Source organism: Aythya marila (genome assembly GCF_965140915.1).
Source record: "Aythya marila genome assembly, chromosome: 16".
NCBI classification, from domain to species: Eukaryota; Metazoa; Chordata; class Aves; order Anseriformes; family Anatidae; genus Aythya; species Aythya marila.
In genome coordinates this window covers 360982-485261 of record NC_139057.1, presented here as the reverse complement: position 1 = coordinate 485261, position 124280 = coordinate 360982, and the positions used below count along the sequence as shown (strand labels likewise).

Sequence of the window (124280 nt, the reverse complement as noted above, 5' to 3'; positions counted from 1 at the left end):
AGGATGGGATGGGGAGGGACAGTGGTGTGTGGCTGGAGAACCCTGGGCACAGCAGGGCAGTGGGTTGTGTCCTGCCAGCACCCAGGGGTGCTGAAGCCTCACACCCGCTCTGCTCTGCCAGAGAAACCCAAACCTGGGGAGTGCCCGGCGGGGCTGGCGGTGCTGCCGGGGCCGTGCCAGGAGGAGTGCGGAGGTGACAGCGACTGCCCGGGCTCACAGAAGTGCTGCAACAGCAGCTGCAGGCACCAGTGCCTGCCCCCAGCCCCAGCCAGTGAGACGGGATGGGATGGGATGGGATGGGATGGGATGGGATGGGATGGGATGGGATGGGATGGGATGGGATGGGATGGGATGGGATGGAATGGGATGGGATGGGATGGGATGGGATAGGGTGGGATGGGACAGGACGGGACGGGATGGGACCCCATGCCACTGCCAGCCCGTTCCTCACCCTGCAGGGAAGGCCGGCTTCTGCCCGGCCAGCGCGGGGCTGTTCCCCAGCTATGACTGCAGGGAATGGTGCCAGCGAGACGCCGACTGCCCCGGCGCGGAGAAGTGCTGCCTGCGCGGCTGTGACTCCGTGTGCCTGCACCCAGCCCAAGGTTGGAGCCACCAGGCACCCTGCTGGGGCCCCATCACGGCCCCCAGGCCCCCCCCCAGCCGCACTGCCCTCTGCCTTCCAGAGAAGCCGGGGATCTGCCCCCTGACCGAGGCGGCACCGCGGACCGGGACCCCGTGCCAGGCCTCCTGTGCAGAGGACGGGCAGTGCCCGGGGGACGAGAAGTGCTGCAGCAGCCGCCGATGTGGCCGGGTCTGCCTGGCTCCTGAACGAGGTGAGGGGACGGCCACGGGGCCGGGTGCGGGGCCCAGGCTCTGCCCAGCCTCCTGCAGCATGCGGGGAGCCTGGGCCCAGCTCAGACCTCTTCAGGGCACGGTGCACGGGGCTACAGCCATTGGAGTGGCCCCACGGGGCTGGGACAGCGACGTCCGCAGCCCGCTCCCCATGGGAGAGCTTCCCGTGGCTCCGCTGCCCCCCTTCCCACCTCTCTTTCAGACAAACCTGGCCAGTGCCCAAAGGTGAGGCCACGGCAGGCACCGGAGCCGTGCACGGAGGAGGACGCCTGTGGCCACGACAGGGACTGTCCCCGGCAGGAGAAGTGCTGCTTCGACGGCTGTGCCATGCGCTGCACGCGCCCTGCCAGGGGTAACCACGAGCAGCCAGGACCCGGCTCCGCACCGGGCACAGGGCACGGGACAGCAGCGTGAGCAACGCTGGAGCCGGGGGGGCTGCCCTCACCCTGCCCTCCTCCCGCAGAGCACCCCGGGGAGTGCCCCCGGGCTGAGCCGTGCTGGGACCCTCGGCGCAGGCACGGGAGCCAGTGCCTGGACGACAGCGCCTGCCGGCGGGACGAGAAGTGCTGCAGCACCGGCTGCGCCTGGGCGTGCGTGGCCGTGGCCGTGCCCGCAGGTAGCGGGGAGCATTCTGGTGCCGGGCAGTGAGACACCGGCCCTGCAGCCAGCTGGGGGTGACCGCAGGCGGCTGTGCCCGCAGAGAGCCGGGATGGAGCCCCCGGGCAGTGCGTGCAGGAGTGTGACACCGACCTGCAGTGCCCCCAGGGGCAGAGGTGCACCAGCACCGGCTGCGGCCGTGTCTGCAGGGACGTCCCTGGAGGTGGGTGCTAGCTGGCACCCCTGGGGGCCGCAGTGCCGTGCCCCACAGAGCCCAAGGCGCTCTGCCCTGCAGGGAGGGTGGGAGCATGCCCCATCCCCAGGGGAGGTGGGACGTGCTTGGACCTGTGCAGCTTTGCCGAGGAGTGTCCCTGGGGCCACAAGTGCTGCAGCAAGGGCTGCGGCCGCGTCTGCACGCGGGTTGCTGACAGTGAGGAGGCTGCGGTGCAGGTGCCGTCACCAGGAGGCACAGCGGGCCATCGGCCCCCGGGGGGAGGCAGAAAGGGCCACAGCCCTGGGGGGCCCAGCTCAGTGTCACCGTGGGGGCAGCAAGAGCCAGCTCCGGGCTGGAGCACTCCTTTGGGGCCTGGGGACCCAAAGGGATGTGGAGCAGGAGGGAGCTCTCTTGGCCATGCCCAGACCCCACCGGTGCTGGCAGTGCTCGGCCATGACCCTGGCTCGCCCCTGCAGCCTCAGGGCTCCCCAAAACACATCCTCCCCTCCAGATGCTGCGTGATGGGAGAGCAGCAGCTCCGTGGCAGGAGGGTGCCGTTATTCCAGGACACTGGGCGGCCACAGCCCCAAACTGGCCTGTCCCCTTCTTGCTGCTGCCAGCAATAAAGCACATGCTCACCATCTCCGGCTGCTTCCACGTCTCCGCGTTGCAGGCCTGGCCCAGGGCAGCCCCCAGCACAGCCCCTGCATTGCCACGGAGGGGCACGGGCTGGGGCTCTCCCCCATGGTGCTGGGGCGCACCTGGGGCAGGGGACACTGCACAACCCCCTGGGGCCGCAGGAGCTCGGCGATGCACCGTGGGCACAGCCCTGCCCGGCCGGCCCCGGAGCTGGGGGCAGCACGGGGACCACCCCGCAGCGAGGTGGGGAAGTTTCTCCACCATTTGCTTGCTGTAGGGCCCAGCCGGGTCACATCTGCAGCTTGAGGGCAGGACTGGGAGCGGAAACCAATTTAGATGCAAGCAGGAGCTGTGCTGGGGTGGCTGGGTCCGAGACCTGCGGCAGGAAGGACAAGACCCAGACCTGCTCATCAAAGGACCTGTCCTTGTATTGACAGCTTCACAGCCCCGGGCGACGGGCTGGGCTCCTCCAGGCAGGACACGATGACGACGACGATGACGGTGGCACAGGAGGGGACAGCCAGGCTGCTGCACGCACCACGGCCCTGCCCTCGGGCAGGCAGCTGTCCCCGGGCAGGACACGGTCCCCAGCACGGCCACCGCGGGCAGCAGCACCCGCTGCCACCAGCCCCGCGGGGAACAGCTCCCTGCGGGGATGGGGACGGGGATGGGGACGGGGCCGTGCCCGCAGGCAGCAGCATCTGCCTGGCAGGGGCTGGGCGCGGGCGAGGAGGTGCTACCGGGCACCGGGGGCTGAAAGGCGCGGGGTCAGCAGCGGGGCCGGGCCCAGCATCGCCCCGGGGGGCAGCAGCGGCCCCGCAGCCCGGGGGGGGCTCTGCCGGTGCGGCCGGTTCCCGGCGTGGGAGCAGGCCTGGAAGCACTCCCGCTTGGTCTCGAAGTTGTTCCTGTTGCCGCCGCAGCCGCCGTAGATGAACTCCTCGCAGCGCTGGCTGGAGGCGTTGTAGAAGAAGCGGATGAAGAGCGCCTTGCAGTTCCCGCAGACGGAGGGCAGGTAGCAGAAGTCTGCGCGGTCGCAGGGGACGAGGTGAGCCGGGGACGGGGACCCCGCCAGGCTCAGCGCTGCCCAGCGGGGCAGGGTCTGCTCTGAGCCCCCAGGAGCCCGGCACAGCGATCTGTGCGGGGGTCCCACCCCACCCGGCACCGATCCCCTCCCAGAGCCAGGTCTGCGCCCACCCTCCCCAGGGATCCGCATCCCCCAACCCACTCAGGGGCAGCCCTCGGGGAGGGCTGTGTGAGCCCCGCTCACCGGGGAGCCCTTCCCACCCTGCTGGGCTCAGCACCAGCCCCCCGCCCGCCCCGCGCCGCTGAGCCCTCACCGAGCACCGGCTCCTGGCACGTGTAGCCGCACTTGCTGGGGCAGCACTTGGTGGCACCGGGGCAGTCGGCATCACCAGCACAGTGGGAGCACGAGGTGTCCTGGCGGCAGGAGCTGCAGTCCTTGTCCAGAAGGTTCTCCACCTCGGGGATGTGGTAGCAGTACCCAGGCTTTTCTGCGGGTCACAGCGGCCGGGATGCTGGGGAGGGGCAGGGAGCAGGGGCCGAGCAGCCCCCCGAGACCCCAGCAGGACCCCAATGGCCCCAGCCCCGTGGTCGCCCTGGGCAGCGGGGAGCAGCAGCACCCCGAGCATCCCTGCCCCCGGGACGTGCCCCAGCACTCACCCATCCCCATCGCCGGCTCCGATCTTCCAGGCACACGCGGGGTCGGGCCGGACCGTGCAATCAGGGGGATGAGGGCCGCGAGGAGGAGGAGGAGGAGGCAGGCTCGCAGCGCCATGGTGCCCTGCGTGGCCGGCTCTGGGCCCCGGGTGCGTCAGGCTGGGATTTAAGGCGTGCCGGCAGGGTGGAGGGAGCAGGGCAGGCGCCCGAGCCCTGCTAATTCCTGCCGTGGGTAACGAGCCGCACCCAGGCAGGGCCCGGCCTCCCCAGCAGCATCCCGGCCGCAGCCCTGGAGCCGGGGGGACCGGTAGGACGGGAAGGCTGCTCTGCTGCAGCCCGCGGGGCACCCGGCCCTGGGGCGCCAGGGCCAGGCTGGGGACACGCGGTGCCCGCCCGCAGCCCCTCGCGGCCCTGGCACAGCCGTCAGCCGGAGACGGGCCCCTCCAAGCCTCGGGTCCCCTCCTTCTCCCGTGGCCCCGCAGCCGGGTGCGGTGCTGGCGGCAGGGTGGCCGCTGCCCAGGGCACCGGGCTCGTGGGGCACGGGGCAGGCGGGCCCCCAGCACCCGGCGCACGTGGGCGGGCGTGGGGTGAAACCAGCAAAGTGAGAGAGAAGCAGATTAAGCTCTTCCCATTCAGCAGGAATAATTGTCTTCCTAATTGCTGCTGTAATTACTGTCCCACGGGGAAGCAGAGAGAGAGGAAAGCTCTGCAGGGAGAGGCAGGAAAGTTGGAGCCGGGTGGGGTGCGGAGGGAGGTGCCCCCGACCTGCCCTCACCCCCCCGCAGCTTTTCAGTAACATTCCCCCAGTCCCCGGGGACAGAGACCCCCCCACAGCGTCCCAGGCTTCAGACACCAGAGACGTGGCAAAGCCCGAGTGGGGCTGGAGCCCAGCCCAGCCTCACCACAGCCACAGCCAGGGATGGGGGACACGAGTGGGGACGTGCCAGCCCCCACCTTGGTGCTGGCAGGGCTGCAGCTCGGTGGCTGCCCTCCACACCTCTCACAGCCCCGAGCTGCCCAGGAAATGCCCCAGCTGCACAGAACCCCCCAGCCCCACGCCCAGCAGCAGGGCAGGGTCACGAAGCCAAAATCTACCAGGCTACATTTTTCCTGCTGCTATCTCCCCGCGGTATCTCCTCCAGCCAGGTGATGATTGCAGCGGCTCTGATCGTGCTGCACTGCAGCCCTGAGGGGTGATGGAGCCGGGGCCGAGCAGTGGCGACTCTCAGAGGAGCTGGGGCACAGGACGGGGGTCAGCCTGGGGGAGATGTGGGGGAACCGTGCAGCCAAAGGCCCAGCACCACGGAGCCGCATGGAGGGCCCCGTCCTGCCCTGGCCCTGGGGACGCTCAGCCTGAGTCACGGGCGGCAGCGCGGGGCGAGCGTGGCCGGACCTCCGCCCCGGCAGCAACAGCGACCGGGCGGCACGGGGAGCACCCAGGAATGCGGCACCTCCCGGGGAGGGCCTGGGGCTGGGGCCGTGCCACCCGGCGGTGCTGGGGCCGTGCCACCTGGTGGTGCTGGGGCTGGGGCCGTGCCACCCGGCGGTGCTGCCGCTGCCTGGCCCGGGCGCGAGGCAGGATGGGGCTGGCAGAGCCGAGGGCAGAGCCCCAGCGCAGCACTGCCCGGACAGCCTCGGTTTTGGGCACGTGGGCACGCACACGGTGAGGGCTGTGCGCACACACACACACAGAGCACGCCTTGCACACACACACACACACGTCCCTCTGGGGTCCGCTGCTCCACCAGGCCGCACGCAGCCCCACGCTTGCTGGGGCCCCGGGGACAGCAGCACCAGGTGGCTGAGCTGCGGCCGGTCCTGGGATCCCATGGACGGGAGCGGGAGGCGAGAGGCAGCTCGGGCACCGTGACGGGGACTCAGGCAAGGACCGGTGCCCAGGCAGAGCCCCTGTCCCCACGCAGCCTCCAGCTCCCTGCCCTGCGCCCCGGCTGCCCCACCGAGGTGTGGGGCTGGTGGCCACCGTCCCTCCTGGGCCAGGCTCAGTCCCCAGACACGGATGCAGGCTGTGGGGCTGTGGACCATGTCCGGTCACAGGACGTCCCTCGGGAGCCAGCGATTGTTCCCGGTGGCAGAACAATGCCCGGAGAGCTGCCAGGGCACCACGGGCTGCTCCACACCGCCTGGCCCGGGAGCCACCTCCAGCTGCCTCGCAGAGCCCAGCCCCACACTGGGGTCCCCCCGGCCCCCACTGCCCCCCTGGCCCTGTCCTGTCCCCCAGACGCCCTCACAGCTGTGCCGGTGCCCGTGGGTGCTGTGGGTGCTGCAGCACGGCTCGGCTCAGCTCGGCACGGCACGGCACAGCCCCTGGGGCTGCTCAGAGCCCCCTGCCAAGCACCGGGGGCACGCAGCTGCACCGTGGTCCCAGCTCTGAGCCTCGTCCAGCGGCACCGGCACAGGAGGGAGGGGACGGGGGGGTCACGCTCAGATGGAGCTGGGGCAGGGACGGGGTCACGGGGACCAACCTCCGTCCCGGGGAGGATTTAAAGCCCTGCCTGCACCTCGCAGCAGCCTGGCGCTGCCAGCCCCGTGCGCCATGCGGGTGCTGTCGCTGCTCCTGCTCCTGGGGCTCTGCTGCCTCTGGGCCCGGCTGGTGGCTTCAGGTGAGCGGGGGACAGGCCCATGGGGGGTGCCCACGCAGAGGGCCAAGCGTGGCTGTGCCCCCCTGTGTGACCCTAAACATCACAGCCCAGCGGGCTTGGGCCCTCCATGGCCCCGGCATGCCGCAGGGCTGGGACACTCCTGCCTCTCCCCAGGTTTCACCTAGATCCCGTCTGGACCCCTCCCCGAGGACCCCGCTTGTGCAGCTGCTTGGCACCGGACAGCCAGACAGCCAGACAGCCGGACACGGAGCCATCCTTGGGCTGCAGGACGAGCACCCACCACCCCCATCCCCTCCCGCCGCGCTCAGCTCAGCACCAGGCACGGCTGTCCCTTTGCCTCTTCCTTGCCAGTAAACCCAGTCCACAATGAGCACTGGTGGCTCCTGCTGTGTCAGTCTCGTTTCTGTTCCCAGAGCCCCCCCGGAGCAGACACCCGGCAGGACCCCGCTGTGTCCCCACACAGGACTCGGCCTTGTCCCTGGAGCTTGTCCAGGGCCCCGGGTGGCCCCAGGGGGCACGACCAGCCCCAACTTCTCCCCGGTTCAGCTCTGCTGCTCGCCTGGGCTGTGAAACACCAGGGCTGTTTCTGGGTCTGCATGGATGCAGCTGGGAACGGCTCCACTCGCAGCACCAGCCGGCTTCCAGCTGCTGCAGGCAGGACCCCAGAGCCCCCGGGCACCAGGGGCCGTGTCAGAGCCACACCTGAGAGCCGTGAGCGGTGCTCCCCCAGCTCCTGACCCCGCTGCGAGTCGTGGTCACGGTGCTGCGGGCACAGCGAGGCTCCAAGGGACACACGGGCTTGTGCCCGGGACCTGGCCGAGCCCTGCCAGCACGGCTGCTTTGGGAGGTGCCCTGGGGCCAGGAATCCCCGGGGGGCTGTGGGGACCCCACAGGGGGCTGTCCTGGCCCGGGGAAGCTCTGCTGGTCCCAGACGTGAGCCTGGGCTGTGCTGCCCCTGGGGCTCTGCCTCGGTGTCCAAATCACTGTGAAGCAGCCCCGGCGTGGGAGCTCCGGCATCCCCTGGGCAGGGCTGGGGCTGCCCCAGGTGGCCGTGCCATGCAGGCACTGTGACAAGGGACAGCTTGAGGTGCTGAGCCAGTGGCCCAAGGGTTTATTAGGAAAGAGAAGGTCCTGCCCAAGGCGACGTTGGTGCCCAGGACCAGCCCTGGCAGAGCGAGGCAGAGGCGGAGGCAGGGGGCAGGGGGCTGCTGCCCCATGTGCCCACCCACCACAGGTGCTGCTGGCCCTGCAGCATTGGTCACCAAGCGTCGTCACTGCCGTCACCCCCACCGTATTCTTCACCATCATCATCGTCACTGTATCTGTCATCCTCTCTATAGTCATTGCCACCCTCGCGTTCATCTTCATCATCATCGTCATCGTAGCCATCATCATCATCATCGTAGTCATCATCATCCTCATCCTCATGTTCATGCTTCTTTTTCTCTTCCTCCTCCTCATCGTCGTCGTCATCATCATCGTCGTCATCATCATCGTCGTCGTCGCTGTCGTCGCCCTCCTCGCTGTCTCCGTGGTCAGACTCGGGCTTCTCCCCCGACTCGGGCTTCTCCCCACTTTCCGGCTTCCCCCCAGCCTCTGGTTTCCCTGCCGCCTCTGGTTTCTCTGCCACCACAGCTGTCCCCCCAGCCTCCGGCTTCCCCCCAGCCTCCGGCTTTTCCCTGCTCTCCGTTTTCTCCGCGCTCTGCGTTCCCCCCCCTGCCCCTGGCTTTGACTCAGTCTTTGGCTTTTCCCCAGCCTCCGCCTTCCCCCCGCACGCCGGCTTCTTCCCCGCACTGGGTTTCCTCCCGGTCTCCGGCTTCTCCCGCAGCAGAGGTTTGCTCCCCGGCGTGGGCTTCCCCCCGCTCTCGGCTCCGTTCCCCGGCCATGCCCCACATGGGGGCTGCTCCGCGCTGCCCCGCTCTGCCCCCGGCTGCAGCCCCCCGGCCGCGGGGCCGGGCTCCTCCCGGTGCAGGGTGTCCTCCGGCCACGGCCGAGTCGCGGGGACGGCAGAGGCTGCTCCGGGCACCCCTGGGTGGGAAGAGAACGGGGCCATCAGCACACGGAGAGCACCCAGGTGCTGGCAGGAGCCACCCAGGCAGCCCCTGCAGGAGGGGTGGAGGAAACGGGAGGGGGTGAGATGCGGACAGCAGCAACACAGAGACACAGGGTGAGGGGGCGAGGTGCTCAGCCAGGGCACGGGCACGTTGCTGAGCGTGCTTCTGAAGCACGGACACCTTCCTGCTGAGCAGCAACGGGCGAGCCCAGAAACGGAGCTGCAGCACGCAACTCGCTGCTGCCGTGCATCACCTGGCAGATCACTAAAACAGGGAACGGGACCAAAGTATTAGGATGAAGGCATCAAAACCCCTGACTTGCCAGAAAAAGGTAAGCTAGAGCATGAGCTTTAAAACAGCCTGTAACCGAGACCAAAAGAAATTCAGGTTTCTAGAGAAGAACGTTCAGAAAACGATGGAGACATTTCTGCAGACGCGTTTCCATTAGAGTGCAATGGCCCCAGCACCTCATCACGGAGCAGCAGCACATCTGGCCCACGCTGAGCCGTTATTGCCTGGTCGTTTAAGCTTTAAAATAAAACAGCCCAAGTGGCAGCAAGCACGGGAGCATTCTGGAAGAAAAGGCTCAGCGGAATTTTAAACACTGCTCTAAAAATCAGCTCACCGTTCACTCAGGAAGAAATGCAATTTTCATTTCTTTGGAAGTTCGCCATTACACCCAAGGGGAAGAGACAAAAAGGAAAAAGAAAAAAAAAAAAAAAGGAATGGAAAATAATTGTTCTGAGGGAATTTCCCCTTCCAGACGCGTGCTCCCCTCGGGGGGTGGCTGTGATCGTGCCTGCAGCACGCCACGAGCAGGGAGCGGGCAGCCAAGGTGCAGCCAGCGCCCGGGGACACCCGCGTGTGTGGACACAGCACTTGCCCCGCGCAGGCTCTGGCAGCTGCCTGCTTCCATTCGGATGCAGAAATGTCCAGAGCAAAGCAGTCGTGGCTGGGGTCCCCGCGGGTGACAGCCCCCTCAGCTGCCCCCTGCCCAGCCAAGGTCTCGTCTCGCTCCTGCCTCTGGCTTGGTCCAGCCCACGGCAGCCCTGGGCTCTGCCACGGGAGCTGCTTCTGCCCGGCGAGACACGGGGAGCAGCTCCCCAGCACCGCCGTGGCTGCAGGCTCCATCCCCCATCTGGGCACTCCCCAAAAAAGAGACCCCCGGTGCCAGCAGCCCCCAGCCCCACAGCTGCTGGGGCTGGGCAGCACCAGGCTGCACCCTCCTGGTGCTCAGCACAAGTGGGGCCCCCACCGATGGCACCAGAAGCAGCAGCATCAGGAGGATGTCAGAGAATGCAAGAGGAGCCTTGGCGGCTGGAGCGCAGCAGGCACCCTTAGCAGTACTTGCCTGGCCTTTAACACCTGGCAGAACTCAAAGATCCCAAGATGTAAGCAAGGGTTAAACCTCACGAGGGCTGCAAGCCTCAGCAGAAAGCTCTCCTGAACGCCAGGGTTCAAGCAGACACCAAGGCACACAACTCCCAAGACCCAGGCTGTCTCCTCGGGGCGTGCGGTGCTCACCTGCGGCGGGCGCGGCGTGCAGCGGGGTGCTCAGGGCCAGGAGCCCCAGCAGGAGGCTGCCGCTCGCCCACATGCTGCCAGCGCGAGTGCCCGGGTGGCGCCGGGCGGGGATTTAAGGTTCCCCCCCGGGAGAGGCGGCGAGGGCCGAGGAGGCGGCCCCGGGAACCTCCCACGTCCCGCCACAACGCCGCTCACTGCGGAGACGCTCGGGACGCCAGCAGCACCCCGGCTGTGCCACCGCGGAGCAGTGGGAGAGGATGCTGGGCAGCACGGCCACGCGCTGCAGGCAGCCCCCGGAGGCTTTACTGCTGCTCGAGGCTGTGACCTGGCCCTCCCTCGAGGCTCACTTTGGTCCGTTCTTCACAGGCGTCTTCCCCTCTGCGGGTGTTTGTGATGCCAAAAGTGCTTTCCCCCTGGGGCACTTTCCCAGCTCCAGGCAGTGCCCTGGAAGGCGTGAAGCAGCGTCCCATCACCCCGAGGAGTTCAGCACTCCGTGCACAGACATTTGCACTGTTGGCTTTGTGATTTGTTATGTTTTAAAAACAGCTGGAAGAAGTTCTCTTGTCAGACAGAACGCTGTGCCGCAGCACGGCCAGCTGCAGAAGGTGACGTGTGGGGCAGTGCGGGAAGTGGGCAGGTGCAGGGCCTGTGCTGCCCAACCTGCGTGGGAGGACGGCTCCCTGCTCTAAGTGCAGGTTTCCTCCTCTCCTTGTGGCCGTGACTCAATTCCCGTGCTATTTCCCTGCAAACTTCCCGTGTCTGCCACCTTCCCGCACTCCGTGCGTCACAGCCCCAGGCCCTACCCGGGCAGGTGCCCACATTGCTGCAGCCAGCGGTGCTGAGCAGGGCCTTGTGCCGTGCCACCCCTGCGCCCTGCTGCCTCCCACACCACCCACGGGCACGTGGTGCTCTGAGGGACCCCCAGCATGGCCCAGGTGCCGCGGGGAGCCTTGGAAAATCCATCCCCCAAAATCCACAGGCCCCTTTTGCAGGTCTTGCTGCCGTAGTTCCACAGCCAGGTTACACAGAGCGTACCAGATTTGCCTCCCAAAGCCTCTCCCCAGCCTCCAGAGCGCTGGGTCGCTCCCTGCGCAGCCCCTCGGTGGCTGCAGCTCCCTGGTCTCCGCCTGGCACGCTGCTGGAGCTGAGCACCCAGTGGTGGCACTGGCCTCAGCCAGCACTGACACACACTGGCCTCTGAGCACCCCGGATGAGATGTTGCAGGGGCCGGTAATGACAACTCTGCAATTATCTCCATTACTCCTTAGCCACAGATTCCTATCTACTTCCTCCCTACCTCAAATAATGACTAAGGCATGGGGTGAAACCCGGCCGGTGCAAGCAGCCGGGACTCACGGTGTGACCTGAGCGGCAGAGCAGCTCCCTGAGGAGGGCTCCCAGGGGCACTGCTTCAACAGGCACCGTCCTTGCTCTTCCTTTACAAATCCACTGCTGCTCATCTACTGCAGGGAAAACAAAAAAAAAGGAACAAAGCACAAACTACCAAGCAAGAGCCAACCAGCTCAGAAGATACTCGGGAAGAACAGAATTTCTTTTGTGCATTCACTGACTGCGCAAATAAAGTTGCTAATAACTTGGAGCAACCAGGATTGCGTATAAAAAGCCCGATACTGACAAAAATGAAGCCGCGGCAGCACAGTGACTGGCACGGCCACACGGCGGGGCCGGTTAGTGCAGCTGCCCAACCTCACCGGGCACAACTGTCTGAACACACGGGCAGGGGAGGCGCACGGCCGGGGGTCTGGGGCCGGTTTGCTGGAAGTGGCAGCGCGAGCACGGTGCCGAAACACAGCCGGGGCTTCACCAGCCGTACAGCAGCCCCGGGGCACACGGCGAGAGGGCCCCAGCGTTGTGTCTCCGAGTCTCGTTGATTTATCTGATTTATCTGATTTATCTGATTTATTTTATTTATATTATTTATTTATTTATTTCTGTATTTCTGTATTTATTTATTTATTTATTTATTTTCTATATTTTATTTTATTTATTTATTTTCTTTCTCTCGGAAGCCCCAAGACACCCTGCGGGCGTCGGGGCCGGGGCCGGGGCCGGGGCCGGTCGTGCAGGCGGCGCTCGGGGCCCGTCCCGGTGGCGGTGGCGGTTCCGGTGCCGTTGCCATGGCAACGCCGCTTCCGCTCGTCGCCGCCCGATGACGTCACGGGGCTGGGCCGGGGCCTTCCGGGTGCCGCGCGGCCGCGGGCCGGGAGCGGGGCGCGATGGGCGCCGCCCGCGACGCGGAGCAGCAGCCGGGGCCGCCGGGCGAGGAGGGCCCGGGGGAGGCGGAGGAGCAGCCGGGGGGCTCGGTGAGGCGGGCGGGGGGCGCTGGGGAGCGGCGGGGCGGCGGCGTTGGGCGGGCGGCTGACGGCGGTGTCCCGCAGAGCCCCTGGAACATCATGATCAAGCACCGCCAGGTGCAGCGGCGCGGCCGGCGCTCGCAGATGACCACCAGGTACGGCACCGGCACCGGGGGGCGAGGGGGGGGTAGGCCCGGCCGGGCCCCGCGCCCCCTGCTCACCCCGCCCCCCTTTTCCTGACCCCCCTCCGCCCGCAGCTTCACCGACCCGGCCGTGTCCATGGAGCTGCTGCGGGCCGTGCTGCAGCCCAGCATCAACGAGGAGATCCGGGGGGTCTTCAACAAGTACATGAAGGTGAGAGCCGCGGGGGGCTGCGTGCTGCCGGCCCGGCCGGGCCGCCGGGTGCTCACCCACCCCTCCTGTGCCGCCCCCCCCCCAGTTCTTCCAGAAGGCCGCCGCCAACGTGCGCGATAACGTCGGGGAGGAGGTGGACCCCGAGCAGCTCATCCAGGAGACGTGCCGGAGCTGCCTGGAGCAGGTGGGCGCAGTGAGCGAGGCAACGCGCTGAGAACGGGGTGGGGGGGGCCCTGGGGCGGCCACCCCCAGGGTGTTGGGTTCTGTGGTGGCCACCTTGTGGTCAGCCGGGCACGGGATCCCCGGCCACAGCCTTGAAACATCTCCTGGCTGGGACCCTCTGCTCAGAGCGAGTGCCTCTGCACGCAGATCGCCTTCACAGGGCAGAGCAGGGGGTGCTGCCGGGTCCCCACAACCAGGTAACCCCCCCTTCTCCTCCTGCAGGCCAAGCTGCTGTTCTCTGACGGCAAAAAGGTTGTGCCCAGGCTGCCCCACGAGCAGGCAGGACCAAAGGTAAAAGTCGTTGTTCCCAGAGATTCAGTGATGTGTAGGAGCTGGGAGGAGCGGGCGAAGGGGCTGGAACTGCTCCGTTCTCTGCCTGTTCCTTGGCTGTCAAATTAGAGGAGTGGGGGTGGGTTTTAGGTGGGCTGCGCAGCACTGTCCTTAGAAAGCTGCAGGGCAGCAAAGTGGGGCTCTGTCACCGAGACCTCCCTGCCCAGCAGCTGTGAGGAGCTGAAGCTGGGAGCATTGGGTGGGGCGGGAGGGGGAGCCCAGGGAGCACCGCAGCCCCCAGCACAGCCCCTGTTATCGCCATTCCTCTTCCAGCGTGCCCGGCAGTTGGATGAGGAGTTGAACCGTCGCGGAAGCCCCGTTCCCAAAAAGGTAGGAGAGCTTTCCCCAAGGGACTTTATGTTTGGGAAGGGCAGTGCCTCGCTCCTGGCCGTTCCTCGCTGCATGTGAGCGGCTTCTGTGATGGCTCAGAGGAGCTTGCTCTAGTGCCAGCCAGCATTAGTGCACACAGTAAAAAGAGCAGCTTCCCAAAGAGGGGACAGAGAGATGAAAAGGTTCTCTCCCCTCGTGCTGATGAGAGGCTTTCTTCCCTGCAGAGAAAGGGACGGCCTCCGGGACAGAGCCTGTCGAATGATCGCGGGGTCTCGGGCATGGCTGCGTGAGTATGGCCCCGAGCTGCAGGGGGTGAGGGGGAGCAAGGCTGGCTGAGATGGGGAGCAGGGAAACCCTGCTGGGAGCTCCTGCCCAGCACCACGGGGAGGTGCGGGAGGCGTGAGAGGGCAAGGTTTGGGCTGAGGTAGAGCTGCAGGAGGCAGAGGCCTGCCCTGCCGGGAAGCAGTTTGGGACGGGTCCAGACGGGCGGTTCAGGAGGCTGTGAGACCGGTGGGTCACAGGCAGAGAGGGGACCCTGGCAGCTGGGGGGAGAGAGAGAGAATGTGCAGCAGAGGTGAGGGTCCGCAGGCGGGCACTGCAGAGAGGTGGGAGTGGGTCTGGAAGGGCTGGAGCTCAGACCCCTGCTGCTGGGAGCTCGTGGTGTCTTTGTTGCCCCCCCGGGACCCACCCTTACTTCGTTTTCCTTCCCCGTAGGTGGAAGCTCAAAGTCTCTGAGCCCGTGAGAAGGGATGGACCAAAGGTACTGGCTGGCCGACGCCGCTGGGCTCACCCTCTCCTCCCCTTCGCTTCCGCCAGCAGAGCCCTGGGGCTGTGCCCTGCCGGGCCGCTGCAGTGCCGGGAGAGAAGCAAGAAGAGAAGTGCCTGGGAGCCTTTGCTTGCCTCCTCCAGACACTGTAGCCCGTAGCTCTGTGGTGTGGTGCAGCTGTTAGGAGACCCAGGCGAGCTGTAGCAGTAGCCAGGAGGATCCCACAAGTGTTTCCCCTGGGGGAAACCGCTTAGATCAGCGCAGGGTGATAGCAGCAGACTCCCTCCTCTGAGGCAATCCAGAGGTCTGTGGCTCCCTCCCAAGCCGAGGGGCGGTTCTGAGGTTCCCCATCAGAGCGCCGAGGCTCGTGGAGCACTGGCCGGCACCAGCTTCATTTCTAATGCTGCCCCTTTTCCAATTGCTCTGTAGTGGGATCCATCCCGACTGACTGAAACCACAACCTTTGTGCTGGGATCTCGAGCAAACAAGTAAGGAACGGCCCTGTTGATGGAGGGTGGTGTCTCCAAGGCAGGAGCCCGTAAGACTCCTCCGTCACTTCACTTCTCTGCCTCGGAAGCAGTAGGAAGGGCTGGGGAGGAGAGGAGGTGTCCCCGTGCCGTGCAGCCCCCCTCTGCCCGGCTGTAACGCCCCCCTCGTGTTCCTCTTTCAGAGCTCTCGGGATGGGAGGAACAAGAGGGCGGCTCTACATCAAGCATCCCCACCTCTTTAAGGTCAGGCACCGCGGCGGGACGCTTCCTCCTCGGGGTCCGCTCGGCAGCTGTCGGTGATGGGAGCCGGGAGCTTTGTCTCGCTGGGCGATTCCTCCACGGCCCCGTCTCGTCTCAGGGCACACCGTCGGGCCGGCACGCGGCCACACGGCCTCCGAGCTGCCACCGCCCGCAGCCAGGGCTCGCTCCAAGGCGAGGGCAGGCAGGGCCGTGCCCCCCTCCGCCAGCCCCCGAGCGCGGGCTGGGCTCCGTCCCGGCAGGAGGAGTGGGGGGGGGTCCGAGCTTGGAGGGGGGGGAGCATCGCCCGCGCTCAGCCAGGCCCTCGCTGCTTTATTGCAGTACGCAGCCGACCCGCAGGATAAGCACTGGCTGGCAGAGCAGCAGCACATGAGGGCCACTGGGGGCAAGATGGTGAGTACGGCCCGGCCGCGCGCCGCGGGAGGCCGCCGGCAGGACAGGCAGAGGCAGGGGCAGGGGCGCTGCCGGGTGCTCGGCACCCCGGGCACCCGCTGGGCGTGCTGCTGGGGGGGGCCGGGGAGGGGGGGGGGGCGCTCCCGGTGCCGCTGCCCCCCCCCTGCCCCGCCGTGCCCAGCGCCCGTCTCGCCCCGCGCAGGCCTACCTGCTGCTGGAGGAGGACATCCGCGACCTGGCTGCCAGCGACGACTACAGGTGAGGGCACCCCCGGCACGGCGCCCCCCCGGTGCCCTCCCCCAGCCCCGTGTCCCCCCCAGTGCCCCTCTGACCCGGTGTGTCCCCCCCCAGCCCAGTGTGTCCCCCAGTGTCCCTCTGGCCCAGTGTGTCCCCCCCCAGCCCAGTGTCCCCCCCAGTGTCCCCCCAGCCCGGTGTCCCTCCTGCTGCCCCTCACCCCGGTGCCCTGTGCCCCCCCCGGTGCCCCCTCACCCTGATGCCCCCCATGCCCGGTGCCCACTAACGGTGCCCCCCCCGGTGTCTCCCCTGGTGCCCGCTCACCCCTGTACGCCCCCAGCCCACTGCCCCCCCCCCCAGTGCCCCTCTGGCCCGGTGTCCCCCCCAGCCCGGTGCCCACCCCCATCCCCAGCCTGGTGTCCCCCCCGGTGCCCCTCACCCCGGTGCCCCCTGTTCCCGCTGACCCCGTGCTGTGCCCGCAGGGACTCGGGCGAGCTGCGGCTGGAGGAGCTGAAGCCGTTCGTGCCGCCGCTGTGGATGACGGAGAAGATGCAGAAGTACATGGAGACGCTGCGCGAGGGGGGCGACCCCCCCCCGCCGCCCCCCGACGGCCCCCCCGCGCCCTGAGCCCCCCCTCCCCCCCCCCCAATAAAGCCGCTGCTTCGCACCCGCCTCCTGCGCCTGCCCCTTTAAGAGCGCGCGGGGGCGGGACCCGCGCCGCGCCTCCGCGCCTGCGCCTCGCGGGGAGGGGCGCGGCCTCCCGCCGTCTCCCCGGCAACCGCGTCCTCGGCGGGCGCCCATTGGCCGGCGCCGGGCCGGCCGCGCGCCGATTGGCCCGCGCGGGGCCGGTTTGAAACATTCAAACGGGCGCGGGAAGGGGGCGGGGCCGGGCCCGGCAGCCGAGCGGGGCCGCGCGGAGCCGCACGGAGCCGCCATGGCCTCGCAGAATGCCGACCCCGCCGCCACGCACGGAGCCGCCGCCAGGAAAGGGGCCGAGGCCGGGCCCCCGGCTGCACGCGGCTCGGTGGGGAAGAGGTGAGGCCGGGGCGGGACGGGGCTGCCCGCCGGGGCCGCCCGGTGACGGTAACGGCCCGGTAACGGTAACGGTAACGGTTGGCTGCCGGTGCCGGGTAACGGCCCGGTATCGGCCCGGTGCCGGTGCCGCTGTCGGTAACGCGCGCGCTTCCCCCTCAGGCTGCAGCAGGAGCTGATGGCGCTGATGGTGAGTGGGGGGCCGGGGCCGGGGCCGGGGCTCGGGGCCGGTACCGGACTCGGGGCCGGTGCCGGGGCCGGTTGCTGACGGCGCTGTCCCGCAGATGTCCGGGGACAAAGGCATCTCCGCCTTCCCCGAGTCCGACAACCTCTTCCGCTGGATCGGCACCATCGACGGCGCGGCCGGCACGGTGAGCGGCACCCCGGGACCCTCCGGGACCCCCTGGTCCTCCCCCGGTTCCCTCCCGTTCCCCCCCGGTTCCCCCCCGTCCCCCCCGGTCCCCGCTAAGTGCCTCCCGCAGGTGTACGAGGAGCTGCGCTACAAGCTGTCTCTGGAGTTCCCCAGCGGGTACCCCTACAACGCGCCCACCGTGCGCTTCCTCACGCCCTGCTACCACCCCAACGTGGACACCCAGGGCAACATCTGCCTGGACATCCTGAAGGACAAGTGGTCGGCGCTGTACGACGTGCGCACCATCCTGCTGTCCATCCAGAGCCTGCTGGCAGGTGGGTCCGTGTGGGACGGGACGGGGACGGGATGGGGCCACCCGCAACGGGGACCCCGCTCACCCAGCCCTCGTCCCCAGAGCCCAACATCGAGAGCCCCCTGAACACGCACGCCGCCGAGCTGTGGAAGAACCAAGCGGGTGAGTGCCCCCGGGGGCGGCGGCGCGGCCCCTGGCCCTGTCCTGCTGCCCCCCGGCCCTGAGCCCCCAGCCCCCTCTCCCCTTCTCTCCCCAGCCTTCAAGAAGTACCTGCGGGAGACGTACGCCAAGCAGGCCAAGAGCAAGGAAACCTGACCCCTGCTGCACTGCCTCCCTGCGCCGCCCCCTGTCCCTGTCCCCCCCCCCGCCGTTCTGTATCATAGGCTGTTTTTAAGTTAATTTTGGAGTCCGAGCTACGGTTAATGTATAAATAAACGCACGTTTATAACTCTTCCCCTGTCTGCCTGAAGGTTTTGCTGCGTTCAGAGGTCCTGCGGTGCCGTCCCCAAGGCAGCAGCCCCGCACCCCCCTGCGAGCGTGGTGGGGAGAGGGAGGGACACGGACACCAGTGGGGTCGGGGGGGCTTTATTAACACTCCCCAGGACAGCTCCTGGGGCAGTGGGGACACACGGGGCTCCATTGTGGGGGGCTGGCCCTGCTGCCCCATCCCCTGCCCCAGCTCACAGGACGCTGCAGCAGGGCCCCGCACGAGGCCCTGACCCCTGGGATGTGGGGGCTGCGCCCAGCCCCCCCGGCCCTGCCGCCTGCGTGGCCTCCACCGTCCAGAGGGGGATGTTGGCCGTGCTCTCCATCTCCGCCAGCACGGCCCTCACCTGCTCCATCTCCTCCTCCAGGCACAGCGGGGCCGGGGGCTGCTCGGGGCCCCCCCCTCGCCGTCCCCCCAGCCCAGTGCGCAGCAGGGCCGCGCCGCCCCCCTGCAGGGAGAAGAGGCGGCAGAGGCGCTGGGCCTGGCGCAGGTCCTGCAGGAACAGCTCCAGGGCGGAGAGGAAGAGCACCCACAGCCGCTCCAGCTCCCGCCGCTCCTCGGGGCTCTCCGCCTGCCGCAGCCCCGCCAGCAGCGCGCTCCGCAGCCCTGCAGGATGGGGGGCGCTGAGGGGGTCCCTGCCCCTCTTCCTGGGGTGCCCCCTCCGTGCCCCCCGCCCGCCGTGCAGGTCCCTTACCGGCGCTGAGCTCCCGCGCCTCCGCGCTCCTCCCGCGCCGCTCCTCGCGCAGCCGGGGGCCGTCGGCGCTGCCCCCCAGCTGCAGCACCAGCTGCCGGTGCCCGGCTGCCGCCTTGCAGAGGGCAGCCTGGGCGGCCACGCACGTCCCCACTGCCCCCCGTGCCCCGCACGCAGCCCCTCGTCCCGGTGCCATAGGGGAGGAATCTGGATGCAGCCCGGCTGCGGTGGCCCCTGGCTCCACAGGGATTTGATGGGCTCTGCACCAGGGCCCTGCGTGGGGCCGGTCCCACTCTCCCCACGGGCACTGGGTGCTTCCTGAACCCAGGAGCTCTGCCCTCGCCCCTGGCGCCCCCATGGCTGCGCTCCTCCCCGGCTGCAGAGGCCGTGCGAGGCCACAGGTCCCCGGGGAGCTCTGGCATGGGCTGGGCTGGCACGGGCTCCCTGGACAGAGCTGCTCCAGCATCGCCTTAACCCCTGCCGGGGGGGCTGCTGCTCTCCCCCACCTCATTGCTGGGTCCCCACCTCCTTCCCTGCAGGCCCACAGGGCCCTGGGGTGACGCTGCCCCCCTGCATCCTCCACGCTCCCACCGGAGCAGGCAGGAGCAGCCCCCCAGGCGCTGCCGGCCGGGACCCCCAGCCTGTGGGAATGGGGCCGCGCTCCCCGTCCCGCTGCTGTGGGAAGCGGCCGCTCTGCATGGAAACTCTGAGCTCAGCGCTGGCGCCTGCCCAGCAGCCCGTGGGAACCGCTGCCCCGCGCTGCCCCGCTGCATGAGGGCCTCGTGGTGAGCCAGGCTGCACCGTGTGGCACGGCACGGCGTGGTGTGGGGCATGGCACGGCGTGGTGTGGCACGGCGCACCCCTCCGTGAGGATCCCTGCACCCCCCTGCCCTGGGGACAGCACCGCAGCACCCTCCCCGTGCAAACCCAGCGTAATCCTGTACCGGCAGCTCAGCCTTTCCCCTTTTAATGAGGCTCAACCATAAACCACATCTGACAGCGTCGAGGAAAAGCTCAGCCGCTGGCCACAGGGCGAGAGCAGGGCCCCGGTGCGGGCAGGGCTCCCGCTGTGCGGGCGGCCGGGGCCAGGCGCTGCGGCGGGGCTGCTCCCCTGGCGGCGGAGCGGGGCTGGGCGCAGCGGCTGGCCCGAGGAATGTCTGGTCCCTTACTGCACGCCCTCCATCATCTTGAGGAACTCTGCAAGAGAGCGGCGCCGTCAGCCCCCGCCGTGCTGCACGCACAGCCCGCTGCAGCCAGGGCCACCGCTCACCATCAAAGTCGATGCGGCCGTCGTTGTTCTTGTCTGAGTCCTTCATCAGGTCTTCTATGTCCTCCTCGGTGACGTGCTCGCCGGTGGCCCTGAGGATCTCGCCCAGCTCCTCGATGTCGATGAAGCCGTCCGCGTTCCTGCGGGAGAGCACGGCCAGGATGGGCCCTGCTCGCCCGCCGCGGGCAGGCACCGCGGGCAGCGCCGCCCCACTCACTTGTCGAAGATGCGGAAGCAGTTGGCCAGCTCCTCCTCGGACTTGCCCTTGGCGTCCTCTTTCATCTGGCGCACCATCATCACCAGGAACTCCTCGAAGTCGATGGTGCCGCTGCCTGCGGGGAGGAAGCGTGGCTCAGGTCAGGGCACCGGCCCCGGCAGCCGCCCCAGCACCACCACCCGCCGCTCACCATCCTCGTCCACCTCCTCAATGATGGCATCCAGCTCCTCCTTGGTGGGGTTCTGGCCCAGCATCCTCATCACCGTGCCCAGCTCCTTGGTGCTGATGTCCCCGCCGCCGTCCGCGTCAAACATGTCGAAGGCAGCCTTGAACTCTGCGGGGATGGGGGTGGTCAGGGATGGGGCCTCGGGCACCGAGGTGGGCCCTGGCCCTGCGCATCCGCCGGGCCCCAGCCCGCTCCCTGGCACTGCCCTCGCTCACCAGCGATCATCTCCTCGCTGAGGAAGGCGCGGGCCTCCGCCTGCTGGTCCGTCTGCAAGACAAGGGGCGAAGGGGTCAGCGCCAGCCTCGCACGCCCCTGCCTGGGGGCAGCAGGACGAGGGGCTCTGCAGCGGGGCCCTGCCCAGGGTCAGGTCTTGGACCCCACAGCACAGCCGCAGAGCCCTCGCACAGCGTCACCCTACGGCACTTGGGGTGGAGGTGTGAGTGGGGTGAGTGGTGTGCATGGTGCTGCCCATGCCCGCGGTGAGCCATGGCCCCGGGCAGCCCCCACGGCTCAGCATCCACACAGCCACCCCGAGGGTCGCTCGCTGGGGGTTCCATGACGCAGGGGCCACCGTCCCCCCCGTGCTGCCTTGGCATCCCAGGCACGCAGCACTATTTTTGGGATCTCCTCAGCTCCCCTTTTAGGAAGCAGTGGTCTCCACGGGCACCTGTCGGCCCAGGATCGGGTTTCTCCTGGAGGCGCGGGCGGCGCGGGGCCGCGGCGGTGTCGCATGACCCAGCGCTCAGCTTTCAGCGCCTTCGCACAACCCAGGTCCAGCCAGGGCTGCTCCGACGTCCTCAGGAACCCGCTCGCTCCCCGGGCAGACGAGTGCCCTCTTCTCCCCGGTGCACGTCCCACGGGGGCCTTGCGCTGCCCCAATGTCCCCTGCCACCTCCCGCCTTGGCCAGCCCCGGAGCTGTAGCCCGTGGGCACCGTCCCTCCCACAGGGGTGCCCTGGCACAGCCCCGCATCCCCCGGTGCCCGCGGTGCCCCCGGCCCAGCTGCAGCTCGCCCCGGCACGCGGCACCACCGAGGCTCTTACCATTGACGCCATCTCTGCTGCTCTCCTCCCCTAGGGTGTCACCACCGCACGCACCAGAAGCCCCCAGAAGCTCCCTGGCTCCCCAATTTGTAGTGTCCCCGTGCCCCCAGCCGTTGGCCCCCCAGCCCGGCAGCCTATCAGCTCCCCGGTGCAAATCCAGCCCCGCTCATTGGCAAGGGGCTCATTTTACCTAATTTAGCCAAAGCGTTATTGGCCAAGAGCTGGGGATTAAACGTGGGTCTGAAGCCGGGATAGAAATTCAAGCCCTGCGGGGAGGGACACCGGAGCCTTGGCAGGAACGTGGCTCTGTCCCCTGCTCAGCCCCCCCTGCCCCGGGGCAGCTCAGCAAGGAGGGGGTTAAAAATAGCCCCCGAGCGGGGGCATCCCCCCGACACCGGGGTTGGGGCTTCCCCGGCGTGGCCGTGCCGGACCCGGCACCACGGGCACGGCCCGATGGCACCACACGTGCCCCCGCCAAGCCCGCGGCACCGCTGGGGGCAGGCGGCCAGCTCAGGGGCCGGGCTCCGTCCCCTCCCTCGCCCCCTGCAGCACCCCGGCTGCCCACCCCTGCCCGCCACCCCCACCCCTGCCCTTCACCCCCGTTTCTGGTGCTGGGCAGGCCCCCTGCAGCCCCCAGCCCCCGATGAGGGACGGGCCGTGGCAGGGCTGCGAAGCCCCGGGGTGGGCGAGGAGCACCCGGCCCCCACGGTGGGTGCTGGCGCTGCTGGCACCCATCTCCCTCATCCCAGACGGGGCTGGAAAAGGCAGCGCCGCTTCGTGCCGTCGGCAGGGTGGAAACCTGCCCGGGGCCTCCTCGAAGGCTCCCAGCACAGCCCAGAGCGCGGGCGCCAGTGCCGCAGCCCCTGCCAGGGTCCCGCTGCCAGGGCTAACGGCTCGGGGGACGCGCTGGCCAAGTGGCCCTCGCCCCGTGGGGCTCCAGGAGGGCTCAGGGCAGCGCAGGCAGCACGGCACCAGGCCCGGGGGGCTCCCCGGTGCTGGGGAGGGACGGGAGGCCCCTGGCTGAGGGTGCTGCCAGGACCCCTCCCGCTGCCCACAGGAGCCGAGCCCCCCGGTGCGCCCCTCGACGTGGGGTACCGGGGGTGGCCCTGGGGCACCCCGGGCCTGCAGCAGACCCGGGCGGGGTGCGGGGTGCTGGCGCTGGGCGCAGAGCGATGGCAGCAGCTGTGCCGGTTCCTCGATATTAATAGACGTTCCCAAGAAAGTGGCGAGGAGGGAGCAGGAATGGCGCTAAATAAGGCCGGGCGAGCGCCTGACGCCGGCCGTGGCTGCAGCCCAGCCGTGGGGGCGCGTGGCGAGCCCGGCCGGGGGCCAAGGGCAGCGGGGCCGGGGCGGCCCGGGGGCTGCTGGGGACACGGCACCGCGGGACGGGACCCCGGGATCGGGGCACTGGGGGCACTGGGGGCATGGGGGCACTGCGCTATTTGGGGCATCGGGGCATGAGGGTGTCGGGGCATCGCGGCACCGGGGTGTGAGGGTACCGGGGCACTGGGGCACCGGGGGTATTTGGGGTACGGGGGAGCTGCGCCCGGCTCGTGGCGGTGCGGGGAGCGGGGCCCCGGTGCTGCTCGGGGCCGTTCCGGGCCGTGCCAGCCCCGCCGCGATCCGGGTTCCCGGCGGAGGCGGAGCCGCGCAGGGAGGATCCCGGGACGGGCGGCGGAGCGGCCATCGCACGGCACCGCCCGGCGCGGGGAGGGGAGGGGAGGGCGGCACGGCCCCGGGACCGGCACCGGGGGCACCGGGAGCACCGGGGGGGGGGGCCGGGGCCGCACCGCGCCGGGAGCGGGGCTCCGGGCAGGCGGGGGGGGGGCCGGGGCCGGGGCCGGGTCCCGCCGCCGCCGCTGCTCCGGAGCCGCCCCGTGCCCGGTGCCCGTCCCGGCGGGCGGGGGCGGCCGGGGCCGAGCCGTCGTCGCCGTCCCCCGGCCGTGGGCATGGCCGCCCGCATCCTGCACCGCCTGCGGCACGCGCTGGGCGCGGAGGGCGCCAGGGAGGAGCGGGCGCGCGACGGCGGCGAGGCCGAGGACTGCCCCGAGAGCTCGGAGCTGGAGGACGACACCGAGGGGCTGTCCACGCGCCTCAGCGGCACCCTGAGCTTCGCCAGCCACGAGGACGAGGACGGGGACGAGGACGAGGACGACGAGGACGGCGCCGGCGAGGAGCCGGGGGAGCCGCCGGAGCCCACGGGGGAGGCCGCGGGCGCAGAGGACGGAGGCAGGTGCCGGGACGCGGAGCCCCGGGGAGCGGCCGTGTCCCGCGGGCAGGACGGGGCCGGGCGGCCCGGTGCCCCCGCTGAGCCCCTGTCCCCGCGCAGGGTGGGACGCGGCGGCGAAGCCCCCCGGCGGCAGCCTGCTGACCCGCCAGCTGCAGGAGCTGTGGAGGAAGTCGCGGAGCAGCCTCGCGCCGCAGCGGCTGCTCTTCGAGGTCACCAGCGCCAGCGTGGTTAGCGAGCGCTCCTCCAAGTACGTGGTGAGTGCGCCCCGCTCGGGGCCGTGCCGCGGGGCCCCCTGCGGCCGGGCGTCCCGGGGCGGGTGGGCGCTGATTTCTCTCTGTCTCTCCCTGTGCTGCTCTGATGGTGCTGGCGGCTCAGATGAGCCTCAGGTAACTACAGCCGGCTGGGCCTGCTCGCTCTGCTGGGCCAAACCCTGCCCCGGGGCAGGGAGGCGTGGGGCACCGCATCCCTGTCCCTGTCCCTGTCCCTGTCCCTGTCCCTGTCCCAGCGGCTCCTCTGCTGCGTGCGCTTGGCTGTGTCCCGGCCCTACCAGGAGGCCGTGTCCCCCTCCACAGCGCCCCCCTGACCCCCGGCTCCCTGCCTGCAGCTCTACACCATCTACCTGATCCGCTCCGGCCAGTTCGACAAGGCGCCCGCCACCATTGCCCGGCGCTACTCAGACTTCGAGCGGCTGAACCGCCGCCTGCGCAGCCGCTTCGGCTGCGACATGGCCGGCATCGCCTTCCCCAGGAAGAGGCTGCGGCGCAACTTCACGGCCGAGACCATCGCCAAGCGGAGCCGAGCCTTCGAGCAGTTCCTGTCCCACCTGCACTCCATCGCCGAGATCCGCCGCTCCCCCGAGTTCCTCGAGTTCTTCTTCCTGCAGGACCTGCGGGCCGCCCAGCGCCTGACCTGCACCGGCATGTACCGCGAGGCCCTGGCCACCTGGGCCAACGCCTGCCGGCTGCAGGAGCGGCTGGGGGTCTGCGGCTCCGGCCGCTTCCTCCTGACGCTGGCCGGGCTGGCCGTGTGCCACCAGGAGCTGGACCAGCTGGGCGAGGCGCACGGCTGCTGCGAGCAGGCGCTGCAGCTGCTGGAGGCCCAGGACAGCCACCCGCTGCTGGGGCCCTTCCTCCAGGCTCACGTCCACCTGGCCTGGAAGGTGGGCAAGGACAAGCGGCGCTCGGAGGCCCGGCTGCAGGGCCTGCAGGAGGCCGGGCTGCCCCTGCAGCAGCAGCCCAGCCTGAAGGAGTGTCTGATCAAGGAGCCTCTCGAGTGAGGCCCCGGCCGGCACCGGGCTCAGGGTCCGTGGGGGCAGCACGGCGGCAGCACCAGGGCGGGAGCCGGGGCAGCGAGGGTCAGGATGGGGCACGGAGGCAGAGCGGGGTCGGCACAACCCCCGCGTGGTGGCTGGGAGCGGGGCCAGCCCCTCTGGGAGCTGCCCCTCGAAAATGCACTTTCTGTGTCAGTTCTTCCTTCGGCACCGGGTGCTCACTGCCCACACTGCCGGCCTGCTGGGGAGCCGGCTGCTCCCTGCGGGGGCTTCCCGAGGTAGATGGGGTTCAGCCAGCACACAGAGGCACCGTGTTAAAGGGACAGGAAGGCTTCTGGCCAGGAGCTTCCAGTAACACATAATAAAAAGGACTTTATTAAATAAAGTCTTGGTAGGAAAAAGAGCAGGGGTTCCTGCTGTGTCTGCTCAGCTTCACTTCCCCCTCCGGCACTGCACGGGGGCACCCATCAGCGGGAAGCTCTCACGGCTCCCAGGCCAGGAGCTGGGAACAGCCGCGTTCCCTTTCACTGCGGCTGCTGGGGGCCCCTCTCCCGCCCAGCCCTGAGGAGGAGGCCGAGGTGCAGCAGCAGGAGCAGCAGCAGCTCATCCATTAGGGCACGGGGAGGTGAGGAGAAGTGAGAAGGGGAAGCTAACAATTGTCACGGTAGCGCTTTCCCCTCCTCTGATCCCATCCGCCGTGGGGCACAGCCACCCCCAGAGCCCTGACGCTGCCCTGCCACGAGAAGCTCCCTCGGAGTCACGCAGCCGCCCAGAGCCAAGGGGACAAACTCCAGGGGACAGCTCGCCCGTTCACGTGATGGCTTTATTTACGTTGGGTGAAGGCTGGCTGAGCTCAGGACACCATTACGCGCTGACAGGCGGTGAAAGGGGGCATCACTGCTGCCTGTGCAGGTCCAGCTCAGCACCGAGGTGCTGGCACCAGCACTCCGGCAGGCCGGGCCCCTCAGCCCATTCTCTGCTGCTCCTTCCTCTGCTGCCCGGGGCTCTGCCTTCGCCCACGGCCAGTTTGGTGCAGGCTCCTCCGCAGGCCTCAGCCCCGGCACAGGGAGCTTGGTGCCACCGCTGCCGCCGGCGCCCTTGGCTAGAGTTTACTCTGGGTCGGTTTCTGCTCCACCCTGATGACTCCTTCCTGCGCGCAGGTGACAGCCAAGACCCCGTCCCTGCGCCACAGGCGCCCGTGCACCAGCCCTCGGCACCCACCTGCAGGCAGCGCCCGTCAGACCGCGAGCCCTCCGGTCCCCGCCGGGGCAGGGCCGGCCTCGGCCACACGGTGCCCAGGAACCGGGCAGGACTCACCCGCCCAGGGGCTCTCGCACTCGTAGAGCATCCAGTGGTCAGCCCGGAAGGGAGCGTGGAACCACATGGAGTGGTCGAGGGACACCATGAACTTGACGTTGTACTGCCTGTGGGGCAGCAAGGCCGTGCCCAGGAAGGCGAAGTCCGAGATGTAGGCGGCCACGCAGCAGTGCACCTTCATGTCGGCGTCTCCTGCGAGGAAGCAGCGCGGGGTGCTGCGGGACACCCCTGGGCAGGAGCTGTGGCACTGAGCTCCAGAGCTCCGTGTCCCCAGGGCCGGCTGTTACCCAACATGTTACATGGCTGGCATGTTACCCATGCAGCTTTATACCCACTGCCCTCGCCATGCCCCTGGCTGAATGTGTCAAACGGGCGCCGTGTCAGACTCTGCCCCGTGGTGCTTCAGCCCCGAGATCCCACAGGCCTGGGGCACAGGGGGGAGTTGTGACCTCCCCGGCCCTGTCACAAGCGTGCTGTGCAGCCGCAGGGTGAGGCACAGCCCCAGCCCCCGGCTCGTGCAGCAGCAGGAGCCCCTCGGGGCAGTGCCCACCTATGTAGCCACGGGCTCGCACCCAGAAGAGTTGCTTCGGCTCCTGCTGCTCCGTGGTGAATATATCCGGCGGGTTGACGGGTTTGATATCAATCGGCACGTTTTCCGCTTGGATCTTGTTGAGGCGCCTTCTGTATTTCTCTGCCAAGTTGGGATTCCTTTGGACAACACGGAGGAGTGAACTCAGTGCCCCGCGTCCTGGGAAGGCCCAGGGCAGGGCTGACGGCAGCAGACTCAGCCCAGGGCCCCCCCCAGAGGGGCAGGAGGGTCCCGGTCCCGGCCCTGTCCCGCGCGTTTGAGAACTCCGCAGGCCGTCACCGCGATCCTCTCCCATCCGCTTCTGCCCCCGCGCCTCCCCAAGGCCCAGCACAGAGGCAGCAGGCGCCACGCGCCCCCAGCGCCCCACTCACTGCAGGAACCTGGCGATGAGCTCCTCCTGGGTCAGCAGCTCCTCGGGCGGCGGCACGGCGGGCATGGTGAACTGGTGCTGCAGGGGGCTGTGCTGGGACAGCTGGAAGGACGCCTGGCAGATGAGGATAGGCTGCCCGTGCTGGACGGCCTTCACGGAGCGCACGGAGAAGCTCTTCCCGCTGCGGGTCCGCTCCACCTGGTACAGCACCGGCACCGCGGGGTCCCCTGGCACACACAGCACAGCCCCGGCACCGTGCGGCAGCCGCAGCTCGGGGCACCCCGACCGGCACGGCCCCCCCCGGGCAGCGGCACCGCTCGGAGGGGCTCGGCCCCGTTCCCCCCCGTGTCCCCCCGTTCCCCCCTGCCCCCCCCGGTCCCCCCGGTTCCCTCGTTCCCCTCCAGTTACCCCCAGTGCCCCCCGGTGTCCCCTCGTTTCCCCCCGTTCCCCCCCCGTTTCCCCCGTTGCTCCGTCCCCCCCGGTCCCCCCCAGCGCCCCCCGTTCCCCCGGTGCCCCCCACTCCCCCCCCGCGCCCCCGGTCCCCCCATTCCCCCCCCGCCTCCCCGGTTCCCTCGTTCCCCCCCGTTCCCCTCCAGTGCCCCCCAGCCCCCCGTTCCCCCCCGGTGCCCCCGTTCCTTCCCGTTCACCCCAGTACCCCCCATTCTCCCCGGCTCCCCCGGTTCCCTCGTTCCCCCCCGTTCCCCCCCAGTGCCCCCCGTTCCCCCGTTCCCCCCCCGCCCCCCACTCCCCCCCCGTTCCCCCCCCGCCCCCCGGTGCCCACCTGCCCTGACGAAGTAGCAGTGCAGGGAGTGCACCTGCTCGTCGCGGCTCACGGCGTGCGCGGCCGCCACCAGGGCCTGCCCCACGATCTGCCCCCCGAACAGGCGGCGCGTGGCGGGCACCCAGTGGTGCCGGCCCCTGGGGGGACAGCGGCGGCGCCGTCAGCGGCCGGCGGGGGGCGGCGGCAGGGGGGCGGCGGGGGGGGTGCGGCCCGGCCCGGCCCCGCGCACCGGAACAGGTCGGTGTCGAGGCGCTCCAGGCTCAGCACGGTGTCGCTGAGGGCCCCCCGCAGGTCCTCGCCCGCCTCCGCCATCCCCGCGGCCACCCGGAACCGGCACGGGCGGCGGGGAGGGAGGCACCGCCCACGCGGCGGGGGCGGCGGGTGATTGGTCCGTCGCGCCGTCGGTCGGCGGGAGGGCGGAGGAAAGCGCGGCGCCGGTTGGCGGGACAGCTGCCAATCGCCAGAGCACGGCCGTGATTGGCCAGCACGCGGGAGGGGGGCGGGACCGCAACTGGGGGCGGTGCTGGGGGCTCTGCTGGGCGCCTGAGGGGGGCGCTGCCGGCGCCGTGACGTCACGGCGCGCCCGGCGGTGATTGGCGGCTTCCCCGCGAGGGGGCGGGGCGTGCCGAGATAGCCCCCCCCCCCCCCCCCCCCGCGGCGGACCCGGTACCGATGCCGGTTCCGGTTCCGGTTCCGGTCGGGGCCCGGCCGCGGCGCAGGGCGGTTCCGGTTCCGGTTCCGGTTCCGGTTCCGGTGCCCCGCGGCTGGGCGCGGGGCCCCGCCAGCTCCCGGAGCGCCGCTGGCAGGACGGGGCCGTCCGAGGGGCTCGGGGCCGCCCCCTGCGGCTCGGTGCCGGGCTCTGCCGCCCCGCAGCGCCCCCGGACGGTGCCGTGCGCTCCGCCCGCCCCGCGGCTCCTCCGGGCCTGCCCCGAGCCCCCCGCTGCCGTGGCGGGGCGCCGCGAGCGGCCCCACACGGCCCCCCCCGGCTCCTCCGGGCACCCCCAGCCCCGGCAGCGCTGCCCGGTGCCAGCCCCGGCCGCAGCCGCCGGGAGTCCCGCGGGGGTTCGGGGCCCGCCCGCGGCTGCAGCTCCCGGGGGCTCCTCCGGGGCCGGTCCCTGGGCGCTCGGTGCTCCCGGGCCCTTGGGCTGCAGCCGGACGGGGCTGCGGAACGCCCGAGGGGCGACGAGGGGAGGAAGCGAGGGGCTGACCAGCTCCTCAGGCAGCCCCTGATGGCTGCACGGAGCCTGGGTGGCCCCGCGGCGGCTCAGCACAGCCGACAGGCACCGGCTGGCACCGGGCAGGTCCCTGGGGATGCCCACGGGGCAGCCCAGCCTGGGTTCCTGCTGCCCGGCCGGCACGTCCTGGCTGTGCTGGGCTCGGGGAGAAACGCCTCGCAGCCAGAGGTGCCGGGCAGGCGGTGGCACAAGGGACGTGGTGCCGGCCAGGCTGGGCAAGGCAGTGCCAGCAGCCTCCTGGGGGGAGTCCCTGGAGAGTCCCTGCCCGCGTCCTTCCCCACGGCAGGGATCAGCCAGCTCCTCGCCACCTCTGTCAGATGGGCGAGCGCTGCCTCCTGCGTGGGGGAGCTGAGGAGCTCCACGAGTCCCTGACAGGACCGTAACAGGGAAGGAGCTGCTGACCCGACAGCAGGAAACGTGGCTGGCAGCGAGCCCAGGGTGGCGTGGGGCAGGAGGTGATGGGATAATAGCATGTGATAGAGCTGAGTGATCCGTGGCCAGCGCCTGCAGGTCCTCCAGCATCCAGCTGCGAGGTGTTGTGCAACGCCAATAAACCGGCCTGGGAGCTGCCGTGTCCCTGCGGCCGCCCCTCCCCTGCCAGCGGGGCAGCCAGGCCTCTCCTCGCTGCGGCAGGGTTTCTGACACCTCCTCCTGCCTCTCTAATTTCATCTCTCGTTTAATTTCATTGCCCTGCAGTTAGGTGTGAGCCCTTGTGCCCAGGATCCTGTGGGTGGCAATGTGTGCTGCTGGCGGCGCTGCCCGGGCGGGGAAGTTGTTTGTCTGGCCGTGGCAGCTGCTCTTAATTCCTCCAAAAATGGAACCGAAATGGAACCCGCCCTCCCTCCCACGGCCGCCTCCGCGCTGGGTGGAAGCAGGGAGCCACTGGGGGTCACAGCCGTGCAAACAAAGCCACGGCGAAGCGCAGAGCTTTGAACACGGGGGTGGGGGACAAAAAAACACCGAAAAGAGCACGCGGGGCTGTGCCCGGCCCGAGGCAGCTGCCCTGCGCCGGGGGAGCTCAGTTCCCCCCGGTGCAGCTGTCCCGAGGCTGTGGGCACAGCGGGTGGCATCCCGTGGCCGTGGGGTCCGGGTGGCAGCGGGGAGCAGCGGCACCGTGCTGTGGGGCTCTCACCCCGTGCTGCCCCCGGCAGCGCCCCGCAAACACCTCGGCTTCGGAGCTGGCCGGGTGGAAGTGCCGCGTGGCCGGGGATTTCCTCCCAGTCGAGGTTTTGTAACAGAATCTGATAATATCAAATCTGGCTGTCTAAACATAGCGCCGTGTTTCCTAACACACCTTTCTCTAAGCTCACAGCTGCGTTTCCACTGGGAGGCTCTGCCTGCCGCCCTGCCGGCCTTGCGCACCCCCTGCCCCTGGGGATGGCTCCGTGCGGCTCTGGGCAGGCAGCACCGGCTGCAGTCGGGAGCAGCCTGAAAGGTCTGTGCAGGCCCGCAGCCAGAGCCCGCGGTGCAGACTGGGATGGGTTCGGGCCCTGGGCTCCCCCCGGAGCCCCCAGCAGCCGGGGCCACAGCGGGCACCAACCTCCTGCTGCACGGCCACGGCGTGTGCCCGAGGGGCTGCTCCCTGCACGTGGGGCAGTGCCCGGCCCTCCCACCCTTCACGGGGAGCACAGGAAATCAGTCATCCCCTTCTCAGCGTAAACATCTTTCCCAAGAGCGAAACTGCGTGGCCGGGACAGGGCCCGGCTGTAATTTACCTCCACGTGAGACCGGGCAGCGGGGCCGGGCAGGACACCCTGCGGCAGCACCCACACCTCCCCGGGCAGCCCCGTGCACGCTGCAGGCTCTCACCAGACACGGGACCCCACGCCGGGGCCACTGGTGCCGGCCCCCAGCAGTGCTCTGAGCCGCTCGGGGCTCCAGGAGGAGCTGCTCGAGCACACAGCGCCCGCACCCCCTGCCCGGCCCCCCCCGGCACCGCTCCCCCTCCACCACCCCCCGCACCAGCACTGCTCGGGCCGTGGCTGGAGGCGTTTATTGCTCTGCCCCGCGGTGCCCCCGAGCGCGGCCGTACCCGGAGAGGGGGGGGGAGGTCCCTGCGGGGCGCGGGCGCCTCACTCGTGTTTGCAGAAGTGCTTCAGCGGCGGGGGCAGGTCCAGGCCGTCGATGGCCAGGCGGTGCACGACGTGCTTCTGGATGACCAGCCGGCACAGCGTCTGCAGCGAGGGCACTGCGAGAGAGCAGAAACAGGCAGGGGCTGGGGCTGCCGTGTGCCGAGAGGGCTGCGGGGGGGTCTCCCCGCTGGCCCCGTGTTTTTGGGCAGCATTTGGGGAGTTTGGGTGCCGCTGGGCAGCTCTCGCCTGCAGAGCTTCGCCGTGCAGGGCTTTGGGCTGTGCAGGGTGCTCCAGCCAGGGTCAGAGCTGGAGAGCTCCGCAGTTCTGACCCGAATTGCTGCCCGACTCCGGCTGTTTTGCATTTGTTTTCTCTCCGGGCTGCCACGTGGGCCCCCCGAGGCTCGCATGCCCACGCGGTGTTTTCCTTTCATCCCCATCCCCCGGGTGGCCTGCACGCCTGCCAGACTGCGTGAGCAACTTCTCCAGCACTCTGGCCGCAGAGAGGCCTCACATGATGCTCCTGGGCCGCCTGCCTTCCCGCGGGGCTTGGCCCCTGCCCCGCGCTGTGACACGGCCGTTCCTCTTCTGTGAGCTCGCGGCGGCCCCCAGCAGTGTGGGTGTGGGGTGGCCCCTGCTCGCCGACACAGCCCGGAGCTGGCTCCCTGCCTGCGGGTCGCGGTTCCTCACGAGGAGGAGCAGAGCCCACGGCGTCACGCTGCCCGCGGTGTCACGCTGCCCTCGCTCTCACGTGGCCGCTGGGGCCTCGAGACAGCAGCAGGCAAAGCCGAGCTCTGTGAGCACGCCGCGCCGCGCCGGCTCCTGGCCTTGTGCTGCTCTGGGGCGTCTGCAGCTCTTATCTTTATCTCTGCGTGCCAGGGCCACGAGGCTGTGGCGCCCTGAGTGCTCGGTGAGAAGCAGCAGCCGCCCCGGGCCCCGGCAGCTCCCTGCCCTCTCCCTTCTCCCTTCCCCCTCGCAGTGCTGTGCTCCGGCTGCTCCCCTCTGGGTTTCACTTCGCTGTCTGCCCCCGAACTGATTTGTAAACCCAGAGGAAGTGTTGCAGCAAGAGCAGCTGCCACAGTCTGCGGAGGGCAGGGAGCACGGCCTGCCCAGCTCGGCAGGGAGCTGGGTGCCGGTCACCCCCCGCACAGCCGGGTTCCAGCCTTGGGACAGCAGTGGCTGAACTTTGGGCCAGTGGGAGAGGCGCTGGGTGCAGGAGGCCGCCTGCCCCGGGGCTGGTGTCTCACTGAGCTGTGTCCGGCCTTGTGATGCAGGCAGCCAATTATCTCCCACTTATATAAAACATTGGGGGTAGGCAGCGTGAGGGCGGCCCAGCCAGGAGCTCGGTTTCCTTCTGGCTCACGTCTCCCGTAATTCTGAGCACGTGCTGGCTTTTCCAGCCTGGTGCTAATTAGCACCTGAGTGCTCGCAGGAGCCAGTGACCGCGCTGGGCTTCCCCTCCCCACCCTGCCTGGGATGCCTTCGCTGGCACCACCAGGAACGCCCGGACATTGCCCAAGTGCGGGCGGCACCGCAGGCTGTCAGCTCACATGCCACAGCAGCACGGCCCCGGCACCGCCTGCCTCGTGCCCATGGGACAGGACGGGACAGGATGGGACAGGACCCTCAGGCTGGCTCTGCCCCAGTGCCGCCAGCTCCATGCCCACGCATGGGGGAACTGCTCCCATGCCCCCAGCCCCAGCACGGTGCGGCACAGTCCACAGGAGCTGCCCACGAGTGGTCCCACCTATGCTCTGTGGGGACCCCCGCCTGCTTCCCTGTGCCCCACGCCCCGTGCCCCGCTCAGACACTGCCCGTGAGGCCACGGGGCAACCACCTCCCCCCCCATTTCTGTGCCCGCGGGGGCAGATACCCACGGCCGTATTCCACCTGGATCACCCGGACGCTCTTGGTGGAGGCGAAGACGTCGACCACGGCGTAGAGCGGGCGGGCGGCGGGCAGCCCGCGGGCGCTGGGCCCCATGTCCTCGCCGTTGATGACGATGTGCATGTCGGCGGTGCCGTCGGGCCGCGGGGCGTACAGCACGCCGATGCGGCTGCGCCGGGCGGTGGGGGGCAGCGCGTTGGTGCGGTACAGCTCGTCCAGGACGTGGCTGTAGCGGCCGGGCCGGCTGCGCCCCACCAGCTTGTCGCGGGGGATCCGCAGCCGCTCGATCAGCAGCTCGGGCGCCCAGAGCGGGCCCCGCTCCCGCGGCGCCTCCTCGCCGTCCGGCGCCACGCGGTTGTGGCTGCGGGTGATGGCGAACACCCAGGAGTCGCCCAGGCTGACCAGGTCGGGCAGCGAGTACTCGGGCAGCGCGGGCAGGCTCTGCGGGTCGCGGGCCGTCAGCCCCACGCGCAGGTGGCCGCACCAGCCCGGCTCCTTCTCCTCGATCTCCACCAGGAAGATCTCGCCGGGCGCCAGCGGCTCCTGGCTGAAGCAGAGCGCGTTGGCGAAGCTCTCCACGCGCGTGGCGCGGGTGCGGGCGGCGTCCATGCGGACGTTGGCGCCATGCACGCGGTGGAAGCGGGCGGGGGCGCGCCCCGGGGCCGCGGGCTCCGCCATGGCCCCGCCGCTATTTTTACCCGGCCCGGGCGGCTCCGGGCAGCTGCTGCCGGCCGGGGCCGGGGGGTCCTAGTGCTCGGGGCCGGGGGGGGCGGCGGGGCCGGGGCCGGGACCGGGAGCGGGAGCAGGACCGGGGGTGCTCCCCCCACCCCTCCCCACCCCCCCCACCCCTCCGTGCTTCCCCACTCGTGCCCCGCCACCCCCGGTGCCGCCTGTCCCGGGGCACGGCCCCGCTGCTGCCCGGGGCGCTGTGGCGGCGGTCCCGGGGCCGCGGCACCACCGGGGTCTGGCACCGGCCCGGGGGGGTTGGGTCCGGTCCCGCGGCGCGGAGCCCACGCGTGGGGCTGCCACGGGGGGGCCGGGCGGGGCCGTGCCATGCCGGGCTTTGCCGTGCCGGGCTGTGCATTGCCGGTGCCGGTGCCGGTCGGGGCCGCCCCGCTCCGTGCCGGTTCCCCCCCCCCCCCCGTCACGCGGTGCCCACGGGCTCGGGACCCGCGCGCGGCGTGGGGGTGGGCGGGGCCGGGCGCGTGGGCGGCGCGCCGATTGGCCGCCGCGAGCCCCGCCCCCCTCCGGAGCCCCGCCCCAACTCCCCGTGCACGTGACCGGCGGGGGTCATATGGGCGGCTGTCACGTGCCCGCGGCGCTGCGCCGCCGGGAGCCGCTGCGAGAGCGGGGTCAGCGGGGGGGCACCGGGAGCCGGGGGGGGGCGCGGCGGGGCCGGGGGCAGCTCCGGGGCCCGGGGGGGGCTCCGGGGCCGTGCCGGGCCCCTGGGCGCGCCCCCAGCTGTGCGTGTCCCCGTCCCGCAGATGCTGCCGGCCGTGCCCGTGCTGTGCGCGCTGCTGCTGGCGCTGGGGCCGGGGCCGGGGCCGGGCCTGGCCGCGCCGCCCGAGCACGAGGTGGGCGCCCTGCCCGGGCTGCCGAAGCAGGCGGCCTTCCGGCACTTCTCGGGGCACCTCCGCGCCGGGCCCACCGCCCGCCTGCACTACTGGTACGTGGGGGGGGAACGGGACCCGCCGGCGGCCCCCCCCGGGCCGGGCCGGGGCCGTGCGGGCGCTCACGGGGCCGTCCCGGGGCCCTCCCGGGGCTCTCCCGCAGGTTCGTGGAGGCGCAGAGCGACCCCCGCGGCAGCCCCGTGGTGCTGTGGCTGAACGGCGGCCCCGGCTGCAGCTCCATGGAGGGCTTCCTGAAGGAGCACGGCCCCTTCCTGGTCAGTGCTGGTGGACGGGGGCTGGGGGGGCTCTGTCCCGGCCGTGCCCGCTGACCGGTGGCCGCCGCCGTCTCCCCCCCCCCGCAGGTGCAGCCCGACGGGGTCAGCCTGAAGTACAACGACTACGCCTGGAACAAGGTAGGGGCAGGGTGCTGGCAGGGAGTGGCCCCGTCTGCCTGAGTAGCCGCTTCCTGAAGGGGCACGGGCGGCTCCGGGCCAGCTCCTGCTGCCCTCCAGTGGGGCTGAGCCTCCTCTGCCCGACCCCCCCTGCTCTGAAACCCGCTCCCAGTGGGGCAGCACCGCGGCCCTCCAGTGCAGCACTGGTGCTGCAGACACAAACACTGCTGTAGATGAAGGCCAGTAGTCCTCTGCCTCAGCGGCTCGCCCCGGGAGCCAGGAGGGCTTCCCCTGTGCTGCAGCTCCCCGCTGTCCCTGCAGGTTGCCAACATGCTCTACTTGGAGTCCCCTGCTGGCGTTGGCTTCTCGTACTCTGATGACAAGAAGTACGCCACGAACGACACTGAGGCGAGTGACCCTGGCTGCTGGGAGCACCCGGCCCTGTGCCTGCCCCGTGGGCTGTGCTCACCCCCTGTGCCTGCAGGTCGCTCACAACAACTACCTGGCGCTGAAGGAATTCTTCCGGCTCTTCCCCGAGTACTCCAAGAACGACCTCTTCCTCACGGGGGAGAGCTACGGGGGGGTTTACATCCCCACGCTGGCCGAGTGGGTGATGCAGGACCCCAGCCTCAACCTGAAGGTGAGCGGCGCCGCTCTGCGTGGGGCTTGGGGGCGGGGGGCTCGGCCCGGCCTCGCAGGGCCCGGCCGGCAGCTGCAGCGTGGGGCCCGCTCCAGGGCCTGGCCCCGCCGCCTTTCATCTCCCCCGGGGTGCTGGCAGCGGCTGCCGGCGGATGTGTCCCTGCTGCGTGGGACTGGGGCAGCCCTCAGGCACCCGCAACCTTTCCTGTTCCCCACCGTGGAGTAAACAGGGCCGCAGCTGGGGCCGCATCTGCTTCCTGCCTGACGCTGGTGCCGCTGTGGCCGCCCTGCGGGGAGCTGGGACGCCGCAGAGCTGTTTCCTTCTTGCTTCGCAGGGAATCGCCGTGGGAAACGGCCTCTCCTCCTATGAGATCAATGACAACTCGCTGGTTTACTTCGCCTATTACCACGGCCTGCTGGGAACCCAGTAAGAGCCAGGGGAGCGCTGGCACTGGTTCTGTCCCTGGGAGAGCAGGAGGGGGGCACAGCGTGGGGCAGGGCTTGGCTGGGTGAGCGGTGTGGGGGACGGGCAGGCTCCCTGCCTTCTGGGCAATCCCTGGCTTGGGCTGATCCTTGGGCTGTGGGGGTGGCCCCTCGTCCTGCGTGGCCCCAAGGGCTGTGACTGTTTGGGGCTCTGCCAGCCCCCAGGGCAGGCAGAGGTCCTGCAGCGTGGCCGTGGCTGCTGGTCGGTGTTGGTGTTAGCTCTGGCAGCTCGCTGCAGGCTCTCTGGTCTCTGCCCACAGGCTGTGGAAGGACTTACAGACCTTCTGCTGCTCCCAGGGGAAGTGCAACTTCCACGACAACTCCAACCTTAACTGCACACTCAAGGTGGGGGAGCCAGAGCCCTGGGCATGCGCCCCTCTCCAGTGCCTGTGAGTGGCTCCTGTCCCTCAAGCATCCTGCTCAGTCCCAAGCCCTTCTTGCGGCTCGTTGCAGATGGAGGAGATGATCCAGATTGTAGAGGAGTCCGGCCTCAACATCTACAATCTCTACGCCCCATGTGCTGGCGGTGTCCCCGGGAGCATGAGGTGAGAGCGGCCGCAGCAGCGGAGCCGAGTCCTTGGGCACTGGTTTGCAGTGTGCGGGCTCCCTGCCTGCAGGGGGACGTGGTGGGGCGGGCAGGGACCTGCTGCCTCTGCCTGCTGGCAGGGCCTCCTCTTCCCTGGGGGGCCCCAGGTTGTTCCCCAGCCCCTCATTCCTCCAGAGCTTTCAGCCTGACTCCGTGCTTGATCTGCCTGCAGGTACGAGGGCGACTACCTCGTCACCCACGACCTGGGAAACTCCTTCATCCGGATGCCGCTGAAGTTCTCCTGGCGGCAGGTGAGCCTGGTGCCATGACACGGGGCCGTAACACCCTCTGCCTGGCCGTGCTGCCTGGGGGCTGAGCGGGCAGAGCAGCCCCTCCTGGGGAGCAGCGCGGAGCTGCAGCTGCTGCAGGGCCTCTCCTGCCCCTTCCAGAACCTGTTCCGGATGCCTGTAGCCCGTAAGAAGGTGCGCATGGACCCGCCGTGCACCAACTCCACAGCCCCTACCATGTACCTGAACTCCCCGGAGGTGCGGAAGGCTCTCCACATCCCCCCGGAGGCCCCCGAGTGGCAGGTGTGCAGGTGAGTGAGCTGCGGGCCGGGATGGGGCCAGGAGGGCGAGCAGCTGCCTGGTGCTGACGCTTCTTCCCCAGCTTCGAGGTGAACCGCAGCTACAAGCGCCTCTACATGCAGATGAACGAGCAGTACCTGAAGCTGCTCGGAGCCATGGTATGTGCGGGGGGAGCAGCTCTCCCCACGGGGCCTCCTGCCTGCCCGGGGCCGCTGCCCTGCGCAGTGCTCAGCTCCTCCTGCTCCGCAGAAATACCGCATCCTGGTGTACAACGGGGACGTCGACATGGCCTGCAACTTCCTGGGGGATGAGTGGTTTGTGGACTCCCTGTGCCAGAAGGTAACCAGGCAGAGCAGGGGCTGAGCCTCGGCACCGGCCCCAGGGAGCTCCGGGCTGCCCAGGGCCCAGTGCAGCAGGGGGAGCCCCGGGGCCGGGTGCTGATGGTGCTGCCTCCAACCCCAGGTGCAGGTGGCTCGCCGGCCCTGGCTCTACACCGTAGGAGGCGAGAACCAGATCGGGGGCTTTGTGAAGGAGTTCACCAACATTGCCTTCCTCACCGTCAAGGTAGGGCTGAGCTGGGGCACGGGGCTGCTGGCCGTGCTGCGGGCAGGCCGGCGCTGAGGAAGGCAGCGTGGAGGTGGAGGGGGAGCGGCGCTCGCTGCCGTGGGGCAGCCGGAGGCTCTATGGGGCACTGACACCCCCCTCCTCCTGCCTGTTCCCTGCAGGGAGCCGGCCACATGGTGCCCACGGACCAGCCCCTCGCTGCCTTCACCATGTTCAGCCGCTTCATTAAGAATGAGCCTTTCTAGGAGCTGCCCCGGCTGCGCGTGGTGCTTCCAGCTGCCTGCACGCGCCGGCTGCCTCCTGCATGGCTCGGCCTTGCTGCTGCTTGGCTGTGCCACAGAATGAGGCCCTGGCCGCTGGCGGGACTTGGCTCAGCCTGGCAGGACAGCAGCCGGGGCGAGTGGCGTGGAGGGGGGCTGCCTGCGGGCAGGGGGGAGAGGAGTCCCCGGGGCTCCCTCCCTGCCGGGCCCTGCAGCTGCCTCCGCGCTGTGGCTTCCTCTCTCCTCCTGTCTGTCTCTGGAGGCAGTTACTTCCCTCTGGGCTGGGAGCAGTCCCTGCCACTTCCCCTCCGCACTGCAGCCTCTGCACGCACGTTGCCCCAGGCGGGCTCTGAGCCAGCTGCTCCCTGCTAAGCACAGTTCAGGTGGGGGCTGCCCCCCAGGGGCTTTCTGCTCCCCTGAACCCACTCTCAGATCTCAGCGAAAGGTGACTTACAGTGAAGACAATCCCCCTGCCTGGGGCACGCAGTGCTCTTGGGACCTCACAATAAACTCTCTGAACGAGGTTGTTCTGCTCCTCATTAACCAGCTGCTCCCCCCTCTCTGCTCCCCTTCGCTTTGCTTTCCTTTGCTCTCTCAGGCGTTCTGCTCCTCGCCCAGCATCCAGCAGAGCCGAGTGCTGCTGCGCTCTGCGGGGTCCTGGGGAGCTGGGGCCTGTGGGCTCTGCACCCTCCTCCTGCAGGGGCACTGGGGCTCCCCAGAACTCAGCCACCCCCAGGAGCAGGGAACGCACGGTGGCTCCAGGCCCTTCTGGTGCTGCATTGCCTCCCGGGGGGAGCAGCGCTGCCTCTCTCGGCTCTCCCCCAGGGCTGGCAGCCGTGTGCCTGGCCGTGGGCCCATCCTCCAAGCAGCGAGGCAGCGCGGGTTGGCGTCGAGTGGTTTATTAGTGTAACGAGAGGGGTGCAGCAGGGGTTCCCAGAGCAGCCGTCTCCGCCTTGCTGCCACCCACCAGGGCACGGGGCGCCCTGCGGGGTGTTCTGGTGGTGCCGGGGGGGCCGCTTCCTACCTACAGCCTCCGGGTCCAGCCCGGGATCTGTCCAGCGCGAAGGAGCGAGGAGGAGCTACGGCTGGCGGGGCCCTGCGCTGGGCGCTGCGGGGGGCGAGGTGGGGGCTGCGGGGGTCGCGGGGACGGCGTGGTATTTCTCGATCACTTCCCGCAGCCCCTTCTGGAAGTGGAGATCGGCTCCCACCGTGAGGAATCCCTGCCAAGGGGAAGCCAATCAGCCCGGGGCCGGCTGTGCCTGCGCCCCACCGGGCACGGTGCCTCCCGCGGGGCCCGGGCTGTCCCGGCCATGCTCACGCACCGCGTGGTTGGTGACCACCTCCCTGGTGAAGTCCATGCCCTCCGGCAGCGGGATCTGCACCCCCTTCCTCGTCCTCTCTGCGGGGAGGAGGCGCAGTAAGCAGCGTGCCCCTGCCCCAGCCCAGCCTCTGCGGGCAGGGGGCTGCTTACCGTTGATGATGGGCATGATGGTGAGCTGCAGCAGGGTCTTCAGCGGGGCCTGCAGCGAGAACAGCTGAGGGAGAGGAGAGGAGAGGACAGGAGGGAGGGTGAGCGCCCTGCGGGGGGGCTGCCTGGCAGGACAGGCTGTGCCTGCGCTTCCCAGGGGCTGGGCTGGAAGGGGGGGTCCTGGGCTTCCCCCTCCTTCCCCCCCGCTGCTCCCAGCTGTGGCTGGGGGCTGCTCAGGGAGGTTGGACCCCCCCTGGGCTGTCAGCAGCTCTGCTCACCGCCAGCGACTCCAGAGCTGACTGCTTGGAGTAGATGCGAAACCTGCGGGAGGGAAAGCTGCCGTGAGCTGGGGCGGAGGGGGCTCGGCCCTGCAGCCCCCCCGGGACCCCAGCGCGGGCCCTACCGCCGCAGGTCCAGCTGCACGCGCAGCGCCTTCCCCTGCAGGAACACCTTGGCGCTCAGCTTCGTTTCCTAGGGAGAGAGACGTGTGGGAGCCCTGCTGCCCCTGGGCCCCGCTGTCCCCTTGCTTTGGGACCCACAGCCCTCCCGGGGGGGCAGCGCTCCTGCCCTGCGTGCCAGGGGCTGTGCTGGGGGGGGCAGCGCTCACCATGGCCATGCTGGAGAGCTGCACGGCCGGGCGGCCCGCGGGCACCAGCGAGATGTTGAGGAAGGCAGAGACGGAGACGGAGGTGCCTGAGGGTTTGATCACGCAGCGGGGGGGGGCCGACACCTGAAGCACCAGGCGCAGGGGCGCATCCACCACGGCAGGGTTCTGGGGAGGCAGCGGGTGAGCCAGGGCACGGCCGTGTCCCCACATGCACAGGGTCCCCCCGTGCCTCGCCTGCCCCAGGGGTGAGCTCCCCTCACCAGCATGAAGATGGTCCCAAAGAAGGTGGCTCTCAGCAAAACCTCCAGGTCCTTGGGCACCTGCAGGGAGCAGAAACCTCTGGATGAGAGCCGTTACTGCTGCCCCCGGCAGAGCTGCTCCCCGGGCAGCACCTCCTGCCTCCCGCTGGGTGCTTCCCCCCTCCCCAGCCCCTGCCCAGCGGTGACCCTCGCTGCTCACCTTCTCCCCCTCGAGCTCTATGGCCAGGACGCCCGCCTGGAAGTAGGCGTGCATGGCCGAGTCGAAGAAGTACTCGGAGAAGGCGACGTAGACCATGCGCTCGGTCTCCTTGATCACCGGCTCCACCGCGTGGTTCTCCAGCTCCTGGCTCTCCCTCCCACGGTAGAAGAACATGCCCTGGGGCGCGAGCAGCAGAGGTTTCTGCAGCCGTAGCGCAGCGAGCCCGGCGCCGTGCTGCACGGGGTGCGCGCTGGCACGGGGCGGCTCCGAGGGAAGCGGGGGGAGGCAGGGCAGGACGCGGTGCGCACCTTGAAGTCCAGGTCAAGGGTGTCCAGGGAGACGGACGGATCCTGCAGGAGGGAGTAGTCGATCCCAATGTGGTCATCCACGTAGTTCCTCACTGCCAGGAAGAGGCGCTGTCACGGCAAAGCCTGCAGGCCGCCCCGCAGGGCTGTGCTCGGCTCGCTCCCGTCCCGCACAACAACGCTCACCTGGCACCGTGTCCAGCAGCGAGTTCAGCAGCACCAGGCTGGCGTGCTCCAGGGACGGGCAGATCTGAAAGGGACGTGGCTGGGGTGAGGGGAACCACGGCGGCAGGGCCAGGGCTCCTGGTCTGGCTGGGGACCCGGACCCTCCTGCACCTTCCCTGGGGACAGCCCCTCCTGCTGCGGGGCCGGGGGAGGCCCCACGTCGCCTCTGTGCCCCGTCCCCGCTCGCAGCCCTACCTGCTGGCTGACGAGGAAGCGCATCCCCGTGACAATGAAGGTGCTCAGGAACTCGTAGACCTTCCTGCAGGACACAACAGCTCTGCAGCAGCCTCCAGCCCTGTCCCCTCACCCCTTGTGCCTCAAAGAGAGCACGGCCTGGCCGCAGGGGGCTGGCACAGGGTGAGCTGGGTGCGGGCAGAGCCAGCCCAGCAGAGGGACACGGCCGCCACGGAGGGGTTGGGGGTACCTGAGCGTGCCAGAGAAGCCCGCGTGCATCCTGGCAATGGAGGCATTGCACGTGATGTTGGAGATCTTGAGGCGCCCGACCTCGTCCTTGGCCAGCCGCAGCACCGTGTGGATGTGGACGCCATCAGCAGAGGCATTGATGGACCCGATGTCGTAACTGGAAGCAAGGGGAAGAGACGGGAGGAGCACGGAGCTCTGAGCAGCTCCAGGTGCCCCCCTGGGGCTGTGGCCCGGTGGGCAGGAGCGGGGGGGCACTCACAAGAACCAGTAGAGCAGCTGGCGGCGGAAGCGCAGGCTGATGGAGGCGTTGTTGATGTCGAAGGCGAGGTGCTGCCGCGGCTGGAAGCGCAGGTCGGAGAAGGGCAGCTGCAGGTCCACCACCTTCACCCTGCGGGGAGGGGGCGGTGAGCCCAGCACGGGGGGCGCCGCATGGGGGGCGAGGGCAGCACTCACTGGCTGATGTTGTAGTGGAACTGCCCCTCCTGCCCGTGCAGGTCCGACACCGTGATGTTCTCCAGCTCCTGCTCCACGAAGCGCAGCCCCTCCTGCTTCACTGCAACGCGGAGCGAGGCCGGGCTGGCACGGGGGGGGCTGCGCCGTGCCCCTGCAGCGTCGCCCACCCGGCCGCGCCTCAGCTCCTCGCCCGCTGCCCCCACCGCCTGCCTCTCACCCAGGCCCCGGGAGCAGGGTCCCGGCCGGCCCCTTACCCAGGTCCAGCCCCTTGGAGGTAATCCGGATCCTGCAGCCGGGGGGGCTGCGCGAGGCTGTGGCCAGGCAGGGCAGGAGGAGGAGGAGGAGGAGGAGGCTGCCGGCAGCCATCTCGCACCTGGAGGCAGAGCAGGGGGGCAGCGCAGGCCAGCCTTGGAGGGGTCCCGGGGGGAACCGAGCACCCGGGGGGGGACATGGCTGCTGCCTGCCCTGTCCGCGGCGTGGGGGCAGTCCAGACCCTAGGACCCCCCCAGGGCTCCACTGCACCCCACACCCCAAAATCCCAGCACTGCCCAGGTCCCCCAGGTCCCCATCGCCTCAGTGCCTGTGGGCCAGCAGCCCCCTCCCCGGGGTGCTCCCCCGGCCGCCCCCTTGCACCCAGGGGCTCGCCCACCCCCAGGGCGTGCTCCAGGCGGCTCCTGCGGTGGCTGCAGAGCTCGGCCCCAAACCACAGGGCGAGGCACGAGCCCCGTGGGTGGTGGGGCAGCAGGGAGCCAGGCCCTGGGGCCTCCCCGGCAGCCATGAGCAGACCCCGGCCGCCCCCCAGGAGATGTGCTGCCGCCCACAGCCCCGTGGGTGCCGGGCTGGGACAGGAGCTGGAGCCTCCCCATCCAGCAGCGGCAGGCAGGGCTGCTGCAGGGCTGCGGGACCGTCCAGGGTTTCCCCACAGAGTTTTTGCCTGGTTCTCTGCACGGCGGAGAAGGGCGAGCCCCCTCCTGCTCGGGGTCCGGAGCCTCCATCCTCCCCCGAGGGCCACGCACGGCCGGGGGGGCCTGGCGGACACAAAGCCGGCTCGGTTTGGGTACTTACAGTGACTTGTCCCCGGCTTCCCTGGTGTGGGGAAGCTGAATCACGTGAAGGGAGGGAGGGAGGGAGAACACCAGTGGCTCCAGGAGTTTCTTTTGAGCTGGCTGAGGTTCCCCTGCCTTTATACAGCCCACCAGCCGCCACCCCTTGTGGGCCTGCAGCGGGGAGGAGACAGCGGGACGGGAGGATGCCGGCCCCACAGCGCGGGTCCCTGCCAGCACCGGCAGCCAGCGGGCGGCTCGGACCCCCCGGCCCCGGGCTGAGCTCCAGGCCCCGCTCCCACCGGGCACACGGCACCCCCGGTGTGCCCCCGTCCCGTACGGGCAGCCACCACCAGGTCCCTCAGCATCACCGGGCGTCCCGGCCCCGCATGGTGAAGCCCTGCACGTGGGGCCTGGCCGGGGCAGCTCAGGGCAGTGCCACCCCCGTCCCATGGGTGCCAGGCTCCTGCCAGCCCCGGCGCTGCCCGGTGGGCTCGGCACCGGGCCGCAGCGCAAGGCAGGACCCTCGGCCCCGGGCTGGGGGACGCTGCTGTGTGCCCGGCCGTGCTGGGAGCCCAGCGGGGAGGCTGCAACAGCTGCCAGAGCCTCGGAGCTGCTCCCAGACACAGCCCGGGGGCAGCATGGGTTCACTCCTGGCTGCCTGGGGGGGGCTCAGCACCGGGAGGGGCACAAAGCAGGACCCCCACAGCACCCCCACAGCACCCCCACAGCACCCCCACTGCCCTCCTGACCCAGCAGGCGCTGTCTGCAGGGTGGGGGCGGCCGGGGGCTGACACAGCGAGGCGCAGCCTCCCCCTGCCGCACGCCCCGTGCGGTCCCACGGAGCCGGGCTCTGGGCTCTGCGCTCCCGGCGCCCCGCACGGCCCCCCCCGTGTCCCCTGTCCCCTCCTCCCTCCCCCGCAGCCGGGCCGGGGCTCGGGGCCGTGTGTCCGGTGCTCGGCAGGGCCCCGCCGGGGGCCGGGGGCTGCTGACACAGCGCGGCCCCAGAACTGCTGCGCCAGCGGCACCGGGACAGGGGCAGGGACGGGGACGGGGAGCGGGGGCAAAGGGCAGCGGGGGGGGGTCGGGGCCAGGAGCTGTGGGGGTGGGGGGGGGCCGTGTGTCCGTGTCCGTGTGTCTGTCCCTCTGTGTCTGTCTGTCCGTGTCCGGGCCGCTCCCGTGCGGGCGGGCCCCGCTCAGAGCCCCCGGTGCCGGGGGGGGGTCACGAAGCCCCCGTGGCTCGGTCCCGGCTGCGCCCCCCCCGCTCCGGGCCCCGCCCGCCCTGAGGCGGCGCCGCCCCCCCCCCCCCACAACCCCCCCGCTGCGTGCGGCTGCCCCGGGGGGGGGCGGGGGGGGCGGGGGCAGCCCCCGGGGCCTCGCCCTGCGGCCGGGGGGGATTGGGGGAGGGGAGGGGGGCGTTGGGGGCGGCCCCGCCACGCGGCGGCCCCGGGAGCGGCCGGGCCCGGCCCAGCGCAGGGCGGGCGCCGCCGCCCCTCAGTAAAGATGGCGCCGGGGCAGGCGGGGCCGCCGCCCGACCGCGCACGCGCCGCCGCCGGCCGCCGGAGCGCGGGCCGCGCGTTGCGCAGGCGCGGTGCGGCGGGGCCGAGGCGCGGGGGGCGCGGCGCGCCTGCGCGGGGCCGCGTCCCGGCGGCGGCGCCTGCGCGGTGCCGAGGGCGGGGCGGCTCCGCGCCTGCGCAGCGGCGGCCCGCGGTCCCGGCGCAAGATGGCGGCGGCGGGGCGGGCGAGGCGGAGGTGGGGCGGCGGCGGCGAGCGCGGCGCTGCGCGGAGCCTGCAGGCCCCGGCCTCACGCCCAGGTGAGCGGCGCGGCCGCGGGGCCGGCGGGGGGCGGGGAGCGGCGGGGGGCGGCGCGGGGCGGGCGGGGCGGGCGGCGCGGGCCCGCGGCCGCCATCTTAGAGCGCGGCCGACGCCGCCCGGCCCGGCCCGGCCCCTCGCGGCCCCTCCGCTCCGCCCGGTGCGGGGCTCCCGCCGCTGCCGCCGCGCCTGCGCGCCCCGGCGGCCCCCGCCCCGCCCCCGCCCCCTAACGGCGCCCTCCCTCTCCCCGTCCCCGTCCCCGTTTCTGTCTCCGTCTCCGCAGCGGCCCCCGCGGGCCAGGCGCGGGACGCCCCGCTATGAGGATGCGGCCCCGAGGCGCCAGCGGCCAGCACGGAGCGACGGCCCCGCGTCCCGGCAGGCAGCCCGGCCCCGTAAGTACCGCCCGGCCTCTGGGGCGCCGCCCGGCCCCGCTCCTCCCGCCCGGCCCCTCGGCGCCTCCGGGGGGCGGCCCCGGGGCTGCGGCAGCGCCTCCTGCCCGGCGGACGCGGCCCCTCGGTGCCCGGTGCGCTCCCTGCCTCGGCCCCGGGCAGCCGGGCACGGGGCTCAGCGCTGGGGCAGGGAGCAGTGCCGGCGGGAGGCCGCAGTCCCTGTCCCCGCGGGGTGGCCTCGGAGCGGGGCTGAGGGAAGGAGCCACCGCGTCCCCGCTGCCTGCCGCCGCTCGCCTTTGTCTGCGCTGCTCCCGTCCTGCCTGAAGTGCTGCCCTGCTGGAGTGGATGCCAGTAACGGTCCTGTCTGCTGTACGGCTCTGCTCTGTGTCGTCTGCCGCCTGGCTGTGCTCTCTGGCCGTGCTGCTGCTCCTGGGCTGTAAGCTCTCAGGGCAGGGTCGGTGCCGTGCTGCGTGTGAAGCGCTGTGTGCCCCGCTGCGGGGTATAAAACCAATGCCGTAACCACCACAGAGTGATCGCCCAGTCCCTCTCGCTGCCTAAGACACCACGGTAGCTGCATAAAAGCAGAGCTCCTCCTGTCAGCATGCTGTCTCTTGGCTTTATTCCTTTTCCCAGAGCTTAAGGATGCTTGCATCTAATACTCATCAATGTTGATACAGTGATAAAGCTTCTTGTCCCCTTCCCCTCTTCTGCTTTATCCATAAATGGGAGAAGGCAAACCCAACGAGCCCTGTCTGTCAGCTCTTTTGAGCTATCAGTGGTAAAGAACCACTGGAAGTCGCTGCACGTGGCATGTGCTGTCCCGTCGGGGAAGATCTCGGTACCCAGCACTGTGTAATTCCTGCAGTACGTGCGTGGCTCACGCTGGGAGGTCTGGCCCCATCCGTACGGATCCGTTGTAACGTGCTGTCTGTGATGTGCGAGACACGGCGACGGCTGCGTGTGTCAATAGGTTTTAAGGAGGAGGGGCTAAACACAGTTTAAAAAGTTTGAGACACGTGAAACACACAGCGGGGCTCACGAGGTGCAGCCTGGGACCCCCGGTCTGCGGTGAGCTGTCCTGCACCCAGTGCCTGGGACGTGGTCTGGGCATTGTCTCGGGTGGCCGTGCTGCCTGGCAGCCAGCTGCAGGGTGCCTGCAGGGTCACGGCAGGGCCAGAGTTCAGGAGGAAGTGTCAGTAAACAAACGTTATGCAACGCCAGAGCTGAGGTGATTAAACGTGATGGGGCACGGTCTGTGCAGCAGGTGCTTTCCCCTGTGGACTTGGACGTTGTTATCTCCATAGTTCTGAGCAGAGGCTGCCACTCCAGGGTTCTGCGACACCCTGCACCTTGCCTTGCTTCCTGCTGAGGGCAGGATGGAGACATAAAGATGGAAACCTCTTCCAAGGACCTAGAGTTCTTCAGTCCTGCCGTGCATCGCGCTGCTCTCGCTGTCAGTGCTGTAGAGCCTGCCAGCTCCCTGCTGATTGCTGATCGTTGTCAGCTCCTGCTGTTCTGTGCTCCTGGAACGGCTGGGGGGGGGTTTCTGGACCGGATGGGGAGTAGGGATGGGTAAATTCAAAATAATTCAGTGCACAAAGCAGAACTTTTAGTTAAGAGGTGAAATACAAGGAGGCCTCCTGCTGGTGCTGTTCCTCAGACCCGTTAGAAACACTTCATGCACGACTGTGCTCCTGCAGCCCTGACTGATGTGCAGGTGGCCTCCAAAGGCCGGGATAGAGCTGGGTAACAGCACAGAGCTAGCAGGTATTTGAAGCCTTGTTCCCCGTTTGTTGCCAGCGTGTTTGGGGTTGCCAGAGAGGAGCAGTCTGTAAGGACTGACTCAACAGTGCCGCTTCAGAAACTTCCCTGGGGGAAGAGGGGTGAATAAGAGAGGAGAAACCTGGCTGTTCTGCACCTGGGAACATTAAATGATGATTGAGAGAAGCTTTACTGTTTCAACAGAGTTTATTTTGTATAGCTGTTGTTATGCAAATGAGAAAATAGCAAAGGCTAAAATAGCCTGGCTGAGGCCTGACAGTCTGGGGCTGGAACATAACGAGGAAAATAACTCAGGAGCTCCTCACTGCTGGCCTGTGGTTCTGTGAGCCACCACAGTCATCATTAGTGAAGCACTGGGGTTGTTTTGTATAGCAGAAGCTTTTTAATTAATGCCTTTTGCTTAAATTACGTGCAGTTACATGTGTGTAAATAATGATTTTAACTGTCTACAAGGGTAACAGACCAGTATGGATAGCAGTGCTGGCATGGTGGAGGGCAGTAGATGTTCACAGAAGAGTTTTTTATTTCTTAAACATTCAGTGCTGCCGAATGGCATGAAATGCTGCATGTCTGGGAGAGCTCTAGCTGGAAAAGGAGCATTTTCAGTGCTGTCCATAAGAGCTCCCTGAGCATCCATGGCTCAGCATCCCGTACAGCCAGCTGTACCCAGTATAGCAGGTACTGCTCAGGGGTCAGTGCTGTTTACACTGGTTCAAGTCGTGTTATCGTGAGAATGAACTTAGGCTGTTCCAGCTGAGTGGGCCAAGTGAATCTGGGCTCTTTCCTGCTGTAACGTGGACTTTTTGTGTATTTTTTCTAGTGTGGTTGCTGAGAAATGGCCAATGAGAATCACGGAAGCCCCGCGGAAGAAGCATCTCTAATGAGTCACTCACCTGGCACTTCCAACCAGAACCAGCCCAGCTCCCCCAAACCGATGCGACTGGTGCAGGACCTCCCAGGTACTGGCTCTGCTTCTGTGAAGACGGGCACGGAGTTCTGCAGGGCCTGGGTAGCAGGGGAGGGAAGGTGGAACGGGGCTGCCGAGAGCGTTAGGAATGGTGCATGTTTCAGAGGGTGCTGTGACAGGGACAGGGACGTGAGGAGTGGGGCTGCTCCTCAGGACTGGGCTTGTCCTGACTCCTCCTGTCCTCTCAGATGAGCTGGTGCAGGCTGGCTGGGAGAAGTGCTGGAGCAAACGGGAGAATCGCCCTTACTACTTCAATCGCTTCACCAACCAGTCTCTGTGGGAAATGCCTGTTCTGGGACAGCATGATGTCATTGTAAGTAACCGCGTACCTCAAGAGGTTGTGCCGACACTGGGGTGTTGTGCTGGGATCTGAGATTACCTGGGTGGGAGGGGAGGGCCCTCTTTACCTTCAGAGCTCTTCTCCAAGTCCAGCATCTGGCTTGGTTCTGAGGGAACATTCCTCATCCAGGTGCATGCTCTGGTAGTGCTGTTGCAGGTGCAGTACACTGCTCAAAGAATGCTCAACCTGGGAGACTTGTGTGGTATTTTTCTCATCTAAGTCTTAAACTAAAAACCAAACCAAATAAACCATATGGACAAAAGCATAGAAGGGAATTTTTCAGCTTTCTGCAGGTGCATTGGTATCCTTATTTCTGTCCACTTGGGAGCTGGTGGCAGTGAAAAGGGAAGTTAAGAAGTTTTATTGCCTTTGGTACTCTGCAGTGGCAGCTGGTGAACTAATAAGTGCTGTTGTTGTTTGGGCACTCTTAGTCAGACCCTCTGGGACTGAACGCGGCTCCTATGCCACTGGAAGGTGGAATGGTGGAGACCTCCCTGGACAGCAAGCAAAGGAAGAGGAGATTCTCTGAGGAGGTTGCCCCGAGCGGCAACAGTGTGAAAAAGCCCAAGGTGGGTCTGGTGTTGTGGGATGGATGCTTGAGGTTGCAGCTGTTGGTTTGAACTGTGCGAGATCAGGCCACTGTGGTATAACTCAAGCTGTAACAGTTCACGCTCCAGAATTACAGAGTTACAGAAGTGGAAGCAGACCCAGGTCCCGCTCACTTGCCATTTCTCTGACAGCCTGAGGTGGAGTGTGGGAGTTGAGAGATACCGCGTTTCTCAGTCATAACCTGCTAACTTGTATGTCCCTGTTAGCTCCGGCTAAGGGCAGGCAGAACGTGCCCTGGCAGTTCACTGCTGTTGTGCTTTAACCCGGCTAAACACCACACAGCCTCCCTCTCTGGGATGGGGGAGAGAAATGGGAAAGTGAAGCCTGTGAGTTGAGATAAAGACAGTTTAATAAGACAGGAAAATAAATATAACAATAATAATAACAATAATGATGATAATAGTACTACTACTAATAATGTGCACAAACAAGTGATGCCCAATGCAATTGCTCACCACCCGCTGACCGATGCCCAGCCTAACCCCGAGCGGTCCGGCCCCCCACCCTGGCTAGCCCCCCCCTATATATTGTTCAGCATGACCCCAGATGGGATGGAATACCCCTTTGGGCAGTTGGGGTCAGCTGTCCTGGGTCTGTCCCCTCCCAGCTCTTGCTGCACCCCCAGCCTGCCCATTGGCAGGGCAGAGTGAGAAGCTGAGACGTCCTTGGCTTGGTGTAAGCACTGCTCTGCAGCAATTAAAACATCGGGGTGTTATCAGCACTCTTCTCATCCTAAGCCAAAACATAGCACCCTAGCAGCTACTAGGAAGAAAATTAACTCTGTCCTAACTGAAGCCAGGACAACTGGGTATCCTGAGAGGTGTTGTTGGGTATGCTGGGACTCTTCCCTTTTACCTTTCTCTGTGGGGTAGTAATTCATCTTCTGCATGCCCAGGTGGATGTTCCGGGGAACCCAGCCGCTCAGCCAGTCCCCATCTCTCCCAGTATTCCAGGAACCTCTGTTTTGAAGGCATGGTGTGTTTCACCTGAAGATAAACAGCAGGCGGCTCTTTTACGACCAACTGAGTGAGTTGTGTCCATTTGTCTTCTGTTCTTTTCTTGGTAGTAGGCTAGAGACGGCTGATTTTCTAAACGCCTTTGAAGAAGAACCTGAGGGACGTGACAAGTCTCCTGTGTCTTTGCAAGGAGTCTTGATAGTTTGATTTCCTGGTTGGTAAAACAGCCCCAGGAAGCATCTTTAGAAGCAATATTTGATAATTAGCCAGTGATCTGACCATCAGGTTGAAATTTTTTTCTGCCATAGAGTATACTGGGACCTGGATATTCAGACAAATGCAGTGATTAAGCAGAGGGCACCGTCTGAAGTGCTCTCTCCACACCCTGAGGTGGAGCTGCTTCGTTCCCAGCTCATTCTCAAGCTGCGGCAACACTATCGTGAGCTCTGCCAGCAGCGAGAAGGTAAGTTCCTGCTGTGCTCCCCTTATTTGTCTTCTCAGTCCTGCGGTACCTTGGTGTTCTTCCGTCTGGTTCACATCTGTCTCTTTCCTGTGGTCTCCTCTTTTTGTGATGGTTACATTCTCTTTGATGTTGTTTTAAGGCTGTAAACTCATTAAGCTGACCTCCAGTGTTGATTCTTGTCAGAGCTTCTGGGCATCTCTTCATCATATTGATTTGACCCTTTTTCTATGCTTCTCCAGGGATTGACCCCCCAAGGGAGTCTTTTAACCGCTGGATGTTGGAGAGGAAGGTGGTTGATAAAGGGACAGACCCTCTTTTACCGAGTGACTGCGAGCCAGTAGTGTCGCCTTCCATGTTCAGAGAAATCATGAATGACATTCCCATCAGGTACTGATGAAAGACGGGACAACTTTCTGGGTTGTTCTTTTCTTGGGCTAGTCCAGTGATTTACCTGCTGCGGATTTCTGCTTTCGTATTTCGCTTTCACTGACGAAGTGGTTAAGGTGCTGTTTATATAAAGTTTGGGAACTGGATCGGGCCTTCATGGCAGCCGTGAAACTGATGCGTGTGAATTTATACTTGCCTCAGGCTATCCAGAATCAAGTTCCGGGAGGAAGCCAAGAGACTGCTCTTCAAGTATGCTGAGGCTGCAAAAAGGCTTATTGAATCCAGGTGGGAGTTCCTCTCGCAGTGCTGTCACTTTCAGAAATGGGAAAAAGTTTATAGGAACTTCTAGGAGGAGCTACAGTGTCCCGCCTTATTCTGGACAGGTCATTATCTTAGAGAGGAAAAGCAAGGTTAAGAACACATGGAAGAAAAACGGTGGTGGTGGAGGCATCTTTTGCTAGTGATGTTGTCATGAAATCAAACATGGGGAAGCTGTGAATGTATGCAGAGATGAGCCAGAAGCTGTGTGACACTAAATACAGAATGCCTTCTGTCGTTTACTCCTGAGATAATACAAGAGTGCTTGGGCCCCTACTGATAGTAAAGAGAAACAAACTTAGAATGGTATTTTATTACACCACGTATAATTTTTCTGAAGAGGCCTGCCACAGGACAGAATTGAGGAAGATAGCCAGTGGGAAAAACCAAAGCTTGTTAACAGGGCAGTTTCATTGGAATCACAAGCTCCTCACAGTGGCTGCATTTGGAAATGAGAGGCAAGATGAAAACGGGCCATTTCTCTCGCAGATAAATCCTTTATCTGCCTTTCCCGTCACAGAGAGGGCAGCAGACAGCTAGCTGCACTGTGTTCTGGCAGGAGCTGGCACTCCGTAGTCAGATGGCTGGGAGCACTTCCATGGGAGGCCTGGAGGGGAGCGACAGGCGAGGGCCCTGAGGACGTGTCAGCAGCTGTGTTCCCCGCTGATGGATCACTGTGGTAGTATGGATATATCGCCGGGCCCCTCTGGGTTAAATGGCACTTGTCTGTTTTGTGCAGGAGCGCATCACCAGACAGCAGGAAGGTGGTGAAATGGAACGTGGAGGACACCTTCAGCTGGCTGCGACGGGACCATTCTGCTTCGAAGGAGGATTACATGGTCAGTATCCCCCCGGTGCAGCTGAGCGCAGTGAGCCGAGGGACAGATGGGGTGGTCAGGGCCAGGCAAAGGAGCTTGAGAAGGCTGCGACTGCCTTCCTCTGGTCTGTGACGTGGAAGTGGCACAGGCACGGTCATTCTGCATAGCTCCGGAGAGTGAGGCGGTGCCTTGAGCAAGGGGCTCTTCTGGTTATGCAGGACCGCCTGGAGCACTTACGCAAGCAGTGTGGGCCCCACGTGTCTGCTGCAGCAAAGGACTCTGTTGAAGGCATCTGCAGTAAGATTTACTACATATCCCTCGAATACGTCAAGCGCATCCGGGAGAAGCATCTTGCCATCCTCAAAGAGAACAATATATCTGGTACACAGTAAACCTTTTTCCTACTCCTTGGTCCTTGCTTCCTTCATCGCCACCATTCTTTAACCCTCCCTTTTGCCTTTGAGCCTTAGCTCTCCTCAGACACGCTCCTTCCAGACCCCAGTGTCTTTCTTTAGCCGCTTGTTCTTGCTGCCTGTCTTCCCACCTGATTGTGATTCCCTCCAGCTGATCTTTTCCGTGAGCTCTTTTTTTTCTGCCAAAGCTGAGGCTAAGTTGCTGTCCAAAATAGTTAACCACAAGGTGGCAGAAAGGCTCTTTTGCCTCCTGCACTTGACAGCCTGGGAATGTTTACTGTTTTTAGAACGAGTTTGGGGCAAACTGAAATAACAATAACGACAAGGAAATTGTTTTACTCATCCAGAACATGCCTTACGATGCTGGCATGGTTGTGTACAGTCTGCAGGTCTCCTGTGTTACAGATGGAGAAATACTGTGACATGGATCCTCTCCATGCTCCAGCAGCGTGTGATAGGATTAATTTGGGGAATCAGCTCTGATCTTAGGTGGCTGCCTGCATGCTGTGTGTGAGGGGCCACCGCTGCGTTTTGGGGGGGACTCTGCTCTTTTAGCCTTACTCCTGTCACTACATGTTTTGAGGTGGAAGGAAGATCTGTTCCAGATGTCCTTGGATTCTAACGGACTGCCTTGATCTTTATTCTCTGTAGCTGAGATAGAAGCTCCTGAAGTCCAGGACAGGCTTGTGTACTGTTACCCAGTGCGACTGGCCATCCCCTCCCCTCCACTCCCCAGTGTGGAAATGCACATGGAAAACAATGTGGCGTGTGTGCGGTACAAGGGGGAAATGGTGAAAGTGAGCCGCAACTACTTCAGCAAGCTGGTAAGGGCTGGCTGCAGGCCTGCGTGACTCGTTGCAAAGCGCTCTTTGGTGAGAGCTTCTGTTTCTCCTCTTGCTCTGAGCGGAGGGACTGTGCAGCAGGGCAGAGCGCTGACCTGGGGGAGGCTGCCTGATACTGCCCGAGTAGTAGCAGGCACGAGCACAGCTTCCTTCTCCTTCGTCAGGGGCAGCCTTCTGCTGGGAGCACTTAAAAGGCGCTGTGTGTGTGCTCTGGGTGCGTGCTGTGTAGAACGGTTGTACTCACAACAAGGCTGCCCTTGCTGATGTGTTGCATTCCTGCATGCTAGCAAATAGCTGGTGGTTCGTTCACACGGTAAAAGCAGATGTGCTGAAAAACCTTTGTGCAGAGCCCACCTGCTCCTCTGTACGTCACCGTCTCTCATGCCATGACGTGTCTGTGTGCTGGCTGTCCGACCTTCATGGGTGCTGCTGGTTGTTAACAGCTGGGCTTTCTCTTCCAGTGGCTTCTCTATCGGTACAGTTGCATTGATGACTCTGGCTTTGAAAAGTTTCTGCCCAGGGTTTGGTGCCTTCTCCGTCGATACCAGGTACTGTCTCATCACAGTTGTGTGTCAAAAAGCCCTAGTAATAGTGGGGACTTGGCTGTCATTATTCTGGGAGGTCCACAACTCTGGGAGCCTGGTGCAAAACGGCTCCCGTGGGGGCTGTTGTCTGCCCCCATTGTTTTGAGGTAGGAGTGTAGCCTGGGGAGCAGTTGTGGTCTTGAGGGGAGAGCTTGGTGGGGATGAAGATAAATGGTTACAAAAAACCTTCAGTAGTTCTTGGCATCGCCGTGAGGGCTAACTGAAGGTTCGTGGGGAGTCTGTAAAAACTGACAGTTGCTTTGTGGGGCCTGAGTTAGAGAAAGTATCTAAAGAGCGTTCTTGGGTACATGCAGGGGACCTGCACGAATTTGAGAAAGGATGAGGAGGCCCTGCATACCTAGAGGAGTGGGTGCATGGACATGTGGCCCTTGGTCTGTGTTCAGTGAAGGGAACAGAAGGCACAGCGAGTGCAGGCACTTCTCACCGGGATTTGCTCTCCTCAGATGATGTTTGGTGTGGGTCTGTATGAAGGAACTGGTCTGCAGGGGGCACTGCCCGTGCACGTCTTTGAAGCCCTCCACAAGCTCTTTGGAGTGAGTTTTGAATGCTTTGCCTCGCCTCTGAATTGCTATTTTAAACAGTACTGTTCGGCCTTCTTGGATACAGACGGGTATTTTGGATCCAGGGGGTGAGTCTTACGTTCCAGTGCCCTTTGCTGTGTGCCTGTGTGGGTGCGTGTGCGGTGCAGTGGCTCCGGACAGGGCTGGCAGCTCTGGGAGCTCATGGCTGTAGCAGGCTGAGTGGTGCCTGTGCAGAAAGCTGTGTGCTCTGGGCCTGCTGAAAGGCAGCGAGTGGGCCTAGATTGTCCGTGGGGCAGCCAGGAGTGTGCCGCTGGTCTGGTTGGAGGTGTCCGGTCCCCACACGGTGCACGTTGTGAGCCTGTCGGCGCGTGCCCTTATTTTGGTGAAAGGGAGAACTGAGCCCAAAGCAATCAGCTTGAATCAGCAGTCAGCACTCAGCAGCTGCAGCTGGAATATGTCCCCAGTGACAGTTCTGTTATTCACAAGTGGCAGACCTCATGCTGCTGGGAATTCAGGCCTTCCGAGAGCATGAGTGTCCTTTCTGATTACATGGCTGCTTTTTAAGGTATGAAAGTTAGAATTCTAGCCTCTCTGACAGGGATCTTTGCCTTTTCCCTCTAGCCCGTGCCTGGATTTCTTCCCTATAAGTGGGTCTTTTGAGGCAAATCCTCCATTCTGCGAGGAGCTGATGGATGCCATGGTCTCTCACTTTGAGGTATGTTCACCCATGTTGTTCTGAACGGAGCTGTGCAGTCGTCCTCTGCTCCCCGCTGCTCTTGTACCCTTATGACAGGGCTGTTACTCGGAAGGCAGAGGATTGTGACTGCTGCTGCACTGCTCTGGAAGCAGAAATGTTGCTTTCTTGTAGAAGTCATTAGGCATGTCACTGCTTAACTGGGGTTTTGTGTTCTTGTTGGACTAGAAACTGCTGGAGAGTTCCAGTGAGCCCCTCTCCTTCATTGTCTTCATCCCTGAGTGGAGGGACCCTCCTACACCAGCCCTGACCCGTATGGAGCAGAGCAAGTTCAAGCGGCACCAGCTCATCCTGTCAGCCTTCGATCACGAGTACCGCAGCGGCTCTCAGCACGTCTGCAAAAAGTAGGCTTTCCTCTGGGGTCCTTCTGGGGATGCGTTTCTGATGAGCAGCCTCTTAGGAGAGCCGTGTGACAGAAACATCCTAGCCCAAGTGGAAATCAGTGCAAAATAGGGAAGAGGCAAGGAAAAATGCAATGCGTAATCATCCTGGATTTTAAAGAGAGGAGTTGTGGAATCCAGAGTGTTGTGGATTTTCGCACACATTTAATGACTGCTGAGGTATTTCACTAACTAAAAAACTCGTGAGTGAGGTATTCCTTCAGTCCAGCCTGAACGGTTCATCCCATCTGGTGCTGTGGTGATCACCTGTGTCCCTCTACCAGCTCTCCACTCTGGTGAGCCACAGCTGAGGAGTCTTTCCTGGGCTACCACATGCTGTAGTGCCTCGGTCATTCAGCACCGCTCCGAAGGAAGCAGAGGGAGCAGTCAGGATCTTGGCCTTCAGTGGGGCAAGTGGCCCCTGGTCTGCTGCTTAAGCAACAAGTTCAAGGCACGGCTGGTTTAAGCAACGAGTACTTGAATGCTGAGTTTTCTGTATCTGGTCAGGGTTGCTGTGAGATGCGTTCTCTCACTGAGTATTTCAGGGACAGCAGTGTCCTGCTGCACCTGCTGGCCAGGGAGCTGCTTGGCTCAGTGCTTCTCTGAAACACAGCGAGCCTCTGCCTTCATTCAGTCTGCTTCCTAACTTCTCATAACAATGAAGGACAGGGGGAGGAAAAGTCATCCTAAAAACGACACGCAGGAAGAGGAGAGGCAGGTGCCAGGAAAGGTGTTCCCTTTAGTTGCGTGCCTTCTTGGTGGGCCAGGGGGAGGTGCTGAGCGCCTCTTGTCTTTCCTCACAGGGAGGAGATGTACTACAAGGCCGTGCACAACACCGCCGTCCTCTTCCTGCAGAACAGCGCAGGCTTTGCCAAGTGGGAGCCCACGCCGGAGCGGCTGCAGGAGCTCGTTGCGGCCTACAAGCACTCGGGCCGCACCCTCAGCTCCTCGTCCTCGTCGTCCTCGTCCTCCTGCGACAAGGAGCGGGAGCTGGGCCGCGAGCAGAGCGGCAGCCGGGAGCCGAATGCCAACTGAGGTGCAGAGGTGAGAGGCAGCAGGGGAGGCGCCGGCGGCCCCGAGGAGGCTCGCCGGGGCAGGCGGAGAGACTGCTGGCTGCGCAGCACCGGCCCGGGGGACTCTTGCCCGGCGGCTCCACGGCACCGCCTTGCCCTGCGAACTGCACGCTGCCCGCGCCCGGCAGCGCCACGGAGCCCCCGGCCGGGAGAGGAGCTGGGCTGCAGCCACGCCGCAGGGCGAGGGAGCCACGCGTGGGCGGCAGGACGAGCGCCCGAGCACGGAGGGAAGGAAGGAGGGAAGGAAGGAAGGAAGGAAGGAAGGAAGGGGCAGCAGGAGGCCGGCCGGAGGGATGGCCGGAGGGCCGGCCGTGGCTGGCGCGTGGCGCCGCGCCCGGAGGGGCCCCGGCGCCGGCAGGAGGAGCGCGGGCAGAGCGCGGGGGCTCCCGCGGCCGGACTGGCCCCAGCGCAGCTCCGTGTCCATAGTGTAAATAGTTGTGTGCGTGGCGCCCGTGCTCCTGGCAGGGCTGCTCCCATCGCCCCCGCGTTTCTTTTCCACGTGTGTGAGTCCCGTGTTCGCCGCCGCTGTGTTACCGTGTAGGAGAGGAGCGGAGGAGAGGAGTTCTTTGGTGTGTAAAGACGTCTTTGCAGCTGTTTTGTAGTCGTTGTGGTTTTTATGCGGAGCCTCCGGGCTGTATTTAACCTCCTTGGGTTTTGTTTTGTAAGGATTAATTTAACACCGCTAACCATTTTATTACTTTTATCGAGAAGAGCAAAGTCTATTTTTGATTTCCGTTTCCTAGTTCTTAGGAACATTAAAACCAGCATACAGCTCTGCCCCGTGTCCGTGACTTTCCTCGTCTGTGGTCAGCCCCTGCCCTTGCCTCAGTCTCTCTCCGGTTGAATAATGGAAAAATGTTTTGGGTTCTTTTTTTTTTGCAGAACTCATCCTTTGAATCTCCCTGCCAAATTGATACAATTACAGAATTACAGTACACTAGAAAAATACTGGAAAATGTGTAAGACCCAGAACATTAAGTTGTTAGAAGGTACTCTGACTAACAAGACGTGGTTGCTGGTCATGAAAATATGGGCAGCTTTGTCCAAATATTCAGACAACAAATGCCACAATGAGGGGAGGACTACGCTGGGTGTCGTGATGGCACAGAAAGTCCGTAACGGAGATCAGCTCCAGATCCCACACAGCAGAAGGGAGGCAGGTTTTCAAGGACTTGGAAGAACCAAGATGCCATCTTCTCATACCTTTGTCTACCTGGAGGAACGGCAGCGGGACCTGTGCGGTGTAGAGAAGCCTTAGGCCTTGGAGAAGGGGACTGATGGCACGGAGAAGAGGAGAGGCTCTGCCAAAGGCCTGAGTAAAAGCAGCTTCAGGCCACAGTGGCCTGAGGGGGGGGGGCAGGGGGAGGTGGCACCGGATGGAGACAGCTTTAAAAATTGTTCTCGCCTGAGCCAGCGAGCTGATGGAGACACATCATAAATACCCGGCCAGAGACGAGCAGCTCTTCAGGAGAGATCACCGTCATCAGCCGTTCTCACTGCTGCTCATGAGATCTGGTGGAAAGGGGCCTCTCGAGGTTTGCTGTGCAGCCATCCCGTGTGGGTTCACCACCAGCACTGGGTCAGGTGCTGTGGTTCCAGCAGGCTGCTGAAAGCACCCGAGGACAGAGGTGGCGCAGCCTCTGGGTGACCTGGTCGGGGCTGCCCTTGGGTGATTTTTCTTTCCTCGGGGCCAGCCTGAGTCTCCTAAAAGTCTGCCTGTTACCCTCTTGATTCATTGTCTGCCACTGTGAAGGGTTTGGCTTTGCCTTTTCTGTATCAGCCCACCAAGAGCCCAGCAGCTGTTCATTTCCCTCGGCCTCCTCAGCAGGCAGGAGCCGGGTTCACTCACAGGAGAAATTCAGGCAGAGCCTGGGGGCTCCTGCGGCCAGGCTGGCCCCGGCAGCTCAAGGCAGTGGCGGTTCTGACCCAGCTGTTCTGGGGCTTGGGAGGAGCAGCTTTACAAAGCTTTGCACCTGGAGACTCCACGTTTGTGCAGGCTGTAAGCATCCTCCCTGTGTGGGTTTGGGCTCCCAGAGGAAAATGGCACTGGGGTGAGCTGTCTCTGCCTGGCAGTGGTGTAGCCCTGAACCCTTGGCACTGCCTTCTACCGTGTAGGCCTCCGCATGGGTCAAACAGCACACGGTTTGTTAAAGCCAAGATGAGGCAGTGCCATGAACGTGGGATCTGCACCGTGCCCGTGTCCCTCCAGCTGGCAGCAGCAGCGTGCTCAGGGCCAGCGCCGCCGAGGCAGCTCCGGGCTGGCCCTGCACTCACCGCTCAGCTCAGCCCTGGCGTCCTCAGGGCTCACCAGGGCCCCTCCAGCTGAGCTCGCTGACCTCCTGCAATGCTGCTCAGGGGCGGTTGGGAACTCCAGCCCAGAAGGAAGCGGCTTGTGGAGCATTTTCCCCTTCCACTCACTGTATTGCCCCAAGGCGAGCTGTTCCTGCCGTGCAGGTGAGCAGCGACACACATTGGTGCTGGGAAGTGTCAGCGGCTTCTTCATCTATGTCAGCAGTGCAGAACGAGGAGTCGTTTGTCTTTCTGCCCCAGGTGGTGCCCAATTACATCAGTAAGTATTTCATTGCAAGCGACTTGTGGCCATGGCACCTCACCTTGTGTGGCTTCCTCCAGAATACCTCGTTCACCCTGACAGAGCAAAAAATGTGGTTCAGAATGGAGCGTCAGGGCTGAGCACTGCTGCTGGCCCCATGGGCTCTGTCTCCTGACCCTTCCCTGCCCCGCGAGCCCTCCCTGTGCACCTCTGGCCTCCTGCAGCTGCTTGGGGGCATCCAGGCTGCAGGGAGCCTGCGGGGTGCTGGGGGAGCCCCCGGCTGCAGGGCCGAGGACGAGCAGCGGGTTGTGGGGCTGACCCCGTCCCGTGGGGCAGCAGCAGCAGCTGGGCTGGGCCCCCCGAGCAGCCCTGGTGCCAGGAGGGGGCCCGTTTCCCTGCAGCGCCTGCCACTGCCCAGCACCCGGCAGGCCTGCGGCAAGGGCACAGAGAGCAGGAGCCCGGGCTGGGCAGAGCCAAAGCCGTGCCCGCAGCTGAGCGGGAGCTGCGGTGACGGGGGCCAGGCCCCAGCTGGGAAGGGGCAGGAGGCTGGAGCAGGACCGGGGAGGCTGAGCTGGGGCTGGTCCTGTTCTCCTGAACCAAGATCTTTCAAACTGAGCCAGACTTTGGCCCCTTGAACCGAACCTGCCCTCACCAAGCGCTGCCTCCCAGCCCCGTGCACTGCTCCCAGCAGTTTGTGGCGAGCAGAGCTGGCGATCCAGCACCGCAGCGTGGGCGGTGATTCCCCGGGCAGCTCCCAGGAGCACGATGGAAAGGCAGAGCCTTGCGTGGAGAAAATAAAAGATTTTTCTCTCTAACCAGCCTGGATGGTCCAGCCTGAGTACTGAGGAGGCTGAGAGTAACCACAGTGTGACCGTGACACTGAAGAGGCCGGAGCCTCCCGTGGAGCCTGGGCTCGTTCCTAGCTCACCCCTTGCTGTGTGCTGCAGCCACTGCCTGGTGTGGCCGGTGCCCGGTGTGGCCGGTGGCCGTCCCCTCCTGGCTGCTGGCGCGGTGCCCGAGGCCACTTCGCTCCCTGGGGCTGAGCGGGGGCGGCTCAGGGGACCCCCCCGTAGCAGCAGCTCTCCTACAGGCAGGGGGCCGAGGGTCCCAGGGGCAGCCCCGGCGGGGAAGGAGCCGCAGGGTGCCAGCAGCCGCACGCCCCGTTCCCCGTCCTGCTGAGGCCCAGGGGGGCTCGGGGGCCCCCCGGCCCGGTGGGGGGGCTCAGCACCAGCCCAGCGCCAGCCCCGCCGAGCATCCTCCTCCCGCTGCTTGTTGCCAGGCCAACGCTGCGGAGGATGCGGGGGGTGCTGGCGGTCCCTGCGCCGCGGCCGCCTCCACAGCGTGCCGGGCAGCGCGCCCCTCGCCTCTCCATGGGGTGCGCGCCGCCGGCACCCGGCACCCGGCTGCAACCCCCCTGGGAGCACAGGACGCAGGTAGGGGAGGGCGCCAGAGCCTCCCGGGGAAGGTGGGGGGGGGGCTGAGGGGCAGGGGTCCCTGCACAGCGTCTGCGGCCAGCCCTGCCCGGGGATGGGGGGACCTGTGGGGGAGGGGAGGGCTGAGCTGCGCTGAGGATCCCGAACCCCACCCTGCGCTGCGGAGGGGCTCCAGAGGCAGCTCCCAGCCCCTGGCAAAGACCCTTCCTCCCTTCCTCCCTGTCTGGACGCGGGGGCTGCAGAGGGGCCGAGCCCCCGCGCAGGCGGCACCAGCCGTGGGGAGAGCTGGGACGAGCCGGCCCCGGGCAGGGGCTGCCGCTGGTGCCCTCGGCTGCAGACCCCAGGGGCCGAGCTGCCCCCGCCTGTGGGTGCGGCAGGGCCTGGGGACCCGCCTCGGCGTGCAGCTCACGGGGCTCCCCTGTCCCCACAGCCCCCGTCCGGCCCCCTGGCGCCATGACCCACGCGGACGGCACGCGGGGCAGCTCCCAGCCGCCGGCGCTGGCGGCCCACGAGCCCGAGTGCCAGATCTGCTACAGCCGCTACGACGCCCGCGCCCGCAGACCCAAGCTGCTCCGCTGCGGCCACCGCCTCTGCGCCAGGTGCCTGCGCAAGATGGTGGCGCTGGGGGACGCGTCGCCCCGCCGGCTCTGCTGCCCCTTCTGCCGCCGGCACAGCCCGGTGCCCGGCGGGGACGCGCCGTGGCTGCAGGACGACAGCGAGGGGCTGGCGAGCCGTGAGCGGGCCCAGAAGCGGGGCCCCCCCGCGACGCCCGAGGTCCTGCTCTGCCCCAGCGTGCTGGAGCCCCTGGCGGAGCCCTCGCCCAGCTCCGACTGCCTGGTGGTCACCATCCTGGAGGTGCCCGAGGACGTGGTGCCGCCCGAGGGGCTGGGGGGGCTGGACGTGGTCCAGCTCTACGGCCCCAGCAGCCCGGTCACGCTGCCCAGCCGCGGCCCCGCGCCCAAGGCCCGCTCGTGGACGTGGCGAGCGGCCCCACGCTGCCTGCTGGGCACGCTCTGCCTCCTCTACTGCAGCTCCCTGCCCTTCGGCATCTACCTCCTGCTCACCGAGCACCACAGCCTGGGCGCCGCGCTGGTCAGCCTCCTGCCCGCCTCCCTCCTCCTCTGCATCTCCTACAGCCTCTGCCAGTGCCTGTGCCGCGAGGTTTTTGCCTTCCCCTCGTCCTGACCCTGCGGGGCCGGGCCCCGTGGCCGGGCCAAGGCGGCTCAGGGCATCTTGGGGCATCGTCCCTCAGCACGGGCGCTGCCGCCCCGCAGCTGCCAAGAGCTGGGTGCTGAGCCCGAGCGAGGAGCTGAGCCTGGCCGGAGCAGGAAAGGCCGTGTGCCTGCCGTCTCCCTCACAGGGAGGAGATGTACTACAAGGCCGTGCACAACACCGCCGTCCTCTTCCTGCAGAACAGCGCAGGCTTTGCCAAGTGGGAGCCCACGCCGGAGCGGCTGCAGGAGCTCGTTGCGGCCTACAAGCACTCGGGCCGCACCCTCAGCTCCTCGTCCTCGTCGTCCTCGTCCTCCTGCGACAAGGAGCGGGAGCTGGGCCGCGAGCAGAGCGGCAGCCGGGAGCCGAATGCCAACTGAGGTGCAGAGGTGAGAGGCAGCAGGGGAGGCGCCGGCGGCCCCGAGGAGGCTCGCCGGGGCAGGCGGAGAGACTGCTGGCTGCGCAGCACCGGCCCGGGGGACTCTTGCCCGGCGGCTCCACGGCACCGCCTTGCCCTGCGAACTGCACGCTGCCCGCGCCCGGCAGCGCCACGGAGCCCCCGGCCGGGAGAGGAGCTGGGCTGCAGCCACGCCGCAGGGCGAGGGAGCCACGCGTGGGCGGCAGGACGAGCGCCCGAGCACGGAGGGAAGGAAGGAGGGAAGGAAGGAAGGAAGGAAGGAAGGAAGGAAGGAAGGGGCAGCAGGAGGCCGGCCGGAGGGATGGCCGGAGGGCCGGCCGTGGCTGGCGCGTGGCGCCGCGCCCGGAGGGGCCCCGGCGCCGGCAGGAGGAGCGCGGGCAGAGCGCGGGGGCTCCCGCGGCCAGACTGGCCCCAGCGCAGCTCCGTGTCCATAGTGTAAATAGTTGTGTGCGTGGCGCCCGTGCTCCTGGCAGGGCTGCTCCCATCGCCCCCGCGTTTCTTTTCCACGTGTGTGAGTCCCGTGTTCGCCGCCGCTGTGTTACCGTGTAGGAGAGGAGCGGAGGAGAGGAGTTCTTTGGTGTGTAAAGACGTCTTTGCAGCTGTTTTGTAGTCGTTGTGGTTTTTATGCGGAGCCTCCGGGCTGTATTTAACCTCCTTGGGTTTTGTTTTGTAAGGATTAATTTAACACCGCTAACCATTTTATTACTTTTATCGAGAAGAGCAAAGTCTATTTTTGATTTCCGTTTCCCAGTCCTTAGGAACAGTGAGAGCCAGCAGCACACAGCCCTGCCCCGTGCCTTTCCAGGGCCTGCGCTCCCCTCTCCCATCTCCCCTCCCCAGCCAGGCCCCCCCCAGCCCCACCTGGCCCCCCCGGAGCTGCCCCCAGCTGCCATGGAGCAGGGCCCCGGGCAGCCCCGCGGGGTGAGGCTGTCCCAGTGCACAATGGGGCTGCGCTCACCGCTCCCTCCTGCATCCCCTGTGCACGGCAGCTCCCGTGTGCGTTATGTGGCACAGTGCATCCGCCCCCGCAGCCCCCACCTGAGCCCAGCCCCTTGGTGGTCCCAGGACACCTGGGATGGGGGAGGAAGGCACTGAAGTGCTGGGAGGTGCCATGGCTCTTCCTCCCCCAGGGGCAGGGGTGCAGGAGGCTCTGGGACACATGGGGCAGAGGGGCCAGGGCAGGGTCCGAGCTGCATGAACACTCATTGGCACCGCACGCCCTGCTGCAGCCTGACCCCAGGGGCAGGAGGGACCGAGCCCTCCCCTACTCCTGCCCCGGCAGCGCCGCGGTTCCCCCACTCTCTCCGGGGCCAGACGCCACCATTGCCGCCACGCTCCAGATCCTGGGTTTCTGCAGCCGCTCGCCCTGCCCAGGGCCCGGCCCCGCAGTGGGGCTGCTCCCACCTCCATCCTGCGCGGGGCCGGGGCTGGAGCCGGGGGGGGTCCCTCTCGGAGCCCCCTCGCCCTCGCTGTCCTCGCCGTCGGAGGTGCTGCGCGCTGCCCAGCCCGCCTTGTTCTCCTTCTTGAGGCGCCGCCGGGCGTTGGCGAACCAGGTGGAGACCTGCGTGAGGCTCATCCGGCTGACCATGGCCAGCATCACCTTCTCGCCCTTGCTGGGGTAGGGGTTCCTGGGGTGCTGGGCCAGCCAGGCCTTCAGCGCCCCGGTGCTCTCCCGCGCCGCGGTCGCCTTCACGCGCCCCGGCTCCAGGGGCAGGGGCTGCCGGCAGCAGGGGGGGCAGAGCCCAGTGCTGGGCAGCAGCCCCGGGGGCATGGCGCGGGCCGGTGGGACCTGGGGGCACGGAGGTGTTGTGGCAGGGGGGTCCATAGAGGTGGGGTTCTCGGGATGGAGGTTTTGGCCCTTCCCGCTCAGGCTGGGGCAGGGCCAGGTCCCGTGCATCCCCCCAGCCCTCCCCTGCCCAGCACCGCACACCCCAAGGTGCCGGGGGCAGCAGGGTGCGGGGCTGCGGCACCAGCAGGGCGGTGGGGCCCAGCCTCAGCCCCCCACCAGGGAGGGGTCCCCCAGGAGCTGCCGGGCATCACTTACCGAGGGCGCCAGGAGGCTCAGGGGGGGCGGCAGCAGGCTGTAGCCGGCCAGCATGGGGTAGGGGCAGGGCAGCAGGGCTGGTGGGGGCCCCTGCAGGGCTCCCCACGGCCCCCTGCAGCCCCCCGGCTCTTGGCCTGGGCTCCCCTCTCCCTGAGGAGCTGCCATGCTGCAGGAGCAGAGCCGGGAGCTGCTGCGGGGCGTTTTATATCGGTCTGGGGGCTGCGGTGACAGACAGCTGATTAGGGGGCATTAGCGCCCTGGCAGCGCCCGTTAAAGCGGCAGCGCGGATCTGGGGCAGTGGCTGGTGCCCCCCTCGCCCCCCTGCACCGGCTCCCATGGAGCAGGGGCCGGCACGGCACAGCCGCGGTGTGCCCAGCACCCACAGCGGGACCCCCCCAGCCCTGTGCAGAGCCCCCACGAGCAGGGGCGCTGTGTGGGGCCGTGCTGCCCAGCCCACATGTGGCCACGGCCCCAAGGGAACGGCGCACACAGGGACAGCACCGGGGACGCAGTGCACATGGAGCTTTACTGCAGAGCCAGGCAGAGCCCGGCCCCGTCTTCGATCCTGGGCCCCGAGCCCTCCACTGCACCGTGGGGCCAGGGCTGTGCTAGCGGGAGAACTTGCGGACGGCCCGGTAGGATGCGGGTGGTGCGAGGAGCTGCGCTGGGGCTCGCTCTTCCTCCGGCTGCGCGAGGTCCTCGGCCGAGCCCCAGCGGCGCCGCGCCGCCCCGCCGGCCTTGGGCAGCAGCAGGCAGCCCAGGCGCCGGTTCCGGCCGCGCTCACCCCGGCCCGAGGGCAGCTCTGGGGCCAAGCCCATCAGCATCAGCAGGATTCCCCCCCCCTCACCGCACACCCCCACCCCAGTGCCCCAAACCCCCTTGCATGGCCCCTGGCACAGTGCAGCTCCCGCACCCCCATCCCGTGGCCCCAACGCCCCTGCCTGTGCCCCCACCACGGCCCCGAACACCCCAGCCCGTGTTCCCCCATGCCCCCCAGCATCCCCACCTGTGTGCCCCCCGTGTTCCCAAACACCTCCCCCTGCCCCCCCCAACCACAGACCCCCCCGCCCCATGCCCCCAGTGCCCCCATCTCATCCCACCCCGGGGGGCTCCCCACCAGCCGGGTGGGCTCTTACGGGGGGTGTCGGGGTCCCCGTCCAGCGTCCCCGCGGAGCCCAGGTAGTGCCCGGCCAGGTGCCCGCTGTAGTCCCTCAGGTTCTGCTTGGCCCCTGCGGGATTGATGCCCTGAGCCACCGCTCGGGCCAGTCCCAGAGGGCCCGGGGCTGTGGTGACACCGTGACCCTGCTGGGACCTGGGGGGGCCGAGAGCCCCGGGCGTGGGCTGGGGGCTCAGGCAGGGCGCTCACCGAAGCGCTCGATGAGCAGCTCCACGATCTGGCGATGGCCGTGGAGCGCAGCGATGTGCAGGGGGGTGTAGCCCTGGGGGACACCAGGCCCCGGGGGGGGGCACGGGGCTGTGCCGTGGCCCCCCAGCACCGCCAGCTCCCAGGAGGAGAGACCAAAGCCCCCCACCCCACACCCTCCTGGGGACCTCCTGCTGCTGCCACCACCCTGCCGGGGACGCCCCTTCCCACCGCCCTGGGGACACCCCAGCCCCTTCCCACCCCCCTGTGCCCCCCGTCCTGGCCAGTCCTGCAGCGCGTCCGTCCGTCCAGCCGAGCATACTCACGCCCTGCCCGGGGGAGAGAGCGGCTGTGGGGGCAGAGCCGGGCACCACGTGTGAAGTGCTCGGCACCCCCGGGCCCAGCAGCGACCGCCGGCCGGGGCCTGTACTCACGTGCTGGATGCGGCACGGCCGGGGCAGGGGAGGAGAGGCACCGTCAGCACCGTCAGCACCGTCAGCACGGGGGTGCCACCGCCCCGGGGCCAGCCCCAGCCCGGGACCCCTCGCGCCCCACTCACCGCTCGCATGTTGATGTCGGCCCCAGCACCCACGAGCATCGTGGCCATGTCCTCCTTGCCGTGCTTCGCTGCCCAGTGCAGTGCGGTCTGCGGGGTGGGCAGGGGGTGCAGGGCCAGAGGTGGCAGGACGGGGGACATGGGATGGGTGAGGGGGGGGTTCCCCCATCTGCCCCCAGCCTGCTCAGCCCCACCAGGGCCAGCTCGGGGGCAGCGCGAGGCCAGGAAGGACTGGGACTTACAAACTGTGCGGGGCAGGGCAGCAGCCACAGTGGAGGAGCCAGTGGTGGGCAGAGGGACATCGGCTGCAGCCACTGAAGGAAACGCACCCTCCCCGCCCGGCCCCACGGCCCCCCCCAGTCCCTGGCTCCCCCAGTGCCCCGTCCCCTCCCCACAGCCCCTGTCCTCCTGTACCCCTTCCCTTGTGGACTCTGCCCTCTCCCCACCACGCTGCCAGCCCCACAGCCCCTCCTGGCCCCTTAGCACCCCTCGCCCCCAACCCCTCCTGACCCCCTCCCTCCCCACAGCACCCCTGTCCCACACCCCCATCCCTCCCACGGCCCCATTCCCTCCATGGCCCCACGTGCCTCCAGACCCCGTCCTCCTGCCCGTGACCTTGTCCCACCACCCCGGCCCCTCCTGCATCTCCCCCATGCCCGCAGCAGCCCCGAGCCCCCACTCACCCCCTGGGCACCACGGTGGCAGCGGCGCAGCACAGCGGGTGGGAGAGGCAGGGGTCAGTGCCGGGGGGCGGCGGGGGGCGGGGTGGGGCAGGATGGGGGGCGGCGATGCCGTGCAGCACAACCTGCCCCATCCCGGGGCAGCTGCGGTGTCCCCGGGTGCCCATCACCCCCAGCCCTGGGGTCGGGAGCTGGGGGCTCCGGGGCCACACTGGGCACCCCACACTCACCGAGGTGAAGTCCTGCAGGACGGGGGGGGGGCAGGAGGCCAGGTCAGCCCCGCAGCCCCCGCCCCGCAGCCCAGCTCAGCCCGGCCCTGTGCCACACTCACCTTCTTGGTGGCCAGGGCAGGCTCCTGCTGCAGGAGGTGGCTCAGGACGGGCAGATCCCCGCCGGCTGCTCCCTGCAGCCATTCCTTCTCCACCGGGTCCAGCTGCAGACGGAGACCTTCAGCACCGCTCCCCAGGGCCCCCGGCGAGCCCCAGGCCCGGCCCAGCACTCACGGCCACGGGGCTGGCGCCCACGCTGCTGCTCCCATCCTCGGATGCCTCCCGGGCGTCCTGCTCACCGTCCTCCTCGCCCGGCTCCGGCTGTGGGTCAGGGCAGTGCCAGCCTGCGGGGCTCTGGCCCAGGCGCAGCAGGGGCTCGGTGAGGGGCCATGCCCGCATGGGCGTCCCCCAGCCCCAGCATGGCCGTGGGAGCAGGGAGAGCCCCAGGGACAGCCCCAGGGACAGCCCCAGGGACAGCCCGGCCACAGCCCTCACACCCCTGCCCCAGCCCGTGGGGTGCCTGCAGCCCTGCTCCCCCTGCTCACCGCCGCGCTGAAGTCCGTCACCAGGATCTGGGGGGGCGCAGCCCCGAGGGCCTCGGCCCCCGCTGGGGAGCCCTGGCACAGAGCCACGGTGTCCGGCGCTGCCGCGCTCGGGGGCAGCCCAACCTCAGCGCCGTGTCCCTGGCACTCGGCACGGCTCGGCCTGCGGGGCCGGGCGCAGGGTCAGCAGCGAGCAGGGGGCACCGCAGCCCCAGCCCCGCTGCCTTGGGGCCGCCCTGCGCCCTGCTCCGTCACCCTGCAGCCATCGCCCTCTCCCTGCAGGGCCCGGGGCCCTCTCTCGGTGCTGGCCGCCCGCCTGCGCTCCCAGCCCCGAGTTAGGAAACGGTTAACGCCGCCTGCCTCGGGCCTTGTGCAAGAGGCAACCGCTGGCAGGAGGCCGCAGCTGGAATCCTGTCGGGAGGGACGGAAGGGAAAGGGAAGGGGAAGGGGAAGGGGCCCTGCCGCTGCCCCGGGACCCTTTGTCTGGTTGGGACCCGCAGGCTCTGGGGTCATGGGGGGGGGGGGGGGCAGCAGCGCAGGGTCCCTGGAGCCCCCCGAGCCGCCCGACTCCTGCTCCGCGCCACCCGCCCAGACGGATTATCCCACAGGTTGTATCCGTCGTTAAATACCGACTAATAACGCTCTCAGGATATTAAATATGTAACAAACCCGCTTAGCGCTGGCTGGGGACGGGAAGGAGAAGGTCACTGGGGCTAATGAGCCCCGCAGCACCCCCGGGCTCCCTGCGGGCCTGCGGTGACAGCGGGAGCCACGGGGCCGAGGTGCCCCAAGCCAGCGCCCACCCTGGCCCCAAGACCCTACTGCACCCCATGGCCGAGCCCCCCCAGCACCCACAGCCCCTGACGAGGAGGGCCCTGGCACCCTGGCCCCGTCTGCCCCAGCCCCGTCCCGTCCCCACCTCGGGCTGGGCCCGTGCTCTCCGGCTGCCCCAGGCACGGCCGCCAGGACGCCTGCGCCACCGGGAGGGGACGGCAGGGCCGGACAGCCGGGCTGCACGGGGAGCCCGCCGGGCCCCACGCTGCCACCACAGCCCCGTAACCTTGTCCCCACGGGACTCCGCCAGCCCTGATCAGCACAGCGGCGCTGCGGATCCGCTTTATTAGATAATGGGGCTGTAATCTAGGAAAGCGCCTGTGGATTGCTGCGGTGTTAACCCTGCACAGCACAGCTGGACGGGGAGGGATGTGGCTGCCCCCAGACACAGCTGGTGGGCACGGCCAGGCCCCAACCGAGCAACAGCGCTCACAGGTACGGCTGCAGGGGGATGCGAGCACGGCCGGACACAGCCCAGCTGGGACAGGGCAGGGCCGTGGCGGGGCACTGCCAGCCCGCGGGCTGCTGGCCACCAAGAGCCTGGCTGCACGGCTCGGCAGGAGGGACAGCACGCAGCGCCGGGGGACAAGCAGGGAGCAGCGCCGCTGGCAGGGGCAGCAGAGCCCAGGCACTGCAGGGGCTGGGTGTAGTGGGAGCCCCGGTGCTGGGCCAGTGGCCCCCTTCACAGCCCAGCTCTGCCGTCCCTTGCACAGTGGGCACAGGGCTCAGGCAGTGCAGCTCCTGCTGAAGTTGGGTGGTTCCAGGCCTTTTTCCCCTCTGCAGATAATCAGTTTAATGCAAAAGCATAGAACTAAAACTCTGAGATTAGCTGTTATAATCACATGTAAATACTTCCAGACAATCCGCTCAGGGAGGGGCAGTGTTTGTAGTTTGGGACAGAGTTACACGGGATTTAGGCTGTTTACCACTCGATTAATTTCATGACTACAGCCCCGAGCCCACCCTGGTACCAGCTGCCCAGCTCACTTCCCAGGAGTCAAGGTCACTGCGGTAGGGAGACGTGATAGCACGGGGCTGCGTCAGGCAGGACCCGGCCCCAGAGCAGCACCAAGGCCGCTGCCTCCCCCCGGCCAAGGCAGGCTCAGACCCCAAGGCAGCACACACACAGGTTCCAATCCCTTTTTATTCATAAGCATATTCAAAGCTCAAGAACATGAGAATCGAACCCCTCCCGTAACCACCTACAAACCAACTCTGCAGCAGAGTCCATCCCTCTTCAGAAGAAAAATAGAACATATTCCACCCCTGCCTCTTCCTATTTCGGGTTCCTCCAGTCCAAAGCCCTACTGCCGCCTGCCTGCAGGCCGGAGGAGCCAAAGGAGGGAAGGCTGCCCTCGCGCCAGGACCCCATGGCCAAGGCTGCCGAGGGGGAGCACCGGGCTGAGGCCGAACACGCCTCACGTCTCGCACCGTACCGTGTGGCTGTGCTCGGCCCCACAGCTCTCCCGGGATCCGTGTGTCCAGGCAGACGCTGATTTGAGTCTGGCTCACACAGACATGATTCAGGGAAAGGGATTTCAGACCATCAAGTGCAACAGGCAAAGAGACCGGCTACCCAGGAGCGCTGCCCCTGCTCAGCCCGTCCCGGTGCCGTGGCTGCAGCAGTCTCTGCTCGAGACAGCTCCCCTGGGCCAGGGACAATGCGCAGGACCCCGGCTGCACGCAGCAGAGTGGCTGCACACCCTTGCTGGCGTGCACTCAGGCACGTCCCTCGTAGCCCCAAAGCGATAAGGCAACTGCTGGCTGGAGAGGCTCCTGCCTGGTGCCGCTGTCCTGCTCAGCACGGCTGTCCCTGAGCGTCGGCCAGGCCTGTCCCCAGCGTTAATCTGCCAGCGTGATGACATCGTAGTGGATTCCCTGCTGCAGCTGCTGAATCTGCTCGGCTGTGGCCTCCGCGGTGAACACGCCCTGCGCCTGGGCCATGGCAGCATCAGCCACTGCTGCAGAGGAGAGGGGGTCAGCGGCTCCTCGCCCTGTGCCCGAGGGCAGGGCAGGGCAGGGCAGTGCCTGGGGCCCCCTCCACGCTCACCCCCTGCCTGCAGGGAAGGGGCACGCACACAAGCCGCACCACCCAGCGCAGCACCCTGCCCCCACAGCAAGGGGGCTGGTATCAGCAAAGGCCTCCCCTCAGAAACCAACACCAGGGGCTTCCCAGAATTACAGGGACACAGGCAGCAGGACAGCAACCCAACCCAGCCAACCCCATCCCAGGGCACAGGGGCCCTGCCAGCTACAGCGAGAGAGCAGCCTCGGGCATCCCCAGCCCCCTGCAGGACCGGCACCCTGGGAACATGGGGAAGAGAGGAGGGCAAGAGCGAAGCCAGAGGTTGTCCCTGGGATCCTGGTCCTACCTGAGACTGCTGAATGTGCAGCTGCTTCCAGCTGAGCCTGGGTGACAAGCTGCTGCTCAGGTGAGACAGGCATGTACTGGATCTGCAGGGAGGAGAGAAGACAGAGGAGAGTCCAGGGCTGCACAGCGTCCCTCCTGGAGTGCTGCCCTGGCCACAGCTGCTGCAGCACACCACTAACCCTGCACCTTCTATTTCATATCCTTCCCTCTGCAGCTGCGTGCTCAGAGCCCATCTCACTGCACCCCATCAGCTCCAGCAACCTGCCTTACCTGTGGCTCCTGGAGGAACTGGCTGCCTTGTTCATACTGTATGTGGGTGATCTGACCATCCTGTACCTGAGGATGAGAGCTGCAGTAAGGCTGGGTTGGGGATAGCAGGCTTCCCTGCCTCCCAGGGCTGTGACTTGAACAGAGCAAGGCACAGAGAGAGGAGGAGGAGGACGCCCAGCCTTGTGCATGGGTCCCTCACCAGCCTCATGCACTGTGCCAAGGGAGCAGCCAGCCTGAAGCTTACCTGGATGTGATGTCCCTCTGGGACAACGACGTACTCGTGGGGAAGCAAGTGCTGTACACCATCCTGGGCAATGATGTATTGAACCTGCAAGCACAGGGGTTCAGAACCAAACAGGTCACCACTGCCCACTGCACGCATCACAACAGGGCCGGTTCTTCTCTGGCTTCCGTGCCTTTCCCCCCCCCCCCCCCACGTCTCTCTGCTGTTGCTGTCCCTGCTGCAGCTGCGTGGAACGTCTCGGTTCCGTGTGCTCTGGGACTCGTGCAGCCACCCTCACCTGGTTGTCAGACGTCACTAAGTGCTGCACTGTCTGGCCGTCAGCGGTTGTGATCTCCTGGATGTAGGTCGCCTCCTCCTGTCAGGCAGTGAGCCCAGCCTCAGTGCGGGCCGGCCCCCTGCCAGGAGGGAGCCCGACAGCACACGGGCAGCGGCCGGGCAGCGCGGGGCGGTGAGGCCACGACTCACCTGGCTCGTGATGCTCTGCTCCTGAGCCACGATGATGTGCTCCTGCCCCAGAGCCTGCTGCAGCCGCTCAGGAGCCAGCACCGCCTGGCCCGACTGCAGAGCCGCTGGAACGGGGAGAAAGCTGGTGGGACACTGCTGGCCCCTGTGAGTGCCCAGCCCAAGGAGGACAGCACAGGCCCTCGGCTCTGCTTGCTGAGGGCAGAGGCCAAATGAAACTCTCCCAACGTGAAGGAACCTAGAAGCCACCATGGGTAAAACCCAGACCTCCACCCCAGCCTGTAAGCTCCACTTCCCATCCCAGCTGTGAGCTGTTCACAGCACCGCTCGCTGCTACCTGCACGTACCCAGCCCTTCAGAACCACGTGCAGCAAACACCGGGCCCCTCGGCTGGCAGCAGGCAGTGCCTGTGCGGGACTGCTCCCAGCACTGAGCCCCTGCAGCTGACCAGAGCACACTGACACTGCCCTTGCCTCTGCACCCACCGGGTCCTGCTGCCACTGGCAACCCTAACCTTCAGCAGGAACCTGTCCCTGACCAGTTCCAGCCCTGCAGAGCCCACAGGCTGGGTGAAGCACCACGCAGGGCTCTGGCTGCAGGAAACCTGCAGGTCACCCTGGTCAGGGCACGGACACATCTTACTCTGCAGGGTGGCCAGCGTGTCCTCGTCACTGTTGAGTATGATGGTCTGCTGGGCAGCAGCTGCAGGTGCCCCCGGCCTCTTCCCCTCCGAGCTGTGCAAACGCTGCATGTGGAACTTGAGGTGCCCGTTACGGTTGAACCTACAGGAGAAAGGGAAACGAGGTGGAGTTTGTCACGGGCAGTGCAGGACCTCTGTGCTGAGAAGAACCTGCCTACAGGTACCACAAACACGTCCAAGGAAATGGCCTGTCTCAGATCCTAAAGCTTTTCCATTGGCCCCCAAGTACCAACCCCCCCTATGCAGAAGTTCCTTGGAGACTAAACCAGGACCATCTGCAGCAGGATCCCAAAGGGCCGAGCCTCCTCAAACAGGATGTTGGGGGTAAGGTCAGTGCAGCCATCTCTTTGCTAATATCCCACCCATCTCCTCTCAAACCTCAGCTCTACTGGATCTCTAGAAGCAGCAACAGCCCAGCAGCATTCACCCACCTCTGCCCACAAATCTGGCAGCTAAAGGGCTTCTCGTTGGTGTGCGTTAGCATGTGTCTGCGCAGGTCTTTCTTGTTCTTGGAGGCAAAGCTGCAGTGGGTGCACTTATGTGGCCGGAGGCTGGCATGCTGGACCATGTGGCTCTGGGGGCAGAGAGAGAAGAGCACGGTCAGGCCCCTGCTCCTCCACACCGCCTGTTCCCAGGGCTGCTCCACCCCGGGTACCTACCCGGACCTCCGGCCAGAGGGCTGCAGTGAACGGACAGTCGGGACACTTGAAGGTGCTGGGCCCAATGTGGGCTCTCTTGTGACTCTCCATTTCTGCTCTCCCTGTGAACATGGCTGTGCAAATCTTGCATGAAAACTTTTTGGCTGTGGAAATCTTGCACGAGAGCTTCTTGGCTGTAGAAACCTTGCACGAGAGCTTCTTGGCCATGCCTTGGAGCGCAGGCCACTTGACCTTTGGGGATGAGCCTTCCTGCCCTTCGGAGGTCGGGGATAAAGCTGAGTCCTTCTGGAGCTGCCTGGTGACACACTGCACCAGGGGCCACTTGACGCTGGCTGCCTGTGCCTCCTGGCCCTCTGCTGGCAAGGGAAAGGCAGCATCTCCGCTGAGAGGCTACGAAAGAAACACCAGTCACACCCGCTCACGCTGCTGCCCAAAGTGGAGAGAAAGCCCCCCCTCCTCACCTCCATGTGATGGAGCTGGCTCCCTGAGACACCGGGTGACATGATGTAGTGATTGTTATGGTCCTTCAGAGCCTCTGTCATCACAGCTTCGCTCACCACAACTGCACGGGACGTCTCTGCAGGGCTCTCCTCCTCACCGCTGGCAGAGGACAGGGTCAGAGCGGGTCTGCCTCAGCCCCCTCCCCACTTGAGGTCTCCTCATTCGAGGTCAGAGGTGCCTCTGTCTCCCCACTCCTCCCATAGAGCTGACCTGTACAGCGTGCCTGGAGCCTGGATCTCCTCACTAATGGGCGTGATGATGCTGTACTCTGTCGTCCCACCGAAGGGGATAGTGATCTGCTGCAGCTCTGAGCCACCCAGGGTCGCCTCCTCATAAGCCTCCTGCACCAACGTCTCCCCAGGCTCTGCCATGTGCAGCGTCACCAACTTCTGCTGCTGCTCAGAGGAATCCAGCTCTGCCCCTTCCTCCTGTGCCTGTGGCTCACAGGTGGTCTGCACCTCTCCTGAGTCATCTGGCTTCACTACTGCCACCTGCGGGGGAGGACAGCAAGTCAATCTCAGGAATACAAGGCTCTGCACGATGCTCCTCTGAAGGGCAGCGGAGCTGGGCACTGCAGACTGTGGTGTGCTCTGCAGCAGGCACGGCCTCCCTCAGCCCCCCTCACCTGCAGCGAGCCGGTGGCCAGCTCTCGCTGAGTGCTCATGTTCAGCAGAAGATCCAGGGCAGTCTGTGTGGCAAGTTCTGCCGATCCAGCCACGCCTGGCAGGTCAGAAACAAGAGTCAGGGTCAGGCACAGCGCTCACCCACCTCCTCCTCATCCCCACCCCTTCCCTGGGAGCTCACCTTGTTCGTAGATGATAGTGGCTCCCTCCAGGGAATCCTGTGAAAGGATGGGCGGCTCTGCTCCAGGCACAGCCTGGACCGCCTGGTAGGTGATGGGGCCAAGAGGGACCTGCAAGAGAGAGAGCAGAGCGCTGCAGCACGGCCGGGGCAGGCGAGCCCCAGGGAGGGAGCCAGGGCACGGCAGAGGCACTCACCGGCGGACTGGCCTCAGGCTCAGCCGGGGCCTGCACCTGGCTGTGCTGCTGCTTCAGCTCCTCGATCTGCTGCAGGGTGAAGAAGGGGCGACGGCGGCAGGGTGGCTCCTCAGGGTGCCTCTGAGCCCACTCCTCAAAGGAGTCAGCGTGGCGGCAGTGCACGTGGAGGCGCAGGTTCTTCTTGTGCTTGGTGGTGAAGTGACAGAACTCACAGGCAAACGGCTTCCCTCCTGTGGGAGGCAGGGCTCAGGAGGGGTCCCCACGGGACAGCAGGACAGCAGGCATGCTCCCAGCCACACGCTGGAGAAGCAGGGCTGGAGGAGGGCAGGGGGCAGGGGGCAGCTTTTCTCACCCGTGTGCTTGACGGCCATGTGAGAGACCAAGAAGTCCTCCCGGAAGGTGGAGTACTTGCAGAAGCTGCATTTGTAGGGCTTGTCGTTCATGTGCGACAGCTGGTGGTTCAGCAGCACTTTTTTGTCCTCACAGACGTAGTCACAGAACTCACACTTGAACCTGCCAGGACAGCACCGTCTGTCCCACGGGCAGCAGGGCCCTCCTGCCCACCCCGAGACAGGGAGCCCAGGGCGCTGGCTGTACCAGGGCCCGCAGCAGCTGGGGCCAGGCTCCTACCTGCGGTTCGCGATGGCCTGGATGTGTGTCAGCAGGTGCATCTTGAAGGTGTAGCGCTTCTTAAAGGACTTCCCGCACTGCAGTGGAAGAAAGCAAAGCAGCGTCCACCTCCTGCCCAGCCCCACTCGCTGCCAGCCCCCCCAGGCCCACCCTCTCACCTTGTCACACATGTGTGGCTTCTCCGTGCTGTGTGTCTTCATGTGCTGCGTGAGCCTCTTCTGCATGGGGTAGATGCGGTTGCACACGGGGCACGGGAAGGAGTTCAGCTTTGGGGGCTGAGGGAGAGCACAAAGATGAGCTCATGGGGGCCAAGGGGGGGGTCATCGATTTCCTTGCCCCTCTCCCCACCACAGGACCTGGGCTGCCTTTCCTTGGCTGATCCAGAAACACTGCCTTCACCGAGGCACCCAGAGTTTGTGGAAGACCCAGACATCCCTCTTCCCACATAACAGTGCCAACGGGGAACTCAAACTCACCGGATCAGCTCTCTTTTTCCTGAAAAAGAAAGAAGAAAATCCCCCCATCAACCAGATCCCGAGTCTGAGCTCCCTTGTACCTTCCACACCAGAAGTACCAATTTTGGAAAGGGGCAGAGGTGAGGGGAAAGGGCAGCCGTGGCTGCACCCCCAGGGCAGGAGCAGCAATACTAGCGCCCTTCAGCCAGGCTGCCAGGTGCTCTTTAGGGCTTCACTTCACTTACCTGTCCCGACTGTGCACTGTGGAGTGTCGGATGACGTCCTTCTTGTACACGCTGGTGTAATTGCACTCCTCACACTTGTAGGGCTTGCTGCCTACGTGGTTGAACATGTGCTCCTGCAAGAAGCAGGGAGGGTGCCGTGAGACTTGTGTCTATGAGCTGCCCTCTGCGGGCATGGGAACAGGACAGTGCTCACCTTGAGGGAGGACCAGCGTCGGGAGCGGTAGCTGCACTGAAGACACTTGAAGAGCTGCGGGTTGTTGGCCTCGTGTGAGTTGACGTGGAAACGCAGATCTTCGTGCGTGAGGAAACGGGAGCCACAGATTCGGCAAAGGTAGGGCCTCATTAAGGGCTTGGGTGACTTGTAGTAGTACCTGCGAACACGGGGCTGGGATCAGAGCTGTGGTGGCAAGCGAGGGCTGGACCGGCCCTGGGCACAGGCCAGAGGGCCCAGCACTGGCTCGGCACACACCCCTCACCTGCGCCCCATGTACTTGCGGTATTTCTTGCCCAGGAAGCGTCGGGAGGGCCGGCCTCGCCTCCTGGGGACGACGTCTGCCTCTTCGGGGCCAGTGTTGGAGGAAGGGTCCTTGTTCTCCGAGTCAGACTGGCTGATGCTGGGCTCTGCTAGGCTCTCGCTGGTCCCGTTCTCCAGGCCAGAGGAACTGGCTGCTTCCGAATTCTGCAGCTCGCAGCCGGGTGTGCTTTGGGACGTCACTAAGGGCTCCACCTCCTCTCCTACTCAACAGGACACAGCAAAACTGTCACACACCGTCTCTGTGGGCTCCCAGCAGCTTCCACGCCACCCTCTGCTCTGACCCAGCAAGGGGCTGCTGCCTCCCGCTCACCTTCAGGCACGTCCTGGGACGCGTCCTCCAGGCGAGGAAACTTGCGGGGTCTCCCCGGGCGCCGCCGCGGCCTCTCCTCGCTGGAGGTGGGAACGGTGCGGCTGTACTTGGGCTGTCGGCTGCGGGGCTCATCCTCAGCTGGGTTATAGTCACTGTCCTCTGGAAGCAGGTGGCCCCACACATCAGAGAGAGATGAGGGGAAAAGCTAAGCTATATAAGAAATGGCGAGAACGAGTCCTACCTTCGGGGTCATCAATAGCTCCAGCATCCATGATGTCATCTTCCTCTTCTTCCTCTGGGACCTCCTCCTCCGCAGTCTTTGGAGCAGAACCTCCCTTTCGTGGACGTCCTTTCTTCAAAGCCAAAGCTGAACCCACTGCCACAGAGAACAGGAGAAGTCTCTACCTGATTGAGTAACAGCACGGGTCTCTGCACTTCTATTCCTCCTCTTTAATTCCTTCCCTGAGATCATTTTCCCTCGGTTCTTACGAGCGGCAGCACTACACACACCTGGCTGGAAGTGCCGCTCCTTCATGTGGTTGATCAGCGTTTTCTTGGAGACACTCTTGTACTGACACATCTTGCACTTGAACTGCTGCACCACCACCACCTCCATCATCTCTTCCAGCGTCTCCATGTCTGGCTGGTCCAGCTCCTCGCCGCCGTCTGCCTCTCGGACCTGGTCTGGCTGCATGCGCAGCTCCAGCGCTTCCGACGGCTCCGAGGGGCCCGGCTGGTCAAGGCACGTGGAGGTCGGACCATCGGCCACAGCTTCGATTGCCAAGCTGCTGGCCAGAGCAGAGGTGGCCATCTGGGAAACCATGGGGGCACCTGCAACACCAGAACCAGCTCAGCCGAGGAGCAGATCGTGAGCTCAGTAACAAGCTGCTAACAGTCAGCACATCCTTGGTGCCTCTATGGAGGCTGTGTCCTCTCCAGGCCCCAACCCTGCCCCGCGTCCCGCTGGGAGCATCCCCCAGCAGCACATGCTTTCTCAAAAAATACCCCATGGTTTGTTATTTTTTTTTTTCTCCATTACTGTGAACCCACTGCCAAAATGGGAACAGGCTCAAAGGCAGAGAAATCCACCACTGGAATACCCCAGGTGCACCCTTACCATCGTCAGGCCCTTGCAGAATGAGGTACTGGGTCGTCTCTGCTCCACCATCCTCAGCACTGGTCACGGCTATGCAGCCTGGGGGTGGAAAGGAGAGGAAGGGATGAAAGGACGGCAGCTGCTGGCTGTGGGGCTGCAGAGCTGACACGGCAGGCATCACTCCCGAGTTCAGACAGGAATGGGAACGGCGCAGGGAGGTCAGCCAGAGGCAATACTGCCACACAGCCAGGAGCAACTCAGAAACCTGCCAGCTGCTGAGGCGAGGCGAGGTAAGGGACCCTCGCTGAATGAGGTGTGTACACACACGTTTCCCCTCACCTCCCATGTCTGTTTTCCCAAGGTCTGGCACAGCAGCAGCTCTTCTCACCCTCCCAGCCCCATGGCCCCAACCCGCCTGCGTGCAGGGACAGCTGACAGATCTGCCACCAGCGCGAGCAGCTGGGAGCACGCACTCACTCTGGATGATGTCAGGCCCGATCGTGGACTCGATGATTTTGTCTATGGCAGAACCCAGGTCCGAGGAGGTGGACGCGGTGGAGTCCGACACCATCGTGGCCCCATCAGTGATGACGCTGGAGTGGACCAGGACCTGTGGGGACTCTGACACCATGATGGACTGGCTCACAGTGGAGACGCTGGAGACCAAGGTGGACTGGGCAATGGAGGATGAATCCGGCAGGTAAATCCGGGGAATCGCATCTGTGCTGGAGCTGCTCTCCGACACCTCTTCCTGGGCAACGACAACAGCGAGGCCACAAGGGATCAGCCGAGAGACCTCTGCTGGGGGGCACAGCCCCGGGACGGCCTCGGGGCAGCTCCTGCCGAGCCCCCGAGCCCCGGGGCTGCCGGGCAGAGCCCCCCGCGCCCAGCCAGGCGGGCACCCGCCCCCTCCCCGCCCGCCCCCGCCGCCTACCAGGGCCCCGCCGCTGCTGTCCGAGCTCTGCCCCACTCCGGAGTCGTCGGCCCGGGACAGGAGCCCGGGGGCGGCGGCGGCGTCGCTGCTGTCCGCGGACACGGCCTCCGAGCTGCCGACGCCCAGCCCGCTCTCGGACGGCTCCTCCCGCGCCGCCCGCGGGGCCGCGTCGCTGCTGCTCGGCACCTCGCGCTGCTCCATGCCCGCCGCGCCTAGGCCCGACCTGCCCGGGGCACGGCACCGTCAGCCCCCGGGCCCCGGCCCCGACCCGGCCCCGGCCCCGGGACCCCGCCACGGCCCGGCCCGCAGCGGGGGGGGGCCGGGGGGCACCGGGGGGGTCCCGGGAGGGTCCCGGCGGTGCCGGGGGGGTCCCGTTCCCCGCGCCCCCGCCCCCTCCGCGCCCCGCGGCCCCGCCGCCATCTTCCCTCCCCCCCCCCCGCCGCCTCCGCGCGCGCGCACACGGCGGGGCGGCCCCGGGGCGCCGGGCGCCAGGCCCCGGGCGGGGGAGGGGCCGTGCGTGGGGGGTGCGCGGCCCGTCCCGCTCCCGGCGCCGCCGCGGGGCCGTCCCGCCGCCCGCCCGCGCGCTCACCCGGCCCCAGCCGCCGCCGCCGCCGCGGGGCCGCCCCCGCCGGGCCCGGCATCGCGCCGGCCGCCATCCCCCGGCCTCGCCGCGCCGCGGCCCGAGCCGGGACTACTTACCGCCCCGCCCACACGCCCCACGCTCGCCGCCGCGGCCCCGCGCCCCTCGGCTCAGCCCGGCCCCGGCCCCGGCCCCGGTTCCGGCCCCGGCCGCCGCCTCCCGGACCCGCGCGGCGCCGCCCGGCGGCCCGGGGTGGGGGGGGCGCGGCGGGGACTACTTCGTGCGCGGAGGGGGCGCGGAGGCGGCGCGCGGTGATGGGGCCGTGCGCGGTGACGTCACGAAGCGGCGCCCGGGCCCTGAGCGGCGGCGTCGCGCCGGGTGGCGCCCGTCACGTGACGCGGGGCGGAAGCGGCGGCGCCGGGAGCGGGACCGGGCCTGAGGCGGCGGCAACGGGACCGGGACCGGGAACGGGAACGGGAACGGGGACGGGGACGGGACCGGGGCGCTCGCACAGGACGGGCCGGGCCGAGCCCGCTCGGCGGTGTTGTCCCCGTGGAACCCCCCCCCGGTCCCTGTGCCCGTCCCGGTGCCGCCCCCGCCCCCGCCCCGTGCCCGCGCTGCCCCGGGGCCCCCTGCTCGGTGTGGGCCTGGCCCGGCCGCCCCCCGCTCCCCGCCGCCGCCACGGGGCCCTCAACGGAGCCCGCGGGCAGCGCCTCGCGCTCGGGGACGGGTTCACACATCGCAGGGCCTTGCTGCAAGGGTCGCCCCTGTGTGTTTTGTTTAAATTTTATTTATTTTTAATTTAATTTAATTTTATTTTATTTTATTTTACTTTATTTATTTCCCCGTGGCGCAGCCCTGGTTTGCCCACTCTGCCCTGCACTGTGCCTGTGCCGCCCCATCCCCGTGTCTCACCGGGCCGTGGGCTCTGTGCTCAGCCCCCGGTGCCGCTGGCTCCGTGTCCCCTCAGGGCCGTGCCCGCAGGCAGCCAGACCTGGCTGCCGGCACGAGGCTGGCGGTGGCCGTGTGCCAGCTGCAGCAGGACGGGCAGTGCCTCATCTGGCACGGTGTGAGCAGCCAGCCTGCCCTGCCAGCACCCCCATGGGCGGCTGTCGGGCGCGTGGTGTGCGGGGTCAGCGCGCTGCACCGACCGCCTGTGATGCCTCTGGCCCGGGACGAGGAGGGCCCGGGGTCTGTCCCGTCCCTGAGCCCCTTGCTCCCGTCAGGGTGTGGGGCAGCGCGGGTCCCCCAGCACGGTGCCGCCTGCCCGGGGTGCTGGGTGCTGGTAGAGGAGCCGCCGCTGTGCCATCAGCCTGGCGCGCCTCTACGTCTTCCGGCTCTTTTTCAAGCTAATTAAATACATCCTTGAAAGGTTTATGCCCTCATCTGTCACTGGGCGACAGCGTCGCTGACATTCATCCCCGGGCTGGAGCGAGCGGTGAGATAAGGAGCTGGCTGCACAACGCTGCTGCGGCCGCGCTGCCTGGGAGCAGGGTGCCAAGTCCCTGCGTGCAGCATGGGGCTGAGGTGGCCACCGTGCCAGAAGCTGAGCGAGACCAGGAGATGTTTGGGTTTTTAATTTCTCTATAAAGCAGCCCTGCAAAGCTCTGCAGTTGCTGTGGGGGAAGTGGCTTCCAGCACGAGGAGCCGAGAGGATGCAGGGGGTGCTGTGCCCGCTGAGCTCTCCAGGAGGAGCCCGGTGCCGTGTTTGTGCCTGCAGGTGCAGGGCAGCCCCGCGCGTCCCTTGGGCACAGCTCCACGCTTCTGCCCAAAGGCGTGGGCTGCAGGGATCCCCGCAAAAGTGACCTCCCAGGTGGGGAAAATGGGCTGGATTTCTGTCCGACCAGCTGCCTCCTCTCTCTGTCCTCAGCTCATTTATGATATAAGGGATTTTCCTGGTGGGTGATGGCTCCAGGGCAGGAAGAGAGTGGCAAAGCAGCCTGAGCTCTGGGAGCCTTTGGGGTTAGTGTGGGCCGTCCTGCTGCAGGCTGCATGGATGGAAGGTGGCTTAAAGCTGCGCTGTTGCACAAAGATGCCCGTGTCTGCTGTCATGGAGCATTGTACCAGTGAGAGCTTTGCTGGGATGAATGGTCTGGCTATTTTTAAAAACGCTGCATGCCCCCGAGGAAGGGTGAGCGGGGCGTTTCCAAACGAGGCACAGCTTAACTCCTGCGTGCTGCTCTGAAAGCGCAGCTCCTCTCCTGTAATGCTCTGCTGCCGTGGCTCCTGTGCCTGAATTCATCTGAGGGCTAAAGAAAATGCGTCACAACAAAGAAGCTTCGGGAATGCAGGAACGGGTGCGGCTGCATGCGTGTGCCCGAGCCCCGGCTGGGGAGCGCCAGGTTGGAGGCCCCCTGGGAGCTGTGTGGGGTAACGGGGCCGTGTTACCCCGTGGGCTCAGCGGGACGTGGGGCTGATTCCACGGGCTGGCCGTGAGCTGCCCCCAGCCTGCCCCAGGACGTGGGAGCTTCCCTGGCTCCGCGCCGCCCAGCTCGGACGAGGCTCCTGGCAGGAGCTGCAGCCAGGCAGGGAAGCTCTGTGCTGCTCCAGTCCCACCAGTGCTCCCACTAACAGCCCCGGGCCGCGCGGCCGTGCCCTGTCCCCGGGCAGGGTTTGCTGTGCTGGCCAGCCCCGCGGCTTTGCAGCGCGACCACAACAGCTTCTCAGTGACCGAGTCGCTCGGGTCAGTGTCCCAGAATAGAGGCGGCTTCTGCTGAGCGCTGCGCCCAGGGCAGCGCCTTCCCAGCCTCCTGCAACCCGAGCCTCCCGGCTTCCACCGGCAGTGATTTTGTAGTCAGTGCTGTTCCTCTTGTGTTCCTTTTTCCTTCTAAAGAAAACATCGCGAGCAATGTTTGTGTAGCTGTAGGGCATGAATCCACATCAACCGGGCTCGTATTTATATCCCACCTGCGGAGGGCAGTTGCATCAGCACATTTTGCAAAACGTTGAGCAAAACAGCCCTTGCAGCAGGAAATGGGTTTTTCTTCACACCGGATTGCTTCACCGCTCGGCTCCTTCCCAGCAGCAGCACAGCACACCTGGGGCTGCCCCGGGACGGCTGTGCCTGGGGGGGCAGCTCAGCCTCCCCCCGGCACGGTTCTGCCCCAGGCTCCACGTTCCCTAGGGCACCCCGGGCTTGCTGGGGCCAGCAGGGCCGTGGCTGAGCGAGCCGGGCAGGGGGAGCCGCTGGTCCCCGGGGTTGGGGGAGCTGACCAAAGCCCCGGCACGAGGCCGCCTCTGTCCTGTTGGGGTGCGCTCCATGGGGCAGCTCTGACCCCGCCAGGCCAGAGGAGCTGCCGCACAGGGCGCAGCGTGGCTCTGCTTGTGGCCGTGGTGCCCTGCGGTGTGCTCTGTGCCCCGGGCCGGCCCGGCACTGCTCCTTGGGTTTGGTTTTGTGTCTGAGCTGGGTCGGAGATGCTGCTCCTGCGGGGCTTCGGCACCGTTGACGGCCGCTCTGGGTGTGCTGGGAGCTGCTGGGAGGCAAACGGCCGCGTGCTGCAGCCCTGCCCGGCCCCTCCGCACGGGCCAGAGCTGCTGCTGCTGCTGCTGTTGTTTTCTTTCCCTTCTGGAGCGATCCTGTGGCTTCCTTCCCAGAACCTGAGACCTCGGAGCCACGGTCCAAGGCCGCCGGATCCCACCCTCTCCTCTGCTGCTGATTCATCACTGCTGGTTAGTTAAAAAAGAGGCAATCAGCAAATTACTGAAATATAAGTAAAATAAACAAGGTGGGCAGGAGACATGTGTGTGTTGCTGGGCCCCGGCGCTGCCTCGCTGCCCCCAGCTCCGCTCAGCCCGTCTGCAGGGGGCTTTGCCGTGCCCCACAGCTCCCCGCCCGGACCTGGGCACTGGGCAGCCCGGTGCTGGGCCCCCCCAGCTGCTGCCCTGCTCCCAGCCATGGCGGGGCCTGGTCCCGGGGCCGTGGCAGAGGTCATGGAGCAGCTCGGGTCCGCTCGGTGCCTGTGGCCAGGGCCCTGCAGGGCTCCGCAGCCCCCGGCCCCTCTGCCCCTGTGCCGCGGTGGCTGTCCTCCGCCCGCCCCCTCCGCGCTCCCGTCTGCACCAGAGGTTGTGAAAGGCTCCAAGGGTCTCGCGGGCAGCCCCCAGCAGCTCCCCAGCCGCAGGCCCGGCCGTTCCCTGCGCTCCTGGGTGTTGTCCATATGCCTGTGCCGACAGCCGAGCTGGTCGGAGGTAATTTGGCAGCAGCCGTTGGAACAGTTGTCAAATGTTTTACTGAAATCCGGGCATGTTGCATCTACCACTTTTCCTTCTGTCTCTTGTAGTTTACAATTAAATACAGCCAGCTCTGCCCATGTTTCACCTTCCATAAACCCCCGCTTCTCATCCCTGGAGCCGTTCTGTCGCTGCCAGCCGCCGTTCCTCGCGCCGCATCGTTCCTGTGGCGCGGGCTGAGGCAGGCAGGTCCCCGTCATTGTCACAATTGCTGCCCGGCCCTTTTTAGAAAGCAGCTGCTGTGCCCGTCTCACCGCCAGGAACAAAGCCTGCCACCCGCGCTGATGGGGGCGGTGCCGGGGGGGTGCTCCTGCTGGGTGCTGTGCCCCGGGGGCCCCAGGCTGCAGCCCCCTCGGCCCGTCCCGCTGCAGGAGGAGCTGCTGCGGGGGCTCGGGGCAGAGCGTGGCCGGTGCCCGCGGGTGCGCAGCTTCTGCCTGCCCAGGGAGCAGCTCCCAGCCCTGCGGGGGCTCGTTCTGCCCACGGCTCTCGGCTCTGGTACCACCGCATTCCCCCGCCGCAGTTTTGGTGTCCCGGGGGTGGCAGCGGGGCTGCTGGCTGTCCGTGGGCGCCCCTCCCAGTGCCACCACGGGTGACAGATCTCTGCGCTGCCCCGCACAGCCTGCCCCCCCTCACGCCAGCCCAAACCGACCCCGTGCTTTGCGCTTGGGACGGGCAGGGAGGTTTTGGTAAAGTAAAAAAAGCTCCTCAAAGCCAATGGCAAAAGCTGAAATGGAACGAGGTGCAGGAGATGGGAACTGCATTTACAGCAAAGCAGTGGAGTGATGTCCCTGAAGCTGGCAGGAGCTGCACGGTGTTGGGAGCTCCTGAGCCCTCTGCTGTGGCCCCAGCCCTGCCCGGAGCTGCCGGACTTCCCTGCGGGTCTCTGGCTCGGGTCCCCAGCAGACGGGACAGTCGGGGCCGTTCTTCCTCCGGCTTGAACACAAACCCCACGGCAAGGCCTCTGCTGGAGGCTGCCGGCTTTGTTCAGAGCCTCCCTGGATTCCCCACCGCGGGCTCCCCAGCAGGCAGGAGCACGGCTGCCTCCGCCCCCAGAGCTGGGGACCGTGGGGGTTCCCCCACACCATGACCGTGCCCCACGGGGTGTGCAGGGCTTGGGGCCGGCTGTGGCAGGGGAGCAGGCAGCGAGTGCAGCAGCACACGAGGGTTTTGCTCCGGGACCCTCTGGGACACCAACAGAGGCAGAGGGGGGGTTCCCAGGGCAGGCACAGCGGGCAGGGGGATGTCCCAGCCGGGAGGCTGCACCACGGGGCCACCTGCAGCCGGGGTGGTGGCTCGGGGAATCCGTCATGTGTGGCAGGATGGGTGCTGCCGAGCGGTGATGACACGGCCGCGCTGGTTTCAGTGCCCCCGGGGTGGCAGCGAGCCGCCGGCTGACACAGCCTGCGTCACCCCGGCACCGCGCGGCACCGGGAGCAGCACCGGGAGCAGCACTGGGAGCAGCGCTGGGAGCAGCTGCCCCACACCCTGGGGAGGGAGCTCGGGGGGGCCATGGCTCCTGCCCAGGCCAAAGGGCAAAGAATTCACCAGAGGCCGGTGCTGGGGTGGGAGCTCCCCGGGTGAGAGGAGGGATGGGTGGGAGGGGGCCCTGCTGTGTCCCGGGCAGGGGCACCCACAGAGCACCGGGGGTGTGCGGGCTGCAGATGCACCGTGCCCGGGGAGCCGGGGGGGGAAAACACAGGGCAGCCTCAGCATGGTCTGCAAGGAAGGGTCCTGGGCCCAGCTGGAGGATGTGCTGCAGCCCACGCGGGGCCGGCGTCGGACGGCAGATACGGGAAGCGTGTGCAGGAATGTTGTTTCTGTCTGGAGATGCTGAATGAGGGGCAGCGGGGCTTCCAGCTGCTGACGCAGAGCTGCTCTGCTCCGCATGCCCTCGCTCTCGTGCCAAGCGCCGTGCCCGGCAGCTGCCCTGCACGCAGCGCTGCCGCTGGCCGGGACGGTGCGAGCCGCGGTGCTCCCCCCGGCCCGGCGCGGTCACAAGATGCTGACTCCTCTGCCTCCTCCTGTGCCAGTTCCCCTCGCTGTCGCGCCACTCCGCCGTGCTCCTGCCCCGCTGCCCACGTGCCAGGAGCGAGTCTGACGCCGCCGACACGCAGGACCTGGCCCTTGCTGCCCCGTCCCCGTCACTGCCCCTCCCGGGCCGGTTTCCCAAGGCAGGGGTCTCCCTGTGGCACCCGCCTGGGGTAGGGGGTGTCCATGAGTAAGGGCGTGCGGAGGGGCTGTGGCTGCCTCTTCCTTCCCCTTTTGATGGCGGCGGTGGTGACAGACAGCCTCGTGGCTCGGGCAGCCGGCTGGGGCAGGGGACAGCTGCTCGGGGTTTTCCGTGTCGCTCGTCCTTACGAGGGCTCTGGGTGTGGAGGGTGCCACTGCCACAACATGGGCCGGACACGTTTCCTGGGTGCTCCCGGGGTCCCTCGGCAGAGAGATCCTTCCCCACCAGCATTCCCCCAGCCCCCTGCTGCACTGACCGGGCTCACCACCTCCTCCTCCTCCTTGCCCATCAGCAGTGGTGGTGGCCCCAGCCTGCCCCGGCATCCCTCCGTGTGTGCCCGTGCAGGCCCTGTGCCACCTGCCCCAGCTCCCTGAGCCGCCCCGCACAGGCTCAGGGCTGTCTGCAGGGCTGTGCATGGACCTGTGGAGTTCCCCTGCCCAGCTCCCGGTCTCCTGGTGCTCCAAGACACAGGGGTTTTCCTTCCTCTTCTCCCCACAGAGCTCCAGAGAGTCACCAGAAAATCCCCAGGAAGGAGCTGGTATCGGGGCCGTGAGTCAGTGGGAGCGGCCAGGGCAGGGGCAGAGCTGCGGCTGCCCACCCCGCAGCCCCCAGCCCAAGGATGCCCAGTGCCGCCCCGGGGCACCCCCCAGACCTCTGGGTCAGGCCGGGCTGCTCGGTGCCTGGAGCCTGGACCCGGGTCCCTCCTGCCATCGCCTGCTCCGTGCCCCTGCTCTGCCCCGAGCCGGCGCTGCCCTGCTCCGACAGCCACGGCACAGCTCAGCCTGCCGAGGGGCCGTGCCGGCGGTGCCATGGCACTGCGCCCGGGCTGGGAGAGCTGCGGCTCCTGCGTGCGGCAGAAACACGGGATGGGAATAACCTGGGAAAGGCCCGGGGATCTGCCACGGCCCCAGGGGACCAGGCTGGGATCCCTGCAGCTGCACCAGGGTGTCTGTGTTGGCGTGCCCCTGTCTGGTCTGTCCCGGGATGCCTCCCCCCGGCAGGGAGCTGGGTGCTGAGCCCGGCAGCCCAGGAGAGGGGAGGGTGCGGAGCGGTGCCTGCCTGGCCAGGGGGAGCGGGACCCCACAGAGCAGGGCGAGGGGCGGCGGGACGGACCCCGCAGGGGGGCACCTGGCTGCAGGACCCCTGGCTGCCTGTGCCGGGGGGGGGCTGCAGCAGGGGCGCCGTGGCTGAGCGTGTGTCACGCCGGGATGCGGCAGGGGGCTGCCCTGTGGAGCAACTTCCTCGCCCTGTCACTGGGCGTTGCTGTTGCAGGGCTGCAGGATGGAGTGAGGCAACCTGGCGGTTTCTCAGCACCACTTCCGCAGGATGGGGACGGCCGTTCCCCCTGTGCCTGGTGCTCGGCTGTGCCCGGGGAGCCCCCAGTGCTTCCAAGGTTCCAGCAGTGCTGAGCACCCGCAGCTCGGCTGCACGCAGCTGGGTTGTAAACGGGCTGCGGGACCCCTGGGCTGGGCAGCAGGTGCACAGGGCCCCCTCCATCCATCCCAGGGGTGATGCTCCTTGGGGCGAGCCCCCCTTGGGCCCTGGGGCTGTTCTGCTGCAGGAGGGCAGCCACCACTCTGCTCTCTCCATCCCCAGCCTTGCTGAGCTCCAGCATCACTCGCTGCCCTCTGGCCAGGCCAGGAGTGCTTTGTCCAGCTCAGCCAGGTTTGGTACCATGCAGAGGGGAGTGGGCAGCTGTTTGGCTGCATCCCCGGGGTGCTCAGGAGCAGGGATTGCAGGGCACAAGCAGGGATGGGGCTGTCCTCCCACAGCCAACCGAGGGCCCAGCAGGGCAGCCCGGGGCTGTGAGATCCGGGGGGATCCCGTCTGTGCCCTGGGCAGTGTCACCGGGCTGCACCGAGCCGCCCATCTCCCCAGCTGACGCTGCGCCTTTGTCTCCGCTCTGCCATCTGTTTTCCTCTCACTCCTTGTCCCTGTTTGCTTTCCCCTTCCCCACTCCCGTTCCCACAAGCGTCGGCACTTTGGGAGAAGCAGGAAAACACTGTCCGGCGGCGAGGTTTGTGCTGCCTCGCAGGCGCCGGCTGGGAACCTGAGTCAGCGGCGCCCTGCGGAGCAGTGCCCGGGGGACGCGGCGGGTCCATGCGGGCACCAGGCACAGCACGGAGCTGGCCGGGCACGAGCCCTGTGCCGGGCTGTCCCCTGTGTCCCCTCCCGTGGGGCTGTGCTGGGTGCCTGCTGGTGAGGGGGGTCTGAAGCACCTGTGGGGTGAAGAACCACGAGGAGCCATCCCGGGGCTGCACTGCCCCGCTGGGGAGACACGGCCATGGTGGGGTGTGTGGGGACAGGGGCTGCGGTCCCCGGGCACCCTGTGGCTCCTGGTGGGGATCAGGCTCATGGGCAGGTGGGCTGCAGGCACTGGAGCTCTGGGCAGGGTTTTCCTGCTGGCTCTGACCCCATGGGTCTGGCTCTGGCACCATCAGCACTTGGCTGGCTGAGCTCAGTGCTGACCGGTGCAGCAGCGTGTCTGTGGGGTCCCCAGCACCCAGCCAGCACCCAGTCTGCAAACTCCTGCTGTCCCAGCTCTGACCACAGCCTTGGGGACCCAGGGCACCGCCCTTTGCAGCCGGACACCCCTCTGCAGGCCATCCTGCGGGCAGCTGGACCAAGCCATACCCCGGCTCAGCCACCCAGCTGCCCGGCCTCGCGCCCATCCTTGCGCCCTGCGTGGTTGCCGGAACCAGCGTGTTTAGTAAACAAGGTGATGAAACGGTTAAAGCAGCAAACGGAGGAGCCTGAGTGTGCGTTTCGTCACCGTGGGAAGGGAGAATGAGTCCTTGGGGCTGAGGGTCTGAGGGTGACTCACTGCCCTCGCCGCAGCATAAATAGGAGCGGGAGCCCGGCGGCTCCCAGCACACGGCAGCAGCACCCGGCACAGCCTCAGCCCTCCTGCCACTGCCGCACCATGGGGCTCGTCCTCCTGGCCCCGCTCGCCCTGGCGCTGCTGGCCCTCTCCTGCCGCGCAGCCCCGCTGCAGCCCAAGCCGCAGGCTGTCGTCACCTTCCCGGGGGAGCTGCTCAGCTCCCTGTCGGACGTGGAGCTGGCGGAGGTGAGGGCAGGGCAGCCCCCGCGGCCCCCTCCCATCGCCCCAGTGCCGGGGATGCTGCCGGGGCCGCAGCACGGAGCCGTGAGCTGAGCTCGGAGGCTGTCCCCTCCCTGGGCCCCGGGGGATGCAGGGGCTCAGGTCTGGGCACCCCAGGAGGGTGCGCAATGCTGGCAGCTGCCCCGGAGCCCCCCCGCCTCGCTGAGCCCCTTGGCCCCTTTTTTCCCCAGAGCTACCTGCTGCGGTTTGGCTACACCACGGAGCAGGAGGTGAGGAGGAGCAGCAAGCAGGTGTCCCTGGCCAAAGCGCTGCGCAAGATGCAGAAGCAGCTGGGGCTGAAGGAGACGGGGGAGCTGGACAGCAGCACCCTGGAGGCCATGCGAGCCCCTCGCTGTGGGGTCCCCGACGTGGGGGGCTTCCTCACCTTTGAGGGGGACCTCAAATGGGATCACATGGACCTCACGTACCGGTGAGTCTCTGCTCCGGGAGATGGGAGCCGCATGGCCACGGGGCAACGGACACGCAGGGGATGGAGACAGGCGCAAGGGCCCTTCCCGTGCTGCCAGCCAGCTGGGGCTTGGCACAGCGCAGCCAGCAGCATCTGCTCCCTGATGCCCAGGAGAGCGTCTGAGCCCAGCCCCAGGGCTGCGGCCAGCTGCCCTGCCTGGCTGCTCAGTGCTGCTCTCCGCCGCGGGGCCGGGGCACGTCCCTGCCGTGTGCCCGGGGCAGGGCCCCTCCTGCCACACCGCCCGGCACCCCGCGGTGCTGAGCCGCAGCCTTCCCCGCAGGGTGATGAACTACTCCCCCGACCTGGACCGTGCTGTGATAGACGACGCCTTCAAGCGAGCTTTCAAGGTGTGGAGTGACGTGACCCCCCTCACCTTCACCCAGATCTACAGCGGCGAGGCAGACATCATGATCATGTTCGGCAGCCAAGGTGACGTCCCGCGGCTGCTGAGGGCAGCGGGGAGCAGGCACAGTCTGGGGAAGGGCCAGAGGGAGCCGTGCCCTGCGCATCGGCCGTGTCCTCCCTCGGTGCCTGTGGGGCTCCCCCAGCCCTGCCCCTGCCACCAGGCACCCGCAGGGCTCTGCAGAGCTCCGTGTGTGCAGGGGGCAGCAGGGGGGCCGCCAGCAGGCATGCTGGGGGGCTGGTTCTGATGGCACCCGTCCCTGCAGAGCACGGCGATGGGTACCCCTTCGATGGCAAGGACGGGCTCCTGGCCCACGCCTTTCCGCCAGGCAGCGGGATCCAGGGCGATGCCCACTTCGATGACGACGAGTTCTGGACGCTGGGAACTGGCTTAGGTAAGGGCAGGGTCTGCTGGGTCTGAAGGGGCTCGGAGGTGCCCGACGTGCCCCAGCCCCGTCCCGCTGAGCGCCTCCTCTCCCGGGCAGTGGTGAAGACTCGCTATGGGAACGCCAACGGGGCCAGCTGCCACTTCCCCTTCGTGTTCGAGGGCCGCTCTTATTCCCGGTGCATCACGGAGGGGCGCACGGACGGGATGCCCTGGTGTGCCACCACCGCCAGCTACGATGCCGACAAGACCTACGGCTTCTGCCCCAGCGAACGTGAGTAGTGGTGGCCGGCAGCCCCTGCACAGCCCCGCGGGGCCCAGGGCCAGGCTCACCCCTGCTCACCCCTCAGTGCTCTACACCAACGGTGGCAACAGCGACGGGGCCCCCTGCGTCTTCCCCTTCATCTTCGATGGCACCTCCTACGACACCTGCACCACGGACGGGCGCTCCGATGGCTACCGCTGGTGCGCGACCACCGCCAACTTCGACCAGGACAAGAAATACGGCTTCTGCCCCAACCGAGGTGTGTGCGGGGTGGGGGCGTGGGGGGCCTGTAGGGCTGGCCAGGCCCCAGCTGTGTTGTGGGGCGGGCACCTGAGGGGCCGGGGTCAGCCCCTCTGACTCTGCATTGCAGACACAGCGGTGATCGGCGGCAACTCCCAAGGGGACCCCTGCGTCTTCCCCTTCACCTTCCTGGGGCAGTCCTACAGCTCCTGCACCAGCCAGGGCCGGCAGGACGGGAAGCTCTGGTGTGCCACCACCAGCAACTACGACACTGACAAGAAGTGGGGCTTCTGCCCGGACAGAGGTACCGGCCCGCCTGCCCGTGCCCTCCTGCGCACTGCTCGGCCCCACACTGTGCCTGCTGGTGGCCAAGGGGGCTGCGGGGATCATGGGTCCCCAGACAGCACGTCCTGTTCCCCTGGGCACTGAGCTCAGTGCTTCCCCTCAGGTTACAGCATCTTCCTGGTGGCTGCCCATGAATTTGGGCACTCACTGGGCATGGACCACTCCAGCGTGCGCGAGGCACTGATGTACCCCATGTACAGCTACGTGCAGGACTTCCAGCTGCACCCCGATGATGTCCAGGGCATCCAGTACCTCTACGGTGAGCAGCCCTGCGCAGCCAGCACACTGCGGGCAGCCCTGGGGACGTGCTGCTGGGGATGGGGTCCTGCAGCAGATGGGTCCCCGCACCCTCACACCGTCCCCTGCTCCTCCAGGTCGTGGCTCTGGCCCCGAGCCCACCCCCCCACAGCCTCTGCCCACCCAGGAGCCGCAGCCCCTGCCCACCGAGGCTGGCAGTGCCTCCACCACGGAGGAGGAGGAGACGCAGGAGCCCACAGCCGAGCCCAGCCCTGTGGACCCCAGCCGGGATGCCTGCATGGAGAAGAACTTCGACGCCATCACAGAGATCAACGGGGAGCTGCATTTCTTCAAGAACGGGTGAGCAGCAGAGCCTGGCTCCCCCCAGGGCAAACGCCAGGGTGATGGGGGCATTTCTGCCAGGGGCTGGGGGCATAGAGGGCTTTGCCTCGTCGGGGTTATCAGGGCAGCCGGCTTTCCCCACCAGGAAATACTGGACCCGCTCGTCCTTCTGGAAATCGGGCATCCAGGGGGCCTTCTCCACCGCAGACACCTGGCCTGGCCTCCCGGCTGTCATTGACGCCGCCTTCCAGGATGTGCTCACCAAGAGGGTTTTCTTCTTTTCTGGTGAGCGCTGCCCCTGCCTCGGCCCTGCTGCCGCGAGCCTCACGAGGTGCTGCCCGGGAGCACCGGGGCTGACTGACGCCCCTGCTCCCTGCCACAGGCCGGCAGTTCTGGGTGTTTTCTGGCAAGAGCATGCTGGGCCCCCGCGGGATCGAGAAGCTGGGCATCGGGAAGGAAGCCAGCCGCATCTCGGGGGCCCTGCAGCGGGGACGTGGCAAAGTGCTGCTGTTCAGCGGGGAGAACTACTGGCGGTGAGTGGCTCCCACCGGTGCCACCAGTTCCCTGCGGCAGCTGGCGCGGGCGGCTCACCGCAGCCCTCGTTGTGGCGTTGCTCTCCCCGCAGGCTGGATGTGAAGATCCAGAGGGTGGATAAGGGTTACCCCCGTGCCGTTGACGATGTCTTCACCGGCGTCCCCCTTGATGCGCGCAATGTCTTCCTGTACCAAGGTGAGCAGAGACCCGTCGGGATGGGGGGGCCGTGCTGCCACCCCCTGTGCTGCCCAGAGCCTCCCACAGGCTGGGCTCCCCCAACTCCTCACCTGGGTGCCGGGCAGGGGCTGCATCGCCCCGGGTGCTGGCCCCAGGGCACCTCGTGGCTGTGGGGAGCGCCTGGGGTCCCTGCAGTGAGGCCCCTTGGCCAGGGGCCGGGTCCCGGTGTGCCCTGTGCCACTCGGGAGGCAGTTAGGACGTGTCCTCGCCCCGGCTGCCTCCCCACTAACCCACCGCCTCTGCCTTCCTCCTCGCCCAGACAAGTACCACTTCTGCCAGGGCAGCTTCTACTGGAGGATGACTCCGCGCTACCAGGTGGACCGCGTGGGCTACGTCAAGTACGACCTCCTGCAGTGCCCCCAGCACTAGGGGCCAGAGCGGCCGCTCTGGGCGCCGTGCTCCCTGCCCAATGCCCCCAGTCCCCGGGCCCCGGCTCGCCCAGCCCGGACCCCTGCGGCCCGGGAGTGCCGGGGGGCGGCCGTGGGGCTGCCCCGGCCGTGCCATAGGGCTCGCAGCCTCCTCGACGGGACGGGGGAAGCGCTCCCGGGCCCCGCGGGGACCCAGCTGGGGAGCGGGACCCGCCGCAGCCGTGCCCGGCGCCCCCGGACCCGCAGTGACTTTGTCTTCGCCTGAGCCAGCAAGGCCGGGCCGGCCGCGCCGGGGGAGCACGGGGGGCTCGGTGGGGCTCGGCGGGTTCCGTGGGGCTCTGTCCCGCTGCCGGCTCTGCCGGCCGCCACCCGCGCGTTTTTAATAAAGATCGTCCTTCGGACACGGCCTCCCAGCCTCTGTCTGCCGGCGGCGCCGCGAACCCCGGGGTGCGGGGCAGGGGGGGCCGCCCGCCGGAGGGGGGCTGCGGCCGGGCCCGGGCCTGCCGGGGGCTCCCCGGGGAGGCTGCGCCTCCGCCCCGGCCTCCCGCCGCCCCCGCTCCTCCGGGGCGCGGGGTCACGGCCCCGGCCCGGCCCTCGGAGCCCGGCGGCGCGGGGGCTGCTCGGGGCCGTGCCCGGGCGGGGCGGCCGCAGCACCACGGCTATAATTAGCGGCCGCGGCGCGCAGGGCGGCGGGCAAAACCCGGCGGAGCGCAGCCCCCGTCCCGTCCCTCCCGGCCCGGCCCGTCCCCAGCACCCCCGTGCGGCGGCGGGTGCGGGGCAGCGCGGGGCCAGGCGTGGCGGGGGCGGCCCCAGCCCGTCCCGTCGAGCCGAGCCGAGCCGGGCGGGGCGGTGCCGCGGGCACTAGGACCCCGGTCAGCGCCCGGCGGCGGCCGCGCTCCCGCGGCAGCCGGAGCCCGGAGCCACTTGTGGCGGCGGGGCCATGAGCCGGCGCTTCACCGTCACCGCGCTGCCCCCCCAGGGCCCGGCGGCGGCCCGGGGCTCGGCCCGGGGGGCGGGGGGCGGCCGCCGGCCCGGCCGCGACGGCAAAGGTAAAGGCGAGCGCGGCGGCGGCGCGGCCCGTGGGGAGGGGGTGCGTGGGCAGGGTCCGTGGGCAGGGTCCGTGGGCAGGGTCCGTGGGCAGGGTCTGGCGGGGAGGGGCCGGTGGGGAGGGGTCGGTGGGGAGGGGTCGGTGGGGCAGAGCCGGAGGAGCGGGGGCCGAGCGCGGAGCGGGGGCCGCGGGCAGGGGCCGTCGGGGCACCGCGAGCAGAGCCCCGGGCGCGGAGGCAGCGCGGCCGGGCCCCGGGGGGCAGCCGGGGCTCGGAGCGGGGCTGTGGGGCCGGGGGCGGCGGGGTCCGGGGCTTGGGGCGCGGCTCGGTAACCGGGCGGGACCCCTCTCCTCCGGCCTCTCCCCCAGGGGTCTCCCCGGCTCCATCCTCGTGTGGGGGGATCCGTGGGGCCGCTTCGGGCGTGCGGGCCGGGCAGCGCCAGGGCGTGCGGCGGGATGGAGCCAGGGCCCTGGGCAGCTCATGGGGACAGACGCTGCTGGGGCTGGGGACACAGGCTGCCCGACCATGGGGAGCCCCGGCTGGCTCAGGGGAAGGAGCGCGGGGCTCGGGCTGGTCGCGAGCACCCCAATGCCCAGGCTGCGGGGTGGGTGCTGGCGCTGTGGCCAGCCTGGCTGCCGCCTCCCCGTGCCCGAGGGACACGGCGTGGGCTGCGCCATCCCCGGAGCTGTCACCAGAGCCGTATCGATCCCAGAAACCTGACCGAGGGCAGCGCAGGGCTGTGACCTTGCGGCCTTGACAAAGGGCACCGGCGGGTGCAGCGAGTGGATGGGCAGGCACTGGGATGCCCCAGCCGGGCGGTGCCCCACGGTGGGCTCCATCCCCTTGCCCTGTGTCCCAGCGGCAGCCTGCGTGCGGGGCCACTTTGTGTCCCACGGCCTCCCGGGGTGGACGGGCCCGGCTGCAGGAGCAGAGCTGCCGGTGCCGAGCTGGAGCCGTGGCCAGGAGCTGCTGGCTGGCAGCTGACCCCCCCCCGGGGAGCAGGGTGGGCAGAGCGGTGAGCTCGGGGTGGGGATGCGCAGGGGCCACAGCGGGGGCGTGCAGGACCGGTGACCCCCCCGGGGCCTCCCCTGCCTCCTGGCCGGGCTGTGACCTTGCGCCCTCGCAGAGGACACCGAGCGGCCTGGTGCTGCCGGCAGCCGCCCAGGACCGGCCCTGCAGCCCCCTCCCCGGCAGGGGACGGGTAGGCAGGGGGGGCCGGGGCACCGCGCGGGGCTGTGTCCGGCGGTGCCACCGCCCGGAGCGGGGCTGGGAATGGCCTGGGCAGGTCCTTGGGCACCGCCTGGCCCCTCCTGGCACCAGAGGAGCCGGCGTGGCACGGCCCGGGGACCTCGGCCCGGGGGTCCGTGCCGGTGGCTGGGGCTGCCCGGGGGGGCAGCGGAGGCAGCCCTGGGGGGGGCTGTGCGGGGCCGCCCCGCTCCGGCCGCCCCCTTGTGCTGGGGGAGCCCCGACGGGGCGGCCGGGGGCGGGCGCTTTGCTCCCTGCCGTGGGGGCGGCGGCCCCGGGTGCTGCCCGGGGGGGGGCCGGGACCCCGCTACCGCCGGGGTGCACCGGGACCGGGGGCGGGGCCGGGCGCGGTTCGCTCCTGGGGGCCGGGGCCGGGGCCGGGGCCGGGGCGTGCGGCTGCGGCCGGCGTCGGCAGCGGGAGCGAGGCCGGGGGGGCTGGGGGAGGCCGGGGGATCGCGGTGGGGGCCGGGGGTCTCGGGGGGTCTCGGGGTGGCGGTGCGGGGCCGGGGCCGGGGGCGGTGCGGGGCGGGGGGGGGTCTCCCGGCGCGGCGCTCTCCGCCAGGGGCCGCTGCCGGCCCGGACCGGCGGGGCGGGGCGGGGCGGGGGCGGGGCCAAATTGCTCAGCCCCGCCCATCCCGACCCCGCCCCGCCCCTCCCGGCCCCGCCCCGGCCCCGCCCCGCCGCCGTTCCCGAAATAGCCCCGAGCGCGGCCGGGGGCCGCCTCCCCCGCCCGCCCGGTTGCCGTGGCAACCCCGGGATGCGGAGGGCCGGGGGGGGCTCCCGGGGACCCGCTCCCCCCTCGGCCGCGGCTGTCGGGGCAGGGACCGGGACCGGGACCGGGACCCTCGCGTTGGGGCCGGCCGTTCCCGGGGGCCGCCCGTGAGGAAGGCCCCCGGGGGTCGGCCACGGGACCGGGCCCCTTCCCCTGCCGCTGGCCCCGGGGCTGCCCCCGCCGTGCGGGCCGTGGGGCGGCAGCGCGGGGCCGAGCGGGGCCGAGGGGCGCGGGGGGGGCCGGGGCCGCAGCGGGGCAGCCCCGGAGCGAAGCCCCCCCCGGGCCGCCCGTGTCCCGAGGCAGCCGCGCTCCGTGGCAGTCGCCATGGCAACCCGCCGGTGGAGGAGCCTCTCTCGTTGCCATGGAAACCGGCCCCGGTGCCATCGCCGCTCGCTCCCGATGCCGGTGGGGGGGGGGGGGGGAGCCGTGCCCCGGGCCCGCCGGGCAGGGCGTGGGGGGACCCCGCCGGTCCCTGTGGCCTCCCGGCCGCGGGGACCCCTCTGCTGGGGACGGGGCGGGCGCCGGGGGTGCAGAAGGGCAGGACCCGGCCCCCCCGGCAGCCCCCCCAGCCCCGTGCGTCCCCGCTCCCGGGGCAGCAGAGCCGGGGGCAGAGCTGGGTGTGTGCGAGGGGCAGCGCCGTGCAGAGCCGGCACCGGGAGGGGCTGGGGCCCCCTGCCCCACGGCACCCCCACTGCCCCACAACACCCCCCCAGTGCCCCAACCCACAGCCATGGGGCAGGCAGAGCCGTGGGGCAGGCAGAGCCGTGGGGCGTCCCGTCCCGCTTGGGTGCAGCGGGGCTGGGAGGGTGCTGCCGGGGACGTGGGGCGGCCGTGCCACGGGGCCTGGCTGTGGCTGCCATCGTGCGCCAGCTCCGGGCCCTTGCTCAGCCCGGGCTCGGTGCGAGGTGGCTGCAGGGGCACGGGAGGGGCGCGGGGCAGCTGCTCTGTGCCAACCCACGGCCCGGACCCGTGGCCGTGTCACGGCTCATTCCTCCCCGTGCCGCTCCCGGCAGCTTGCTGTAAGTGGGGCACTGATGCCATGCCTGGCCCCATGCCAGGCGCCTGCGTGTGCCCAGGCGTGGGGGCCACTTGCAGCTGATGGCGGGCCCTGTGCCCGCATAGAGCCACCTGGCGCCCTCCGGCCCCGGCCCCCTGCCCGTGCCCTTGTGCTGCCCCGGCCCTGCTGCCGGCCCCAGTCCCAGGTGCCCGGCAGTGCTTGGGCCGCGCCAAGGCTTGTTGGAGCACACACCGTGGGGGCCGCGGCCAAGGGGTCTGCCGTGGGTCTGGCAGGGGTAGGCTGGGGCCGTGCTGTGGTCGGTCCCGAGCCCCTGGCACGCGCCGTGCGACCACAGGCCCCGTGCGACCGCCCTGCCCTGTGCCGTGGGACCCTGCGCACGGGCTGAGCGAGCGCAGCTGACGCTGTAGCCCCCGCACTGCTGGCAAATCCCAGCCCCTGAAATGGAGCCATAATCCAGGGATTAGGAGATTAGTGGTCTTTCACGTGCTTGCTTCCCCCCCCCCCCATCTGCTTTAGCAGGAAAATCCCTCTTGTGCTGAGCCCACGCACTGCGGCCTCCTGCGCCAAACGGCCACCTCGGTGCTCGGCACCTGCCCTGGGGGCTGGCCTCGTGCAGCCCCCGAGCCTTGCACTGGGGCTCTGCATGCTGCATCCCGCCGGCCCCGGGACTGCCCCGTCCCTGGGCGCAGCCCAGCCCAGCCCAGCCCAGCCCAGTGCTGGCTCCCGCTCAGGCCGAGGGTCACGGCGGTGAAGGCAGCGCTGCGGCGGCTGTGCAGGCACGGCCCTGCGCTGCGGGGTCCCGGCAGAACACCACAGGTGGCAGGGCCGGGGCTGGGCAGCCGCTTCACTCCCCATCAGGTGCTCCTGGGCCGCGGGGAGCCCTGGGGCTGTGCTGGCGTGCACAGAGCTCGGGTGCATCCTGCTGGGCCGGTGCGCTGGGGGCGCAGCGCTGCTGGAGCCCCTGGTTCCCTGGGGACGCTGGCCCTGGGGTCCCGGCCTCGGCAGCGTGGCAGGGGCTGGGGGCAGCCGGCAGGGCTGGGGAAGGGCCACAGAGCCAACCCCTGCAAGGTGAGGCCTGGGAGCATCCGCGCTGCAGAGCAGCTGGCCCCGTACCAGGAAAAAGTAAACAATTAATTACAGCCGTCAAGAAGTAACTAACGCCAGCGGGCTGTCATGATCTCAGCCTGCTCCCGAGGAGATGCCGGGAGCTGCAGCCAGCTCCGGCTCTGAGATCCTCCTGGATTAAATGGGTGAAAGAAGGGGGGGCTGTGAGTTGATCTGTGGGGTCAGAGCAGCGTCCCTGTCTCCAGCCTGAAACTGTGCTGAGCCCCATCACCCTGCCCCAGCCCCATGCTGGCCTGGGGTCAGCCCCGGGGGGCCCCCAGCCCCGTGTCTATGGCACTGAGGGCCTGAGGGAGGGGGCTGTGTGCAGGTTTGTGCCAGAGCATTCCTGGCATCAGGAATCACTCCCCACTGCCCTCCCCAGGTGGGCTCGCTCCCAGCCTGCGTCCCTCAGGGTCAGCTTTCCCCGCTCTGCATCACTGCTGCAGCCTCGGCCAGCCCCCAGCCCTGCTCCTGCCGTGGCCTGGCCATCCAGCCCCCCCTCCCCGGTGTGCAGCCGGACGCTGGCACGGCTGTGGGTGCGGCGGGTCGCTGCGGGCCACTCGTGCTGCAGGGCCGGGAGGGCTCAGCCCCGTGCTGGCATCCTGCGGGCGCTGCCCCTGCCCGGGACCCTGCTGGAGCCCCCCGGCTGGGGGCTGCCTGGGGCCAGGATCACCCTGACCGCAGCTCTCGGTGTCCCTCGGGAGCTGTCAGACCCCGTCGGCACTGGGGTGCTGGGGTCCCGGGCAGCCCCCCCGTGCCGAGGGAGGGGCGCGGTGGCCGTCCTGCTGCGCCAGCTGGGGGGGGACCCGCAGCCCCCGCGTGCCCTGGTTCCTCCCCCAGCCCTGGCTGAGCCAGGCAGAGCGCTGCCCGGGGAGGTGGCGTGTGGCTCTGCTACAGCTCCTTCCCCCTCCCTCGCCTCTGCCTGCCACCGCTCCCCTCCCCAAAAACCCGACAGGGGATAATGCCTCCTGAATACATGATGAAGTGAGTAGTCAGGCTGGGCTCCGCCGCCGCTGCTGGGAGTGAGTGAGCGTGTGAGTCTGTGCATTGAGGCATCTCTGCACTGCAGCCTCCTCCTACATCCAGCCAGAGAGAAAGAGAAAGGCACGGAGGGAAGGCGGCTTGTTGCAGCGCGAGGCGCCGGCCCCGGGGAGGAAGCAAATCCCTCGCAGCCCCCGCGCCAGGACCGTAGCAGCCCCCAGCGAGGCAGCAGGCAGCGGCGCCATGCTGAATAACCTGACGGACTGCGAGGACGGCGACGGGGGGGCGAGTCAAGGTAAGGGGCGGCCCGGGGGCCGGCGGCAGCGGCCGACAGCGGGGCTGGGGCGGCCGCACCGGGAGCCGCGGGGGGCGGCGGAGCCGCAGCGGCGGGGGCGCGGGGAGAGCCGGGCGCTGCTCGGGACCGGGGGGGGGCTCGGGGAGGGGGCGCCGGCCGCGCCGGTGGGCTGTTGGTCGGGGGTCCCACGACGCCGCGGCGGGTGCGGGCGCTGCCCGTGCGGCGGGGGCCCCGCGGGGCTGCGGGCGCTGCGGGCGCTCCCGCCCCGGCTCCCGCTGCCGATCGCGGCTGTGGCTCCCCGCGGCGGCGCCCCCGCGCTGAGCCGCCCCCGCCGCCCGCCCGCCGCCCGGCCCCGCGCCCGCCGCTGCCGCAGTCCCGGGGAGCGGCGGCGCCGGACCGGGCTCGCCGCGGAGCCTCCTCCCGGGGCCGGGGCCGCTGCCCCCTCCCGGGCGGCCCCCGGCGGCGCTGCCCCGGTCCGCTCGGGACCCCTGCGACGGCCCCGCTCCGGCTGCCGCCCCCAGCCCTCCCCGCTGCCGCCCCCAGCCCTCCCTCCCCGTCCCCCGCTCCCGCTGCCGCCCCCCACCCCTGCCCACCCCCAGCCGCCCCCCCGCTCCGGCTGCCGCCCCCCAGCCCTCCCTACCGCCGCCCCCGGCCCCGCCGCCCCCGGCCCCGGTGCCCCCCCCCCCACCCCCCGCCCGCAGCCCCCGCCGCCCGGTGCCGCGCGGGGCCCCGCCGCTGTCCGCGGTGCTGAAGCTCGGAGCGGGGCCGCCCGGCCCGGCCGAGCCCCGCCGCAGCCCCGGCGCAGTGCAGGCGGGCAGGGCCGCCGCGGGAGAGGGGCCGGGGCCGCAGCCCCCCGGGGCCGCCGGGCCCCGGCGTTCGCTGCGCCACCGCCGCGCTTTGGCCCCTCAGCCCCCCGGCCCCCGCCGAGGCCGAGCCGCAGGGAGGGGGGTCCCCGGCCCCGCGGGGTCGTGTCCGGCCCCCGGCGCCCCGGCAGCAGGAGCGGTGCCGCAGCCTCCTCTGCGGGGTCTGTGCCAGGCGCAGGAGCCGGCTGCACCCGGGCGAATGCAGCGACGTGCGCGGGGGCCCTGCGGTGCCTCCCTGACCCCCGGTGCCACCCCCCCGGGTCCCCTCGGGGTCTGTGGAAAGCCGCAGCCAGGAGGGCTGCGGGGGGCAGCCAGGTCGGGCGCCTGTGGTGCAAGCCCCCGGCTGCCTGCAGCGGGCTCTGGGCAGAGCAACGCACGACGCTTTTGGCTTGTGTTCTGCCCCACGGCCTGACTCTGTGTAGTTGCTTGTTTATTCATGGCTCCACTCAAGGTCAGGGCTGGCAGGAGCCTTCTGGGGTCACCTTGCCCAGGTGGGGGGAGCCACGCTGACCCACCGCTAAACCCTTCCCCGGCTCCGACCCTCTTTGCTCTTTGCAGCACCAGGATCTATGCCGCCCATTACGTCTCCATCGTAGCAATGCTGGGCTGCGTAGAGGCAGGCATTCCTGCCGTGCTGCTCACAGGCTGTGTTCCTGGGGTCTGGCAGAGAGGCTGGACACAGTGCCACTACAGATGGATCATGCAGACTGTCCCTGGAGCTGGGCCTGGCTAGCTGCTGCTTGTGGGGCTGCAGATGCAGGGCTGGAGGAGGCTCCATGGGGCTGGGGAGCAGAGGAAGGTGCAGGGGAGAGGCACTGCAGGGCCCCCCCATGCACCTGTGCTGGGGGTGGCAGGGGTGGAGGATGCCCTGTGGCTGCTGCAGGGGGGCCGTGACTCTCCTGCACCCTTCCGCAGAGCTCCATGCTCAGGGTCTGTCTGGTGAGGATGGTGGACACCCTAGCGGGGGGGTGGCAGAGCTGATGCCTGGCCAGCAGGGACACCCCCACTCTCGCGGGCCCTGCAGCAGCTGCTGACCCGCCAGTGACTCGCTGAGACCAGCAGAGGAGCTGCTGAAGAAGCCCTGGGTCCCCACTTGTGCCCTTTCTGAGAAAAAGGCCACGCAGCAGCCCCTCTGCAGGTCCCTGCTCTGCACAGCCTGAGCGAGCTCTTCATGACAAGGGCTGGAAGGGCTCCAGTGCTGGCAGCCCAGTGAGAGCAGGGCCAGCAGCAGACCCTGGGGAGGGGATGGGGAGCAGGGGAGCGGGCAGGGCTGCTGCCTGCAGTGTCCGGGCCGGCTGCGTGCACTGCTCTGCTCCGGGTGAGGAAGGCACACCCTGCTCTGCAGGCACCTGACTGTCCGGGCAGAGGAGACCCAGGGTGGGGAAGCTTTGCTGTAGCTTCAGTCCACGGCCATTCGTGGCAGGGCTCAGGAGAATCTGGGAAGCTGTTTAAATGCAGCCAGCCAAAGCGCCTGTGCTGGAAATCCTGAGCCTGCAGGGCCGGCTGATCAAAGAGAGGATAATCCCAGGTTTAGGAAGGAAGAGGATAGGTCTGAAGTAGCAGTTGGTCCAATTTGGGTCAGGCAGTGAAAGAATCCAGCCCGAAAGGCTGCTCAGCGTGCTGGCCGGCTGGAAGGGTAACGTGCAGCTGGGACGGGGGGAGCTGCACACCCCCTGCCGTGCTGCAGCTGGGCCCAGCGCCGCCGGGTGCGCTGCCAGTGCCGTGCCAGCTGCCTGCACTGCCACCGGGCAGGGGACACGGGGGCTCCCTGTCCTCTCGGGGGTTCTCCCATGCTGGTGCCACCGGCAGGTACCCTCACATGGGGGAGAAGAGAGCCCCGGGGAGCAAACGGGCTGCAGCCCTGTGCAGAGGTGCCAGCCACTGGCAGGGCCCCTTGGCCTTCCCCACCTGCCTTAGGGCACCCCTAGGCCTGCAGGCCGGTGCCAGGACCAGCGTGCATGCGGCCGGGTCCCCTGGGTGGCCGGAGCGTGACAGAACAGTGCTGTGGCCACCCCCGGCCAGGAGCTTCTGCGAAATGGCAGCAGCTGGGGCCATCAGCTGCAGGACACGTGCTTGCCCATGTGCTTGCCAGCCCGCAGGGTAGCACAGAAGTGCTGGCGTGACCCCGGGGCTGCTCCTTGCAGACAGCCCTGGGCAGAGTCCCAGGGAGCTGGAGGAGGCTGCCGCCAGCCACCGCCCGCCAACGCTCTGGCGAAAGTCAAGGTGCCCCCTGTGCTCCTGGGGGGGGGGGCAGCCCCACGGCCTGGGCACCTTGAGCAAAGCAGGCAGGCGCTGCCCCGCTCCTCCCGGCTCCTGCTCCTGCGGCTGGGGCTGGGACCTGGCCGGAGCCTCCCGGAGCTGTGCCGAGCAGCGGGCTGGAGGTGCCTCCTGCGGAGCCCGGCGCAGGGCCTGGCAGTGCTGCCCGGTGCCTGGCCGGTGCCCAGCCCTGCGGAGGGGCAGTGCGGGAGGAGGCGGCGGCCAGGCCTGGGCTGGGGGTGCCAGCAGGAGCAGGAACCTGGGCACAGGAGGGAGCGTGGGGCCAGGGCTGCCCCCGCAGCAGCCCCCTCGCCCTCTGCTCCCACCCGGCCAGGGGCTGCACCCACAGCTCCCCGGGCAGGGCTAAGCGTGCCCGCTGGCCATGAGGGAGCCCAGCTGGCCCTTGCAGGGTGCCGCAGGGGGCACAGGCTGGCTTCAGTCCTGGCAGCAGCTCTGGTTAATTAGCCCTGGGGTTTGGCTGCCTGGGCTCCCCCCGCCCCGTTAGCGCTCAGTGACTGCGCCATGTAAAACGATTAGGGAGGATTTGGGATAAGGGACACGATGCTTCCCAACGCAATTTAGGGCTGAGTAAAAAGCCATGAAATAAATTATGGTTGGGGCTACAGCCCTGCCTGAGCGCTGCCCCATGGGATGGCCGTGGGTGCGCAGGGATGGTGCCATGGCCGCAGGGTCCCCTGCAGGCAGCGGGGCCGGGTTTGGGATGTCCCAGGCATGCAGGGCCAGTGGTAACCCCTGCCGCGAGCAGGATTACGTGATAGCCACGCTGGGGCTGTGGTTCCCTGCCAGCAACCCAGCCGCGAGCCCTTCCAGCCGCCGCAGCAAATTAAAAGGCCGATTCATGTTGAGTGATCCCTGGGGAGGGGGGCGGCTCAACGCCGGGATCGAAGCCTGGCACGGCTCAGCTCTGCTCCGCTGGAGCCGCCAGCCCGCAGCCCGGCCCTGCTGCTGCCCGGTGCTGCTCGTCCCCAGGCTGTGCTGGGGCGACGGGGCCACGGCAGGCCCACGGGCACCGGGGTCACCTGGCGGCCCGCGGCCGGGAGCCGTTACCCCTCAGCGCCACGGGCAAGGACCGGTCGCAGCGGTGGCGGTGAGGGACGGGCGGCCGTGCCCGGGACAGGCTGCGGTGCCCCTGCCTGGCTCTGCGCAGCCCACAAATCCTCTGACAGCTGCTGGGGAGCGGCTGCACCAGCCCCTCTGCGGCAAAATGGTCTCCAGCAGGAGCGGGGAGAGCATCCGTCACCTGGGACCCCGCCGCTGTGGCACTTAACTCCTTCTAGTCTGCGGGGCCGGGGGGGCCAACCGCGCTCTGGGGACACCGGAGCTGCACTGTGCGCCCCCAGGCCTCCACCTCGCACCGCCCCAGGGCCTCTCCCAGCGCTGGTCCTCCCACTGGCACCGCCAGGCGAGGGGCTCCTGTGCCCCAGGCCAGCCCCAGCAGCCCGGCTGGAGCCAGCGTGGGACCACGGTCCCTCCGGTGCCGCCAGGGGCAGCTCTGGGCTGCGGGGGCCGTGGGGCATTGCCCACCCAGGGGGCCCTGGGTGCTGGCAGCAGCGGGTGCGGGGGTGGCAGGAGCCTGGTCCCCAGTGCTTGGGCTCAGGTCCCTGCTCTGGTGTCGCTGGTATCCCGGGCAGGGGCCACGGTGCGGGGGGAGCGTGAACGAGGTTTTGGGGTGCTGTGGTGGTGCCGGCAGGTCGGGGCAGTGCAGTGGCCTGGGCACCCCCTGGTGTGGCTGGGCTCCGTCACGTGGAGCTGGTCGGTGTCGGTCCCGTGGGGCCAGGGTGGTTTGGGGCCGTGGGGCCCGGTCACTGTGCTCGGGGGGTGCCGAGGGTCCGGGTGCGGTGTGGGGCGCGGTGTTGGGGTGCCGTGTGGGGCCGGTGTCCGTCCGGCTGTGCCGTTACATAAGAGCGGGAGCCGAGGCGGCCGTGGCTCGCTGTTGCCATGGAAACCAGCACGGTGATGTCGTCGGCTGGGTACCGGGCGGCCAGGCAGGGCCCGTGGGCTCTGTGCTCCCGGGGGGGTCCTGGGGCCTGCCTGGGCTGCCCGGACCCCGGACCACCCCCACCCCGGCTGCCCCCCGCTGCCCCCCGGCAGCTGCCCAGACCCGGCCATGGGAGCGGGGCTGCGCGGGGCTGCGTGGGGTGGGGGGGCTCGGCCGGCCCCCGGCACTGCACACTCCGTGCCCCTCGCCTGGGGGTGGGGTCCCCAGGGCCGGCCCGGCAGCACCCCTGTTCGCCTGGCGCTTTTCTCCTGTCTGCACGCTCCCCGGAGCCCGTGGGCTTTGGCAGCGGGGAGCTGGGCGGCTGCCTGTGCACGCGGCTGTTACGTAAGGGGCTCCTCGCTCGGTGCTTTTGGCAAAACCGGCCCAGAAAGGAGCGCGCTGCCCTGCGCTGGCAGCCCCTCCTGCGTGGACACCGGGCAGGGGCCGCCTGTGGCTGCTTCCCTCACTCCTCTACGGTTTGGGGCTGGGAGGGACCTGCGGGAGGACCCCGTGGGCTCCGGCCCTGCCGTGGGCATCTTGCTGTCCCAGCTCCACACCGGAGCGCAGGGACCGGCAGGAGTGTGCGGGTCGGCATCACCTGCAGCGCCGGCGGTTTCGCCTCCCAGCCGGCCAGGAGCAGTTGCAGGTGATGAATCACGACCGCACACAGGCAAACGAGCTCCACAGATCCCCAAAATGAGTCAACTGTCTGGAGGCAAACGGTCTTCAAAGGACTGCTCCGCTCTAAACACGTGCGGGTCTGTCCTGGGGCTGCCGTTGGTGGGTGTCTGCGTGGCCGAGCTCTGTCCCCCTGCTGCCAGGCGCTCCTGGGCTCTGTGTTTGATGCCGGCGGAGGGCACAGCTCTTGCCCCGGCCCAGGCACGCCGAGCAGCTCAGTGACCCTGTCCCCACGGCGCGGTACGGGGCAGGCAGCCCCGCGGGTGCTGTAACACCAGGCTGCTCCACCGAGCGCTGGGTTCTTTGGCTCAGGGACATTTCCTCGCTCAGCTGCCCCGTGCGCTGCCCCTCCAGCCCCAGCCCCTCTCCCTTCAGTGGCTCTGCCTCAGCTCACAGAAATGCGCCACTCAAACGGCATCCGTGCTAGCTGCCGCTTTATTTCCAGCCTGATTTATTTCTGCTGCTCTGCAGCTCTCTGCTGCTTTCTTTGCTATTAAGCCTGACTCTGGGTGTCTTCTGCGCGAGGTCATTAATGCAGCGAGCAGCGGCAGCCCTTCCAGGCAGAGCAGCAGCTCTGCAGGCTCCAGGCAGCTCCCCTGCCCCAGGCAGAGCTGCAGGGGCTGCCCTCGGCGCTGGCCCCACCGGCTGCATCCCCTCCTCACCTTGCAGCCGCGGCACCCAGCTCCTGCGGTGCGTATCGGGGAGCGGGGCCGATGAGTTATTGCCCGTCCTGCAGGAGGGCCGGGCAGCCCGGTTCCCCCTGGATCCACACCAGTCGCTTTGCCCGGCGCTGGCACTGTGTGGATGTGCTCCAGTGAGCCCAGATGGTCAGAGCCATGCAGCTCTGGGGCCGGCAGCTCCTCTGGGGGCTGTGCTGGGACCAGGCACCACCGGCTCACCCCCACGTTCTGTCTTTGTAGGCGATGGCAATCCCAAGGAGAGCAGTCCCTTCATCAACAGCACAGACCTGGAGAAGGGCAAAGAATACGATGGCAAGAACATGGCCCTCTTCGAGGTAGGGCGAGCGGGCAGGCAGGGCAGGACCAGATGGATGGGACCTGGGGAGGGGGCTGTGGGGCACCGCGACGCCACAGAGCACCTGGGAAGGGTCCCCCTGTGGCAGGGCAGGCAGCGCCCCCGAGCCCTGGGGCGGGGGTGATGCAGCCCAGCCCTCAGGAGACACCTTGCCCACATCATGGCTGGCCTGTTGTGACCAGCACCGTGCCCCAGGGCAGCGTGTGGCCCGCAGCCGGGGGGGGCCGGGTGCCACGGGGATCGCAGCTCCAGTGCTGGGGTGCACCGGGCGTGCGGAGCAGTGTGGGGTCTGGGTGCTGTGGGACCCTGGGTCTGCCATCACCTCTCAGGACGCTGCTCTCTGCAGGAGGAGATGGACACCAGCCCGATGGTCTCGTCCCTGCTGAGCGGGCTGGCCAACTACACCAACCTGCCGCAGGGCAGCCGGGAGCACGAGGAGGCCGAGAACAATGACGGGGGCAAGAAGAAGCCGGTTCAGGTGAGGTGCACGGGGCCGTCGCTGCCCCTTTCTCCTGGCCTCTGCAGTCCTGGGCTGCAGCCCACCCCTGGGATGCCAGGTCCCTTGACCCCTGCAGGCACTGCCACCCCAGCGTCCCCCGTCACTCCAGTCCCCATAAAGGGCTTTGCAGGAGTAGGATCCCTCGCTCCCTCAGTGGCTCTTGCCCAGCCATGCAGCGCACAGATGCTCGCAGCCACGTTGTCCTGTGCTCCTCTTGCCTGCAGCAGTGTGCACGCATGGGCGCTGCCCACTGAGCCCTGACTGCTCCCTGCTTCCTCCACAGGCTCCACGGATGGGCACCTTCATGGGCGTCTACCTGCCCTGTCTCCAGAACATCTTTGGGGTCATCCTGTTCCTGCGCCTCACCTGGGTGGTGGGGATCGCCGGCATCATGGAGTCCTTCTGCATGGTCTTCCTCTGCTGCTCCTGCGTGAGTGCTCCCTGCGGCTCCTGCCCCTCGGTCTCATCCCGGGCACTCCCACTGGGCCAGGGGTGTCTGTCCCCCCTGGCAGCCGGGCTCCCCAGGATGCAGCAAGGAGCAACAGTGCTCGTGGCAGCACTTGCTGCCTGCTCAGCCGGTGCTCCTGCCCCACTTAGCAAGGAGAAGCCGCCCGGCTTCCCAGCGGAATCAGAAGCGGAACGGTGTTCGAATCGTGACCCAGATTGCACCTGCAGCGTGGGTGGGATGTGGCAGCAGTGCCCACTGCCCGGGGACCTGCATGCCCTGTTGCAGCCAGCCGCCCTGCCGGCAAAGCACCCGTCATCTCTGCCCACAGCCTGCTCTGGGGCCCTGCTCTCCTGTTCCGCTTCCCCACCCGCTGCCCGAGCGAGGAGGGAGCTCTGCCCGGTGCTGACACTGTGTTTCCTCCTGCAGACGATGCTGACAGCCATTTCCATGAGTGCGATTGCCACCAACGGCGTGGTGCCAGGTAGAGCAAAGGCCCTGTCTGCGCGTACCCGCGGCAAGGGGTTCCGGCTCCTTCATGGGGTGGGCGCCTGCCGGGTCCCCCGGCCCCAGATGTGCCCAGCCGAGCTCTGGGGCTTCCCCATGCCGCACACCCTTACCGGGCGGCAGCTGTCACTGGCGGCCCCGACCCTCTGCCACCAGCCCCATGCGGGTTCCCCGGGGGGGGAGCGAGGAGCTGGAGCCTCCGCCCCGTCCCCAGAGCTGCGAGGTGCAGATGGCAGCGGGAGCCGTCAGACACGGCTCCTCCTCTGCCAGACTGCAGCGGCCGCGGGGGAGCCGCTTCCCCAGCAGAGCCCGGGCGAGCAGCGGGAGGAGGATGGGTGCCGGGGTGCCGGGGAGCGGGGAGCCCCCGTCCAGGAGAGGCAGTGCTCGGGGCTGCTTCCCTGCACGTCTGCTTGGCCCCACAGAGCCAGGAGCAGGCGAGCTGCACACGCCCTGCTGCTCCGCGGGGCTCACACGGTGCTGGCAGGGTGTAATTAAAGCTATTTATCATCCTGCCGCCGCGGCGGGGCCATCGATCCCTGCTGCCCAGCTGTAAGGGCTCCTCTGGGAGGATGGAGCAGGGCATGGCCCGTGTCCCTGGGGCTCTAGCGCCTGTGTGGCTTCTCAGGGGACAGGTGTCCCCATGGCTGTCACACCCAGCTGCCGGGCTGCTGGGAACGGCTCTGGCGGTCTGGCTGTGCCAGGGCTCAGGACAGCTGAGCTGCTCCCTGCTGGAACGGTGTCCTGGGGGTACCCAGGCCCCTTCCTGCCCTCTGGGACCCTGGCCGAGCTGGGACTGCGCGTCAGGGTCTGGCTGGGGCCAACCTTTGCTCTCTCCGGCAGCGGGCGGCTCCTATTACATGATCTCTCGCTCCCTGGGACCTGAGTTTGGTGGGGCCGTGGGGCTCTGCTTCTACCTGGGCACCACCTTTGCCGGCGCAATGTACATCCTAGGCACCATTGAAATCCTTCTGGTGAGTGCCACGGTCCTTCCCCCCACACAGTGCTGAGGGTTCGCACCCTGCCAGTGTGGCTCTGCCCTTGCCTGCCCGTGCTGCTGGGCAGTGTGTCCACGTGGGGGGTCAGGGGTGCTCCCCAGGAGCCCTTCGAGGCTCCTTTGCCTGGCAGTGATGCCGTTCTTTCCTTCAGGCCTACATCTTCCCACCCATGGCCATCTTCAAGGCCGAGGATGCCAGCGGGGAGGCGGCGGCGATGCTCAACAACATGCGCGTCTACGGCACCTGCGTCCTGACCTGCATGGCCACCGTGGTGTTCGTGGGTGTCAAGTATGTCAACAAGTTTGCCCTGGTCTTCCTGGGCTGCGTCATCCTCTCCATCCTTGCCATCTATGCTGGTGTCATCAAGTCAGCCTTCGACCCACCGAGCTTCCCGTGAGTATGGTGTCCTGCGGGGCGGCGGGGCCAGGCTGGCGGCACGCTGCTGAGCACCCAACGCCCCCAGGATCTGCCTGCTGGGGAACAGGACCCTCTCGCGCCACGGATTCGACCTCTGCACCAAGGTGGTGGTGGAGGGCAACGAGACGGTGGGCTCCAAGCTCTGGGAGCTCTTCTGCACCTCCCGCTTTCTCAACGCCACCTGCGACGAGTATTTCACCATGAACAACGTGACCGAGATTGAGGGCATCCCTGGTGCTGCCAGCGGCCTCATCCAGGGTGAGTGAGCGGCGGGCAGCTTGTGCGTGGGTAGCTGCCCCTCAGGCATGGAGCAGAAAGCTGGTCCCAGTCTAGGAGGTGCGGGGCAGTGCAGGTGAGCCCTGCCAGGGGGATGCTCTTGCTCTGAAGCGCGGCCATGCCAGCAGTGGGAACGGCTGCACCACAGGACCAAGCCAGATGCCCTCAGCAGCCAGTGGGAACCCGACAGTTCTGAATGACACTGAAAGGCTGGGGACGAATAAATCCTCCCTTTGTTTTCTCTTCGCCTTTGGAAGGCCTGATACTGACCCGAGGTTTAGTGAGGAGTGATTGCCCCTTGGGGGTACTGTGCTGCTGCTGCTGGAGCACACGCACTGGGGAGCAGGAGCTGCTCTTCAGCCGGGCCTGGAGGGCGGCCAGGGCACAGAAAAACCTCGTGAATGCGCTGGGAGGAGCCACTTTTGACCTGTTTTTCTGGAGCTGCTGGTGCATTTCCCAGGTGCTCATGCTCCTCAGCTGGGTGCTGGAGGACGATGCTCCCCGCCATGGTCAGGGTGTTGGGCTGTCGGAGCTGCAGCCCTGGGGGGACGTGGCGCAGTGTATTTGCTGAGCATTCAGGAGGCTGCTGGTGGCCTCTGCTGCTGTAACTGAATTGGGAGGTGCGGGGACAGGCTGTGCCCCAGGCTCTGGGTCCCTCCTTGAGGGGAGAAATGTGCCTTTTGTGTGAGGACATGGGCTGTGCTGGCAGCTGGCAAGGGCTGTGCACAGCGGGGGCTGCCAGACCCGTCTGTAACCTGGGGGGTGGTCAGGGGACGTCTCGCTCCTGGGGAGGGATGTGCAGTGCCAGGTGCTTCGGGCTGGTCCTCGCAGACCTGCACAGACCCCACGGGGCAGCCCCAGCGCGATGCTGCCGGCCCCTGCCCAGCCGTGCCCACAGCGCTGGCTGCTTTCTGCTGCTCCAGTTTCTCGCTGCGATCTGTGGCCAAGGCAGCACACGCGGGGACACTAAGCCTGTTACATCAGCCCCACACTCATAATCCCATCAAAAACACTATCAAGTTACTTTGACACGATCCACTTTCCTTAAACCTATGTTGATCAGCATTAATTATATTACCCTCTTAATTATTTGCTACTGGAATCCCATGTCAGCTGCTCCAGTATCTTGCGGGGACGCTGCCAGCGGCAGGACATACCTGCTCCGGGCACCCGTTCGTGCTGCCAGCAGTGTCCCCGTGGCCCCGGTGTTGCTGAAGTCCATGGGAGGCTGGGCACGTGCCATCCCCCACCGGCCGGACACCAACTGCCCTGGCTGCGGCTGTGCTTGGCGAGGCTGGGCAGGGGACATGGTGCTGGGCACCCCCGTGCTCTGTCCCTTCTGGGTGCAGGGCTCAGGGACGCAGCCACGTGCATGGGCAGCTCCCCAGCCACATCCTCACGCTCACCGCGCCGGTTGTGCCTCCTCACAGAGAACCTCTGGAGCTCCTACCTGACCAAGGGTGTGATCGTGGAGAAGCGGGGGCTGCCCTCCGTGAGCCCCCCCGACACGCCAGTGGACATGGACCAGCCCTACGTCTTCAGCGACATGACCTCCTACTTCACCCTGCTCGTGGGCATCTACTTCCCCTCGGTCACAGGTGGGTGCCGCCGGCTCCCCGCTCGCACGTGCCGCCGTGCCTGCTCCTGCAGAGCCCCATGTGCGCCGCCCGCTGCCGCGGCCCCCGTGCCGGCGCGGGGGTGGATCACAGCCCGTCCTCCCACGCAGCTCCGGAGCCGGGTGCCTCGCTCCGCCGTGCTGACGTACCCGTGGCGCCGGTATTTATAGCTCCCGGGGGAGGAGGAGCCCTCCCCTGCCCCAGTCCTGCTGCAGAGCCCGGTGGGACGCCCCGCAGGCTGTCCTGGCGCCGCACTTGCTGGAAGGGCCCAGCAGTGCTGGGGGTCCTGGCACCTGATGGCCCTGCGACACCGCTCCATGCACGGCCCCTGGAGCACTCCCGCCTGGCGCTCGCTTGCTGGCACGGTGTGATTTTTCATGGATTTGTGTCACATCAATAATGCAGGCTGAGCCACAGGTAGCTGCATCCCCGCTGCGGGATCCTGCTCCACGTGCAGCAGCAGCTGGGCTGCAGGGCACATCCGTGGGGCCGTGCTGGACCCAATGGCACCAGCCGTGGCAAGACCCTTTCCCTGCAGCCACTGCCACTAACTCCCCTGCTTGAGCTAATTAAGGGCTAACGAGACAAGTCACATAAATGGGTTTTGTGCCTAATCCTTCAGTGGCCTCAGACTGCGGGTCAGGTGGGAAAGTGCTGGTGGGACGTGGGGAGCCTGCTGCGATGCAGCCGAGTGCCTGCTCCATGCCCCGGCACACGGCCCAGTGGGCGTCCTGCTGTGCTGCTGGCCTGGACACACGGTGGTGCAGCTCCCACCCCTGGCACCTTCCCCTCTCCCCAGGCATCATGGCTGGCTCCAACCGCTCGGGAGACCTGCGGGACGCGCAGAAGTCCATCCCCACAGGCACCATCCTGGCCATCGCCACCACCTCTGCGGTCTGTATCCTTCAGGGCTCGGCAGCGCCGTGGGTGAGGCCCCGCAGGCTGTGGCTGCAGGGCAGAGACTGCTCTGGGTCGGGTTCTGGCAAGGTAGCTGGGTGCCACTGCCCGTTCTGTTGTGCGGTGCCAGGGACAGGCAGGGTGGGTGTGGGGGGCTCTGCACCTCCCAGGCTCTCCTTGACTGCCCCGCAGACATCAGCTCCGTCGTGCTCTTTGGGGCGTGCATCGAGGGGGTCGTCCTGCGCGACAAGTGAGTGTCCCCGGGCCGTGCGGGGCAGGTGTGGGGTGAGCTGGGAGGGACAGGCTGGGGACAGGGACAGCTGCATGGGGACTTGTCAGGGAGCCACAACTGGGACGACTGGAACAGGCACGGTGGCACTGTGGGTCTGGCGGGGACAGCGTATGCAAAGGGAGGGTGCTGAGGCTGTGCGCTGCTGGGGCAGGCTCTTGGGGGTGCAAACCTTGTAAGAGGCTCTGGGGGCTCGTGTGCCTCTTCCCCCATGGTTTGCTGCTCACCTGCCGGTCCCTCCCGCCCCGGGCTGCGTGCAGCTCACTTGTTTGTCAACAGGCAGCCCCTGTATGTAGGGCAGCCCAGCTGGCTGCGTGCGGTGGGTGACACTTCTGGGTCGCCAGCACCAACACAAACTGGATCCGAGCTGCACGCAGCCTTAGTTGGCCTCCTGCTGGCAGAGGGGATGGGAAGCCCCCGTCCCACATCCCCCTGTCCCCACAGCCACCGGAGAGGAGCTGGGATGGACCCCAGCCACCTGAGCCCGCACTGCCTGGCTCATGCCCGAGAGGCAGCAGCCAGGGCAGGGCCCTTCTCCACTCCTGTCCCGTCCCGTCCCGTCCCGTCCCATCCCATCCCATCCCATCCCATCCCATCCCATCCCATCCCATCCCATCCCATCCCATCCCATCCCATCCCATCCCATCCCATCATCCCATCCCATCCCATCCCGTCCCGTCCCGTCCCGTCCTGTCCCCTCTGTCCCTCCCCTCCCCTGCGGTGTCCCATGGTGGCCAGCTGGCCGCGGGAGCTGGCCCTGCACCACCCCGACACTCTCAGGGCAAGGGTAGCTGGGGCTCGGCCAGGGGATGGAGCTGTGAGTGGTGCTGGTGCCCTGCAGGTTTGGTGAAGCTGTCAACGGGAACCTGGTGGTCGGCACCCTGGCGTGGCCGTCCCCATGGGTCATTGTCATCGGCTCCTTCTTCTCCACGTGCGGGGCTGGGCTGCAGAGCCTCACCGGAGCCCCGCGCCTCCTGCAAGCCATCTCCAGGGATGGGATCGTGCCGTTCCTCAGGGTAAGCGTCCCCAGACCCCACGCAGCTCCTGGTCTGCAGCACCCACTGTGGCTGCAGGTCCCCCCGGCGGCACTCCCGGGGCACCGGCGCTGCCCAGCAGCCTGCCCTCGTCCCGCGGGCACCGGCGCCGTGGCGGCCGTGATGGGTTTGGACACGACATGTCAGTGGGAGGAGTGTGCTGGGAAAGGTCAGGATCCCCCTCCCCCCTGCTGCTGTGCCACTTAATATTTTATCTGCTCTCTGAAGACGCGTTTTCACAACCTCATCTCTCCAAATCCAAACCGACAGCTCCCCCCAGGGAAGAGCAGGCTAATTTTAACTGTGCTCCTCCACCCTGCCAGCCATGTTCTGAGCTTTCTCACAAGGACTGCAGCCTGCGCCCTCTAATGCGCCCAGACATGCATCCGCAGCCCCCGCGCCCCCCAGACCCTCCCCTCAGCCGCTGCCCCCTCTCCCTGCGCCCCCTCAGCTGCAGGAGATGCGGCTGCCTGGTGCCTGGCGAGGGTCCCGGGGGCTGGGGCTGCTCTGCAGCCCCTGGGGGCAGGCAGGGCCACTGGCTGTCGGGAACAGGACTGTGCCCGTGCTGCTGGCCCTGTCTCCACTTCCCTGTGGGACCTGCACCAGTTTGTGGAGCCTCTGGTACACGGGGGGGGGTCTGACCCTGTGGGGCTGTGCCGAGGAGCCTCTGGATGGTGCATGGGGACACCCTGCACTGCTGGCCCCAGCTCCGTCACTGCCCCAAGAGCAGCTCGGCCAGGGGGTGCATGGCACCGGTACATCTGTGGCACAGTGACCCCGGGCCCCTTCCCAAACTGGAGCTCGGCCTCCACCACCTGTGCTGGGGCTGGGCTGTGTGCTGCGTCCACGGGCTGCACGGTGCCGCCTCCGCCGAGCCCCTAACGCTCTGCTCTCCTGCCCCACTCCCAGGTCTTCGGCCATGGCAAAGCCAACGGGGAGCCCACATGGGCTCTGCTGCTCACCGCCTGCATCTGTGAGATCGGGATCCTGATCGCTTCCCTGGACGAGGTGGCTCCTATCCTGTCCATGTAGGCAGCATGCTCTGTGCACACACACCTTCAGCAAGGGGGCGGCCGGGCCTCGTGCTCCATGCCCCGGCCGGGCAGGTTGCCCCTGCGTGTCTCCGCCACTTGGGGAGGGCTGGGACAAGCACACGGCCTCCCACAACCCCTTAACCCCAAAAGAGGCCGCTCTGGGGGTGCACCACATTGGCTCTGGGTGTGGGGTCCCACGGGTTCCAGTGCAGCCGTGGTGAAGCATCTCCCTGTGCCCATGGGCAGGGCCCTGGCTGGCTCCAGCTCCGCGGGGTCGGGGCGTGCAGCGGAGCCTGGCTGCACCCCGGGTCCAGCCCAGCCTCCCGGTGTGCCAGGCTCAGCCTCTTTCTCTCCCGCAGGTTTTTCCTCATGTGCTACATGTTCGTCAACCTGGCCTGCGCGGTGCAGACGCTGCTGCGGACACCCAACTGGCGGCCACGCTTCCGCTACTACCACTGGTGAGCCGGGTGGGCGGCGGGCACACGGCTGACCCCAGCCCCACGCTGCGGGGCTCTGACAACGCCGTGCCCTCTGCAGGACCCTCTCTTTCCTGGGCATGAGCCTGTGCCTGGCGCTGATGTTCATCTGCTCCTGGTACTACGCGCTGGTCGCCATGCTGATCGCCGGCCTCATTTACAAATACATCGAGTACCGCGGGTAAGGGCGGCTCAGGGGCTGGCAGATCCTGGCCAGCGCCACCGGCCCCGCAGCGGGGTCTGCAGCGCCCAGGGGTCCTCAGCTCCCCACGACCCACCCACTCCCCCCGGGATGCTCCGGGTGCTGAGGGGCTCTTGCCTCGCTCCACTGCTTGCGGGCTCCTGGCGCTGCCCAGTGCAGGCACCGGTGGCTGGAGCCGTGAGCATCCCCTGAGGCGCTGCCCTGTGCTGCAGGGCGGAGAAGGAGTGGGGTGACGGGATCCGGGGGCTGTCGCTGAGTGCTGCCCGCTACGCCCTGCTGCGGCTGGAGGAAGGGCCCCCCCACACCAAGAACTGGAGGTGAGGCCGCGGGGTGGAGGGGTGGCGGCGGCGCGGCGCCGGGCAGGGCGGCCGCAGGCGCTGACTGCAGGACCTTCCTTCCAGGCCCCAGCTGCTGGTTCTGGTCCGTGTGGATCAGGAGCAGAACGTGGTGCACCCACAGCTCCTGTCCTTCACTTCACAGCTCAAAGCAGGCAAGGGCCTCACCATTGTGGCCTCTGTGCTGGAAGGGACCTTCCTGGACAACCACCCGCAGGCGCAGAGAGCCGAGGAGGTGAGAGCTCGCCAGTCCCTCCCTGCGCCGACGCCTGCGCTGGGGCTGGTGCCAGCTCCGTGCCGTGGCCCCCGTGTCCCTGCAGAGCACCCGGCATTTCCGCCCTTCTGCGGGGCTGCACTGGGAAGGCACTGGCACAGAGGGGCAGTGGCACCCGTAGGATGCCTGCCCTGCTCCCCGGGACACCTGGCAGCAGCCAGGTGCTGATCCTGCCTCCTGGCTGTCACTGCAGGGCTCGGCACAGCACCAGCGGGGGCTGCAGTGCTGCTGTGCTGAGCAGCCCCTCAGCTGTGTCCCCACAGCCCCAGCCCTGCTCACAGCCCTCGTGGCCGCAGCTTCGGGCTGTGCAGGAAGGGAGCCTCTCACCACCAGAGCCAGAGCCCCTCCTCCCCCCGCACCTCCGCACCAGCCAGGCGGCACATTAATGAGATTAAGCCCTCAGAAGCAAACAGTTTCTCTCCCATGCAGACATGTTATAATTTCTCTGAGTAAATAACTCTAATTGCTGCTCTGCCGCCCGTCAGAGCCCTGGCACGGGGACACCCTCAGCTCGGCACGGCGCAGAGCCACGCGCCAGCTCTGCTCGCAGACGAGCCTCCTCTGTCCCAGCCCCAAGCCGCCGTCCTGCTGTGGGGCACCGCACCCCACAGCCCCCTCCCCACAGCCTGCACCCCGCAGCCTGTACCCCACAGCCTGCACCCCACAACCCACTCCCCTCCAGCACCAGCCCCCTGCACCCCCCCTGCCCCAAGGGCAGCCCCGGGCGCCGTCTCAGTGCTGGGCTCCCGCGGTCCCTGACGCCGTCTCTCCCGCCGCCAGTCCATCCGCCGCCTGATGGAAGCGGAGAAGGTGAAGGGCTTCTGCCAGGTGGTGATCTCCTCCAACCTGCGGGACGGCATGTCGCACCTCATCCAGTCCAGCGGGCTGGGCGGGCTGCAGCACAACACGGTGCTGGTGGGCTGGCCCCGCAGCTGGCGCCAGAAGGAGGACCACCAGACCTGGAGGAACTTCATCGGTAGGGCTGCGCGGGGCCGCCGGGCTGCTCCAGCCTCCGGGCCCTGTCCCGGCCATCGCTGGGGTGCAGCCGTGAGCAGTCCCGGCTGACATGGTGCTTTTCCCTTCCCTTCCCTTCCCTTCCCTTCCCTTCCCTTCCCTTCCCTTCCCTTCCCTTCCCTTCCCTTCCCTTCCCTTCCCTTCCCTTCCCTTCCCTTCCCTTCCCTTCCCTTCCCTTCCCTTCCCTTCCCTTCCCTTCCCTTCCCTTCCTCTCCCTCCCAGAGCTGGTGCGAGAGACCACGGCCGGGCACCTGGCCCTGCTGGTGGCCAAGAACGTCGCCATGTTCCCGGGCAACCAGGAGCGCTTCTCGGAGGGCCACATCGACGTCTGGTGGATTGTCCATGACGGGGGGATGCTCATGCTGCTGCCCTTCCTCCTGCGGCACCACAAGGTAGCTCTGCCCTGCGCATAGGTGGGGGTCTGGGGCCAGGGCCGTCCCCACCGTGCCCTGCCCACACCTCCCTCCCGCCCTTGCTTCCCCACAGGTCTGGCGCAAGTGCAAGATGCGTATCTTCACGGTGGCACAGATGGATGACAACAGCATCCAGATGAAGAAGGACCTGACGACATTCCTGTACCACCTGCGCATCACAGCGGAGGTGGAGGTGGTGGAGATGGTGAGTGCTGGGCTGGGGGGGGTGCCATGGCCCAGGGTGCTGCGCCACGGGGACGTGCAGCACCACGGAACTGGGGGCACTGGGGCACAGGGGCACACAGCATCGTGGTCATGTGCAGAGCTGGGCAGATAGCACAGACTCGTCTAGATGTGCAGCCTGGCAGCACCACAGGGACTCGCAGGCCCATGGGACCACGCAGGGCCGGGGAGGGGAGCAGGGAGTGCTGCTGGCCAAGCCCCACAGTTTCTCCTGCTTCCCCATCCCACAGCATGAGAGCGACATCTCTGCCTACACCTATGAGAAGACGCTGGTGATGGAGCAGCGCTCCCAGATCCTCAAGCAAATGCACCTCACCAAGAACGAGCGGGAGCGGGAGGTGAGGCCGCAGGACAGCCCGGCTGGGAGCTGGCTCCGTGGTGGCTGTGCCTGAGCTCCCCTCGGCGTGTGCTGGTCCTGCGGGAGCTCCGGGCTGGGGCCTCCTCTCGAGCCCTCTTCTGCCCTGCTCCCCCCACTGACCCCCATCCCACACAGATCCAGAGCATCACGGACGAGTCTCGCGGCTCCATCCGGCGCAAGAACCCAGCCAACACACGCCTGCGCCTGAGTGTCCCCGAGGAGCAGGTGGGCGACGGAGAGGAGAAGCCGGAGGAGGAGGTGAGGCGCCGTGCGAGGGGTCCTGGCCTGGCTGCCAGCTCTGGTCCCTGCCCCTTGCCCACCATTCCCTCTGTTCTGCTGCAGGTCCAGCTCATCCACGACAAAAACGCCACCACCTTCTCCAGCAGCTCCCAGTCCCCTGCCGATGAGGCGGAGACGGCCCCTGAGAAGGTGCATCTCACCTGGACCAAGGAGAAGACCGTGGCTGAGAAGAACAAGAGCAAGAGCCCCGTCAGCCCTGAGGGCATCAAGGACTTCTTCAATATGAAGCCGTACGGCCCCACATGCCGCTGCCCCGTCCCCTGTGCACTTTGACCAGGCCCATGGGTGCACCAGGGGCTGGCTGTGCTGGCTCCATCCTTGCTCTGAGCCCCCATGTGCAGAGGGGTGGGTGGGAGGGGGAGGTCGGGGTCCCCACACAGGAGCATCAGGAGGACGGGGTGCTGGGGGACACTGGGGTGCGTGCCTGACACTCATTTTCTCTTCCTTTCTCTCTTTTCCCACCCCCATCGTGATCCTGGCAGGGAGTGGGAGAACCTGTAAGTATGTGGGGTTTTTTGGGGGGTCAGGGTGGGGGAACCGGCAGCTGCTCGTGGGCCCTGTGCACAAGGGCGGCTCCGTGAGCCCGAGCAGGCAGCGCAGGCACACCGAGCGCAGCCCCGCAGCTCGCAGCCACCGGTGTGGGTTTGGCACCACCAGTGGCCGTGCCAGGCAGGGCTTGCTGTGCCCGCAGCTCGTGCCGCAGCCTGGTCCTGTCCCCCCTGCCTGCCCCCGGCCCCTTGGGGCCCTGCATGTGGCTGCTGTGCCCGACCCTGTGCCCACGTGTGCCGTCTCCCCAGGAACCAGTCCAACGTGAGGAGGATGCACACAGCTGTGAAGCTCAACGAAGTGATCGTGAAAAAGTCCCAGGACGCCAAGCTGGTCCTGCTGAACATGCCGGGGCCACCCCGCAACCGGAAAGGGGATGAAAACTGTATCCTTCCTGCTGCCCCGGGGCCGGGGCACAGCGCCTCTCTGCAGGGTGGGGGCCGGGACTGGGACCCCGGTGGGGCCGGAGCTCTTGCACTGCTCTGGTGCTTGAGCCCGGGCGCTCCCACGGCTCCTGCCTCTGCCTGAGCCCGACCGTGTCGATGGCAGCAGCCTGCGTGCCTGGCGGGTGCGCTGTGGCCATGGGGGGTGGCAGGCCCTCGGTGTTGCACCGCACGTGATGTGCCGGCTCATCGCGGGGTGGCTGCCTGCTGCGAGGGGCTCAGACGTGGTCCCAGCTGCATGACATGGAGCCCAGCGGCTCCCCGGGTGCAGGGCTGTCCCCGTGCTCCCTCTTGGCATTCCTCCTTGACAGCCACGCAGACATGGAGTTTCTGGAGGTGCTGACAGAGCACCTGGACCGAGTGCTTCTGGTGCGTGGTGGGGGCCGGGAAGTCATCACCATCTACTCCTGAAATACCGCGCGAGAGAGGTTTGTCCGCACCCCGAGAGCCCCGCCACCCCCTGCACCGCGCTCCTGGAGGGGAGGAGGGAAGGCCTGATGGCAGCCGGTGCGCAAAAACTTCACCTGGCTTTAGCCGTGCCCCTGATCTCTCCATTCGAACTGCAGCACCAGATCTTCCGGGAGCATCCAGCACCAGAGCAGCTGTTCCTCATTGCAACGTCACAGCACTGCTGTCCTTGTTTATATATAAATATATACAGTGTACCGCGGACTGAGCACCGGAGCCCAGCGCTGCCGCCACCGCCGGCCCCAGCAGGGCCAGCCCCCGCTGCCGGCCCCCACGCTGCTCCTCGCGGCCCCCCCAGCCAGGCAGGAGGGCAGCTGTGCCGAGATGGGCTCCCGGGCCCTGCTGTGCTGCTACCCCCCTGCGGAGCTTGGCTGGATGTGCCTGTGCCCTGTGACTGCCCGATGCCCGACGCTCATGCCCTGCCTCTCTGTGGAGGTGCTGGGAGAAGAGAGAGGCCACCAGCATGCTTTCCTCGCCGGATGCTCCTCTCCCCACCTCTGGCAGTGCCCGCTGGCCCCGGGAGGGCCGGGGCCCCTGACTGTGCTGGGCCTGGAGCGCCCCGACTGCTGCTGCCCGTCTGGAGGCCATGGGCCGTGCTCACGGAGAGGCACTCGAGATGGTTTGGAGGGGGCAGAGGGTGGGGGGCAGCCGAGAGGGTCGGGATGCCGGAGAGCAGCAATCCCACTGCAGCATGAGCTCTGGCCTGGGGTGGGTGGTGATGATCCTTGTCCCCCTCCCCGCTGACCCCGGCTCCCTCTGCCCTGGCTCTCGTGCTGCGGTCACTGCCTGGAGCCACAGTGTCTGCAGTGGAGCAGATGCCCCACCGTGCACGGCGTCAGTCGGAGCCACTCGGGACTGTGGGGGTGCCGCCAACCCCAGGCACCTGTGCCTGCTCGTGGCCTGAGCGCAGAACTGGTGCCACACTGGGGGCTCTGGGGGCTGTCTGGACCCCACACTGGCCAGCCCACCAGTCCCCTATGTCCCGCTGCGTCTGCAGGGCTTCACCCCTAGCCCCTAACCCTGGTCCTAGGCAGGCACAGGTGCTGCCATGGGGCTCTAGGAAACTTGGGATTTGCGGGTAGTTTTTAACATATGCAAAGTCTGTTTGACTGGTCTCAGCCCTGCTGCAGCAGCTCTGGCTGGGCCCTGCAGCAGGGAGGTGGCTGTAGGGGCCCTGTGCCCCCCTGGCACTCGTGGCTGCGCTCCCTCTCCCCAGCACCACGCTGCTGCTGGGGCAGTGCCGTGGGCAGACCCCAGAGCCCCTGGAGCCACTGGCCAGGGTGGCGTGGTGCAGAGCCCGTCCCCTCCCGCCACAGCCCTGCAGCAGGCAGCAGGACGCGGCGGGACGGCGTGGGACGCCCCTCAAACATGTCCTACCGTCGGCAGCAGCTGCAGAGCCACCCCCGTCCCCCACAGCATCTCTCATGCCAGAGAAACTGAGGAGCTTTTAACAAATGTGAACGGTTCCAGGAACCACGCAGGAAGCGGTGCCGGGGGCAGCCATGGCGTGCCGTCATCCGGCCCCGGCCCCATGTACATAGTGTACATAATACAGTACGTGTATTTTTAAAGTGATCATATTTATGTTAATAGAACCAGATGAAGTCTATATATAGAGATCTATATCTATACTGAGAGATGCAGGGCTATGCTAGCACCAGGCTGTGGGGACGGAGGTGTGACAGGCTGCTCCTGCAAGAAAAGGGCGCCCATCCGCCGGCACCGAGCGCCCTGGGGTGGCGGTGAAGGCTGTCACCTTCCCCAGCCATCAGCAGCCCCTGGGAACGGGCCAGGTTGTGGGTTCATTCTCTTCTTGATTTAGCTTCTTAAAAGTTTCAGGGAAAAGAAATTACAGACTTTTCTGAACTTGTTTCACAGCAGATTTGAGCTTCCACTCGAAGTGCAGCCTGCTAAGAGTTGCCCTCTCCTGGCAGTGCTGGCTGCTTTGTGTCAGCCTGGCCCCGCACAGCAGCGCGATGTCCCCTCCACGCACGGTGGACAGTGAGGGTGACCCGGCCAGAGCTGAGCCCAGCGCTGGAGCTCTCCTCCTCCTCCTCCTCCTCCTCCTCCTCCCCCTCCAGACGGCCCCGATGCCTCCCCTCGCCCCGCGGCACCGTGCGGCCCGCAGCATCCTGGCCAGCAGGGAGGAGCGGGTGCTGTGCAGCGTCCCCATGGGTGGCTGGGCAGCAGTTGGCACCTGCTCCATCCCCGCAGCCCTGGCAGCCAGCCCTGTGCTCGCCCACCCATCCTACGGGCTGGGGCCAGCCACAGCCCCCAGCTCCAGCCTCCGGGAGGGCAGGAAGCTCCCTCTGCACAGGAGGACTCTGTCCCCTCTTCCTCTGCAGAGCTTCTCTACTCCTCCAGTTCCAGGCCAAAGCTATATGGGGCTGCTTGGATAGAAAGAAGTTTTGGTTCGTTTGTGCTCTTTTTTTGGCTTTTGGCTTTTTTTTTTTTTTTTTTTTTTGCTTTAAGAGACTACTTGGACACACTCCCAGACCAAAACCAAGCCCCAGCTGCACATCTGTGCCTGTTTATACCTTGCTCCTACATTTCCATCACTCCCAAAGTGCCTCCCTTCTCTCCAGCAGCCCCAGCCAGGCTTTCTGCCATGGTAGCTCAGCTCGCTGCACAGATGCAGCAGGTTGCATCACAGACTGGTGTGGAAGACAGATAGTGCCAAGAGACTGGTTCCCTGCTGCCAGGGGAGCCCAGCTTTTACAGAAGAGGAAAGTCAGGCTGAGATGCTGTCTCAGCACAAAGGCTCTGGGCTGATGAGCAGAACAGACACACCGAGCAGTGCTCCTGGTCCGGCCACTGCCTCTGCCGCTCGCTCAGAGCTTTTACAAGAGCAGGAGGCATCCACAGGTGAAAGGTTCCTTTTGCCTGGGGCAAGGGCAGTCCCATGGGACACAGGCTTTGCCAGGCTCTGCCCCTACACCACCATGCACAAGCTCGTGTGCTGTTTCCAGCCTCCCCAAAGTATTTGAAGCACTTCTGCAGTACCAGAGGAGGCATGCACACCGACCTGCCCACTCATCTCATGTGCTAGCACCACGCTTGTTTGGCCTGCAACGCTTGCCAACGGCTCTGCGCCTGCGGAAGACGCAGCCCCCCCGCAGTCACCCTCTGGTCACAGCCCGGCTTTGCCCTGCAGCTGCCCCCAGCCCTGCGGGGCCGCCCAGCAGCGAGCCTCAGGCAGCTCCTGGCACGGAGGCAGCAGCGAGAGCCCGAGCACAGAGGGGTTATGGCAGCAGCAGCAGCCAGTGGCAGGAGCATCAGGGCCAGGCAGAGCTCTTGCTCTGGCTGCACATGCGGGTTTTTGGGGAAGAAATTCTCTGCTGAGCAGCGGTGACGCCAGGCCAGAGCGTGCTGCCCGGCAGGCGGGTTTGCTTCATCGCTTCCCAGCATCCAAACAGGTCCCGCTCCCCCTCTGCCCTGTTTCAACTTCCCTTGGTAAAGCTGCAGTCCTGGCTCCTCCGGGGAGCCAAAAGGCGAGCTGTTTCCATCAGTCCCACTAAAACAAAGCATTTCCCTTCCTCATCCTCCAGCAAGAACAGGGCGCAGCTCTTGGCACAGCCTGGGCTGCCTCAACCCCCTGCCAGGCAGCTCTCGCTGCGGCAGGCAAGGTGCTGGTTTCCACGGTGAGTTCTCACTTGCCTTTGGTCTGGAGAGGGCCAGTTTTAGCAGACAGCACTGCATGTTAGTTTACAAACCCAGCCCTGCACGTTTGGCCTCTGTGAGTGTTCAGTTTCCCCAAGGAGCATCCTTCTGCTGTTCGCCATGGTGCAGACGATGCCCGCGGCAGGAGCGTGAGCTCCCCGTCGGGCACGGCGCGGTTTCTGCCCCGGGGACCCCGCACCCCCCAGGCTGCCCCAGGCAGCCACGGCACGGGGCCGCAGCGAGGCGCGGGGGGGGTCGGGACCCCCTCTGCAGCAGGACTGAAACCGAGCAGAAGGCCCGGCAGGTCTGAGAGTTGCTGGTTACAACACTTTCTGTGCTACATGTGCAATATATTTGTTATGAATGTTATCACCCAGTCAGTTCATTCAATAATCTTTTAATCACTGTAGCTAGATGTTCTGCGTCCATTCAAGTGACTTTTATTCGAGTGCAATATTTCAATAGACATGTAGTGACCTAGTATGCTTTGTGTTTTAGAGAATCTGTGTGCAGAGCAATGCAATTAAGTTTAAAACCTTGTAAATAAAACAGGTTGCAAACCAAAAACTAAAAAGAAAAAAAAAAAAAGTATTAGGCTTGCATTTAATTTCTGTGACTGTTTCAGTATCGTGCGTTAGGCCGCCTCAGTACAGCCCCTGTGTTCTCTGTGCAGGTATTAATGGAGGAGTGGCTCCTCAGCTGTTGAATGCTCCCTGTTAATGCTTTACTGCTTTACCTGTATTCATTTTTCTAGACTCCTGTCTGCACAAAATGCAATAAATGATTTTATTACACCCTTCACTACTTGCATGGGGAGTTTTCACTTGCTTGCAGGGTCTCCACAGCTACTTTGCACTTGGCTGCCTCCATGTCAGTAACAAGGAGCCACCAACAACCGGAGCGTCAGATTGCAGAGGAAGCAAAGCATGAGAGGAGCGGCGTTAAGTGCCAGTTTATGGAATTGTACAATATCTGGAGTTGGAACAGGCCCCCCAGGATCACCAGGTCCCACTCCTGGCTCTGCACAGGACCACCCAAACCCAGACCCCGTGTCTGAGCGCTGTCCCAATGCTCATTGAACTCCAGCAGCTCGGTGCTGTGACCTGGGGAGCCTGTTCAGTGCCCGACCACCTCCGGGTGCAGAACCTTCCCCTAACACCCACCTGACCCTCCCCTGCCGCAGTTCCATGCTGTTCCCTCGGGTCCTGTCACTCCCTAACAGCTTGATGTCCCTGCCCCAGTGCACGTGGTGCTCGAG

At 67.4% G+C, this 124280-nt stretch overlaps 17 protein-coding genes across 24 annotated transcripts in view; 9 read left to right on the top strand and 8 right to left on the bottom strand.

Moving 5' to 3' along the window:
* LOC309884407 (uncharacterized protein) overlaps window positions 1-1733 on the top strand; it is a gene marked incomplete at its 5' end in the record, with an annotated part of 2065 nt that extends 332 nt beyond the window's left edge. The window contains 5 exons of the mRNA XM_082773354.1: window positions 122-193; window positions 459-602; window positions 684-833; window positions 1055-1204; window positions 1316-1733. Coding sequence (XP_082629480.1) covers window positions 122-193; window positions 459-602; window positions 684-833; window positions 1055-1204; window positions 1316-1500 — 701 coding nt within the window. The 3' untranslated portion in view covers window positions 1501-1733. The remainder of the gene's footprint in view (window positions 1-121; window positions 194-458; window positions 603-683; window positions 834-1054; window positions 1205-1315) is intronic.
* Window positions 1734-12345: 10612 nt separating this feature from the next.
* DNTTIP1 (deoxynucleotidyltransferase terminal interacting protein 1) lies at window positions 12346-16535 on the top strand. 2 transcript variants are annotated; one of them, XM_082773637.1, is made up of 13 exons: window positions 12346-12502; window positions 12578-12648; window positions 12751-12847; window positions 12933-13031; window positions 13292-13360; window positions 13673-13729; window positions 13954-14015; window positions 14444-14489; window positions 14925-14983; window positions 15166-15226; window positions 15563-15634; window positions 15837-15892; window positions 16351-16535. In XM_082773637.1, the coding sequence occupies exons 1-13, from the start codon at window positions 12416-12418 to the stop codon at window positions 16493-16495; spliced, it is 981 nt and encodes a 326-aa protein (XP_082629763.1). In that variant the 5' UTR covers window positions 12346-12415; the 3' UTR covers window positions 16496-16535. The 2 variants fall into 2 exon arrangements, with proteins under 2 accessions (XP_082629763.1, XP_082629764.1); XM_082773638.1 differs by lacking the exon at window positions 15563-15634.
* A 111-nt stretch (window positions 16536-16646) lies between these two features.
* Window positions 16647-18012, top strand: UBE2C (ubiquitin conjugating enzyme E2 C). Its single transcript, XM_082773639.1, has 6 exons — window positions 16647-16903; window positions 17063-17090; window positions 17185-17271; window positions 17383-17587; window positions 17668-17727; window positions 17822-18012. The coding sequence occupies exons 1-6, from the start codon at window positions 16803-16805 to the stop codon at window positions 17878-17880; spliced, it is 540 nt and encodes a 179-aa protein (XP_082629765.1). The 5' UTR covers window positions 16647-16802; the 3' UTR covers window positions 17881-18012.
* A 233-nt stretch (window positions 18013-18245) lies between these two features.
* On the bottom strand, window positions 18246-18939 carry LOC309884406 (regulator of G-protein signaling 9-binding protein-like; the record flags this gene model as incomplete). Its single annotated transcript, XM_082773353.1, has 2 exons — window positions 18246-18658; window positions 18747-18939. The coding sequence occupies 2 exons, from the start codon at window positions 18937-18939 to the stop codon at window positions 18246-18248; spliced, it is 606 nt and encodes a 201-aa protein (XP_082629479.1).
* A 761-nt stretch (window positions 18940-19700) lies between these two features.
* Window positions 19701-21588, bottom strand: TNNC2 (troponin C2, fast skeletal type). Its single transcript, XM_082773423.1, has 6 exons — window positions 21496-21588; window positions 20669-20720; window positions 20418-20561; window positions 20228-20342; window positions 20014-20150; window positions 19701-19940 (listed from the first exon to the last, which is right to left on the bottom strand). Exons 1-6 carry the CDS (start codon window positions 21505-21507, stop codon window positions 19909-19911), a joined length of 492 nt encoding a protein of 163 aa, XP_082629549.1. The 5' UTR covers window positions 21508-21588; the 3' UTR covers window positions 19701-19908.
* Window positions 21589-23284: 1696 nt separating this feature from the next.
* SNX21 (sorting nexin family member 21) lies at window positions 23285-25394 on the top strand. 3 transcript variants are annotated; one of them, XM_082773525.1, is made up of 3 exons: window positions 23285-23724; window positions 23825-23979; window positions 24473-25394. In XM_082773525.1, exons 1-3 carry the CDS (start codon window positions 23445-23447, stop codon window positions 25355-25357), a joined length of 1320 nt encoding a protein of 439 aa, XP_082629651.1. In that variant the 5' UTR covers window positions 23285-23444; the 3' UTR covers window positions 25358-25394. The 3 variants fall into 3 exon arrangements, with proteins under 3 accessions (XP_082629651.1, XP_082629653.1, XP_082629652.1); XM_082773527.1 differs by having other exon boundaries at window positions 23286-23724; window positions 23825-23972; window positions 24473-25143; XM_082773526.1 differs by having other exon boundaries at window positions 23289-23724; window positions 24330-25143.
* Window positions 25395-25790: 396 nt separating this feature from the next.
* Window positions 25791-28403, bottom strand: ACOT8 (acyl-CoA thioesterase 8). 2 transcript variants are annotated; one of them, XM_082773530.1, is made up of 6 exons: window positions 28282-28403; window positions 28053-28189; window positions 27273-27498; window positions 26863-27020; window positions 26313-26540; window positions 25791-26216 (listed from the first exon to the last, which is right to left on the bottom strand). In XM_082773530.1, the coding sequence occupies exons 1-6, from the start codon at window positions 28362-28364 to the stop codon at window positions 26098-26100; spliced, it is 951 nt and encodes a 316-aa protein (XP_082629656.1). In that variant the 5' UTR covers window positions 28365-28403; the 3' UTR covers window positions 25791-26097. The 2 variants fall into 2 exon arrangements, with proteins under 2 accessions (XP_082629656.1, XP_082629657.1); XM_082773531.1 differs by having other exon boundaries at window positions 25797-26216; window positions 26313-26504.
* A 2880-nt stretch (window positions 28404-31283) lies between these two features.
* Window positions 31284-33954, bottom strand: NEURL2 (neuralized E3 ubiquitin protein ligase 2). The gene is made up of 2 exons (XM_082772990.1): window positions 33234-33954; window positions 31284-31475 (listed from the first exon to the last, which is right to left on the bottom strand). The coding sequence occupies exons 1-2, from the start codon at window positions 33919-33921 to the stop codon at window positions 31360-31362; spliced, it is 804 nt and encodes a 267-aa protein (XP_082629116.1). The 5' UTR covers window positions 33922-33954; the 3' UTR covers window positions 31284-31359.
* A 582-nt stretch (window positions 33955-34536) lies between these two features.
* On the top strand, window positions 34537-38827 carry CTSA (cathepsin A). The gene is made up of 15 exons (XM_082772945.1): window positions 34537-34595; window positions 34728-34909; window positions 35017-35128; window positions 35216-35266; window positions 35567-35653; window positions 35730-35885; window positions 36220-36311; window positions 36628-36712; window positions 36821-36912; window positions 37126-37204; window positions 37343-37491; window positions 37563-37638; window positions 37730-37819; window positions 37943-38044; window positions 38206-38827. Exons 2-15 carry the CDS (start codon window positions 34728-34730, stop codon window positions 38287-38289), a joined length of 1437 nt encoding a protein of 478 aa, XP_082629071.1. The 5' UTR covers window positions 34537-34595; the 3' UTR covers window positions 38290-38827.
* A 366-nt stretch (window positions 38828-39193) lies between these two features.
* PLTP (phospholipid transfer protein) lies at window positions 39194-44567 on the bottom strand. The gene is made up of 16 exons (XM_082772932.1): window positions 43310-44567; window positions 42499-42617; window positions 42245-42344; window positions 42051-42179; window positions 41793-41948; window positions 41564-41627; window positions 41330-41393; window positions 41147-41238; window positions 40839-41015; window positions 40640-40699; window positions 40380-40544; window positions 40176-40243; window positions 40051-40093; window positions 39776-39839; window positions 39627-39703; window positions 39194-39524 (listed from the first exon to the last, which is right to left on the bottom strand). The coding sequence occupies exons 1-16, from the start codon at window positions 43738-43740 to the stop codon at window positions 39384-39386; spliced, it is 1950 nt and encodes a 649-aa protein (XP_082629058.1). The 5' UTR covers window positions 43741-44567; the 3' UTR covers window positions 39194-39383.
* A 396-nt stretch (window positions 44568-44963) lies between these two features.
* On the top strand, window positions 44964-57493 carry PCIF1 (phosphorylated CTD interacting factor 1). The gene is made up of 17 exons (XM_082773220.1): window positions 44964-45101; window positions 45383-45491; window positions 48091-48229; window positions 48426-48550; window positions 49009-49146; window positions 50082-50212; window positions 50451-50605; window positions 50845-50992; window positions 51194-51277; window positions 52050-52149; window positions 52347-52509; window positions 53193-53365; window positions 53845-53931; window positions 54432-54616; window positions 55131-55224; window positions 55432-55607; window positions 56447-57493. The coding sequence occupies exons 3-17, from the start codon at window positions 48106-48108 to the stop codon at window positions 56676-56678; spliced, it is 2115 nt and encodes a 704-aa protein (XP_082629346.1). The 5' UTR covers window positions 44964-45101; window positions 45383-45491; window positions 48091-48105; the 3' UTR covers window positions 56679-57493.
* Window positions 57494-61093: 3600 nt separating this feature from the next.
* LOC309884455 (E3 ubiquitin-protein ligase RNF182-like) lies at window positions 61094-61910 on the top strand. Its single transcript, XM_082773422.1, has one exon. The coding sequence runs from the start codon at window positions 61154-61156 to the stop codon at window positions 61883-61885; it is 732 nt and encodes a 243-aa protein (XP_082629548.1). The 5' UTR covers window positions 61094-61153; the 3' UTR covers window positions 61886-61910.
* A 2973-nt stretch (window positions 61911-64883) lies between these two features.
* Window positions 64884-66623, bottom strand: LOC309884544 (uncharacterized protein). 2 transcript variants are annotated; one of them, XM_082773627.1, is made up of 6 exons: window positions 66536-66623; window positions 66297-66383; window positions 66064-66174; window positions 65741-65813; window positions 65511-65603; window positions 64884-65176 (listed from the first exon to the last, which is right to left on the bottom strand). In XM_082773627.1, exons 1-6 carry the CDS (start codon window positions 66593-66595, stop codon window positions 64983-64985), a joined length of 618 nt encoding a protein of 205 aa, XP_082629753.1. In that variant the 5' UTR covers window positions 66596-66623; the 3' UTR covers window positions 64884-64982. The 2 variants fall into 2 exon arrangements, with proteins under 2 accessions (XP_082629753.1, XP_082629754.1); XM_082773628.1 differs by lacking the exon at window positions 66064-66174.
* Window positions 66624-66937: 314 nt separating this feature from the next.
* Window positions 66938-68474, bottom strand: LOC309884295 (uncharacterized protein). Of its 2 annotated transcripts, none has more exons than XM_082773120.1 (5): window positions 68040-68161; window positions 67788-67947; window positions 67477-67596; window positions 67305-67406; window positions 66938-67215 (listed from the first exon to the last, which is right to left on the bottom strand). In XM_082773120.1, the coding sequence occupies exons 1-5, from the start codon at window positions 68048-68050 to the stop codon at window positions 66973-66975; spliced, it is 636 nt and encodes a 211-aa protein (XP_082629246.1). In that variant the 5' UTR covers window positions 68051-68161; the 3' UTR covers window positions 66938-66972. The 2 variants fall into 2 exon arrangements, 1 of the variants encoding a protein (XP_082629246.1); XR_014318600.1 differs by lacking the exon at window positions 68040-68161 and adding an exon at window positions 68454-68474 and having other exon boundaries at window positions 66950-67215.
* A 1378-nt stretch (window positions 68475-69852) lies between these two features.
* ZNF335 (zinc finger protein 335) lies at window positions 69853-79400 on the bottom strand. Of its 2 annotated transcripts, none has more exons than XM_082773462.1 (27): window positions 79029-79400; window positions 78572-78845; window positions 78116-78193; window positions 77509-77829; window positions 77240-77374; window positions 76999-77157; window positions 76630-76888; window positions 76347-76524; window positions 76154-76266; window positions 75930-75948; window positions 75612-75728; window positions 75454-75530; window positions 75176-75336; window positions 74824-75053; window positions 74630-74738; window positions 74451-74545; window positions 74036-74316; window positions 73786-73924; window positions 73325-73714; window positions 73097-73239; window positions 72608-72747; window positions 71969-72072; window positions 71781-71858; window positions 71504-71587; window positions 71260-71325; window positions 70991-71072; window positions 69853-70579 (listed from the first exon to the last, which is right to left on the bottom strand). In XM_082773462.1, exons 1-27 carry the CDS (start codon window positions 79227-79229, stop codon window positions 70461-70463), a joined length of 4152 nt encoding a protein of 1383 aa, XP_082629588.1. In that variant the 5' UTR covers window positions 79230-79400; the 3' UTR covers window positions 69853-70460. The 2 variants fall into 2 exon arrangements, with proteins under 2 accessions (XP_082629588.1, XP_082629589.1); XM_082773463.1 differs by having other exon boundaries at window positions 76645-76888.
* A 9564-nt stretch (window positions 79401-88964) lies between these two features.
* On the top strand, window positions 88965-93364 carry MMP9 (matrix metallopeptidase 9). The gene is made up of 13 exons (XM_082772989.1): window positions 88965-89132; window positions 89357-89595; window positions 89915-90063; window positions 90303-90431; window positions 90522-90695; window positions 90772-90945; window positions 91057-91230; window positions 91375-91530; window positions 91646-91868; window positions 91996-92135; window positions 92233-92383; window positions 92476-92579; window positions 92881-93364. Exons 1-13 carry the CDS (start codon window positions 88989-88991, stop codon window positions 92988-92990), a joined length of 2067 nt encoding a protein of 688 aa, XP_082629115.1. The 5' UTR covers window positions 88965-88988; the 3' UTR covers window positions 92991-93364.
* Window positions 93365-93887: 523 nt separating this feature from the next.
* On the top strand, window positions 93888-123862 carry SLC12A5 (solute carrier family 12 member 5). The gene is made up of 27 exons (XM_082773291.1): window positions 93888-94038; window positions 106167-106261; window positions 106628-106759; window positions 107064-107210; window positions 107655-107709; window positions 108573-108703; window positions 108879-109120; window positions 109191-109402; window positions 110851-111018; window positions 111836-111934; window positions 112126-112183; window positions 113064-113238; window positions 114166-114284; window positions 114650-114748; window positions 114828-114947; window positions 115181-115285; window positions 115370-115538; window positions 116358-116553; window positions 116814-116983; window positions 117078-117209; window positions 117478-117585; window positions 117741-117863; window positions 117948-118135; window positions 118388-118402; window positions 118703-118836; window positions 119214-119322; window positions 119461-123862. The coding sequence occupies exons 1-26, from the start codon at window positions 93930-93932 to the stop codon at window positions 119303-119305; spliced, it is 3393 nt and encodes a 1130-aa protein (XP_082629417.1). The 5' UTR covers window positions 93888-93929; the 3' UTR covers window positions 119306-119322; window positions 119461-123862.
* Window positions 123863-124280: the final 418 nt, after the last annotated feature.

What these genes read in the sequence shown, in the direction of transcription:
- NEURL2 (XM_082772990.1), bottom strand. Translation starts at nt 33,921, where the DNA reads ATGGCGGAGCCCGCGGCCCCGGGGCGCGCCCCCGCCCGCTTCCACCGC. An exon ending in GATCCAGGTGGAATACGGCC is followed by an intron (nt 31,476 to 33,233) that starts GTGGGTATCTGC and finishes GCTCTCTCGCAG; the next exon opens with TGCCCTCGCTGCAGACGCTG.
- TNNC2 (XM_082773423.1), bottom strand. An exon ending in CAGCGAGGAGATGATCGCTG is followed by an intron (nt 20,562 to 20,668) that starts GTGAGCGAGGGC and finishes CCATCCCCGCAG; the next exon opens with AGTTCAAGGCTGCCTTCGAC. An exon ending in TGCTTCCGCATCTTCGACAA is followed by an intron (nt 20,151 to 20,227) that starts GTGAGTGGGGCG and finishes GCTCTCCCGCAG; the next exon opens with GAACGCGGACGGCTTCATCG.
- MMP9 (XM_082772989.1), top strand. Translation starts at nt 88,989, where the DNA reads ATGGGGCTCGTCCTCCTGGCCCCGCTCGCCCTGGCGCTGCTGGCCCTC. An exon ending in CACATGGACCTCACGTACCG is followed by an intron (nt 89,596 to 89,914) that starts GTGAGTCTCTGC and finishes CCTTCCCCGCAG; the next exon opens with GGTGATGAACTACTCCCCCG. An exon ending in GGGCTTCTGCCCGGACAGAG is followed by an intron (nt 91,231 to 91,374) that starts GTACCGGCCCGC and finishes GCTTCCCCTCAG; the next exon opens with GTTACAGCATCTTCCTGGTG.
- UBE2C (XM_082773639.1), top strand. Translation starts at nt 16,803, where the DNA reads ATGGCCTCGCAGAATGCCGACCCCGCCGCCACGCACGGAGCCGCCGCC. An exon ending in AGGAGCTGATGGCGCTGATG is followed by an intron (nt 17,091 to 17,184) that starts GTGAGTGGGGGG and finishes GCTGTCCCGCAG; the next exon opens with ATGTCCGGGGACAAAGGCAT. An exon ending in TCGACGGCGCGGCCGGCACG is followed by an intron (nt 17,272 to 17,382) that starts GTGAGCGGCACC and finishes TGCCTCCCGCAG; the next exon opens with GTGTACGAGGAGCTGCGCTA.
- DNTTIP1 (XM_082773637.1), top strand. Translation starts at nt 12,416, where the DNA reads ATGGGCGCCGCCCGCGACGCGGAGCAGCAGCCGGGGCCGCCGGGCGAG. An exon ending in CTGGGATCTCGAGCAAACAA is followed by an intron (nt 14,984 to 15,165) that starts GTAAGGAACGGC and finishes TTCCTCTTTCAG; the next exon opens with AGCTCTCGGGATGGGAGGAA. An exon ending in GCTGCCAGCGACGACTACAG is followed by an intron (nt 15,893 to 16,350) that starts GTGAGGGCACCC and finishes CTGTGCCCGCAG; the next exon opens with GGACTCGGGCGAGCTGCGGC.
- LOC309884295 (XM_082773120.1), bottom strand. An exon ending in TGGGCGCCAGCCCCGTGGCC is followed by an intron (nt 67,407 to 67,476) that starts GTGAGTGCTGGG and finishes CTCCGTCTGCAG; the next exon opens with CTGGACCCGGTGGAGAAGGA. An exon ending in CTGCCCTGGCCACCAAGAAG is followed by an intron (nt 67,216 to 67,304) that starts GTGAGTGTGGCA and finishes CCCGTCCTGCAG; the next exon opens with GACTTCACCTCGGTGAGTGT.
- ZNF335 (XM_082773462.1), bottom strand. Translation starts at nt 79,229, where the DNA reads ATGGAGCAGCGCGAGGTGCCGAGCAGCAGCGACGCGGCCCCGCGGGCG. An exon ending in AGCTATTGATGACCCCGAAG is followed by an intron (nt 77,158 to 77,239) that starts GTAGGACTCGTT and finishes ACCTGCTTCCAG; the next exon opens with AGGACAGTGACTATAACCCA. An exon ending in CACTATCATCTACGAACAAG is followed by an intron (nt 74,546 to 74,629) that starts GTGAGCTCCCAG and finishes CTGACCTGCCAG; the next exon opens with GCGTGGCTGGATCGGCAGAA.
- LOC309884455 (XM_082773422.1), top strand. Translation starts at nt 61,154, where the DNA reads ATGACCCACGCGGACGGCACGCGGGGCAGCTCCCAGCCGCCGGCGCTG.
- PLTP (XM_082772932.1), bottom strand. Translation starts at nt 43,740, where the DNA reads ATGGGACGGGGGTGGCACTGCCCTGAGCTGCCCCGGCCAGGCCCCACG. An exon ending in CAGCTGCTCTACTGGTTCTT is followed by an intron (nt 41,949 to 42,050) that starts GTGAGTGCCCCC and finishes CCTTGCTTCCAG; the next exon opens with TTACGACATCGGGTCCATCA. An exon ending in CAGCTCTGGAGTCGCTGGCG is followed by an intron (nt 39,840 to 40,050) that starts GTGAGCAGAGCT and finishes CCTCTCCCTCAG; the next exon opens with CTGTTCTCGCTGCAGGCCCC.
- CTSA (XM_082772945.1), top strand. Translation starts at nt 34,728, where the DNA reads ATGCTGCCGGCCGTGCCCGTGCTGTGCGCGCTGCTGCTGGCGCTGGGG. An exon ending in CCCGAGTGGCAGGTGTGCAG is followed by an intron (nt 37,492 to 37,562) that starts GTGAGTGAGCTG and finishes CTTCTTCCCCAG; the next exon opens with CTTCGAGGTGAACCGCAGCT. An exon ending in TTGCCTTCCTCACCGTCAAG is followed by an intron (nt 38,045 to 38,205) that starts GTAGGGCTGAGC and finishes TGTTCCCTGCAG; the next exon opens with GGAGCCGGCCACATGGTGCC.
- SLC12A5 (XM_082773291.1), top strand. Translation starts at nt 93,930, where the DNA reads ATGAGCCGGCGCTTCACCGTCACCGCGCTGCCCCCCCAGGGCCCGGCG. An exon ending in TCCTCCTGCGGCACCACAAG is followed by an intron (nt 116,984 to 117,077) that starts GTAGCTCTGCCC and finishes GCTTCCCCACAG; the next exon opens with GTCTGGCGCAAGTGCAAGAT. An exon ending in AGAACGAGCGGGAGCGGGAG is followed by an intron (nt 117,586 to 117,740) that starts GTGAGGCCGCAG and finishes CATCCCACACAG; the next exon opens with ATCCAGAGCATCACGGACGA.
- LOC309884544 (XM_082773627.1), bottom strand. Translation starts at nt 66,595, where the DNA reads ATGTCCCTCTGCCCACCACTGGCTCCTCCACTGTGGCTGCTGCCCTGC. An exon ending in TGCCCTGCCCCGCACAGTTT is followed by an intron (nt 66,384 to 66,535) that starts GTAAGTCCCAGT and finishes CCCACCCCGCAG; the next exon opens with ACCGCACTGCACTGGGCAGC. An exon ending in CTCTCTCCCCCGGGCAGGGC is followed by an intron (nt 65,814 to 66,063) that starts GTGAGTATGCTC and finishes GGTGTCCCCCAG; the next exon opens with GGCTACACCCCCCTGCACAT.
- ACOT8 (XM_082773530.1), bottom strand. Translation starts at nt 28,364, where the DNA reads ATGGCGGAGGCGGGCGAGGACCTGCGGGGGGCCCTCAGCGACACCGTG. An exon ending in CTCATCGCCAGGTTCCTGCA is followed by an intron (nt 27,021 to 27,272) that starts GTGAGTGGGGCG and finishes TGTTGTCCAAAG; the next exon opens with GAATCCCAACTTGGCAGAGA. An exon ending in GCGAGCCCGTGGCTACATAG is followed by an intron (nt 26,541 to 26,862) that starts GTGGGCACTGCC and finishes GCTCCTGCCCAG; the next exon opens with GGGTGTCCCGCAGCACCCCG.
- PCIF1 (XM_082773220.1), top strand. Translation starts at nt 48,106, where the DNA reads ATGGCCAATGAGAATCACGGAAGCCCCGCGGAAGAAGCATCTCTAATG. An exon ending in CAAAGAGAACAATATATCTG is followed by an intron (nt 52,510 to 53,192) that starts GTACACAGTAAA and finishes TATTCTCTGTAG; the next exon opens with CTGAGATAGAAGCTCCTGAA. An exon ending in TCTCAGCACGTCTGCAAAAA is followed by an intron (nt 55,608 to 56,446) that starts GTAGGCTTTCCT and finishes CTTTCCTCACAG; the next exon opens with GGAGGAGATGTACTACAAGG.
- SNX21 (XM_082773525.1), top strand. Translation starts at nt 23,445, where the DNA reads ATGGCCGCCCGCATCCTGCACCGCCTGCGGCACGCGCTGGGCGCGGAG. An exon ending in CGCGGGCGCAGAGGACGGAG is followed by an intron (nt 23,725 to 23,824) that starts GCAGGTGCCGGG and finishes GTCCCCGCGCAG; the next exon opens with GGTGGGACGCGGCGGCGAAG. An exon ending in AGCGCTCCTCCAAGTACGTG is followed by an intron (nt 23,980 to 24,472) that starts GTGAGTGCGCCC and finishes CGCCTTCCCCAG; the next exon opens with GAAGAGGCTGCGGCGCAACT.